At 36.6% G+C, this 144,179-nt stretch overlaps 2 protein-coding genes across 10 annotated transcripts in view; both read left to right on the forward strand.

The window, feature by feature from the left end:
• Nucleotides 1–4,502: 4,502 nt before the first annotated feature.
• SENP6 (SUMO specific peptidase 6) lies at nucleotides 4,503–107,119 on the forward strand. Of its 7 annotated transcripts, none has more exons than XM_079939919.1 (25): nucleotides 4,601–4,617; nucleotides 4,814–5,234; nucleotides 22,162–22,255; nucleotides 24,623–24,683; nucleotides 33,663–33,805; nucleotides 34,800–34,895; nucleotides 39,602–39,622; nucleotides 49,320–49,390; nucleotides 63,688–63,836; nucleotides 67,846–68,230; nucleotides 72,467–72,699; nucleotides 76,024–76,194; nucleotides 77,154–77,187; nucleotides 77,597–77,791; nucleotides 79,102–79,328; nucleotides 80,673–80,779; nucleotides 80,897–81,013; nucleotides 86,943–87,065; nucleotides 88,064–88,156; nucleotides 91,522–91,952; nucleotides 97,160–97,263; nucleotides 99,068–99,156; nucleotides 100,858–100,926; nucleotides 101,029–101,179; nucleotides 104,817–107,119. In XM_079939919.1, exons 2-25 carry the CDS (start codon nucleotides 5,183–5,185, stop codon nucleotides 105,021–105,023), a joined length of 3,423 nt encoding a protein of 1,140 aa, XP_079796045.1. In that variant the 5' UTR covers nucleotides 4,601–4,617; nucleotides 4,814–5,182; the 3' UTR covers nucleotides 105,024–107,119. The 7 variants fall into 7 exon arrangements, with proteins under 7 accessions (XP_079796048.1, XP_079796045.1, XP_079796044.1 ...); XM_079939924.1 differs by lacking the exons at nucleotides 4,601–4,617; nucleotides 4,814–5,234 and adding exons at nucleotides 5,262–6,076; nucleotides 11,996–12,122; XM_079939922.1 differs by lacking the exon at nucleotides 4,814–5,234 and having other exon boundaries at nucleotides 4,503–4,617.
• Nucleotides 107,120–126,496: 19,377 nt separating this feature from the next.
• Nucleotides 126,497–144,179, forward strand: part of LOC307195108 (unconventional myosin-VI) — a 121,242-nt gene continuing 103,559 nt past the window's right edge. The window contains exon 1 of one of the 3 annotated variants that reach the window (XM_079938861.1): nucleotides 126,497–126,823. The gene's annotated coding sequence lies outside the window, so the exon portion shown is untranslated. Of the gene's footprint in view, nucleotides 126,824–126,962; nucleotides 126,983–127,056; nucleotides 130,157–144,179 lie in introns of those variants that run through there. The other 2 variants (XM_079938863.1, XM_079938862.1) reach the window with 2 other exon arrangements.

Raw genomic sequence — 144,179 nt, forward strand, 5'->3', positions numbered from 1 at the left:
GAGTCTAGATGGACCTGGGCTCAAATCTCAGCTCTAAACTTTTCTAGCTGAGTCACCTCAAAAAGTTATTTAGTGTATTGGGTCTCAGTTTCTACTTATAAAATAAACATAACAGTAGATGTTCAGTAAATGTTGGTTATGAGATCTTGATAATATACCTCGAAAATCATACAGGGAGCAATGCCTTGGCATGAATGAAACACTTAATTACTCCAAGCACTGGTTCTCAAATCAGCAGCAGCAGCATCACCTTTGAGCTTATTAGAAATGCAAATTCATGGGCCCTACCTAAACCTACTGAATTAGATGGCCTGAGATGGGGCCCAGGAAACTTTTTTATAAGCTCTCCAGATGATTCTTATGCACTTGCCTTAGAGTTAAGCTAGACATGATTTTTATGTGATCATTTCCATTAATGAACATTAAGGGATCCAGCAATCACCTACAGGGCTGTTATCCATCAGGCACAGGAGGAACAGTGTCTTAGGCCTGTGATACTTTTAAAGGCTTATGAAAATTCCAGTTATAAGATAAATAAGTATTAGGGATGTACAACATGATAAATATAATTAACACTGCTGTATGTTATATATGAAAGTTAAGAGAGTAAATCCTAATTCCTCAAAATAAGGAAAAAATATAGACTCATGAAAAATGTTTTAATATTATTCCTCCTAAAGTCAGAAAAACATTAACATAGTGACAATAATAAATATATAATTGTGAAGCCAGACTGGATTGTATCTTTATACCAAAGCAGTTTTAAAATTAATGAACTTGAGCCAAAGCAATCTTGAGAAAGAACAAAGCTGGAGGTATCATGCTCCCCTGTCTTCAGACTATACTACAAAGCTACAGTAATCAAAAACAATATGTACTGACACAAAAACAGACACATAGATCAATGGAACAGGCTAGAATCCAGAAATAAACCCATGCACTTATGGTCAATTAATGAGCAACAAAGGATGCAAGAATATACAATGTGGAAAAGACAGTCTCTTCAATAAGTGGTGCCGGGAAAACTGAACAGCTAAATGTAAAAGAATGAAATTAGAACATTATCCATACCATATACAAAAACCAAAAACCTCAAAATGGATTAAAGACTGAAATGTAAGACTGGAAACCATAAAACACCTGGAAGAAAACACAGGCAGAATACTCTTTGATATAAATTGTAGCAATATTTTTTTGGTTCTATCTCTGCTAAGGCAAAGGAACCCAAAGCAAAAATAAACAAATGGACCTAATTAAACTTAAAAGCTTTTGCACAGCAAAGGAAACCATCAATAAAATGAAAAGACAGCCTATTGAATGGGTGAACATATATGCAAATGATATGACCAATAAGGAGTTAATATCCAAAATATATGAACAGCTCATACAACTCAATATCAAAAAAACAAACAATCCAATCAAAAAATGGGCAGAAGACCTGATAGACATTTTTCCAAAGATGACATACAGATGGCTAATAAGCACATGAAAACATGCTCAATAATCGCTAGTTTAGAGAAATGCAAATCAAAACCACAATATCACCTCATACCAGTCAGAATGGCTATCATCAAAAAGATCACAAATAAATGTTGGCAAGGATGCTGAGAAAAGGTGATCTTTGTACATTATTGGTGAGAATGTAAATTGGTGCAGTCACTATGGAAAACAGTATGGACGTTTCTCAAAGAAACTAAAAATAAAACTGCCACATGATCCAGCAATTCCACTCCTGGGTGTACATCTGAAGAAAATAAAAACACTAACTCAAAAAGATACATGCACCGCAACGTTCATAGCACCATTATCTACAATGGCCACAGTATGGAAGCAACCTAAGTGTCCATCAACAGATTCAACAGATGAATGGATAAAGAAGATGAATGGACATGGACATCTATACATATACTACATATATATCATATATATAGTGTTTCATTGTATGTGTGTATATATATGTACACACAATGGAATACTACTCAGCCATAAAAAGAATGAAATTTTGCCATTTGCAACAACACAGATGGACTTGGAGGGCATTATGCTTAGTGAAATAAGTCAGACAATGAAAGAGAGATATTGTATCACTTATATGTAGAATCTAAAAAATGTAACAAATGAATGAATATTACAAAATAGAAACAGATTCACAGATACAGAGCAGCGGTCCCTGCCTAACCTTTTGGGCACTAGGGACCTGTTTCGTGGAGGACAATATTTCCATGGACAGGGAGGTGAGGGGCAAGGTTCAGGTGGTAATCCAAGTGATGGGGAGCAATGGGGAGCGGCAGATGAAGCTTCACTCGCTCACCTGCCGCTCACCTCCTGCTGTGAGGCCCGGTTCCTAACAGGCCACGAACCAGTACTGGTCCACGGCCGGGGGGTTGGGGACCCCTGATATAGAGAACAAACTAATGTTTACCAGTAGGGAGAGGGAAGGAGGAGGGGCAAGATAAGGTCTAGGAATCAAGAGGTAAAAACTTCTATGTATAAAATAAATAAGCTACAAGGATATATTGTACAGCACAGGGAATATAGCCAATATTTTATAATACCTGTAAACAGTATAATCGACAAAAATTTTGCATCACTGTGTTGTGAACTAATATTATAAATCAACTACACCTCAATTTAAAAAATTAAATAAAAAATATACATAATTCCAAATTTAAAACTACCTATTATCTGCAAGATATAACCACCGTTAACACTTTGGCTTTTTGGGGGTGAGGTGGGGCTGGGAGACTGTCTTTTTGCTCTGCTTATAAATGCATATATAATAGAGACCAATGGAATAGGACTTTTAAACACTTGATACATTTTTGCCAAATTGCTTTCCAGGTAGTTGGTTCTCCTTTAAATTAATAGCATGAGTGAATGAGAATGTTCACCTCACAGCATCCTCACCAACTTTAAGTATTATCTTTAACTTTTTTTTGTTAATTTCATAGTGGGAAACATGGTTATGAATGTGAACTTATAAAAAAATAAATATTGATGGCTGTGAAAAAAATTTTTTTAATATATTTCTTACAGAGGAAGGGCCTATGAAGACAAAAGCGCCTAAGACCCAGGAAAGTAAAAATCCAACCCTGGTCACCTGAAAACTTGACTGTTAATTTATAAATGTTGACACTGAAGGTGCCTGGTAGAAATTGACTATTACAAGAAATTTGTTATTTTGAGGGTATATTAATTTATAATTTAAAAAAATATTAGTTTGTTTTTCACTTAAAAGCGAAACAGGGGCTTCCCTGGTGGCGCAGTGGTTGAGAGTCTGCCTGCCGATGCAGGGGACTCGGGTTCGAGCCCCGGTCCGGGGAGATCCCACATGCCGCGGCGCGGCTGCGCCCGTGAGCCATGGCCGCTGAGCCTGCGCGTCCGGAGCCTGTGCTCCGCAGCGGGAGAGGCCACAACAGTGAGAGGCCCGCGTACCGCAAAAAAAAAAAAAAAAAAAAAAAAGTGAAACAATATCACTCAATATCCTCAAGCAACAAAAATAGCAAATGATAAATTATATTCATTATATTACTCTTACTAAATCAGTAAAGGTTATTAGTTCATTTTAGGAAAAGATTTTAAAAGAAGTTTTAAACAAAAAGGTTTGCAACTTATGCCTTGGTTAACAGGACAATTAAACTAGTTAGTTCATTCCTCAAAGATTGCACTAAATCATAGTTTATCTGTATCATTTTAATTGCTGTTGAATTTTCATGGGTATGGAGCATAAATTTTTGTTTTTTAAGTAGGGATAGTGAGGGATTTAAGAAAAGTATTTAATTAGAGGACTACACAGGAAGGAGTTGAGTTTCGTGGTGGGACCATGCAAGACCTCTTTCCTTTTCTGTATTTTCCAAATTTTCATTAATGAACGTGTCATCTTTGTAATTAAAAGGAAAAAAGAAAGTAAAAAGAAAAGCAAAGAAGGAAAAGAAAAACGTACATGACATAGTCACCTGCAATTACAAGGCCTGACTTGTAAGACGGGGGACGGGCTTTGAAGTCTCAGGCACATTAAAGGACCGGACTTTTTTTTTTTACACTGTCATCCAAAGGGTACTGTAGAATCCTCCCTGATGAATTATTTTGAAAACTTCTTTAAAAATGAATGAAGACCACAATCATTTTCCCCACATGTGATCGCGCTACCTCACTCTACCTTTTCTCTTCAATTGGCTACGGTTTAAACCGAAGGCCTCCTCAGAGGAATATGAACTCGGAACATTTCTCAGGCCATCGTGGTGCCACAGAAGCCGAATGCATCGCCGGCCCAGCCCGGAAGCCCAGGTCTGCCATGGGGACCTCGGCGGGCGCTCCCGAGGTCGGACCAAACGTGTGCGGGCCGAGCCGGCACCGTGCTGGGCCGGTGCTACAGAGGGCCAGGCGGCCGGCGCCGCAGCCCGCTCCGCCCGGGAGCGAGCTCGGGCTCCTGAGGGCGAGCCGCGCTGGGGGCGACAGGGTCGGCGGCGGGGTGGGGGCGGGGGGGGGCGGGGGGGAGAGCGCGTTGTGGCGTCAGCGGCAACCGTGGGGGAGGAGCGGCGGCTGGCGCTGCTGTGGCGACGGACGCGAGGCGGTGGCGGAGGAGACCCACCACTGTCCACATGGACAGTCGCAGAGGTCTCGGCTGATACATTCGCGTCTGGGCGGGGTGGGCGGACGGCCTTAGCGGCGGCGGCTGTGGCTGCGGCTGCTGAAAGGAGCGGAGGGCCCGGGGGCGCCTGACGGTCGCGGAGACCTCACAAACCCGGGGCGGGGGGTGCGGCCATTTTACGGCCCGGGACTGAGGGAGGCGTGTTTGTGTGCTCGCCCTCAGACTCTCTTCCTGCGGGCCCGCCGCTAGGGGAAGCTTCTCGGGCGGCCTGGGCGGGCGGTGGATGGGGAGTCGCGGGCCGAGAGGCACCGGGCCCGGGAAGCGCCGTCGCCGTCGTCGCCGCTCGCGTTTGCCCGGCGGAGCCTGAGGAGCCCAGGCCGCGGGTCTCGCCGCCCGCCCGCGGATAGGCCCGGGAGCCGGCCTGCTTTTGTGTAGGCCCGTCCGGACGGGGGAGCGCCGCCCGCCTGACGGCCGAGTCTTAGGCCCGCAACCCTGCGGCGGCTAACCTCCTGCGGCGCGGCCCCTCATCCCGGCGAACGCGGCGGCGGTGTGGGCCATGGATTAGGGAGGCGGCGGCGTGGGAGGAGGAAGATGGCGGCTGGCAAGAGCGACGGCAGCGCCGGGGAGATTACTTTTCTAGAAGGTACATCAATTTCTGCCCTCGAGGGGCTGGGGGTGGGGAACTACAGGAAAATGTGGGCCCCTGATTCCCGGCTATGCAGGTGTGGGCGCCGGCTGGGTTTGGGGGGCTCCGGGGCGCTGGCGGGCGCGCTGGGTCCGAGTCCGTGCGAGCTAGGGGCTCGGCCGGGAGGCCGAGGGGGCATCGGTGGACCGGCCGGGAGCCGGAGTTGATGCGTGTCCTTTGAGAGTGTACGCGTGTCTTTGACATGTTTTTTCTTTTTTTGGTTTCTCCGTGGTGGCCTAAGGATGAGAGCAGATTACGCTCGGGTCTCGTTTGGTGTTCATGGAAAGTTTCAAATCGCTAAGGTTGGGTGAAATCGGGGGCCAGTCCACGTAGGGAGGGGAGAGGTAGTTTCCTGAGCTTGTTTTATACGCCGTCCCCGTCTTTCTTTTTTCGCGGAGCTTCAGGCTTCCTCTTGCAGCCAGCATTCAGATTAGGCCTGGCTCTGTCAGGTAATCTTACGAAATGTGTTTTGTTAACGATATTTTAGAAAACAATTTATCGGAAAAAAAGAGAACGAGATTCAGTGTCAATTTTGGGACAGTCACCCAAGGTGATAGACGAAGTTTGAGTGGTTACATTTTAATTCATTTGTGAGGGAAAGTTAAACATTTGCTGCAGGCGGACTAAGCTAGTCGTAAGTAAGAAAAGCCATCTATTATTGTTGGGGATAATGGGTAACAGTATTGGCTCTTGGCCCACATATAAGGATCCCTAAAATACGGCTAACTTCGTTGTCGTTGTGGACCTGGAACTCTCAACCTTTATTGCGTAATTCGACTGTGGATTCACCGTTTGTGCCGGTAATTAGGTTTATAAATATGTTTGGGAGAGCGGGTTTATGAGTGTGGGTCTATCTGCTGTGCGGTGACTTAAAAAAAGATTTAACTCCTCTTCGGATAATGTTGCAAAGATGAATTTCATATGGGGTAAAAGGAGTACTTTAAAGATAACTAGTTGGAAACATTTCTGAATTAAGAAAGTACAACTTCACTGTGGTACAAGGTCCTCTAAGAGGGTGTGGAAGGGTGGGTATGCCGAGTTTACAGTTTTATGAACTGCACCTGGAACAGGGCCTGGAACACAGTAGGTACTCAGTATTAGGCTAATGAACAAATGGGTACTAATGGAGCTGAGTGGGAAAAGAAACCTTAATTTTCTTAATCTTCCTTGGAGTGTAGCAGAGCCAAAAACAAAATTTTACCTTGTGTGCAAACCAGCCTTTATTTAAAAGTGATGAGAGTTTTATATGAGATTTGTGGTAAGAAGGTGTGGAAAACTTGCAAGTTTTTCTGGGTTCACTTCATATTTCTTTTATTCTCTCCATTCTCGTTTGGGCAGAATGGTTACCTGTCAGGGGCTGAGAGTGGTGCAGCTTGTGTTACAGGTGGTGCTATGTGATGAACATAGGGAGAATAGAAAGAGCATAAATAAGGCCAACAGATACAGGGCCAATGTGAAATTTAAAACTGTTGCTTTTAGTTTATTCTAACTTAAGGGTCTGTGAATTGCTCTAGGGGTTAAACTTGAGTTTCCCCATGTCTCCTTCAGCATTCTCAGAAAGCAAGTGAATGGTACCTTGTTTAGAATATGAGCATAAGGGAGAGCAGGCATTTCAGTTTTTCATATACTGTACTGAATCTTTTGAAATAAATGGAAGGATATTTAGTACTACTTGTATTTTTTGTGTTTAATATTTTGTATTTAATTCTTTTGGTTCTTTACACTTTTAATGATAAAATACTCCAATATAGCTTGCCAGATATTCATTCATCAAATATTTATAGTGGCCTACTCTGTACTAGGCACTTTACCAAGGTGAATACAGCAGTGCATAAGACAGGGTCCTTGCCTTTATGGGACTTACATTTTAGTGGGAGGGACTTTTTATAAATAAGTAAAAGTTAATCCATTTAAAACACTCTTACCCCATTTTTTCCACATAGTTTCCTTCTTCACTTTATTTAGATCTGCTCAGACCTGACAACCTACTTACAGTGTCATGCTGCCACACATGTACAAACACATGGTATTCCCTTTAACTGTTTTATTTTTCATGGTAGCACGTTTCACATGATAAATTTATGTCTTCATGTTTTTTAGTCCTATTAAAATATAAGCTCCGTGAAAGCAATGGCTTTCTCTTTTCACCATCATATTTCTTGCATGTGGAGCATATTTATTTGTTGTTAGTGAAATAAACAGGGTGATAATAGTGTGATAAAGGCTATGGAAGAAAAATACAGAGCAGTGGATGAATGAGAAAGCCATTTTACAGTGTTAAAGTCAAGAAAGGCCTTACTGAGGTCACACGTGTATTAAGGTCATACCTTAACTGTGGGACTAGAGTATGACAGAGGGCATGATGTCTCTAAAGGTTCCAAGATGATATAGGATTCCATTTGTTTAAAAAAAGGAGGTCATTATGGCTGAAACATAGCAAGCAAAGAAGTGAGTGATATGAAAGAGAGGTAGCAGATCATGCAAGATCATGAATTTTTATTTGATTCTGAGAAGTAGGAAGTCATTGAAGAGTTTGGGACAAAGGAGTGTAATGATACGGTTTATCTTTGTTTTAAAAAAAACTGCTTTGCTCCTGGAGTGAGTGAGAGGAGAGCAAGAGTAAAAGCAGGGGTATTAGTTAGGAGAGTATTGTAGCAGTCTGAAAAATAGATGGGCTTGGATTAGGATGGTAGCAGTGGCAATTGGGGAAGAGGAGTGGATAGATCGAAGATCCGTTTGGATGTAGAGCTTACAGGACTTCCTGATGCATTGCATATTGAGGATCAGAGTAAGGGAGGAATCAAAGATGACTCCTAGGGTTTTGGTTTGAGGTGTTGCAGGGGGGCGCGGGATTCCATTCACTGAGATGGAGTAGACTGGCAGAGGAATGAGAAGTAAGTTAATAGCTCTGCTTTGGTCTCTTTAAGTTTGAGGTGCTTGTTGTCCATTTTCTAAATTATGTTTTACATTCTTATAAAATATTAAGTAAAATACTAATTCCATTTCCTTTTCTGGCTTCTTTAGGGAAAAGAGACCTATTGGTTACTATTGTACTTTATTTTGTTGGTATAGTATCACACTGAAATTGTGTGAATTTAATTAGGCTACAGCTTGTATTGAATTTTTTCTTTCCCCTCTTTGATTTGTTTCTTTCTCTTCTATTCACTTAAGGTTGTCTTCTGCCCCTTTTCCACTTGTGATAGCTAGTTTGGCAGATTTCTCTTTTGTTTATTCATTCAAAGGATATTTATTGAGCAACTGTAACATTGTAGGTACTGTGCTGAGAGTCACAGTGGGGGAGGGAAGGCGGTTTCCCCTTGGAGTTTCCAGTCCAGTGAGGGGAGTCAGTAATCAAATAAGCGTACTTGTAAGTGTAAAATTTCAACTGTCAAGTGCAACCAAAGGGGATTATTTGTAATAATGAGAATTTGATCTAATCAGGGCAGTTTGAAGGGTGAATAGGAGAGGGAAAGGTGGAGAGAGAGAGCTTTCCAGCCAGGGGGAATACAATAGAGGAAGCATGGCACGTTTAGGGAACTGAAAGGACAGTGTGGTGCTAGTAAGGAGAGTGGTACAAGATAAGACCGGAGGTTAACATCATCAGCTTTGTTTCAGAAAAGGTCATTGGCTCCCACACGGAAATAGCTCTAGAGAGGGGCAGAAGATTGTTGTCGAGATCAGTTAGGAGACTTGTAGTATAGGGCAAAGATGACCTTAGTTAGCTTGTTCTTGTAACCTTTCTTTTGATATTCTCCCCCTTCTTTTCTCCTCTGGCAAGTCTACCTCCTCTCTCATTTCTTTTTCTTTATTATACTGTTCTTGTTCATTCTAGCTTTCTTTACCTTTTTTCTTCTACCAACTAATTGCTTCACCAATATTTTCTCCCATTTTTTCTGCTTTCCCTTTCATATGTATGTATGTGTGGGTGTGTGTATTTCCTACTTTGTTTTTGTTCTTTTAATGCTTGCCTTCTCTCTTATTTGAATTCTAGTTTTTATTGTTGTCTTTCACTTACTACCTTTCTTTTTCTAGGTATTAGCTGATTGTTTTGATATTCTAGATTGACTAGTGTAGTGAGAGAGGTAACAGAGAATGAAGTTATGTATTCCATATGTCTAGACTTCTGTAAGTTAATTGTTCCTGTTGCCATTACAAAAGTATGTTGACTGTTTGAAATCAAGTGGTGTAGAGGGGTTATATGACCTAGAGCAAGTAAGTGGGGCAGTCAGAACTGGAGCTTGAGACCTGTCCTATAGCCTTAACCTCCTTCAGCATTTCCTTCCTTCTTTCCTCCCTCCTTCCCTTCTTTATCCCTTTGCTTTCCCATTCTTCTTACCTGTTTAACCTTGGGAGTGGGAGTGGACAAGAGACGGGAAAATAACAGAGTTATGGGGAGTTACCATTTACTGATGAAGCAGCGCTCTAAGAGGGCAAAAGCTGAAGCCACAGGTCTCTTAAGGCCCAACTTCAGAAATTATACAGTGTCACTTCTGTCACATTCGATTGGCCAGAAGGCCACAGAGCCAGCCCAGATTCAAGAGAAGGGGAAGGAGAACCATCACTCGGCAGGAACAGTGGGAAAGAATTTGCAGCCATCTTTAATCCATGCAGCCATCTTTCCTCTCCCAAACCTCCCTGTTTGGGGGTTTGTTTGTTTTTTTTAATACTTTCAACAAAGTCATAGTATTTCTTAAACTTGAAAATGACAGTTCTTTTGAGATCCAAAAATTTCTAATTTCTGGACAGTTTAGGAAGCTAAAGGAAGAGAACAAAGTAGACCACACATTTGTAATTTGTTTCAAAGATATAAATAGCAACATAAACAGTCATTGGTTAACTTTCCTTTGATTAGAGACTGATTCAAGAATTTCTGAAACCAAGCAAGCATAAGTAAGAAGAAAAGAGGAAGAATGTTAGGAACTTTTCCTTCCTTTTTTTCTTTCATTCAGTGATGTCTGGGTCATGGTGGAGTTGTTATTGTTATCTTTCTCATTTTCATTACCTAAACTCTTAGAAACATCGTCACCACTATTTACAGTATTAAAAATTAAACGTTATCTTGATACAAAACACAACAGTTAATCCATAAAGTCAGAGGCAGACTGTTGATCACAGTTACAACCCACTTCATTTGTACACTTAGGTCACATTACTTGCAGTGATGCAACAATGGATGATGCATTATTGTGAGCTGCAAATTATGGTTGCCTACATCACCTAAAAAACAGAAAGTAGATATGTAGTATCCATTTGACCCTAAAAACAGTGTTACTTTTAGCCTGTTTTTTGGGCTACCTTAAAAAAACTTAGGGTCTTGTACTTCTCAGAGCCTTCTGCATCCATCACCAGCAATTAGGACCTCTTGTCTCCTGGCTAAAATTGGAACAGTCCTAGGCAAATTGGGACATGTGGACACTCTGCCTTGTCCCACGTTAACAGCAACTACTTTGAGGCTGTCTGAAACTATAGGCTTGAAAAGTAAGACAGCAAGCCATATTCTGACCTTGTTTTGGGAGAGTTTTGGGTTTTTTTGGGTTTTTTTGCGGTACGCGGGCCTCTCACTGTTGTGGCCTTTCCCGTTGCGGAGCACAGGCTCCGGACGCGCAGGCTCAGCGGCCATGGCTCACGGGCCCAGCCGCTCTGCGGCATGTGGGATCCTCCCGGACCAGGGCACGAACCCATGTCCGCTGCATCGGCAGGCGGGACTCTCAACCACTGTGCCACCAGGGAAGCCCTCAGAGAGTTTTTTTTTGTTATTTCAAATACATTTCATGCTTGGTTTTGAATATGAGGGTTTTTTTCTCCCACATTAACTGCATTACAATCTATGAAATATAGCAGGGAGAAAAAAACCAAACAGTGCTGGTGTACAGTGTATAACAAATGTACTTTTTTCTTTTTTGCAAAGACTGAAGCCATTTTTAAGGACATTAAGAGCTAGAAATTTCCCAAGACTTGTTTGTATACTATGTAATAACTTTGTTGTCTTTCCTATATTAAAAAAAAATCTGCAAACTTTCTGCCTCCACAACCTCCTGTGTATGAATCTGCCACTAAATCTTGGAGACATGGTGAAAATACTGCCTTTTACCACCATGACCTCTGGTGACTCTATCTTCATGGAAACCAATATCTTCTCTGCCTCTGAAATTCCTATGCCACTGTTTGGATGAGGAGGGATTCCATATTTTGGCATTTAAACTTCTTTCTTCAGTTCAGGTTTGTCTCCATTCTCTATTATCACAGGAAATAAAAAACACTGATTTAATTTTGTCAGTATAGCAATTAAGTCTGCAAATCTTCATCAGCGTTTCCTTTACAAGTTTGAGTACCAACTCCTGAGTCTCCTTGTCTTCACCGTTCATAGGCTTTACCTGTTTTTCAAGTTTATCTTCTTTTAAGTTTATTATGACACTGTCAATTTTCTCCTTGTTGAATGATGCATTTGCACTTTCAGAATTAAAGTGTTTCATTGGTCCATCTCATTGAATACTGTTCCCCTGCCATCTTGATGGTGTTCTCCCCTTTTCTTGGAGCAGAAGGAGCATTTGGAGCCACTTGTCTCTCGCGATCATTTCTTAGGTTATTCGTTTTCTCTCTTTGGAACTTTGTGTGCTTGTGATAACTATATTTTAGAGATTGTGTATTGTGTGTGAAGATAGAACCAACTGCATTACTTTGGGGCAAGGTACCCACTGCTTGGTATTTCCATTCCATAGAAGATCAAGATGCTTCCAGCAACACCAACAGCATCAAACTGCTGCCTGATGTTGGCCTTGGACAGAACTAACTTATGCCAGCATCCTGCCAAAAGATCCAAGGAAACCCACTGAATGGAATGAAGAGGTAGATAAACTGAGGGAACACTGAACAATAGCTGGATCCTGAGGCAAAGAATATTGTGCTTTTGGTGGTTCACAGAGAAGTCTAATATTATTCCCAAGGATATAATATATTCAGACTTCATCTTCAGATAGTATTGGACAGTCTATTGGTCTGTCTCCTGTATCAAAAAATAAAGGTTGTATAGATTAGGAATTTAAGAAAACTCACCTCAGCTGGGTGATTTTTCTGCTTCATGAAGCACCTGTGGGGGTTATTCAGTGGTAGCTTGGCTGGCCTGGAGGCTCCAAGACAGCTTTATTCAAATGTCTGACTCTGGCCGGTATGGAAAGTTGGGCCCTTCCTTCTCCATGAGGTCGAAAGGCCTCTTCATGTGGTCTCTGCAGTGGGATACCCGTACTTGTAACATGGTGGCTTAGGGCTCCACGAGACTGCCTGTGGAGAATCTTGACAGGTTCTTGAGAAAGACTGGGGCTAAAGCACTACAGAGCCACCTAAAATTGCTTTATTGAGATTTCCTGATGTTTGCATTTAATTCGCTCTTTATGTTTTCTTTTACTGCTTTTATATTTCTAAGTTGCAGAAGTTAACTTCTGTCTCCGTGATCCTTTTTAAAAAATTCTATTTTTTATTATTGTAAAACCTTATCAATAGAAAATTATTAGGAAATATTTCATATCTGTGGAATGTAAAGCATAATGTAGCAAAAGCTCATGTTCTACTTCCTAGCCTGAAGAAAACATTACTAATACAGTTGAAGCTGGGCTGAACCCTTTCTTTTTTTTTTAATTTAAAAAAATTTTTTAAAGAAATTTATTTATTTTTGGCCGCGTTGGGTCTTCGTTGCTGCACGCGGGCTTTCTCTAGTTGCGGCGAGCGGGGGCTACTCTTCATTGTGGTGCGCGGGCTTCTCATTGTGGTGCTTCTCTTGTTGCGGAGCACGGGCTCTACGTGTGCGGGCTTCAGTAGTTGTGGCTCCCGGGCTCTAGAGTGCAGGCTCAGTAGTTGTGGCGCACGGGCTTAGTTGCTCCACAGCACGTGAATCTTCCTGGACCAGGGCTTGAACCCGTGTCCCCTGCATTGGCAGGCAGATTCTTAACCACTGCGCCACAAGGGAAGTCCCGAACCCTTTCTTTTTTGCATCTTTCTGCCTGCTTTCCAGGGGTAACCACCATCGTTAATTTGGTAGTTATCATTCCCATACATTTCTTTGTACTTTATGTTCTTATCTCTGAACCTGTGTATGTGTACAAATTGTTTTGAATGTTTAGAATATTTTATAAATCATGTCATACTGTATTCTTCTGTAATTTGCTTTTCATTCTTGCAGCATTGTTTGAGAAATTAAATTATGTTGATAAGAATAGGTCTAGTGCTTTGTCATAGTATGAATATACTACCTTTTATTTATGCATTTCCTTTTTTGTGGGAATTAGGTTGTATCTAATTTTTTACTATTACATACATTGCTACTATGAATATTTTAGTATGTCTCATATTGCTACTGTGAACTTTTTTTTAAAGTACATTTCCTTGTGCACATGTGCGTGTTTCTCTAGAGCAGGGGTCAGCAAACTTTTTCTGTAAAGGGCTAGTGAATATCTTACCCTTTGCATTCCAAACAGTCTGTCACAATTACTCAGTGCTGCCAGTTTAGCAAGAAGGCAGTTACAGATCATACATAAGCAAATGAGTGTGGCTGTGTGCCAGTAAACCTTTTTGAACACTGAAATTTGAATTTTATATAATTTTCTTGTAACATGAAACATTAGTCTTGTTTGATTTTTTGTTTTCCCCCCTAGCCATTTAAAAATGTAAAAGCCGTATTCTTAGCTTGTGGGCCTTATAAAATCAAGCAGCAGGCCAGATTTGGCTGGGCCATACTTTACTAACATCTGATCTAGGGTATTTCTTAGCAATGGAATTATCGGGTCATGTGCAATTTCAGCTTCACCTAAGTATTGCCAAATTGATCTCCAAAGTGCTTTCACTAGCACTTTTTAAGTTTTCTGTTTATACACATCATTACCTACTTAATAACGTCTGATGTTTTAGTTTTTGCCAGTCTGATGTGGTTATCAGATGGTGGTTTGAATTTGTAATACTCTGGTTTATAGTGAGGTTGAGTATCTTTATTACTGTGTTTTTAAAAATTGTTCATTGTTCATTGAATATTCAAAAAATATTGAGTGCCAACCTAGAGGTAACCCCTATTCTATGTGCCTGTGGTGCGTGAGTAAACTAAACAAAATACTCTATGAGTTTCTTTTTGTTTTTTGGGTTATTTTGTGTGTTTCCTCAGTTCTTAGTTGCTCATGTTTTCTGCACATTTTGTTCTGTTGGAATGTTGGGGTTCTTTACATAGTCTGGATAGGAAACCTTGGTTGAATTACGTGTATTGAACATACATCTTACAGAATTATTACTTGTCTTATTTTTAAACTCATGGAATAATTTTATGAGCAAATTTTTTAAATGTAGTCATTTATTGTTTTTTTCTTAATGTCTTGTGCTTTTTGTGATAGAAGAAATTCTTTGATCTTATTGGTCCCTTATAACTTTACTTTTTTTGGTTTTACTAATCACTGTTCATTTCTTTAGTTTTTACGATAGCAGGAGAGTGCCAGTCGGCTGTTCAGGTTGGGGTAACAGAATCTGAAAATCTATTTGTAGTGTATCTACTTCTTATGTTTTCTTTACATTTAAAAAAGTTTTTAAAAAAGACTATTAATGGGACTTCCTTGGCGGTCCAGTGGTTAAGACTCTGCTCTTCCACTGCAGGGGGCACGGGCTCGGTCCCTGGTCAGGAAACTTAAGATCCCGCATGCTGCGCAGCATGGCCAAGGAAAAAAAAAAGACTTTATTAAATACTTGCAAACCATATATGTGATAAGGGGTTAATATCCAAAATATATAAAGAACTCATATAACTCAATAGCAAAAAACCCAAATAATCCAATTAAAAATAGGCAAAGGACTTGAATAGACATTTTTTCCAAAGAAGACCTACAGATGGCCAACAGATACCTGAAAAGGTGCTCAGCATCACTAATTATTAGGGAAATGCCAATCGAAACTACCATGAGATATAACCTCATGCCTGTTACAATGGTTATTATGAAACCATGGTGACCATGCGCTGTTGGTGGGAGTGTAGATTGGTGCAGCCACTATGGAAAACAGTATGGAGGTTCCTCAGGAGATTAAAAGTAGAACTACCATATGATCCAGCAATTCTACTTATGTGAATATATCTGAAGGAAACAAAAACACTATGTTGAAGAGATATCTGTGCCCCCCTGTTCTGTAGCCGAGACATGGATACAATCTAACTGTCCATGAGTGGAAGAACGGATAAAGATGTTGTGTGTTTATACGATGGACTATTATTCAGACATAAAAGGGAGAGAAATCCTGCCATTTGTGACAACACGGGTGGACCCTGAGAGCATTATGCTAAGTGAAATAAGAATGCTGTGTGATCCCACTTATGTGTGGAATCTTAAAAAAAAAAAAAATCCCAAGCTCATAGAAAAAGAGACCAGATTTGTGGTTACCAGAGGCAGGGCACGGGAGGTAGGGGACTTGGATGAAAGTGGTCAGAAGGTACAAACTTCCAGTTACAGGATAAATAAGTACTGGGGTTGTAATGTATAAAATGATGGGTGGCTATAGTTAATACTCCTATAGGGCTTATTTGGAAGGTGTTAGAGTAAATCCTAAGAGTTCTCATCACAAGGAAAGAAACTTTCTTCTTTCATTTCCTTCCTTCCCTTCCCTCTCTTCCCTTTTCTTTATTTCTTTCCCTAGCTTGCTTTCTTTTCTCTCTTTCCCTCTTTCTCTTTCTCCTTCCTTCTTTTCTTTCTTTCTTTCTTTCTTTCATCTATATGAGATGATAGATGATAACTGAACATATTATGGTAATCATTTCACAATATATGTAAGTGAAGTCATTATGTTGTACACCTTGAACTTATACAGTGCTGCTCAGTTATATATCAGTAAAACTGGGCAGGGAAGACTTGTTTTTGTTTTTTATTTTTCTTTTTTCTAGCCATGCAAAAGAATTACTTATTATTTTTTAAGAGCAGTTTTAGTTTCACAGCAAAGCGGAAGGTACAGAGATTTGCCATACACCTCTCACCCCCACATCTGCATAGCCTTCACCAGTATCAACATCTCCCACCAGAGTGGTACAACTGATAACCCTCCACCGACAAATCATAGCCCGTAGTTTACGTTTTGGCTCACTCATTGTGTGGTATAGTCTGTGCGTTTGGATAAGTGTGTAATGACATGTATCCATCATTATCATGTCATACGGAGTATTTTCATTGCCATAAAAATCTTCATTGTTCTACCTATTCATCCCTCAGCCCCTCCACCCTCACCTCACCTTGGCAACTACTGATCTTTTTACTATCTCCATAGTTTTGCCTTGCCCAGAATGTCATCTAGTTGAAATCATACAGTAGATCGCCTTTTCAGGTTGGTTTCTTTCACTTAGTAATAGGCATTTAAAGTTCTTCCGTGGATTTTTTTTTTTTTTTTCCGTGGCTATTACTAAGTGAGTTCTTGGTATATTTTGGATAAAGTCCTTTATCAGATGTGTTTTTTTGGCAAATATTTTCTCCTGATCTTTGGCTTGTTTTCTAATTTTCTTGGCAGAGCAAAAGGTTTTAATTTTAATGAAGTCCAGTTTATCAGTTCTTTCTTTCATGGATTATACCTTTGGTGTTTCATCTAAAGAGTCATCACCATACCTAAGAGTCATCTAGATTTTCTCCTATGTTATCTTCTAGGAGTTTTATAGTTTTGTATTTTACATTTAGGTCTGTGATCCATTTTGAATTAAATAACTTGCTAAGATTTTGATTGCGATTGCACTGAATTTATTGATAAAGTTGGAAAGAACTGACATCTGGACAGTATTGAGTCTTCCCATTCATGAACATGAAATATCTCTCCATTTTTTTAGTTTTTCTTTCATTTCATTTATCAGTTTTGTAGGTTCCATCATAAAGATTTTGTACATATTCTGTTAGCTTTATAGCTAAGTATTTCATTCTTGGGGGTGCTAATGTGTTACTGTGTTTTTAATTTCACATTTACCTTGCTCATTACTGGTATATAGGAAAGCATTTAATTGTTTTGTATTAACCTTGTATCCTGCAGCCTTACTATAATTGCTTACTAGTTCCAGTAGGGTTTTTTTGAGTGATTCTTTCGGATTTTCTACCTAGACGATCATAGTATTTCAGTCTTTCTTTGTCTTTCTTTACCTTGACATGTTTAAAGTATACTGGACAGTTATTTTGTAGTTTGGGTTTGTCTGATGTTTCCTCATGATTAGATTTAGGTTATGAGTTTTTATAAGGAATGCCTTGGTAGTGATCTTTTGTCCTATTACTGGTGAAATTAACTTTGATCATTTAGTGTTTGCCAGATTTCTCCACTGAAAGGTACTATCATTTTCCCCTTTGTAATTAATAAATATTTTGTGGGAAACTACTTTGAAGCAATATAAATGACATATTTCTCTTCAGATTTCATCCATTAGTTTTAGCTTCTTTCCATTTATTTATTAGTTTCAGCATTCCTTGATGATGCATCCCTGAATCATTTTTTATTATAACGGTTTTGTTTTGTGAATTATATTCATAATTTTCAAATGTTAACTCTTGCTTTTAGAATAAACCCTACTTGATTGTAATATTATTCTTTGTCTATCACTGGATTTGATTTACTGATATTAAGGGTTTTATATCTGTCTTCATGAGAGAGTGCTTGGTAATTTCCTTCCTTAAATGTCGTTATCAGGTTTAGGATCAGGTATACTGACTTCATAAAATGAGCTGCAAAGTGTTCCTTTTTTTTTATTTTCTGGGAAAGTTTAGGTAAATTTGTTGCTATATTTTACAAGTTTGAAAGAAATTATGGGAGAAGCCTTCTGGGTCTGAGTTTCTCTTTACAGAAAGATTTATAATAATTCAGTTTCTTTTATTGACAGCAGTGTTCAAAAATTTTTTTTCTTGTGTCAATTTGGTAATATCTGTGCCCTCATAGGTGTTTAAGTTTGCTTTCTCTAGTCAACTAAGTCAGTTCCTACCCATCCATCAAATTTTCACCTTTCATCAGTTTAGTTACATCTCTCATCTGCTATTATCTTCTTTCTGGGTTCATTTTGTTCTTATGGGTTTCTGCTTTTTACCCCTCTTTCCATTACTGTCATTTTACTGGAGGGGTATGGAGAAAAATGCATATATTTAATTTACGATGCTTAACTGGGATCTCTCTTTAACCTTTGTATTAACTTTCAATTTTGTAAGTACAGTATAGTGGACATAATTTTCCATTCTGATTCTTACGAGTGTCAACCATAACAGGATATTGAAGTGTGTTGATACTCTCAAGGACTTTTGAGGGTTCAGAGCTTTTGTCCCTAGTGCAAGTTGCCCTAAAATTTATGTTTTTAGAATTTGCTTGCTTTTTGTAATTTATTTTTTCTCATTGGCAGTTATCACTTTCATGAGGTTATTTTTCTTTCATCTGTTAATTTATAGCTTCTAATCTGTCAATTAGGAAATCCTGTGATTACACTTGATTACTTAGAACTGTATGTACGGAACCTTGCTTCTTTAGAGCGTACACAATATAAAATCTCTTGACTTTTCACTGCTTAGTGGCCTTTTTTGTTAACTTGCCTGACTCTCAGTGATGGATAGAGTCTTTATAGACTAGTAATCATCATAGTTTATTACCTTTTCTGTGTTGGTAGCATAACTTAAACTTAACCCTTTCTTTTTTTAAAACACAGGTTCATTTTACATTTGATTTTTGAAAATTGGAGTGGGGGATAATTTTAGATTTATAGAGAAGTTTCAAAGATGTTAGAGAGAGTTTCTGTATACCATTTACCCATCTTCCCCTAAAGTTCCCAACGTAGATAATTGTAGTATGTTTGTCAAAAACTAGGAGATTAACATGGGCATAACACTATAGCCTAAACTACAGACTTGACTTGGATTTCACTAGTTATTTCATTAATGTCCTTTTCCTTTTGCACAGTCCAGTCCAGGACACCACATTGCATTTGGTTGTCATGTCTCCTTAGTCCCCTCTGATCATGACAGTTTCTTTATCTTCCCTTATTTTTCATAACCTTGACAGTTTTAAAGAGTTCTGGTCAGGAATTTTGTAAAATGTTCCTCAATTTGGGTTTATCTGATGTGTTCTTTTGACTAAACTGGCATTGTGGGCTTTTGGGAAGAAGCCACAGAGCTGAAGTCGCATTTTCATCACATCATGTTAAGTATGCTATGAATAAGACATCACTTCTCATGTTAACTTTGATGATCACTTAGCTGAGATAGTGATTGGTAGGTTTCTGTCAGTTTACTTTTTTCCTTTTTCTATAGTTGACTCTTTGGAAGTGAGTTACAAAGTTCAGCATATACTGAAGGGAAAGGGAATTCAGTTCCATCTCTTAGAGGAGAGTTTGTACATGTATCATTTGGAATTCTGTAAGGAAGATGTGTCCCTTCTCACCATTTATTTATTTATTCAATTATTTATATCCATGTGGATTCATGAATATTTATTTTATTAAGGAGAATTATAATTCATATCATCATTTTTTTAAAAAAACGCCTTCTTCCTTTCTGGCCCTACATAATATTCCAGGCTTATCTTGTATTTTTCCTGCGTCATCTCTAGAATCAGTCATTTTTCCTAGGAGCTCTGGCTCCTTGTATTGGAGAATGGTATTTAGGAAATAAGATCTGGTTGTAGGTGTGCTTGTTGCTACTGGGGTATCACTGCTTCTACACCTTCTGAGGACAGACCCTTAGCTCTGTATACTAACCCATGGAACAGCATATCTATATTCGTGTCTGTATCTATTAATCTATATGTGTATCAAATAAAAGTTGGTACTGATATCTCTTCCTCTAATCTAGCACCACTAGAACGAACAGTTCATTCTAGCTTTCCTCTCTTTTTTTCATAACTTCTTTTTCTGAAAGGGAGACACCTTGCTCCTGTTATCTACTATTTACTTACTTATATTTACATTATACATGTAAAGAAGTTTCAGATTTACTCATGATGACTTGTTTCCTCCTGTTTCATGATATTTTGGGTTGTGAACTCATTTTTTTGGGAAACTTTTTGAGGCATTGAAATTTTATTTTTTTTAGAGAAGATTTATATTTGATTCTGCTAGTCATTTAGAGGTTTTGGTGATTGTTTTTTTGCCTTTACAAACAGTTTTTTACTGTGGAAAAATATATGTAATGTAAGATTTATTGTTTTAACTGTTTATAAATGTACAAGCGTAGATTGGCATTAAATACATCCATAATGTTGTGCAGCCATCACCACTATCCATTTCCAGAACTTTTTCATCATCCCAGACAAAAGCTCTGTACCCATTAAAAAGTAACTCTACATTCTCCTCTCCCTCCAGTCCCTGGTGACCTCTGTTCTGCTTGCTCTCTGCATTTCCCTATTCTAGTTACCTCATATAAGTGGAATCATACAATATGTGTCCTTCTCTGCCACTATTGCACTCATTGTAATGTTTTCAGAGTTCATCCATATTGTAGCATGTGTCAGAGTTTCATTTCTTTATGGCTAAATAACACTCCTCTGTATGTGTGTGTGAACACAGCACATTTTGTTTATCCATTCATCTGTTGATGGATATTTGGGTGGTTTCACCTTCTGGCTCTTGTGAATAATGCTGCTGTGAACATTGGTGTACAAGTGTCAGAGTCCATGCTCTCAGTTATTTTGGGGTATATATCTAGAACTAGGATCACTGGGTCATAGGGTAATTCTGTGTTTAACTTTTTGAGGAGCTGCCAAACATTTTCCACATTGGCTGCACCATTTTATATTCCCACAAGCAATGCGTAAGAGTTCCGATTTCTCCTCATCCTCACCAACACTTGTTATTTTCCATTAAAAAAAACAGCCATCCTGACGGGTGTGAAATAGTATCTCATTATAGTTTTGCTTTGCATTTCCTTAACATCTGGTGATATTGGGCATCATTTCCATGAGACTCTTTTAATTATGGACTTTTCTGGGCCACATAGGTTATGAAGATTCTGGTACCAAACCTGAGTGATTGTGAGCTGATGTTTAGGAATTCCCTAAACATGGGGTGGAGAGATACACTTTATTTGTCATTATTAGTTCACCCCCAAACCCAGAGCCAACGGCAAGATGTCATAATTATCCCTACTGTCTCTTTCTTCAGTGAGATTCTTTTTTCTCCCCCCCGCCCCCCCCAACCCAGTTCACCCAATTGGATTGTCACCCTTCAGGTCTTCTGGTCTATGATCTGACCTTTCATTTTACTGAGGCTCCAAACCTGGTCTTCCCAGCCTCTGGGCCTCAGGTTTTTGTCATATGGCTCAAAAACAAATGCCAGCTTCAGAACTTCATTTATTTCTCAGGTTCCCACTTCATAGCTGTTTATGGCTTCGGGGTATTTCAGGCATGCACTTAAAATTTTTCTTAAACTCATCGTGAGCGTGTTTGGTGTTCTGATCTGGAGAGTTATTTCTAACATTGAGTTCACCCTGATGCTAACACAGAAAACCTTGGTTTGTCTCTTTTCTGCTAAAAGGCAGAGATGATTGGCTGAGGTAAAGAAAAGGCTGGTGGTCTGGATTTAGTTCTCATAAATAAGGCAAGCAAATTAACAGGTACTAGTTTCTAGAACCAGTGATCAAATACGGTGGAGATGCAGGGTTGATTTTTATGTATTTCATATTCATGTATCCCCATCCACATTTTTATTATATTTTACTGATTTGAGCTTTTTTTCTGTAGCAAGCTCACACATATGGATGAGTGTAAATTAGCAAAAACAGATTTTAATGTGTTCTTTTTCTCTTTAGAGGAAATAATCAAAAGGCAAGCAAATTAAAAGAAAATCCTGACTAAGCAAAGAGTTTGGGAAATGCTCAATTTTATTTTGTATTGAATGGCTCTATTAATGAATACTTATCTGAGTTTGTTTTTATTTCAGCGTTGGCTAGATCAGAATCTAAAAGAGATAGAGGTTTTAAAAGGAATTGGAGCTTTGATCATGGAGAAGAAAGTGAAGGAGATACAGATAAAGAGTAAGAATGTTTTTTTCCCTCTCAGATGTTTTATAAGAATGAAACTTTTCATTAGATAAACAATTTTATTCCATGGAAATATTTTTAAGAGTATGGTATTCTTAAGAAAACATTGAACTCTTTTACAGTAGCATTAAGGAAAGAAAAAGCAGTTCTTTTATTGGTATATAATTTTGTGGTTATATTTCTTCATCTTTTGAAATGTATAAATATGTGCATATAGTACATGTAACCTTATAATTAAAAGTTGACCTGGGCTTCCCTGGTGGTGCAGTGGTTGAGAGTCCGCCTGCCGATGCAGGGGACACGGGTTCGTGCCCCGGTCCGGGAAGATCCCACATGCCGCGGAGCCTGCGCATCCGGAGCCCGTGCTCCGCAACGGGAGAGACCACAACAGTGAGAGGCCCGCGTACAGTAAAGAAAAAAAAAAAGGCGACCATACTACAGGATTCCTATTAAAGAAATTGTTCTTTAAAAATAAAAAATAAAAAAATACGGCATTCTGTTCACTCAAATCATTCTGATTTGAGAAGCCACCATTTATCAGGAGTAAATGAACCCACATTACGATTCCTGAAATTTTTAAGAAAGTTTAGTGTCTTTCTTTCCAGTTGTGACTCACCCTGCCCCCCCACCACATTCATCTTAGATTGCTAACAGAGAAAGCAGAAACCCTGTAAATGATAAACACAGGTGTTGACCCAGACAGACGTTAAGCAAAGCATTCATTACACTTTGTTAATGTACTTGGAATGACTGCTGTAACTTTTTAAATAGTTTTAATAGAGCCTTTTGCATGTTATGAGATTTGTATTACAAATTTAGTATGGCTATTAGTTTCTTAGTTTACTGATCTGGTTTTCCACTGGCCAGAACAAACAGCAAATTAAGAGACACACAAATATATACACTAAAGTTCTACCAAAACTGCAAATATTTTTTAGAAATTTTACACAAGAAGTCATTCAGAGTATATTGGCTAAATATTGTAGGTGCTTCACTTCTGTCTGGGCAACAGCTCCGTTCATCATTACCACTTTATGTGCCTTCACCTATGAGATGTTGAACTGAAGTGAAGTTTTATTTGAGGGAGAGCTTTGAACTGGTATGTTTCTCACTCAAAATTTGTATTTTATGGTTTTCTTTCTTTCATTTCTTTTTATTTCTGATTATATTTTATAACAGACATTTGTTATTTATGTAATTTTGAAAAATTGGAATTAAATCTGAAATTGAGTAGACCACTTGTAAACGTTAAAAAGTATCCCACCTTTTTTTTTTTTTTTTTGTGGTATGCGGGCCTCTCACTGTTGTGGCCTCTCCCGTGAGGAGCACAGGATCCGGACGCGCAGGCTCAGCGGCCATGGCTCACAGGCCCAGCCGCTCCGTGGCATGCGGGATCCTCCCGAACCGGGGCACGAACCCATGTCCCCTGCATCGGCAGGTGGACTCTCAACCACTGCGCCACCAAGGAAGCCCAGTATCCCACCTTTTAAGCATTTTTGTAAAATGTTTGCAGGAGAGAATTTTTAGCATTAAAAAAGTTGGGATGTATACAAACAATAATGAAACAAACATTTTACATTTTTGTTATAAATAGCTAAGATTTTACTAAAAATAGCTTAGCAGAATTGTCTTCAGAAGGGTGTATTTTGACTTTGTTAGAAGATTTGTCATGATTATATAAAAAAAAAATGTGTCTTTTAAGGTGCTACCTGTCCTGTATGTTTCACTTATGAATTTTACTCTTTGGTTTATCACTATGTTCAGATTAACATGAACTGTTAATAGATATATCGGTTTTTTAGAATCAGGTCAATGATTCTCAGTAAAGGGTTGGTATTTCCCACAATGGTAGAGGTATAACTATTTTATTGGGTTAATACCATTGCAGTTACTTTCTTTTCATTAACTAAAGTTTTCTTACCAGTATGTTTCTTTCCCTCTACTTTGTTTTTCAGCCCCTTTCCCCTAATTTAAAATCCAAGACAGAAAGGAAAAATGAGTGACTATTTATGAAATCCATAGTTAAGAAAAGCAAAATTATGTGTTCATTAATGGCAGAGGTCAGGAAACAGTGGCTCATGGGCCCCGGCTGGCCCACCCCTGGATTTTTGTTATAGTTTTGTTGGAACACAGCCACACAGATAGTCTGTGGCTACTCTCATACTACAGTGGCAAAGCAAAGCGGAGTAGTTGCTGCCAAGACTGTATGGCCTGCAAAGTCTAAAATATTTACTCTCTGGCCCTTTACAGAAAAAGTTTGCTGATCTCTATATTAGGTGAGCACAGAGGCTAAAACTTCTGAATTTAATGTATGGGTTGTAATTGTCACTTAAGGCTTTTTCCCCTTTATTTTCTGTGTAGTGAGGCAAATCTACTCAGTGTAGATGAAGATGAGGATTCTGAAACCTCAAAAGGAAAAAAGGCAAGTGTTACTTTCTATTTATTTATTTTTTTAGGTTATATACTAAAAACTAAAGCTTCAAAAGAAGATTTGTATTTTTGATTGTAAGTCCCAACCACCCACTTTCCTACCCCAAAGGCAAATGGTATTCCCAGTTTCTTGTTTATCCCATCAGAAGTATTTTATTTATCACAAAGAAAATATATATTCTCGCCCCACCTTTTTTGTTTGTTTGTTTTTGCGGTACGCGGGCCTCTCACTGTTGTGGCCTCTCCCGTTGCGGAGCACAGGCTGCGGACGCACAGGCTCAGCGGCCATGGCTCACGGGCCCAGCCGCTCCACGGCATGTGAGATCTTCGTGGACTGGGGCACGAACCCGTGTCCCCTGCAACGGCAGGCGGACTCTCAACCACTGCGCTGCCAGGGAAGCCCAAGAAGTGCTTTAATAAAGCCTTGTGCTTATACCTTTTCACATCTTTACAGTGTATTTGTAGGATATATTTCTAAAATTGCAGTTGCTATTTCAGGAGGTAGATTTACATGTGATTTTGCTAAATATTGCCAAATGCCTCATTCATAGGAATTAGCATTAGCCATAACTGCTAGCACTATATGAGAGTTTTCTCTTCTAACTTTGGGAAGTATGTGGTCAAACTTGAATTTTTGCCAATCTGACATAGTACCCTCTTTACATATTTCCTGTACTTACAGTTGAATAGTATTTTAGAGACTTTTAAAGTTACTTTTTTCTCCCTGTCTTTGTGGGGTTTTTTTCCCCCACATCTCTATTTTGACATAATTTTGGGAGTTTATAGAATTTAAAGTTTTTCTCTATAAGGCTACTCACACTGAAAAACTATAAGGTTTTTTACATTGCAGTTTTCTCTAGCTTTTATTTTAACATTTTGATTCCTTAGAGTGGGGCTATTTAGGTGTTCTTCAGGTGGACACAAATATAGTGAGCTTTGTAGGTAAAAGTAAAAGGTGTTTTTCATCATGATCTTCTGTGACATTGGTCTTTAACTTGAGGGGGGGTTGCTTGCAGATGCCCTTTTTTTTTTTAATGTTGATACTTTTAAAGTAAAATAAAACTTATATGACACTTATGTATCCTGTGATCTCTAAAGATAATTCAGAATTGATACTCAGCATCATCTGTCTTAACAGTACATGTACAACAACATTGTAAATCAACTATATTTCCATAAAAAAACTTAAAGAAATACAGGTACCATTTCCTCTTTAACAGGTGGAAATTTATATTTTTCCTTCTTCTCCTTAAATTCATATTTCTGTTCAGTTTTCCCACAAAATTTTAACATTATATGTGTATTTTAACTTCACATGATGTATTTTTATGCAATTGAAAATCTTTTAATTACTCTGTCATACTGTATAGATATATATTCACTGAATAAAAAGATATACATTCACTGAAATTTAATATTAAATGATCTTTTCACTAAAAGTTGCAAGTATTAATTTTTTTTGCTGGATTGAGTTATCTTTATAATTACTAATAAACATGTAATTTATAATTATTAAACCTATTGTATAGAATTATATTGGAAATGTATTTCTTAAAGTGATGGTGTTGATGTTTTCCTTCCTTATTCATTTAGTTCATGTGTCCATAAATAAATGTTATTTATTGGTCTAATAAAACTTTCAACAGTGATTTTCTTTTTAAACTTTTTTTAGATATAAGTGCTGAGAAATCTTGGTCATATAATAAATAGATGGATATAGAAAGAGTTTTGCTATAGCATTATCATTCAGTTCTTTCCTTTTGAATTAAATGGCAGGAAAATCACCTAGCAATGTAATAAAAGTTTAAAAGTTAAAAATAATTTGTAATCCAGCCTCTGGATTTATTGTCTTTCTGAATTTGGGGGAAATATACTAAAAAGGCTTTATCAAGACTTAATGATTGGCTAGTAGTTACACTTGTTACTTTTAAATTCCTTTTAGATTCCTATTTTTTAACCAGATAATCTCAGAAATAATTGGAAAAATTGAAATCTTGTTAATTTCTAATTGGCTTTTGCCAATTTTTTTCGTAAAAATAATTTTGTAAAATATTGTGGGTTTTTTCTTTAAAAGAACTGCATATTTAACTCTCTTGATCTATGGAAAATGTCTACATATAACTTACTTGTCAAGGCCAATTCATAGTACAGCCAGTCAATTAAATCAAATGCATTATTTATCTATAATAAATAGCGTTTTTTTTCTGTTTTCGTTTCATATATACATGTTAATCTGCATCTTCATGATGACATTTCACTTCAGAATTCTAGGCAGAAAAATGTAGCCTTGGTTTTTTTTTTTGTTTTTTTTTTTTGCGGTACGCGGCCCTCTCACTGTTGTGGCCTCTCCCATTGTGGAGCACAGGCTCCAGACGCACAGGCTCAGCGGCCATGGCTCATGGGCCCAGCCGCTCCGCGGCATGTGGGATCTTCCTGGACCGGGGCACAAACCCGCATCCCCTGCATCGGCAGGCGGACTCTCAACCACTGCGCCACCAGGGAAGCCCTGCAGCCTTGGTTTTGACCTAAGTTTTTTTACCTGGTTGTAATAAAGGCATGCAAATTTAAGGGTTTGTTGGTTTTGTTTTTGTTTTTTTAATGCTTTCTTTGAGTTGTTTTCACGTGATTTGTTCCTTGGGGCAGTGCTTTTCTTGATAATAACTGGAGTAGAAGATACAAAGTCATTGAATGCAAATTTTTATTACTTTTGCTTTTCCATTTTGCATTATTGTTGTATTAAGAAAATCTTAATTTGGTCCAGAACACCCAGTTTCTAACCTGTGGTTCACTTTTAACAGAAATATATATAAAACGGGGAAAGATACGAAGCCCTACTACTGTTTCATGTGCCAAAAGAGATTCCAGATACTATTATGTCAAATTGTTCCTTTCAGGAGTATTTTAGACTCTAGTACAATAAATGAGAATTATGTCTTTTGTAAAGTGGAAAAAGGTTTGGTGTGAAAGTGGAGATAGGAAAGGAGATATTATATGTACCTTTCCTACAGATGGGTTTTAAAGTAAATCAATTTAAGAAAGTGTTAAAGTGGAGACTGAGGATTTAGGAGTTGATTTTCTTAAAATTATCCATGCCCAGTTGTCCTTTAGAAAGTCTTTGTGTATCCCAGGGTTTTAAGTATCCCTGGATTTTTAATGGCTTGTGAGTAATATGTAGGTCCATATGGAACATTGGTTTAAACTAATATAGTCCCTTTTTTGCATTCAAAAAAGAGCATGGAATTAGGAGAAAGCCTTTATTTTGGTTCAGAGTGTCTTAGTGTTCCCTTTCTCTTCCACAGAATAATCTCTTTGCCTTTGGATTTCTGCAGTTTCATTATACCTCTTTATATAAAGGATGCGTATCTTTTATTAATTCTGAAAAAATTTTAGTTATTATCTCTGAATATTGCCTTTCCTCATTTTTTCTGGAACTAACTTTTATTAGATATGATAAGGCCATCATTTTTTTCCATGTCCTACATATATTTTATATGAAAAAGAAAAAAAAGAAAGGATAAAGGGCAAAGAAAGAAATCATCCCTGTACCATATCCTACATGGTTTCCTCAGCTTTGTCTTCCAGTTCACTAATTTATCTTCAGCTATATCTAATATGCAATTTAATCTATCCATTCTTTCTTTTTTAAATTTCAGTGACATCATTTGTAGAACTTCTGTTGGTTCTCTTTCAAAATTTTGTTTTTCATAGTGTCTAGTTCTTTCTGTACTGTTTCAGTTTCCATTTTGTTTTTAAGAATTTCAGTGCCTTTAATATATGTTTTTAATGTGTCTAATCATTTAATAGATTCTTTTAGGTTATCTTATTTTCTTATTTTAGGTGCTAAATTTCCTGACTACTTTTTTGTTTTAGTTAAATTGGCTTCGTCATGTGTGATAAGTTTGGGTGGAAGGTACCACATGTTGATAACTTTTGCACATTTAGCAGTCCCAATGAGATACACATTCATACAGCAAATATGTATTGAGCACAGTGTTCTAGATGATAGAGAGCAAAACAGACAAGTTTCTTATTCCTATGGAGCTTATATTTTGGTAACTGGCTGTTTATTAGTTATTTATTAGTTATTAATGATTAATGTTAAAACATAAGGGTTGGCAAACCAACGCTCACAGGCCAAATCTGGCCCACAACCTATGGTCTATGAACTAGAATAGTTTTTACATTTTTTAAATGGTTGAAAAAAATCAAAAGAATACTGTTTTGTGACATGTGAAGATTATATGAAGTTCAAATCTGTATCCATAAATATTTATCGGAAAACAACTGTGCTTATTTGTTCATGTATTGTCTGTGACTGCTTTTGTACTATAAGAACAGATTTGTTTCAGCAGAGACTGTGTGACCCTCAAAGACTAAAATATTTGCTGTCTGACCCTTTACAGAGAAAGTTTGCTGACCCCTGTATCATTGTTTATACTGTGTAAATATTTTCTGTACAGATTGATATCCAGTTGAGGGCAACATAGCTTTTTTGGATGGCTGGTATATTAGAGTAGTTAGGCAGAATATCAGATTTTAGGTCTGCTTGCAACTATCTACTCTATAGGATGGTTGTGAGAATTATGAGAACATGTAATCCACCTAGTACTTGGCACTAGCAAATCTTCCATAAATAGCAGTGTTATTGAACCTTTGTAAGCTGGTTTTCCTTTTCAAATAACGATGTGTTTATAGTTGCTTTTCTGACATCAGTTACGGCCCATGTTTGTAGTTTTATAATCATGTGATTTTTTTGTGCTAATCCATTTGTCCACAGGAGTTCTCCTGATGTTGTGCTTGCATTAGCTAGAAAGCTCTGTTAGGCTGCTAAATAAGGGGTTGGAGGGGAAGGAGAATTAAAGTTTTTCAGGGGCCTTTAGACTGAATATATCATCTTCTCCTTAGTAGTAGTAGTGCTCTAATCTGTGATTTAGCCATAAAGCGTTCAATTTTTACTTGTTTACACCTTATTTCTCCCAATAATTTGATGTAGATTACCAAGAGCACAAATAAAATGAGAGAAAATAAAAATTATTAATTTCGTAAAGAGATGTAGATGTGCCACGCATCTAATATAATTTATATGTTGTATTTTAATTCAACAGGTATCTCTTAAATTTTCTTGCACCTGGAATTATGTCCTATAGGTTTATGACTGTGTGAGAGGAGAATCTTTTACAAATGTACATCCTGTGATTCTCCTGTGGAGTGATATCCTCCCCCACCACCCCAGCTACTTTCTAAGTATAACAAATAGTAAGGAACCTTTCCTAAGGGAATTTGACAATACAGGAAAAGGTTTTCATGAGATATCTGCAAAACCAGAAGTACTGGTTGTCTTATTGCTGACTGAAGTGCGTGTAGCTTTTGATAGTACCTTAGGGCAGCAGAATTGGGAAATTTAAGAATTTGCCTTATGCAAATCTTGCTCTATTGATGGACTTTGGGTTGTCTATTGCTATGCCTAAATGCTTTCTTAAAAAGAAAATTTGGAAATGTTTAAGCACTTGATCAGAAATATGTTGAATTAGCTGAATTATATGCCTATATATTGGGTGAGATAATTTTGGCTTAACCAGTTCTTAAGAGGAAGGATTAGCTTTCTACATTTATATAAAGGAATTTTTAGTGCAGTTCCTTTGATTTTGAGATTTTCTGTATCCTAATGATTTTGAGTGTTATCTGGAATAACATAGTTTGGTTTTGCCTCTTGTTAAGAATTTATATGTCTACAAATAATACTATAAAAATTCCTTATACAGTGTAGTATGGGAAAGCATAGGCTTTGGAGTCAGGTCAGTACTTTGTTCAAATCCTTTTAACTAGTTCAGACAAGTTACTTTGCTTTTTAAGCTCAAGGATCTAATAGCATAGGGGTAGAGTTTCAGTAAAGTTTAAGGCGGTATATGGTGGAGAGATTTTGTTGGAGAAAGAGACTTAAAGTGGGAAATTTGAGCATGTTAATCCTATCACTCAGTAGCATCAAGTAATTGACCTGATACTTTAGGTGCAGTTTCTGAATCCCAATCTGAAGAACTACTGAAATGTATAAAATATGGAGATTAAATGAGATATTGAATATAAAGTAGTTAGTATAATGCCTATCCATAGTAAGCACTCAAATATTAGTTGTAATTATCTATATACGGAGGAATGAAATTATATGGTTAGTCTTTAATGGAAACTTTTGCTTCCCAGATTCTTTTTTTTAAAAAATTTATTTATTTTTGGCCGCGTTGGGTCTTTGTTGTGGAGCGTGGGCTTCTCATTGCGGTGGCTTCTCTTGTTGCAGAGCATGGGCTCTAGGCGCGCGGACTTCAGTAGTTGTGGCTCGGGCTCTAGAGCTCAGGCTCAGTAGTTGTGGCGCACGGGCCTAGTTGCTCCGCGGCACGTGGGATCTTCCCGGACCAGGGCTCGAACCCCATGTCCCCTGCATTGGCAGATGGATTCCTAACCACTGCGGCCACCAGGGAAGTCCCGCTTCCCAGATTCTTAACAGGACATGTATCAAAATCACGTGCAGCACTGGCTCTCCAGTGTTAGTGTACATCAGAATCACCTGGAAGGTTTGATAAAACAGATTGCTGGACCTTACTCCCACAGTCTCTGATTTAGGAGTTCTGGAGTGGGACCTGATAATCTGCATTTTAAAGTGTTCTAGGTAATGCTGATCTTGAGAACCATTGACTTAGGGCATTTTTGCAAAATAACAAAGGAATAGGCCAAAGTCAGTGACTGGATGTCCTGAAATTTCAGATGAATGTAGCTTAATGACCAATTGTTTATGATAAAATAATTTATGGACTTTCTAATTGAGGATATCTGTGTTTCTACTTGAGTGGGAATTAATAATTACTGAATTCCTACCTATTTGTCCGTTCCAGAGCTAGGCAGTTTGTATATAGCTTTGTTGATGCATAAAATAACCTCGTGATTATAAGGAAAGTTACCTGGCTAGGAGACAATTCTATTTGATTCCTGAGTTATCTTTCTACAATAGCACTATGTTTCTGTGAAAAAGGGTCACCAAATGCAGAAGTGATTGTATTCTCTTTTTCTAATGGAAATGAAATAGTGTGATAACCCCTCTTATCTTTATCCCCTATAGTTCTGTTCCTGTTATCAGTTGTTTCTCTTGGTTTTGATCATTGTCATCTTTATGAGCTTGCTTATGATTGGTAGATATTGCATATGAAAAATCACAGAGATAATTTGAGGCCTAGGATAATATTCCCTTCCTGTAGGGATACACGTTTACTTTTGGCTAGTGACCAGGAGGAGGCTTAGCAGTCTCACATCACCTCGATCCAGTGGCTCTCCAAACGTAGTTTCCTTTTTAGCAGTATCTGCATCACCCAGGGACCTGTTAGAAATGCATATTCTCAGGCTCATCCCAAACCTCCTCAATCAGAGTAAACTGTAAGGGTTGGACACAGCAATTTGTTTTAACAAACCATCCAGGTAATTCTGGATTTACTCTAAAATTGGAGAACTGACTTAATTGAGTTGGAGGTTGAGATGAATGGAAGCTGGATTTATAGTTGTAATTCACCCTTATTCATAGGCTATATCCTCATTCAGATTTTGAGGTGTTTATGAGGCAGTCCATACTTGGTGGATGTTGAACTCTGCTTTTGTCTCCCCAGTTCTCTGAGTCTTCTGGGAGTTCAGCTTAGCTTCTCAGCCTCTCATCTTCAGGAACTCCAGAAGTTGCATCTTCTGGAGACAACAGGTGTCTCAGAGAAAAATATGAATCTGGGCTCAGATCTCTGAGTTTCTTGTCCCTGATCTTAATTCTTAATTCTTCACTGCCTTGGTAGCCCTCAGGTGCTTCAAACAGATTTTCTTTTTTTAAGAAAATTTCTATTTTGTCCAGCTTTTCTGGTTTTCAGAGAGTAGAGGGAAGATTGAGCTGCATTATCTAATCTGCCATCACCATAAATGAAGGAGTCCGAAGTACATGGCTGTAAAAGATTTAGAAGTAAAAAAATGTCTCAAAATGATAAGCAGTGTTTTCAAAATACAGCTTTTTGGAGTTTTGGGATACAGACATGCCTCAAAACAAGAATGGTGCTGGCACAGTGAGCTCTTCTCCAGAAGACATTTTTTGTGGGAGATATGTGTTTTTAGGGAACTGTTAGGTTTCTGTGGAGATAATTGGTGGGGCTAAAAGCCAAGTTATTATCTTCTTATGACTACATTTTCTTGTAAAAGAGTGAAAAATAAAATATTAGACTGCTGTTTCAAAACTAAAAGTAGGTAAGAATGATTTTTAAAATGTTGTTTTGGGTAAATTACCACTAAGAACTGAGGACTTTTGTCTTAAAGAGTCTGAAAACAGCTTTTAAATGTCTTGTGCAAAGAATGTAATAAAGCTAGGTTTCTTTGTTGAGAAGAGCTTCCCAAGGAATGAGCCATCCTGTTGTCATACTGTAATCTCTGCAAAGTGATTGTTATTGATATGTTTGTATTATTATTTTCAAGTATGAAAATATGAAGACATTATCTCGGTTTCTGTGTTTATATAGAAATTTTGATGCTAAAGCCCAAGTACTTGTACAATGACAATTTACTGCCATATTTGGTTGTACTGTCCTATGGGTAGCATCAAGGCCTGTTAAGCAGGGGAAATGTTTATTTTTCGCTTTCGGGAAAGAGCTATCTTAAGATCCTCTACCTTATCCCTTCTGTTTTTCTCTTTTAATTTTCTCAAATATCTTGGGTGATACTGAAATGAAAAGGAAATAATATGATAAACTCCCATGTTCCTACATATTTATGTTGTCCTTAAGGGAAAAAAAAAAGTATTACAGTTGAATTACTCTTAGATCTGTGCCGCTGCCATCCTTCTCCCCCATCCCCAATATCTGGTACATTTTTATTGCTTTTTTAATAAATGGGTTTTCAAATAATTGTTGATAAGTTATCTTATTATGTTGTTTATTGACTTTAACATTTATGGTTTTTACAGTTAAATCGTCAATCTGAAATTGTTGCTACTAGTTCTGGTGATCCCTGGAAGACATGTACAAAACGAAACAGGACTGAAAGCTTAAAACCTTTGAAAGGCAACCCACTTGGACTTAACATGTTGAGCAGCACTAAGAAATTGAGGTATAGGCACTTCACCACACATTCCTACAGAAAAGATAAAGAGTTTGACACCAGAAACTAATTGGCTACTCCAACTTAACACCTTTTCTTTTCACTTTGTCAGTAGATGTAATCCTACACACTGGGCATCTTTGCTTTGAATCTTGGGAATAGGCTTGATTGCAGTGATTTCTTGGTTTGGAGTTAAAATATTGAAAGAAAAATTTCAGTAGACTAATATTTCATAAGATGAGCTTGCTTTTATGAAGTTAGCAAAATCTTGGTTATAATATTAGAGGTAGGTCATGTCTCCTTTAGGGGATACTTACCAGGATTATCTCAATGAGGGACTCTTTTTTTTTTAAGACTTCTTAATTCCCCTTCTCTTCTAGATATAACTCATCTTTCCTAGTGGTTGTCATAGTGAACCACTATTACTGATACAATTGGACTGTTACATATCCCAGAAATAGGGTTGAAGTCACTATTTTATTTCTACTTTGTCAGTTTATAGACAATTGAGGTACATAAAGGCTAAATAATTTTCAAGTCAGTGGTAGAATCGAAAGTAGAATTTAGCACTTTTAATTTTTTTTTATAATTAACATTTAGTATTATTTTGGCATATAAGAAAACTTTTGTATACTCATAGTACATAGTTCGTATACTCATAGTACATAGATAGTCTTAAATAGAGAATAAGAAGAAGAAATATATCGGGATTAATTTACAGGAATTCTTACAGTATGAAACATTCATTTAGGATTCCTGATTTCTGTTCTAGTGTTCTACTCTTTATCTTCTTTCATGAACTGGATTGGAAACATTTCAGAGACAAATTCAGAAAGTGGAAAACTAATGGACAGTTTAACATGGTCAATGGGTTTATGTATAAAAAATTTTCTTTAAGTGTTACAGGTTTGTGTGTGTGTATGCTTAGATTTTAAAGGGTTTATTTTGCATAAGTGCATAATTTTTCCCTGTTTAAATTATTCTTTGTTTCTTGACTCCGCAGTGCAAATACACAAAATGCATCATTATGTTCTGGAACTGTAAGACGTTTTCCTCATACTAATGCACAGATAGCAATAGTAAAAACAGCAGCCCAAAGGTAAGGATTCTGATTGCCTTTGTTTAGTATATATACACCATCCTCTTTAAAAGGAGTTTTTCACTGCCTTTTTTTTTTTAAACCTTTTTTTTCCTTAATTTGTGGAACTTTATTATGTTTCCATTGTCTCTAAAGAGATATTCATGTTTCTGAAATAATTCATGTCCTAGAATTTTTTTATTTTATATCTGCTTTTGAGTAAATCATATTCTGTAAATAGAGACATTTTAAGTAAAAGCTATTCTATTGCATTATGTTTCTGTTAAATTAAGCTGATTTTTACAACATTTGACAGAGAAATCTTCAGCTGGTAGTTTAGTTCTGATGAGTAAAACTACAGTTATTACCTTTCTTTGTAAGGTTTATAAGATTTCATAGCATCAAAGTAAATCACATTATTAGTTTTAAATGTTTGAGAAATTTTTGTGTTTTCATAAATTTGAGTGTTCTTATTGATCATGAAAGTATTACTTGAATCTTGAAATAACGTAACAGTGTAATGCTTGGTGTTTTTAAATGCTTTTGAGGTTTTTCATAACCATTTTTGGATGGTTATGAAATTTCAGTTGAATTTCAGTTCTTCGTCAGTTTCAGTTGACCAAGAAATTCTTAGGCTCCAACAATTAGAAAAATAATTTATCTCTTTATTTCTTGCATTTTGAATAGTTGCATAAAATTTTTATAACTAGTAAAATTTAAAGATTTTTTTTAATATATGCTAGATGTTGTTCTTCATTTTTTAAAATGTTGATCTAGACTGCTACTCATTCAGAAAATGTGTCCTGACTCTTACCCTTGCTGTATTTGCTATTTATGTAGATTTGCTATAACAGAGATTTTCAACTTAAATACCTTATATCATTCTCATACTTTAGGACAATAAGAAAACCTTTCCTTTGCTTAAATATATTATTTTTCGTAGTTTTGACATAAGATATTTCAGAAAATCAACTAAAAAGATGGAGAAATTACTATACATACCACAAAATTGGCTTGCCTTACAAATCAAGCTTTCTGGCCTACATGTGGCACAAATATGAGAACAAACAATAAAAAGAGAGTAATTAGCGGGAGGGAAGAAGGATAGACACACTGTTTCTCACACACTGATCACATTGATAGAATTCATCGCTAAGAAAGATCGGTCTACTTGCTATTCTGAAATGTGGTCTAAGTTGAAGTACTGATTTATAATCAAGTGATATATTCTACAACCAAAATTATTATTGGTTTAGAAGTTATCTACCAGTTTAGAATTATTTACACTATGCCTTATTCTCCCCATCCCTCCTTTCTTCATTGGTAATGTTAAAAAATTGATTCCAGTTTGGGAATTGGTATGTGTTTTGTTTTATTCTAGGTCCTGGCACATCTTATACCTTGCCATGTGTATCATTGCTCATCTGTATAAAAGATTAGATTCTGTTAATAGGAAGTGGTATTTACTAGTAAAATACTGTTTCTTACACACACACACACACACACACACACACACACACACACCTAATTTAATTTGTATTTAAAGAAACAATCCATTAAGGAAAACAGATTCTACTTATGTTTGTCTCATAAAATAAACATTTCTTAGTCCTACTGCAGTGTGACTGTTGTTAAAAAGATTTTGAAGTTCAAATACCAGTCATGGAGAGTTTTTCCAGTTTTCTTCCTTCAAAAATATTGAGTGATTTTATGCTACATACCAGGTATAGGTACAAAGTAGTCAAAGATGAATATGACAGTATTTGCCTTGAAGCTCAAGTGTGGTTAGGGTAAAGGACAGAAAGACAAGTAAACAGATGATTACCTGGTGAGTGCAGTGTAGAGATATACAAAGTATGTGTAGTACTGTTTACAGAGAAGGGAGCAGTATTAAAGAAGCTTTTGAGTGTTTTAGCTAAAAGAGAACACTCCATGCATTAGGAACCACATCTTCAAAGGCATGAAAAAAAGCCTTCACCTGAAACGATTGCTACCAAACTTTTGGTTTTAATTAGTGTAGTGTTGGCACAATTGTCAGGCCTCAGATGAGGATGAGCACACTGGCTTTTACAGTTTCTCCTAACTTTTCTTATTTTCTCAACTCTTAATTTGAAATTATTAAAGGAAATGCCATCAGTTGGTAATTCACACACATAATTCATTACTCCTGGGGTGAGTGGTATAACTTGTCTTTTAAGTAAATCAGACCTGCATTTTGAATAATTTGTAAGATATGGGAACAGGTATAGCACACGTTTTTAGTCTAAAAGAAATGAATGAAGATTGTTAAAGTATCAGATCAGATTAGCTGCTATTTGGAGAATATTATGATTGCAGTCAGTTTTCTTACTGCTATTCCAAATGTTAATTTAATTCATATTTAAAAGATAGATTGTTTATATACTAGCAGTGATGGAGGAGGATAGTATTAGTATGGAAGAAATGAAATGCAGAAAATTAAAAATCTTTATAAACTATACTATCTCCACTCCTAACTTTAACCACACTGGAAAAAGAGCACATTTACTGGTTTATGTTTTATTTACATTTTCACTGTTTTGTTTTGTTTTTTATTAAGGATAGGTAGAAAGCCTTAAAAAGGACCATAGGGGGAAATGAATGTCTACAAAAGCATATATAATCCATAAATGGGAAAATGGGCTCCTGGAATAAGCAAGATTTAATTATTAATGAAAAGCACCACTTTGAAAGAATTTTTGAAGTCCAAAATCAGGTCATGGATACCAGAATCAATCAGTCTGTCTTTTTTCTTTCCTTTTTTTAAATTTTAAGAGCAGAAATAGTCCAAAAAGAATGTACGTCGACATTTTTACAAAGCCCTATGTTACTGATAATGGCTTCCCATCTCATTTTTTAAAAGCTTTTTTCTTTCTTCTTCTTCTTTTTTTTTTTTTTTAATATATATAAACTCTTCTAGGGCAGGGCTTTGGTAATAAACATATATTGAGGAGTTTTGGAGAATTACCATAATGTATAAATTAGATACAGTAAGTGCATTTTTCTCAAGGATAAGAGAAATGAGGATGGTGTATATATTTTTTGGTTTTGTTTTCTTCCTAACTCCCTTGGTTTATTGGAAAGAACCAAACCTGTTTCTTCTACTTTTACTCTGTCTTCTACCTCTTTTACTCTCAACAGGTGAGTTTAAAGAATAAAAGCAAGAGAGTACTAAACTCTTCTCACTTCTTGAGCACAACAGTGTAGGGTTGGAAATGGCTAGATTAGGTATTAACGTCTAACTTTTCGTTTTTATTTTACTTTTCCTGGAAATATTACACCATAAGAAATAAGTATATAAGAGTAGACAGACTATATTTAAACTTTTATGTTTGTATTTTGTTTCACTTTAATAGGGGCCTGATAATTTTCCTTCATTTTTCTGTCATTTGTCCAACATAAATTTATTTTATACAGATTATCCCATTTTCTAAATAGCAGAGGTAAAAGTTCAAATGTGGTATTTGTGTAAGTTTATAATAATTCTTTTCCTTAGTATTAAAACTTTTTTTAAAAATGTGTTTCTTTTCAATGTTGTTTATGTAAAACCAACTTACCCTTATTATTTTTTCTTAATTTGCTAGGATTAAATTGATATTTTACTGTGTGCTTCACATGATGGGAATATAAGAGTTAATATGGGGACTCAGGGATTTTTGTGAACTATGTTTTGCTTACAGTTCTGAATATTTAGTTTCTTTTGTAATAGGAATAATTCTAGGATGTGAATCTTATTCTAAATTGAGGGTTTTATAATTTTACCCTTGAGTACTTGATATTGATAGCTTTTTAGATTTTCCATGAATTGTGGAGAAGGGTGTACATTTTATACATTGGACTTTTGGTTAGAGGCCATGATTTTAAGTCCCAGGACTTTTCTTGTGTCCCAAACCGTGTACTGTATTTGTATTTAATCTAAGGCTTTTGTGCAAAAGTTTCAGCCTTAAAAAAATTTTTTTTTCTTCTCAGAAGCAAATACAGTTGGACTTCTGTATCTGGGGGTTCCACATCTGTGGATTCAACCAAGCACAGATAAAAAAGAAAAAAAATCCAAGGGAAAAATTCCAGAAAGTTCCACAAAGCAAAACTTGAATTTTCTGGTACTCAACAACTGTTTACATAGCATTTACATTGTATTAGGTATTATAAGTAGTCTAGAGATGATTTGCAGTATATGGGAGGATGTGCTTAGGTTAGGTTATATGCAAATACTATACCCTTTTATATAAGGGACTTGAGCACCCACTATTTTGTTATCTGCCTTGGGTCCTAGAACCAATCCTGTGCAGATAACCGAGGGATGACTTTAATCACACCTGATAGTGAGATTGGGACCTCTAAAAATTTTATAACTTTTAGGAAGTTATATTGTTCCTTGAAGACAATTTCTTTAACCACTCTAAAATAACGTATATCCTCAAGTGTTGGATGGTTAAATAAAACTCTTTCAAGAATTTCTCAATCTTTGTACATACTTTTTTATTCTTTAAATATGTTTAGATATAAATTATTTTCTGTACTGACAAAAATTGAAAGCCAATTTACATATCTGACAAGATTCAAAACACTAGTATATAACATATATATAATGTGTTTAAAACAAATTAATCACAGAGTTTTGCCTTATTGACTGCAGTTACTAAAACTACAATGATATATCAAAAATGAGGTCTTGCCTCTTACATTTTTTTTCTTTTTCATGTTTTAAGCAGTCTGGACCAAAAGGAAAGGTAAGCTCAATATTGATGAAATTAGAGCATGGATACAGCAGTAAAATACCAGATTATTTATATGCTTTGAAAAATGTCCATTGAATTAGAGTTCATCATTAAGTTTATTAATTATTTTAATAAAAAGGAAACTAATAGCACAACATGATATTTGACTTATGTGGGTAATATTTCACCATAATTCTCAATATATATATATATTTTCCATGAATGATTATTATATATTTACACTGATATGTAACTACTTTTGTTTTAAAAATAGAATATTTCAGGATCTTAGTAGTAAAATTGTTTTCAGTTACTTAATTTAAATATTTCTTGTATTTCAGTGGTAATATTTTTGGTTTATACTTTAGTAGAGTGAGGGGAAAAATAGAAGTAGAATACCTTAAGCTTGGAGTTAAAACTCTAAACATCAAAAATTTGTGACAGAATTTTATGATCACTCTTTGTTCCCTTTGTAATAACACTGGCAAACACATCATCCTTTAGCAGAAATGTTGAATAATGTAAATAACATGGAAACAAGTTTTTAAGAACACACATTTCTTAGAATAGTGAAATGATTGTAGTTTTCTAAATCAAATGCCCGTAATAATAGCTCCTCTCCTCAGTGTATGTATGTGGAAATTTTTGTGCATGTGTGTATCTTTTTTTCTTGCTTCCATGAGTTTCAAGAACCTTTTATGAATTCTCCCCTCCCAAAACAGGTAAACAGCCCTTGTTTTAAACCAATACTTTAATATCATTGGTGATGGTCAAAAGAAGGGACATTCTATAATTTTATTTAATTACATAACTTTGACTCTATAATTTTGTTTAAAGGTATAGAGGAGGCAAAGAGGACAACTTGCAATATTTTATAGAATGCTATATATTCCATCTTACTTCATGAACACCAGGTTTCTGAACTAAAGACGATCCTGTCAGCAAAAGATTTAGGCATATTTTATAATTCTGAAATACTTCACAGTTCTTACATGGTTTAAATGAATACGTTGTGCAAGTATTTTACTACCTTCCTCCTGGGAAAGAAAAATTATTTTTCTATTGTGTCTGTTTTTCTCTCTGAGTAAATTATTATTTCTTGTCAGACATAGATGAGTCATTTTATATCTTTCGAATTTTTAATTCATAAGTGACTATATTTTGGGGAGAAGATCATTAATAAGATGTTTTTAAGTAACTATACAGTCACACATGAACCAGACTGTTGTTTTATAGAAATAAACAAATTCTTTCCTTTATGTTATAGTAGATAAAATATAGGTACTGTTATATTTATCAGAATAGTATAAAGATCTTAGAATATTCTCTTATAATAGCCTTGGTGGGTTTATACTGATTTTTTTCTACTGTTTTGGCTTCTTATGCATATTTCTGTTGTGGAAATTTATTCATTGATACATTCAGCAAATATTTCAATGACTCTATGTGCCAGGCACTCTTCTAGGAGCAGACAAAAATCCCTACTCTCTTGGAGCTTATATTCCTGTTGGAATAATACTGGAATAGAAGTCAGAGATGTAGAATTAAGTAACCAGCATTACCAGTAGGCACATAACTTACTCTAAAATGGGAATAATGATATTTGTCCAGTTTTAAAGGAGATTTGTGAAGAACAGAGATTTGTTCTGTTATGAGATAATTATTTGAAACTGACATATACACTGTAAAGTTTGAAATTTCTGTAATAAAAGGTGCTGAAATTCTTTGTCTTTTTGTACCAACATTACCACCAGGGGCTAGGCGTGAAGCAGCATCTATTTATAAAATATGTTATGATGAATACACTGGAGTGCTTTATTCAGCAGCTTAGTTACTGTTAGGTTCAATTTAGCCCATTAATCCTTTGGAATCTCACCTAAAATTATTTTATCTTTGTGAGAGATAAACTGAGAAGAACTTTTGTGTCAGTAGATTTTACTTTGTAAATTTTTTTTACGTAAGCCATTTTTCCTCCCTTATGAACAAAGCCACATCTTTTTTTCTGACCTTTGAAAAGTAATAGAAAATCTTTTATCTTTATCCCTTAACACATGAAGGACTGTAAATCTCTGAACTAAATGATTTCTTTAAAAGAGGATGGTTTATCTAATAAACAAAAGTTAGGTAGTTGTGGAAGGTTAATCTTTTCCAGGTTTTTTCCCTTTGTACTGTATACTGGGCACAATGAGGTATATTTTAGGTTTAAAACCAAGCTGGAATAAAAATTAAACAACGATATTAAGGTCCAGAGCTTGCAAACTTAAAAAATTTGCTGCCATTTTTCTTTGTTGTGGGTGACTTTGACAACTTGAATGACTTGAATTCTTTTCTGATTCTTGGACAGTTGGCTTGTGAATATAGTGTACGTGGTAGCACCAGCAACCTAGAATATTTAATCTGGTATTAGAACTTTTTTTTTTCTCCTTAGATAAAGACAGTTGAACTATTATGAAACTGAAGCACATAGTAATTTTCAAATTAAAATTTTTTTTAATATTTTTATTATAAATATGTGCGTATCGTAGAGAATTTTGAAACAAAAAGATACAAAGGGAAAAGAATACAATAAAAGACATATATGAAACACTAGAAATTTAACTTAAAAGGGGGTATTGAAAAGACAAGTATTACAATGAAAGATTTTATAATTTTTAAAAAGCTCATCGAAAATTACATCATTAGTATCTTCATGCATTTCTTTCCAATTTTCTTTTTCCTGTGTACTTTTAAATATACCTAATACATGCAGTCATAATAAAAGTACAGCTGCATATTTTGAGTTTTCACCTAACAGTATGTCCTAGCCTTTTTCCCTGTTAAGTTGGCTTCTAAAAATGATTTGTAATGATTACGTAATAGCTTGTCCGGCAGATATACATAATTTATTTACCCATTAGTCCATTTCTTGTTGTTTTTCACTGTTGTATATGACAGCGGTCCCCAACCTTTTTGGTACCAGGGACCGGTTTCATGGAAGACAATTTTTCCATGGAAGCGGGGGCAGCGGATGGTTCAGGCAGTAATGCGAGCACGATGGGCAGCGGCAGACGAAGCCTCGCTCTCTCACCCACCGCTCCCCTCCTGCTGTGCGGCCCGGTTCCTAACAGGCCGCGGACCAGCCGAGGCCCGGGGCTTGGGGACCCCTGGTATATGACACATTGATGAACAACTTTGCATGTAAATCTCTAAGTGCATCTCCTAAGATAAATCTCTGGGAAAGGATTCTTTGGGCTAGGTTACAGATGTTTTTAATGCTCTTGATAGGTATTGCGAAATTGTTTTGCAGACAGGTGGTACCAATTTATATTAGCATTATAAATTGGTGTCTCAAGGTACCTGAAAATAAAATTATATTCAGATGGTACTGCCTTCCTTAGAATTATGAGAGTCATCTGAAACCTTAGATATAATAAGAGTATAGCAAGATGATAGAGTACAAGACTAATAATGTTAATAATTTTTTATTCACTCTGATCAATTGTGGTATATATTGGAAAGACCAAAATTTCCTTCACAGTAGCAACTAAAATTAAATATTCAGTAATAAAATTAATGATGTGTAGATCCTTTATAAATATATCTAAAGAACCTGATCTGAGGCATATATTAGGTTCCTGGTTGGTTATTTGATATCAGTGCTCCTTAAAATAAACTTAATGCAATTTTAGTCAGAAATCTTGCTGACTTTGTTATTTTAGGAAATTTGGCCAATTGAGTCTAAAGTTTATTTAGGAGAGTAAATATTTGAGAAGAGTAAGAGATGAGACTTACTTTATAAAAAGAAGAATAAGTGGGGGAAGAGAAGAATGACATGTCTTACCACATAATAAAGCATACTGTGAAGAAAACAGTGATTGGATATGGAAACATTGGAAAAAAGCCTAGAAAGTAGAGCAGTAAACAGACTAGAGATTCCAAGTATATTCAATTTCCAGCTACCCTGTCTAATCAATAAATGTTTAGTTTACAGTGCCTGAATTATGGTATTTGCACATAGGCTAATATTTTGAATTACTTTATGGTGGCTCTGCATGGTGGCCAGTGGTTCAGTTTTGACATTACCACCCTTGTTCAGCATGATTGTACAATTATTTGACCTGATAAATACACTTCTACTTACGTACTGCCTCTTAGTTATACACATTTATTACTTCCAAATATTTATCAAGTGCCTGCTGTGTTATAGGTATAAGGATACAGTGATGAACAAAACAAACAAGATCTCTGCTCTCGTGTAGTTTACATTTTGATGGGCAAAAACTGATAATGAACAAGTAAAACACCAAAAAATAAGTTCTGTGTAAAAAAGTATAATTGGATGATGTGGTATAGAGTGACAGTATGGTTTCTTTAGATGTTCAAAGAGACACTCAACTATGAAGCTAACATTTAAGCAAGGACTGAATGAGCAGCAGTCAGCCATACAGTGATCATAGAGATGGCTTTTCCACATAGGGAAGAGGTGGTGCTAAGATATTAATGCTGGAGTGAGTTTGGCATGTTCAAAGAACAGAAAGGACTGCGGGGTGGGTTTGGTTAAGGTCAGCTAGGGCCCCTAGATCATAAAAGGCTTTCTGTAAGATGATCTGAAGAGTTTGGGTTTTATGTGGTGCACTCACTAGAAGCTTTCAGGTCATTTTAGGTAAGGAAGTGTTATTATTACCTGATAAATCTTTGAGATTTAAAAAAATAATCTTTTGTATATGATTTATAATTTGGCACAATTAAAAACTTAAGTCAGTGGCATTCAGTTAAGGCTAAGCGTGATTTACTTACCAAATAGAGATATGCTACAAAAGAAAATCAGTAATAATCTTTGACTATTCAAAACTATCTCAGCAAAATCTAGGAATTGGAGAGGTAGAAGGGCAGAAGTAAAAGGTATCTTAAGGCCTTTTTTTTTTTTGGAAGGGGGACTGAATGGGGTAGGATGGGGAAGTAAAAGGATTTTAAAGATCTTATCCCCTTAGAGATGATGCAGTAGAATATCTTGTTTGAGGAAATAGTTGGAATCTTGAGAACATGTTGATGAACAAAATATGCAGTTGGAATAAGGGTTGAGAGAGGGAAGGTAACTATTTGTTAAATTAACCAGGGGAGGAAAAAAATGAAAGGTAATTGTGCAAATCAGTAAAAATAGGGGAAAAGAGTGACAATAAACAAATATAAGAAACAGCTAATACAGTAAGATGAAAGGAAAACATGAAGTTTATCAGATGCAATAATGATTGTGAGCAGGTCGAATATATTTAATAAGAGAAAACTGGTTGAATTAAACCCAGCTATATCATGTTGTTTACCAGAATCAGATACTTATAAAATAACAATTTGTAAGTAAAGGGGTCTCTTGAGTCTTAGACTCAAAAGAAATGCGAACAAAAGGAAAGCATGAGTAGAATTTTAGCAACAAATGAAATAGAATTAAGGATTAGAAGCACTAAATAGTATAACGGAGCACATTTTATAATGGAGACACTCGTGAGAGTGTAAGTAACAACGAGCTGTGTAAAGCTCCCCTAAAATATCTAAAATGCAAGGCGTTCTTGGTTAGAGTACAACTTCGGGAGATTTTAATACATCTCTTCAAAAATTAGATTACAGTTTAAACATGAATTTGGATAATGCATTTTCATGAAAAATGAACACATTTAATTTATTTTATAGGAATTTACATCTTTTGAGATCAGTTCGAGCAATGGAACGATTTATAAAATGAGTTTCAAAACCAACTTAAAAAAAAAAAGCAGCACTCAGATCCTGGTTTCTAATACCACTCTAATAAAAGGAACATGGAGAAACGGCTGATTCTAGGGATGGGTTAGGGAAAACACAAAATGATCATAGAGTATCTTGTAGTATCAGAATCCAAACAGGCATTCAAAAAACAAAGGGGTACTTGCTTCAGCAGCACATATACTAAAATTGGAACGATACAGAGATTTTCATGGTCCTTGTATGAGGACGACATGCAGATTGGCAAAGCATTCCATATTTCTGTAAATTTTATGTATGTTTTATCAGAATTAAAAAAAAAAAAGAATGAGGTCACATGAAAGGAACACAGGAGCCAACTGAAAGAGCTCCCAAGGGCCAAAACTGAAACAATTGGATTATAACCTAAAGTATAAAATGAATATTCATGAGTCATACTGGTATAAATGATTGAATAAGTGATTTATTTATTGAACTATCCTGGGGTTTTTATAAGCTGCATAAAATGAATTGGGGGAAACAGGTGTTTATACAGAAGAATTCCAAATAATATGTGTAGATAGTTTCCTCTTCAGGAAGTAGAATTTAACTACCCCTGCCCCTTTTGTGGGCTGGACTGATTGGACTTGCTTCCAAATAGAATGTCGAAAGGGAAAATAACTTTGGAGTGGAGAAACCTGGCAAACACTACTTTAGCCAGATGATCAAGGATAACCTCACTAGTGATGTAAATCATCGATACCATGTAACCCCTGATATGATGTGATGAGATGGGTACTGTCCACCAAACCTACAACTTCAGTATAATCATGAGAAAAACATCAGACAAACCCACATTGTGGGGCATTCTACAAAATAACTAACCAGTCTCTTCCAAAGTGTCAAGGTCATGAAAAACAGTGGGAAACAAAACAGTCTGGGAAACAAAAAAGAGACTAAGGAGACATGATGACTAAATGCGGTGGATCCTAGATTGGATTCTGGAACAAACAAAGGATATTAGTGGAATAGCTGGCGAAGTTCAAATAAAGCCTGGCATTTAGTTAATAGCAGTGTACAAATGTTGATTTCTTTTTTTGACATATGTATGAGGGTAATGAAGGTGTTAACGTTAAGAAAAACTGGATAAGGGATATAAGAGAATTCTGAATTGTCTTTTCAAGTCTTCAGCAAATCAAATTATTCTAAAATAAAGTTTATTAAAAAAAAAAAGGTCTGAAGCCTGTCTAACCTTTAATAAGGAGTCTCATGTTATTTAAAGAGTTCTGCACAGAAGGAAAAAACTCTCCAGTTCACTTTATGCAGCTTGTAAAAACGTTGGGTCCATGAAGTGAGGTTTTCTCTAAAACTTCTATGCAGAACACAAGCCCTCAGAAGCAAAAAAAATGCTCCCGCTTGGTAGAAGACAGAAGATAGGGACACTTCTCTGTTTCTGCTTGGTTTGAGGTAGGAAAGAAAATCCACCAGGAAATTAAATTCTAGCCTTAAGCATCATAGTAGTTTGGAGTTTGAAATTTTAGTGTCTGTAGAGTGATGGAACTCTCAAATTAAGAAATTAACATGAAATTTCATTTTTGATTACCTAACAAAGTTTCTTTTAAAAACTAAGTTTTAAAGAACACAAGATTATAGCTAGAAAGTTCTTTTAATTCCCTTATTAAACAAATACTACTTTTATTCTGAAATTCTTGTATTCTTGTATTAAACTTAAGGTATGCTTTTATTTCTGTAATTTACTCATTATAATACATTTTTTAAAACAATCTGCTCTGTCTGTATAGGGAAAGATGTAGTAAATATTAGATACAGAATGGCCATAAGGTTTGGAAATGTTGGCAAATATGCATAATTTTTAGCATTACATTACGATAATGGTAGGTCATGGGTGTTACATGATATATTCAGTGCATTGTTTGTTCCTCATCAGCAGTGCATGGTTCAGTGCACTGTGTCAAACAGCAAAGAGCAGTGTGAATTAGTGCAGCATTTTCAGAAATCCCTGCACATCTATGATATGTTGCCTCCAGTGATTTATGCCAGTTATTACTGAATAAACCTGTGTTTATAGCATACCCCAGAATAAGTAAGTAAGCAGACAAAAATCCAAAACATGTATTTCAGATTTTGTGACCACTCTGTCAAATTATTTTGCTTGTTGATAATCCTTAGTATTTAAGAATACCTACTGTTTCTGTTGTCCACTGTTTTAAAAATATATAATGCATAGAGGTTTTGTAGTTTAATATAATTGTATCATCGTATTTTGCTTCAGATTTATTGACTCGGTTGCCTTTTATAGTTGGTATCTTTACTTTTCCAGTGTAGAGTTATAAAAATTAGAGATTAAAAAATTGTTTGTTTTAAAGATAAGACTCATATCATTTTTAGTGTGAGCATGTTTAGTATATAAAAACATGCATTTTATTCAAAGCTAAATGTAGTTAGGAGCTGAAAACCTACCTTATTTTTAATAACACTAGTACCACTATCTCTAAGGCAAATTCTCATCTTCACAACTCGTATCCTCACGAATCTTAAAATTTTGACAGTGTGGAAATTACCCAGTTGTACCAAATGCTGCTCAGTAATAATAATTGAAATGGTGAAAACACCATTACTCATCAATATTGGTGCAGTTTGCCAAGATTCAGATTCTGATGTTGGTATTTAATAGTTGTGTGACCATGGGCAAGTTAATTAACCTCATTGTGCCTCAGTTTCCTCATCTGTAAAGTACTAACAACAGTATATACTTTATAAGGTTATTGTGAAGATTAAAGTAATTATTAGATACAAAGCACTTAGAACAGTACCTGGCACATGATGCTCACTATTTGCTAACTACTGTCACATATACACTACTATCACTACTCTTATTATTTTCTTCTTGTGTCATTTTCATATTTTGTTTTCAATTTAGGTGCTCTGACTTTTACAATATAAGAATATGAAATCCTTACAGGAAAATTCCTTTAGGATTTTTGTTTAATTAATTAATTATATTGCCCTGTGATAAGTATTGATCACTCGGGTGAATGCATTTACAAATAACAGAATAACCTCCTTTAATTCCCCCGTTAAATAAAATGGAAATATTTTTAGAAGCTTTTGTTTAGGATGGGAAGGTAGCTATTGTAGCTCCCTGGTTTATTGCATTTTTTGCAAACCTCCTCCTTTAATGCTTTTATCCCACAATTAGCTATAGGATTCTTGCTTTTCTCCCAAACTATTGTATATTTGGACTTCTATACTATTTTAGGATCCTTATTTACTAAGGATTCCTGTTCAGAATTCTGAAAATTGGTTAGGTGTGAAGTCTGACAATGTAATATATTTTTTAAAGTATAATTATACCCCCATGATGTAGTCATATTATAAGACTAAAATATTTATTTCATGATTTCTAGTTTTGTACACAACATTTTTTGTACTGCTTTTGGAATTATCCTCAAGGACAAGATCTTATTCACTCTTTATTCTTTATTCATTGATCTTTAAACTAGAAACATTTACAGCAAAATTGGGCAAGTTGAGTATTTATTATAAGCTAACTTTTTTTATTCCAAAAATGCATGTGACAATGAAATATTAGGAGTTTTTTTTTAAGTTTTTTTAAACAGATTATGAAGGCAGTTCCAAAAGAAAAATTCTAAAGTTTTGTGTATTGGGGGAATAAATATATAACTTTCCAAAGTGACTACTTTGAAAGGACAAATACTTGTATTTATTTATTAAATATTTGTTTGAAAGACTGCCTGCTGTCAGCTTTCATAGATTGACAGTTTAAATAAAATATAGTCACTGCCCTTAAGGATCTTATAGTGCATTAAGGTTTACTATATTTGGGTAATATAGTGTTACTATTTTATACTACCACTTTTTATATGACAAGCTATGATTTGCTTTTGGTAAACATATTTTAAGTATTCCCTCTACTTTTTCATTTTAAAAATATATTTTTCTTTTAGACTGAAACTATATAAATTTCCTTTTCTAGGAAAGAATATCCACCTCATGTCCAAAAATTTGAAAGTAATCCTGTAAGGTTAAGTCGGCCCCAAGGTGTTGGTAAGTGTGCAGTTTTTTTTGTTACACCTGTGAAGGGTTTTGAGTAGTTGTAAGGAAGGTAGAATAGGAATATGGTACCAGTTTTAGAATATTCCCAGGTATAATAGGAATATATAGACCCATTTTTTTATAATTGATTTGAGAATTTATTTATTATAATTGTGACCTGAAATCATTGGGGAATGATTCAAGGAGTGCACATTCAGGTGATTATAGTTGGAAATCTTTTTGATTATATTAGCATTGTTGTTAAACTCAGGATCCAAATATTAACTCTAGATGGGTTATAGCTTCAAAATTGTGTTTTGTTGCTCTTTGTTATAATCTTACATTATGTGATTTTCTTGATTAAAATGGTTTTGATCCTAAAATTTAGAATACATTAGGCATTGAATTAAAAAGAGCCCATACCTGATAAAACTGTGCTAATAGTAGATGTTGGAAAATTATTGTAAGTAGAAGTTTATATTTGCATTGAAATAATTTTTAATACAGTGATATATTAAGCAAAAATAAGAGCAGATAGCATTTATGAAAAATGTTTCACCATCAAATTGATGTTCATTATCTAGAATACAGATTCTTAATCTGTGTGTCCATCTTGTTTGTCCCAGACCTTTGCTTGTTTATTTATTTATTTTTTTACTTTTTAAAAATATTATAGTTGATTTACAATATTATATTAGTTTCAGATGTACAGCATTGTGATTCAGTATTTTTACAGGTTATTCTTTATTAAGTTATTACAAGATAATGGCTGTAATTCCCTGTGCTATGGAATATATCCTTGTTGCTTGTATATTTTACGAATAGTAGTTTGTATCTCTTAATCCCATAGGACTTTGCTTATTTAAATAGCACTAGGGGCTCTTATTATCCAAAGTCTAGTGATTTTAAGCAGCTCCAGTGGGTAAGACTCCGTGCTCCCAGTGCAGGGGCCCGGGTTCAATCCCTGGTTGGGGAACTAGATCCCGCATGCATGCCACAACTAAAGAGCTCACATGCTGCAACTAAGAGTCCACGTGCCGCAACTAAGAAGTCTGCATGCCACAACTAAAGATCCTGCATGCTGCAACTAAAACCCGGCGCAGCATAAATAGATAGATAGCAGCTAGGTTTTCCTGACTGCCAGCAGTTTGTTGTTTCTGTTTTTTTTTTTTTTTGAAGCACCTATATTTTTCTTTTAGTTTGGGTGAAAATCTTTTATGCATATATTGAACATATCCTATTTTATAAAGAGTATATTCCAAACTTAGCTTCATCCTTTCTTAACAACTTTGCAGTTATGAATGTGAATTATTATACTTCACAATGCATAGTTCTGTTCACTAAGTTTATTAAGTGTAGTAATAATGATTAGCCTCTTTAACATTCATACCTTAAACCTTTATTGAATTCTTAATCTGCCCTAGATGCTGAGTCAGTTGCTTTACATTCATTATTTGTTTTTATCGTGGCTCCCTACCCAAGATCTCAATAAGCTAAATTCAACTTTACCTACATTTTGTACAGAGGAGGAAATTGAGGCTCGGAGGGATTACACAACTTGCTCAAGGACACAGACTAGTATTGGAATCCAGGTCTATTTAATGCTAAAGGCCATGCATTCTCTTAACCACTGTGCTTTACTATTTTCTCCTTAGATCAGAAAGAAACTTACTCCTAATCCTCAGGGAAGAACTGCACAATAAGTACTATTATCATTCCCTTTACACAGATGCATTTCAGTAAGTTAAGTGATTTGGCCCATTATATGGTTTTAGATACCAATCAGCCTCAGACTTTTTTGAAAAATTTTTTGTTTATTCAATAATATTCATTAAGTAGATAAGAATAACCTTTTTTTAAGAAAAACTTTTTATTTTGAAATCATTTTAGACTACTGAAAAGTTATTAAAATAGGACTCATTTACCCTTTACCCAGCTGCTCCTAATGTTAACATGTTACAATCATGATACATTTACAAAACTAAGAAATTGGCATTGGTATAACATTCTTAACTAAGCAACAGACCTTGGTCTCATTTCACCAGTTTTTCACTGGTAACTTTTTTCTGTTCTAAGATCTAGTTTGGGATCTTACATTGCATTTGTTTGTCACATCTCCTAAGTTTCCTTGACAATTTTGAAGAGTAATGGACAGTTACTTCATAGAATGCCTTTCTGTTTGGAAGTGTATATGATGTTATCTTATGATTAGATTGAGGCTATGCATTTTTGGCAAGACTTTCATGAAAGTGATGTTGTGTCTTTTTCTACACATTATATCAGGGGTTGTATGATGTTGATTTGTCTTACTGCTGGTGATGTTAAACATGATAGGTGGTTTCTGCTGGGTTTCTCCACTGTAGAATTATTTTTTTTCCCTTTGTACTTAATAAAGATCTTGGGAGAGATACTCTGACACTATGCAGATACCCTCTTTTTCTTCAAAATTGCACCCACTGATTTTGCATCTATTGGTGGATCTTGCTGGCAACAATTATTACTTGGTGTTTATCTAATGGTAATTTTCTGTTTTCTTCATTTCTTTTACATTTATTAATTGAAATTCTTTTGTAGGAAAGAGCTGTACCGTCTCCTTTACTTACCTATTCAGTTTATGCCTGTGGACTCATAATAAAGTGTGTATGTAAATACATACATACATATATATATATATACACATACATATATACACACACACACACATATATATAACATATATATGTTATATATATGTGTGTGTGTGTGTATATATGTGTATCTATCTATCTATCTATATCTATATCTATATATATATATAGGGTTGGCCAAAAAGTTTCTTTGGTTTTTAAGCAAAAATAAAAGACACATTTTTCATTTTCACCAAGAACTTTATTGAACAATGTATTCACCCTTTTGTTCCACTACCTTCTGCCATTTTTCAGGCAACTTCATAATTCCATGTTCCCAAAACTTTTTATCTTTTCAAACAAAGAACTGTACCAGTTGCCTTTTACAGTCTTCCGGAGAATGGAAATTTTTTCCATTAAGAGAATTTTGTAAAGGCTAAAATAAATGTAAATACAAAGGTGCAATTTCTGGTGAATGCGGCGGATGAATCAGAACTTCCCAGCCAAGCTGTAACAGCTTTTGCCTGGTCATCAGAGGAACATGCGGTCTTGCGTTATCCTGATGGAAGATCATGCGTTTTCTGTTGACTAATTCCGGATGCTTGTCGTTGAGTGCTGCTTTCAGTTGGTCTAATTGGGAGCAGTACTTGTTAGAATTAATCGTTTCGTTTTCCAGAAGGAGCCCATAATAGGGGACTCCCTTCCAATCCCGCCATATACAGAACATCACCTTCTTTGGATGAAGACTTGCCTTTGGTGTGGTTGGTGGTGCGTCATTTCACTTGCCCCATGATCTCTTCCATTCCACATTAGTGTACAGTACCCACTTTTCATAGCCCGTCATGATTTATTTTAAAAATGGAACGTTTTCGTTACAAGAATCATATGGAGAAATACGCTCAAGGTTTCTTCCGCTTAACTTCTTCGGATCCCAAACATCAAAGCAATTAACATAACCAGGCTGGTACCAATGATTTTCAACTCTTGATTTGGATATTTTGAGTATGTTGGCTATCTCTCGCGTGGTATAATGTTGATTGATCTCAATTAATGTCTCGATTTGATTGCTATCAACCTCAAGTGGTCTACCTGACTGTGGAGCATCGTCCAGCAAGAAATCTCCAGCACGAAACTTCACAAACCACTTTTGACACATTCGCTCAATCGCAGCACCTTCCCCATACATTGCACAAATCTTTTTTTTCGTTTCATTTGCGTTTTTAACCTTTCTTGAAATAATAAAGCATAATGTGCCAAAAATGTTGCATTTTTCTTCCATCTTCAATATTAAAATGGCCACACAAAAATTCACCAATTTTGATAAGTTTTTTTTAAATGCACACTGATATGACAGCTGTCACAACACAGTCTAACAATATTGTTTCAAATGAATTTAAAGACAACTAAGCTACTAGAGGCATCCTATGGAAAAAACGAATGAACTTTTTGGCCAACCCAAAATATATATACACACACACACAATCATGTGGACAGGTAATATTTGTAAACTTTGGGAAAGGGATATTGGTATATTTAGCTTGTAAACTACAGCTGCTTTGTGTTAGGTAGGTACACGTATACTTGGGTATAGTATGAATGACAGTGCTATAACAATATTGCATATATTGTTGCATAAAGATTGCATTTTATTTTAGGATTTCCTTTGGAGATAGTTATTTTTTTTTTAATAAATTTATTTATTTTTGGCTGTGTTGGGTCTTCGTTTCTGTGCGAGGACTTTCTCTAGTTGTGGCGAGCGGGGGCCACTGTTAATTGCGGTGCGCGGGCCTCTCACTGTGGCGGCCTCTCTTGCTGCGGAGCACAAGCTCCAGACGCTCGGGCTCAGTAGCTGTGGCTCACGGGCCCAGTTGCTCCGCGGCATGTGGGATCTTCCCAGACCAGGGCTCAAACCCGTGTCCCCTGCATCGGCAGGCAGATTCTCAACCACTGCACCACCAGGGAAGCCCGGAGTTAGTTTTTAAAATGGTGAGATTTCAAACCCCAGGATCAATAGTTACTGGCATAGCACCTGGAATAATTTTCTCCTAAAAAGAAATCACTGTCTTTTTATAGTTCTTAACACTTAAAGTAACTTCCTTTATTATTGTTTTTCTCCTTTATTTTGCATTTAAGAGGCGCTTAATATGAATTATAGCCATTTATTAGCACTAAGCTAATGAGCATTGATAAGCAGTTCTCTAGGATTAAGTTAAAGCTTGTAAACTATTAAGTATAATTTTTGGATAGATCAGATATCCTATTGCTTTTTTGTTTGGTGTTCTTTTTATATTTTTTCTAAGTATGTAAAATAACAACATATAACTATAAATTAAGATCTCTTATTTTTTTCTCTATTCATTCGTTTCTTAAACTTCCTTTTTGTTTTCCAGTCTGTTCTTTGTGTTCTTGTCAGAGAATTAATAGACGTTATATACTGTCTCTGAGTGAACATTTAATTATATTCTTAATGTAATTACATTATGATTTCAACCTAAATCACCTGACTTAGCACTATTTAACTCGTGCAGAAGAAAAATATCCGCTCACTCTTAACCAGTCAGGGTATCTTCTCCTGGTACTTTAACATATAACTTGCTAGACTTCTTTGCATATATACCCTTTTTTTTTTTTAAATGCGTTTATACTATGTTTACTGTTCTGTAACTTGCTTCTTACTTTGCTACATTATTATCCGGTTTCTATACTCTCATTAAAAGATATTGGAATATCAGAAGAAAACCAGAATGAAAAACACAATTAAGGGAAGTTTAAGAATCAAATAGATGAATTTATATATAGTGGACTTGACAAGTTGATATAGCCAAGTCTCTGTGGTCATTTTTTTCATGAATGCATAGTGACCCACTATATTTCTGTACCATAATTTAGGTTTTTAATGTTTTGATATTATATATATTATTAATAATTTAGCTCATATTATGTATTTTATCTATTATTTACTTAGGTCAAATCCCTAGAAATAAAATTATAAGGACAAAGTTTATGCACATTTTAAAGACTTCTGATATATTACTGCCAAAATGCTTTCTGTAAAGGGTGTCAGCTCCCAGCAAGCAGGATCTGAGTATGCCTGTTTTCTCACATGCTCCTCAGCGACAGTAGATATTACTATCCTTCAGGCTTTGCCAGGCTGATAGGGAGGTAGTATTTGGTTTTTTAAAAATTTCCTCATTACTGACGAAGCATTTTATGTGTTCAGTGGCCATTTGGATTTCTTCTTTTATTCATGTCTGCCTGTTGTCTCCTTTGCCTGTTTATCACATATTTCGCATAGACAAAAGTGATTTTTAAGGAGGTTGTAATGAGAATGTGATATATGACTGCCATTTTATTCTATACTGAAAACCAGTCATAGTAACAGCTACACGATGGAGAAAACCAGCTGTTTTTCTAATTAGTCTTTCTCTTTTGACAGATGATAGAAATAACTTAAAAGCAAATAAATAACCATAATAAAGATAGTTGTTTGTGTTCTAACTATCCTTGAGGTATATAGTTTCCGGCAGATTAGTAATATCACGACTAAATTTTCAAACAAAAAAGTTAAGGGCTGTCCTTGCCCCACCTCACCTCCGACTTCTATTATGAAAATTTTCAAAGATACCAAAAAGTTGAAAGACTTTCACAGTGAATACACATATATCTACTACATAGTTTCTACAGTTAACACTTTTCTATACTTTATCACATATCCGTGTATCTAATCATCCATTTATATATAAACATCTTATTTTTTTCCAATGTATTTTAAGTAAGTTACAGACACCAGTACAGTTTACTCCTAAACACTTCAGCAGGCATATCATTATCTAGAGTTCAATATATGTTTTAGTTTTCTTTTTCTCTTTTGAAATAAAATTTACATACAATGAAATGCACAAGTCATAAGTGTACAGTTAAGTACATTTTGACAAGTACACATACCTTACTAACCCAAAGCCCTGGGAAGACATAGTACAAATGATATCATCACTGCAGAAAGTTCCCTCATGTTCCTTTCAGTTACTCCTCATCCCTGCCCCTTCAAAGGTAACTATTTTCATATAAGTGGAATAATACAATGTGTACTCTTTGTTGTAAGTCTTTTCACTCTGGATAGTTTTTTTGAGATTCACCCATGTTGTTGCATGCATTAGTAATTTGTTACTTTAGTGTTCCATTGTATGGCTGTATCAGTTTGCTTATCATTCTCCTGATGATGGACACCTGAGTTGTTTCCAGGGTTTTTTTGTTTTTGCAGTACGGGGGCCTCTCACTGCTGTGGCCTCTCCCGTTGCGGAGCACAGGCTCCGGACGCGCAGGCTCAGCGGCCATGGCTCACGGGCCCAGCCGCTCCGCGGCATGTGGGGTCTTCCCGGACCGGGACACAAACCCGTGTCCCCTGCATCGGCAGGCGGACTCTCAACCACTGCGCCACCAGGGAAGCCCATCCAGGGGTTTTTTGTTTGGTTGTTTGTTTTAAGATTATGAGTAAAGCTACTATAAATGTTCTTTTTATGGAGGACATTTTTTTTTAAGTTTAGGTTTTAAAATTTATTCTAAAGATCCAACCTATTAATCACTTTTACTTGTCTCATAATATCTTCCATATTCTTACCTTTGCTGCGTATCTGGAAATAGTGTGGTATATTAAAAAGACATTGAGCTAGAAAATCCAGCAGGAAATATCCCAATCTTTTTTTTTTTTTCCATTGACGTATATAGTTGATTTACAACTGTTGTGTTAGTGTCTGGTGTACAGCAAAGTGATTCAGTTATAAATATATATTCTTTTTCATATTTTTTCCATTATAAGTTATTATAAGATATTGAATATAGTTCTCTGTGCCCTGTAATAGGGCCTTGTCTTGTTGTTTATCTATTTTATATATAGTACTTTGTATCTGCTAATCCCAAACTCCTAATTTATCCCTTCCCCACTTTCCTCTTTGGTAACCATAAATCTGTTTTCTCTGTCTGTGAATCTGTTTCTGTTTTTTGTTTTGTTTTTTTAATAAGTGCATTTGTATTATATTTTAGATTCCACATATATAAGTGATATCATATGATATTTGTTTTGTCTTAGTATGATAATCTCTAGGTCCATCCATGTTACTGCAAATGAGGTTATTTCATTCTTTTTTTATGGGGAAGTAGTATTCCAGTGTGTGTGTGTGTATTCCAGTGTGTGTATCTGGAACACACAATAGTGTGCACACAATAGTGTGCTTTATGGTGTCTCGTGTTAATCTTGGTGTTTGTTTTGTGTGGTCTTGGGTAAACACTCAGTATTCACCTTCTCATCCCCAGAAGGGGGCATTCAGTGAAAGCAAGAGTGTCACATAGGTTTCATCTCAAGTACCTCCCTGGAGTACTTTGTTGAGGGTTTGGCACAGTTTAGCAAAAATGACTTCCATGATCAGTTAGCTGCTAAAACTTCCATGAGCCTCTTGTTGTTAGGCATTTGCCATTCCTGGACCAGTCAGGTTTTAAATCTTTTGCCATATTATGTTTCTGGCTATAATTTGAAGCTAGTTAATTTTCACATGAATTGTCATAATCTTCTCAAGTGTTTTTCTCTTTCCATGGAAGATAGAATCCCAAAGGAATTTCTTAATACTGACATTGACATTAACTTATTTATGCTTATTGTCTCTTTGTAGATCTACTCTAGTTTCCCATACACTGTCAGTCATTTGCCATACTTCCACATCACGTTGGTTTCAGAAGTTTCATCTTAAAACGTCTAATTCATGTCATTCTTTGCATTTTCTTTTTTTGATAAGGACCTCAGTAGAAATTCATTACTTCACATTCACCAGAGGCTTCATATAGGAGGGAAGCCTTTTAAGTGTGATCAGCGTGGTAAGAGTTTTAGTTGGAGTTCAGTACTTACGTTCATCAGAGAGTCCACACAGGAGAAGAACCATTAAGTGTGATGAGTGTGGTAAGGGCTTCAGTCAGAGTTCAGATCTTCGAATTCATCAGTTAGTCCACATGGAAGAAAAGTCCTATAAATGTGATGACTGTGGTAAGGGCTTTACCCAGCACTCAAATCTTCAAATCCGTTAGAGGGTGCACACAGGAGAGAAGCCTTACAAATGTGACGACTGTGGGAAGGACTTTAGTCACAGCTCAGATCTTCGCATTCATCAGAGGGTCCATACGGGGGCGGGGGGGGGGGGAGCCCTATACTTGTCATGAATGTGGGAAGGGCTTCAGCAAGAGTTCCAAACTTCACACTCACCAAAGAGTACATACTGCAGAGAAACCCTATAAATGTGAACAGTGTGGGAAGGGCTTCAGTCAGCATTCACATCTTCTCATTCATCAGAGAGTCCATACAGGAGAAAAATCTTTTGTTTCTCTTTGGTTATCCTCTCCTCTCTACAGATTGACCTCCTGTTTACTCACTCTGTGCATGCTTATAATATTCTTTGCATTTTTTGTCTCTTTCCTTTAGTTCCTTATAGATAATCTTGACTTAGGAGGTCAAGATTTTAAAATCATTTTTCTCTATTATCTTTTTTTTTCCCCCGTTTTTGGTGCCAAAATTTATTTTCTTAAAAATCTAAAAACCTCTTAAAATCATTTTGTAATAACACAGTGATACAGAAGAGCTTCCATATTACAGATGTAAATTCAATGAAGAAGGGTATACTGGTATATATAAACTGTTGTAAAATAAGCTTTGGGGGAACATATGAACATTAGGTGTTCAGTATGAACATTATATATTTTCAGGTGAGGTGCAGGTGCAGAAATCTGAGATTACTGATTGCTAGAACATTATTTAATTGAGCCCACGAAATGATTACAGGGTTGGGATTTTTAGGCCATAAATGAGGATTAAGTACAACGTTGAAGGCAATATTTAAAATGCCATCTTAGGGGGTATACCTTTAAGTTGGGAAAGCAATTTCCTTTTTACCTGATTTCTCAAAATTAATTTCTCCAAAATTAATTTTCTCGAAGTAATTAGTGAGCCAATTCATAGTATTAGCTTATTTAACATTAGCTCTTTGGGTACTTTATATATTGGTTCTGTGGTTTTTTTGGTTTTTTGTTTGTTTTTTGTTATCTATTTTGTGTATAGTAGGGTATATTTGTCAGTCCCAATCTCCCAATTTAACCCTCCCCCTGCCCCTCTAGTAACCATAAGATTGTTTTCTATATCTGTGACTCTATTTCTGTTTTGTAAATAATTTCATCTGTACCATCTTTTTAGATTCCACATATAAGCGTTATCATATGATATTTGTCTTTCTGTGTCTGACTTACTTCATTCAATATGACAATCTCTAGGTCCATCCGTGTTGCTGCAAATAACATTATTTCATTCCTTTTCATGGCCGAGTAATATTCCATTGTATATATGTACCACATCTCCTTTATCCGTTCATCTGTCAGTAGACACTTAGGTTGCTTCCATGTCTTGGCTATTGTAAATAGTGCTGCTATCCACATTGAAGTGCATGTATCTATACATAGAAAATCCTAAAGATGCTACAAAAAACTACTAGAGCTCATTAATGAATTTGGTTAAGTTGCAGGATACAAAATTAACACACAGAAATCTGTTGCATTTCTGTACACTAACAATGAAATATAAGAAAGAGAAAGTAAAGAAACAATCTCATTTACCATTGCAACAAAAAGAATAAAACACCTAGGAATAAACCTGCCTAAGGAGACAAAAGGCCTGTACTCCAAAAACTATAAGACGTTGATGAAAGAAATCGAAGATGACACAAACAGATGGAAAGATATACCATGTTCTTGGATTGGAAGAATCATTGTTGTCAAAAATGACTATACATGGGCTTCCCTGGTGGCGCAGTCGTTGAGAGTCCACCTGCCCGATGCAGGGGACACGAGTTCGTGCCCCGGTCTGGGAAGGTCCCACATGCCACGGAGCGGCTAGGCCCGTGAGCCATGGCCGCTGAGCCTGTGCGTCCGGAGCCTGTGCTCCGCAACAGGAGAGGCCACAACAGTGAGAGGCCCACATACCGCAAAAAAAAAAAAAGACTATACTACCCAAGGCACACTACAGATTCATGCAATCCCTGTCAAATTACCAGTGGCATTTTTCACAAAACTAGAACAAAAAAATCTTAAAATTCGTATGGAAACACAAAAGACCCTGAATGGTCAAAGCAATCTTGAGAAAGAAAAATGGAGCTGGAGGAATCAGGCTCCTTGACTTCAGACTATACTACAAAGCTGCAGTCATCAAAGCAGTATCGTACTGGCACAAAAACAGATATATAGATCAATGGAACAGGATAGAAAGCCCAGAGATAAACCCACGCACCTACAGTCAATTAATCTACAACAAAGGAGGCAAGACTATACAATGGAGGAAAGACAAGTCTCTTTCAATAAATGGTGCTAGGAAAACTGGACAGCTACATGTAAAAAAATGAAATTGGAACATTCTTTAACACCATACACAAAAATAAACTCAAAATGCATTAAAGACCTAAATGTAAGGCTCGGTACTATAAGACTCTTTGAAGAAAACATAGGGAGAACATTCTTTGACATAAATCGCAGCAAGATCTTTTTCGATTCACCTCCTAAAGTAATGAAAACAAAAACAAAAACAAATGGGACCTAATTAAACTTAAAAGCTTTTGCACAGCAAAGGAAACAATAAACAAAACGAAAAAACAACCCACAGAATGGGAGAAAATATTTGCCAATGAAGCGACCGACAAGGGATTAATCTCCAAAATATACAAACAGCTCATGAAGCTCAGTAACAAAAAAACAAACAACCCAATCAGAAAATGGGCAGAATATCTAAATAGACATTTCTCCAAAGAAGACCAAAACATACAGATGGCCAAAAAGCACATGAAAAGATGCTAACATCACTAATTATTAGAGAAGTACAATGAGGTGGCCATCATCAAAAAAAATCTACGAACAATAAATGCTGGAGAGGGTGTGAAGAAAAAGAAACCTTTCTACACTGTTGGTGGGAATGTAAATTAGTATAGCCACTGTGGAGAACAGTATGGAGATTCCTTAAAAAACTAAAAATAGAGCTACCACGTGATCCAGCAATCCCACTCCTGGGCATATACCCTCAGAAAACCACAATTCGAAAAGATACGTGTACCCTAATGTTCATTGCAGTGCTATTTACAATAGCCAGGACGTGAAAGCAACCTAAATGTCCATTGAGAGAGGAATAGATAAAGAAGATGTGGTACATATAAACAATGTTTTTCTCTATTATCAATAAAAATTTTCAGTTTCTCTCAGGGCTTGGACCCCTTGTTTCCCGCCTTGTTAATTGTGTTAAGAGATAGAGAAAAATGTGACATAGACATGATGAGATAGCTGTAGTGGAGAGAAGAGTGTGAGTATATGATCAGGATTGAAATGATAATAGTTTTTAAAATGTCAGTCTCTGAGTAGGGCCTGGCAGGAAAATGATATAGAGACATACTTGAGCAAAATGATTTGCAGTGATATTGTGGGGATTACAAAGATTCCTAAAATACGTTTAAAAGGAAAAAGCTCTCTTGTGTACGTACAAAAATTTAATTAGCAAGACCAAGAAAAGTTGGAGGAGAAAAAAAAAAAAAACCCATGTTTTAAGACAGCTGTCTCTGTAAATTAAATTATGCCAATAATTGGTTGTGTATTCCACACACAACCAATGTGTATTTTCTGAATTCCAAATCTTGTCTGCCTCCTTTTTTACTTAGTGCCACATTCTAGTTCTTTAATACTCATTTGTATGGAAACTGCTTTTTATATCCAGTCCATCTAACAAAGTAAGTTAGCCTTCATAGGAATATAGCTAACAGCTAGGTGCTTTGACTGGAGCAGCTGGTCTGTAACCTCAGGTATTCTTGGGAGCAGCTTTCCTTTCCTCTCCCTAGCTGAATCCTTATGTTTCTAGATCTGCGACTGTATCAGTTTCTCTGTGTGACAGAGTTAAGACATTTTCCGAGGTGACATAGTACTAACATCCCTTCCTTTCAACCATGTGATTTCATCTTTTTTGAATGTGTCATATAGTCTTTTCTGATGTGATTCATTAATCCAGTAAACACTTTTTCAGCCCCTGCCTTGTACAGTTTCTAAACTCTGAGAAAACAGGTGACTAAAACATGATTTCTGCTCTTCCAGAGCTGACAGTATAATGAGAGGAAACAGATCAGTGCAAATAATTAGCTTAAAATAAAATGAGTACTAACAGAAGTATGGATAAAGTGCTGTGGAAGCTCTGAGTATTTGCTTCATCATGCTTCGTGTGGGATAGAGGTAGCTTCGTAACAAAGAATAGTTTGAATTTACTAGATGAGTAGGGAGGGCTTTGCTTGTGAAGAGAACAGCATATATATAAGAGGGTGAAAGAAAACATCCTGGAGAAATGCACGTATTTGAGGTATAGTATTTTTGGAATTAAGACTGGAACATCAGTGCAGCCTTCTGCTTGGCAGGATACGGGGTTTAGACTTTTTTCCTTAGCTAATGGAATCATTGAAAGATTTTAAGCATTAGAATGGTAGAATCATATTTGAAAGATGACCTTGGCAGTAGGGGAGAAGGATTTGAAGCAAGCAAAATTGGAGTGAGGGAGATCATTTTAGGTAGGAGTTAAGCATCTGAAATATAGTGGCAGTGGAGTTGGAGAGGAAGGAATGAGTTCAAGAGCTGTTAGTAGAATTCACTTGACTGTGAGAAAGGAGACACAAGGACAAGTCAACGCTTACTCAGATTTCTAGCTTTGGTGTCCAGGAAAATAAAGGTGTTCAGACTGGACAATGGATTGGAAGGTGGAGTCACTCAGTGGGACTCTGTGATTGCACTAAACCAGAGTAATTGCATGGGTTTCTTAAGACAGTATTGTATACCAAGCTCAGAAAGATAATGCTAATTTTTATGTGTAGATGATCTCCTTATTTAAAAAAAATCAGAAGATAAGAGGATGTAAAAGATAGGAAAACGGAAGTATTTAACAAACTTGGAATTTTGCAGGTAGAGTATTTTAGTTTGTAGATTCATTAACTTTTGTTTTAGAAACGTGTTCAGTTTTCTTTGCTGATGAAGTCAGATTGTAATAAATTTTAAATTGTTCTGTTTGGCGTTCGTTAAATCATTTAAAAATTTGAATTATGAATTAAATTAGAAATGAAAATGATTGAATTTACATTGAAAAATTATGAAGAAAATTCTCTTTTGTGTGTCTTAAATTTAAAAAACCATTAAATCGAGAATTAGCTTAGTTTCCTTTATCTAAACAGTTGTACCCAATGTTTGAATTCAAATTTTTCTCATTACCAATCTAAGAAGAGTAACCAACTTAGGGGAGAAAAAAATGTGTGTGTATGTGTGTGTGAGAGAGAGAGAGAGAAAGAGAGAGAGAGATTCAGTGCAGGAAGTGCTCTTCTGCCTTAGTTACACAGAATAAGCTGAAGAGAATATTGGTACACTTGATGAAAATGGTCCACAGTTTGGGGGCTGGCAGAGAGATCCTGGTAAAGAAAAGGCAGGAGCAACTAGGAGATGGCCACTGGCTCTGACCTAAAGTTCTGTTTTTCTTTATTGTACATATTGAAACATTAGTTTATTTTAACTAAAACATAATTTGATAATATAAGTTAGTATTTTTTCATAGCAAAAGATCATGAGGAATTTATAAAGTTTAATTGCAGTACTTTTTTTTCCCCCTTCCTTTAGATCGTATAATGAAAAAAACAGAAGAGTCTGAATCACACCTGGATTCTGAAATTAAAAGGAAAGTTGCACAGAAACGTCACAGTAGTACATGTCAGTCTACCCCACATTCTCTGTCTCCTGCTTCCAAAAAATGTTTAACTGATTTAGAGGTGGGTAGAGAAATTATTCTTTGTTGCTAATCAATTGGTATTTTTATTAATATTATTTTTAGTATTTATTAAATTCTAGGTGACCTTTTGAATAGGACTGGAAGAGAACTAGAAAAGTTATTTAGGCAAACTTTTCTGCCTTCACTAGATCATTTTTCAATTATCAAAAATCCAGAATGTATATCTTTCTGAAAAGAATTTGTAAGTACCTCCCTGCAGCATACTTCAAATGATTGCTCTCAATCAGAAGTTTTTAGAAATAAGTTTAAATTTATAGAAAAAATGATAAGTATCCACATATTATTCCATTTAATTCCCCAGTTTTCCACATTTGCTTTATTGTTCTCCCTCACTCTGCCTTCCTTTTTGTGTGTGTGTGTGTGTGTGTGTGTGTATTTTTCTGTACCATTTGAGTATAAGTAAGGCAGAATGCCCATTTACTATATAATACTTTAGTGTGTGTTTCCTTAAAAAAAAAAAAATTCTCCTATATAACCAGAGTACAACTGTCAAATATTTTTAATTAACATGGATCCAAAATTATCATCTAATCCACAAACTTCACTCAGATTTTCCCTAACCAGTGTCCTTTATGGGAACAGGATCCAGTTCAGGATCATGTACATTTAGTTGTCATGATCTTCAGTCTTCTTTAATCTGGAATAATTCCTTGGTATTCCCTTCTCGTTAATAACCTTGATATTTGTAAGGAATATAGGCCTCTTACTTTGTACCTCAAGTTGGGTTTGTCTAATGGTTCATCATGATTTATACATTTTTCAAGAATCCTCAGAAGTGATGCTATGATCTTATTGCATCATATCGGGAAGTATATAATGTTGATTTTCACATTACTCACTTTTAAGATGTACTCTTCTAGATTTTTCCCGGTATTTTAGTAGGTATTTTTAATAGATATTTCTATACTCATTTATTTATTTTACTTATTTATTTTTGGCTGCGTTGGGACTTTGTTGCTGTGGATGGGCTTTCTCTAGTTGTGGCGAGTGGGCTTCTCATTGCCGTGGCTTCTCCTGTTGTGGAGCACGGGCTCTAGGCACACGGGCTTCAGTAGTTGAAGCATGTGGGCTTCAGTAGTTGCAGCACAGGCTCAGTAGTTGTGGCTTGCCAGCTCTAGATCATGGACTCAGTAGTTGTGGCACACGGGCTTAGTTGCTCCACGGCATGTGGGATCTTCCCAGACCAGAGCTTGAACCTGGGTCTCCTGCATTGGCAGGCAGATTCTTAACCACTGCGCCACCAGGAAAGTCCCTATACTCATTTATTAATAAGAGTTTTTTCTTATCCCACGTTTACTTATATATTTTTCTGTTTTTATCAGCTTAGACACATAGATTCTTATTTTACACAAAACGGTTATACTCCATAACTATCATTTTTCATTTTGATGCTCAAACTGTCCCAGACTTGGCCCATGGAAAGTTCTTCAAGCTGGCTACTGTTTCTTTTTGACATATTGCCATCATTATTTGAGTACTTACTTTATGGTATAACCAGATGGTCTAGACTTCTTTGTATTTTCTCTGCATCAGCCCTAGTCATGCATTTCTCCCAAGGAGCCATTGTTTCTATAAGTGGAGGGAAGATATTTGGGCAATAGTTGTGCTCATTGCTACTGGGTGTCACATTTATAGGCCCTCTCAGCGACTGAACTAGGAAATATTTGTGTGCGTATGTGTTAATATTCAGTACTTATTAAAATCTACGAGTTTACATTGACAATTCCATTTCTAGTCCAACACCACAGTGTTTACTTTAGCCTTTTGTATGTTGCATGTTTGTAACTGCCTTCTCTGACAGTGAGAAACCTGTCTCCCATCGTCTCCAGTGTATTTACTTATCTGCTCCGGTGCTTTTTACGTGCCCAGTCCTCTGACATGCCAGCCTAAGGTCGGCTTGGGACATACTGGCCTTCCCCACAGTGCTTGGTGGACCACTGCTTGACCCAGGGAAAGGAGGAGAGAGGAAGAAAGCTCCTTCCCAGACACATCATCCTTTCTCCATTAGGCATGCAAGCTAAAAACCTCAGAATTTTTTTTTTAACATCTAATATATATTTTCTTCCTTTTTATGTTTACTCTCATGCTACTTATGCTTTTCTTAGTGGAGATAAAGAATAGATTGGTGCCATCCTGTACGTAACTTTAAATTCTTGAATAAGATTAGTGGTTTTTCTTTCCATGTGTAGTCTGTGAAATTTCACACTATGTACTGCTTGTAAGAAAACAAGGTCTTTGGTATTTAATGAGACTATAAAAAGTTCAGAATATTTACACAGTATGACATTATCTCAGTGGTGTCTCATCAAAGGCAGGCTCTTTCTTATTAAGTATAGTTGGTTATTATTGTGTAGAGACTGGCAGATAACTGTGATATGTAATTTGGATTTATTTTATTTTGTAAGTCTTCCACTGACCAAAAGGGAGGAAATGACACTTTAATTAATCTTTGTTTCCCAAAAGAAATTATACTTAACATACAATTGTTAGGAAAATTTACTACTTTACTAAAAGTAATTGAGCATTATTGAGATTCTAGTTTTTAGGTCACTAGGTTGATAAAATTCTTAATCTCTAGTTTTTATCATGAAAAATTTAATATCATGTTTGGTTCAGCTGATCTGCATTTTACTCCTAATTGTTGCAAACAGTTCTAAGATACATGTTTCTTAGCTGATGGAAGGCATATGATAATAGCTCATGATATATTTCCTTCTATATTTTAATATTAAAAATTTTAATAGTAGAGAAGTGTTTTTTCTGTTTCTGTATCAATTTTATAAAAGAAAATATGTGAAAGTATTGCTTTTCCATGGGGTTCTTTTTACTGAAATATGTCCTTTATTATAGACAATAAAGTATTGGAGACAGGCTGAACCCAGCTTGATCATATCCTCGATTCTTAAAAGGCAGAGTTAGCTCATACATAGCTGATCCCCACTGTGGCAAATGGGGGTCTAGCTCCCACATAAATGAACGTATTTAAACTTTTTTGAGTGTACCATGATATTTTTTAAACCTAGCTAGAGGTGGAAATATGTCTGTGCTCATCATGAAAATAATGGGGTTTAGATAATTTTTTAGAGGATTAGAGTGTAGTATGTAGATAGGGACTGCTCTGTTGTTTATGGGTTTCCCTTTCTGGTACAGTAGGACGTGGTCAACCATTTGCATTATTTGTATATTTATTTTCCTTCTTATAGACATAAGTGCTACAGAACCTTGTTCACATAAATAGGTACATGAGTATGGAAAGAGTTTTATTACAGTAATATCACCAAGTACCTTGAACTCCTTCTGTGTTATATGCTTCAAAATTACATGACACTCTACTGTCAAAAAACATTTTTTAATGATATAACAATTGTAAGAGGCCTAGATTAGGCCTTCCTTCCTTAAAATATTTTTGAAGTACTGTCTTAGAAATAAATATCTTGTAAAAGTTTTTGTTAATCAGAACTTAGAATTGATTCATTTTTCCAACATTTAAAATTATCCTGCTTGGTTTGGTGATTTTTATACCGCAAGGCAGTGCACCCTTGTAATATTTCAAATGGAAGATGGGTTTAGTGTTCTTTTTTTTTTTTTGCTTTTAAGTATGAGAAGAACAATTGTGGCAGGTGGTGCTTTGACATGAGAAGCATAATCAAATCAGTTTTTGGAAAGGTTACATGTGTGAATTGAGGATCTAGATGTTGATTCCCTTGAGATTATATATGTCCTGTATGCCTTAGAAAATCTTTATGTAACCCTTGAGGAATATACATAGTCCAATTTGAAGACTGCTGGACTAGATGGTTTGAACATTCCTTCCAGCATTCTGATGCTAAATCTCAAATAACATTCAGGGTTTTGTGGTAGCCATAGTGATGATGATGGGAAGTAGGAGATTTAATTTTGAGATTACTGTTGTTGTTGTTCCATGATGTTGAAATAAAATGCCAAAGTCTTTTGTTTCTTTCCTTATTTTTTATTTTTTGGAATTTAAGGTTTCTAAACAGTGTGGATATTGTCCAAAATGTGGAAAAGAAAAAGAAAACCAGACCAAATGCCAAAGTTGTGGTATTCCTTTTCCTAAGGATTTGCAAAGAAATTGCAGACAAGCTGTAACTTTGAATGAATCTGCTGGATTATTAAGAACATCAATTCATCAGAATTCTGGAGGACAGAAGTCACAAAACACAACATTACCAGCCAAGAAGTTTTATGGCAACAGTGTGGGAAAGGTTCCAGTTGATATTATTGTGAGTTGTGATGATAGTGGACAGAATAATTTACAGACTAATGGGAAAGTCATTTTACCTAGGGCAAAAGTAGCCAAAATCACAAGCCTGAAAGAGAGGAAAACAAGCCTGTCAGACCTAAATGATCCAAGTAAGTATTTTACTCCCTTTAGTATTGCTGATATCAATCCGTTATTTTTCACATATATTTTTAATGTGAGCATGAGCATATTTCAGAACTGTAATTTTAAAAGGTATCTTCTTGTGTCAATTATGTGACATGGTTTTGAGGTAGATTATTAAAACTGTCCATGTAGTTGGAAAATATGACTGACTTTGTTCTTATTCCATCCATCTTAAATAGTTAAAAAAAAAAAAAAGGCACAGACCTTGGCCCTAGTCTTAGGTCAAGTGCCAGTTATGCCCCATTTTGTAACTTTGACCCGGTTAATTTAATCTCTCTGATCTATAAGTGGATATATTTCCTTCCTGATAGGGTTCTTGAGGGAGTAAATTTAAAAATAACATGAAGTGCCTAGCATAGCTCAGTAGAGCTGAAAATTCGTTCCCATACTACTTTTGTTCATCTCCTAAATCTTTTTTCCTATCTTTAGTCACATGTACATATATGCATGTATATGAAATGCAGTCCTTTTTGTAACAAATGGCACAAGATTGGAAACAGTCATGAACTGGTTGAATCAACTATAGTGTACGTAGCTGTACAGGGGGGAAGAAAGATCTTATTTAATATTGTGTAGAGTGATTTCCAAGATCTGTAATCAAGTAAATAAAGCAAGGTGCAGATCAGAGCTTATAGTATGCTACTCTTTATTTATGAAGGGTGGGAGGATATAGGTTTTTTTTTTTTAATGAAAAGATATATCAAAAGCTAATTTTAAAAAGAAGTTAGTTGGAAGTGTAGGAAACAGTGTAGGAGTTAGGGATAGATGCTAGATTTCTCCAAATATACCTTGTTTTATAGATTTGACTTTGGAACCATGTAAATGTTTTACATGATTATAAAACAAAATTAAGTCGGAGATTTAAAACAACAATAAAATCAAAAACAAAATGAAACCAATGAACTTAATTATATATCTAGTTGGTGTCTTGAACACACAGAATTATTTCAAATTAATTTACATTAAATTAATATTGTGGCTATACATCCCTGATGTTCAAACAGAACTCCAAAGAAATCCTGACTGTATTCAGTAACATTATTATTAATAATATTACTATTGCTTTTTTTTTTTTTTTTTTTTTTTTGCGGTACGCGGGCCTCTCACTGCTGTGGTCTCTCCCGTTGTGGAGCACAGGCTCCGGACGCGCAGGCTCAGCGGCCATGGCTCACGGGCCCAGCCGCTCCGCGGCATGTGGGATCTTCCTGGACCGGGGCACGAACCCGTGTCCCCTGCATCGGCAGGCGGACTCTCAACCACTGGGCCACCAGGGAAGCCCCAAAGTGTAGATTTTAAAAAAACAGATTTTTCTAGTTGCAAAGTCTCTATATACTTTATCATTCTTAAATTTGTATTCCTATTAAAATATTTTATTATTATGAAGCTTTTATTCTGTCCTTGGTGGTCAAATAATAAAATGTACAATGTCTCAAGTAGTGATAAACTCTATGTGGAAAAGTGAAGCAGGTCCAGGAAATAGAGAGTGACAAGTGTCACAGTGAAGAAGCTTGCAATTTTAGATAAGTGGTGGAATTTGAGATAGGTAGGTGAAAAAGTTACTTGATAGAGTAACTTTTGAACATTGCCTAGAATGAAGTGAGGAGGAAGATAGGCTGATTTCAATGGAACAAGTTTGTAATGTAAATGCAAAGACCATATATTAGTCAGCTTGGGTTGCCATAACAGAATACTATAGACTGAGTGGGCTTAAACAACAGAGATTTATTGTCTCACAGTTCTGGATGCTGCAACTCCAAGATTAAGGTGCCATCAGGTGAGGCCTCTCTTCCAGGCTTGCAGATAGCCACCTTCTTTCTGTGTATTTACATGGCCTTTCTTTTGTGCTTGCGCAGAGAGGGAGAGGGAGATTTCTGTCATCTCTTTTTCCTATTTCACCAGTCCTTTCAAATTAAGGCCTCACCTTTATGACCTCATTTAACCTTTATTACCTCTTTATAGGCCCTGTCTCCAAATGTAGTTGCATTGGGGATTAGGGCTTCAACATAGGAATTTTGAAGGGACAGAATTTAGTCCATAGCAGACCCTGATACAGAATCTTACGTATATTCATATAGAATATATTCCATGTTTTATATAGAATCAAAGCAGCTATGAAAACAGCTCTTTAACTGTCGTCATCTTTGCATACTCTCTCCCCATTTACTTTACAGTTATGGTGCCATTGAGCACAACCTCTATTTTAAGTTAATAAAACAAGAGCTGTGTAGTACAATTCTATCTGTTGCAGTATTGGGGCTTTAAAATAAGTTTTTTTTTTTATTTAACATCTTTATTGGCGTATAATTGCTTTACAATGGTGTGTTAGTTTCTGCTTTATAACAAAGTGAATCAGCTATTCGTATACATATATCCCCACATCTCCTCCCTCTGCGTCTCCCTCCCTCCCACCCTCCCTATCCCACCCCTCTCGGTGGTCACAAAGCACTGAGCTCATCTCCCTGTGCTATGCGGCTGCTTCCCACTAGCTCTCTGTTTTACGTTTGGTAGTGTATATATGTCCATGCCACTCTCTCACTTTGTCACAGCTTACCCCTCCCCCTCCCCATATCCTCAAGTCCATGCTCTAGTTAAAATAAGTTTTTGATAGAGTAGCTATAGAAGTTTTAATGTTTCTGAAGCACAATAGAAATTAACGGTAGGTTGAACACTAGGCTTACCATTTAATATGTATTTCTGCTTAGCTTTTCATAAACAACATAAGCAGTTTATGGACTTTTTTAAAGCTTACGTATGACAGACACTATGCTATAAACCTTTTACATATTAACTCATTTGTTCTTAAGACAGTCCTTTGAAATAGGACTTTATTGTCCCCAGTATCCAGAGGAGAACTGAGGCAAATAGCTAGTAAGTGGCAAGACCCTAATTTTCAATGTGTGTAAATCAGCTTGGACCTTCTAATCTGGCCTGTTAGATTTTGTGTTAATAAAATACCAGTTCTGAAAAAGATCAACTTTAGCATTTGCTCCTGAGACTGGATAGCAAAATAAAAAAGATGAATGGTGTGATGCTAGGGGTGATGCCTCTCTGGGACTTGTATATGACTCAAAAAATATTAACTAAGCATTTATGTGTATGATACGGAAAAAGAAAATTGCTCGTACAAGTTTATACATTGTTCAATACATGACTTTCTTTGCCAAGCAGTTTTAGATGCTGGGAATATAGCAGTAAGCAAGGCGGTATTTTTGCTCTTTTACAGTTTATATTAGTGGGGAGAGACAAATGAGCAAGTAAACATCCACAACAAAAGACAACAGAAATTTAAATTAGTTGATGTGAATAAGTACCTGTGTGCTACTTTAGATTGGGTGGTCAATCAAAAAGTGGTATTTAAGCTAATATTTGATGACCAAAATGCAAAAAAGTGTTAGGGGAATTACAGTCAGACAGGAACAGAAAAAATGCCAGTATACCTGGAAAAAATGCCGGTATACCTGGTGGTGGTGTTTGAGGAACAGAAAAAAGCTGGTATACCTGGAACATAAAGAGGGAAAAATGGAGTAGTATGAGAAAGTAGAGTGGGGCCAGATTACGTAAATTTATGAACCAGGGTAAGGAGTTAGTATTTGACTCAAGTGCAGTATGCTGGCTCTGTGCAATTACAATATAGAGATGAGTTTGATAAGATTCAATAATGAGTACGTGGTAGAAGAGCAAATTACCTTAATATAATGTCTTGTCCACGTTCATTTACTAAACAAGATTTATTAAGCATTAAGCACTGGTCCAAGTTCTCCCAAAGACCAGTTGTGATGTTAGTGATTCCTTGTGTGAGATAAAATTATTTGGTCACATGCAATTTTACACACATTTAAAATGCGTGCTATTTTGTGAATAATTGATATGCAGATTATCTTCATACCTAAGATTTTCTGGAACTCTGAAATAAACCTACTGATAAACATTTAATTTTTGCTGTAACTTGTGTATGTTTCTGTGTGGGTGATTGTGGTGGACTGTAGAATCAATTTTACATTTGTATGTTGTTTAAAAAAATGTCAGTTCTAATTGTTCTCCAAATTTAACTTTTCATCAGATAGAATGAATTATATCTTAATTTTTATTAATCTCAGATCTGGAGGAGATTGAAAGCAAATATATTTCCCACTTTGTTCATGTGTTTACATTTTTAACTGACAGGAATGAAATATCTGAAGTATTTAACATTTTCTTTGTAGTCATTTTGTCCAGTGATGATGATGATGATGACAGTGATAGGACTAACAGAAGAGAAAGCATCTCTCCTCAACCTGCTGATTCAGCATGTTCATCCCCAGCACCATCCACGGGAAAAGTAGAAGCAGCACTAAATGAAAACACCTGTAGAGTAGAGCATGAACTAAGAAGCATTCCAGCAGATTCAGAATTAAATACAGTTACCTTGCCAAGAAAAGCAAGAATGAAAGACCAGGTACTTTTCATATTTATTGACATTTATTCAGATTAAGTCTCCTTTGGTATGTAAATATTTGGGGGGGAGGACAATTTGGCAGTATCTTAGGAGAAGAATGAATTAGTCATGAAGTAGGACTTAAAATAACACTTGGAAGATTATTTGAAAGAACATTAAAACACAAAAATAAATTTAAAGGCTTAAAGTGTAAAAAGTTCAGCAAGAAACAACAATAACCTTATAGTAAGTGAAATGTAAGTGTAAATATACTTGTATAATCTAGTGGGCAGGAAAAGGTCATTTTAACTTGGGTGTATTTTACCATAATATTGTGGTTTTACTATATTTTATATTTTACTGTATAAAATTTTTAAAATACTCAGATGGCAAAGGATAACAGAAATTATGTCTATAGACAATAGATCTAGAAAGGGATATTTGTAATAATGCAGATAACATACACTAATATCTATAATAGACCAAGGGACAGAATTTAGTCCTCTTTTAAAAATTAGAGGAAAAAAAATAAAAGAAGATAGGAATAGATAAGAAGAGAAAATTCAGGTAATAAACTTTTATAGAAAAAGTACATATTAAAGAAAATGAAATATAACCATGTACTTAACAGACTTTCAAAATTAATGCAAAATCGATTAATATGTACTACTGGCAACAATCCAAGGCAAAGGGTACTTTCCTTATATGCTGATGAAAAAAAATTAAGTTGTTATGGCCTTTTGGGAAAGCAATGTAAAACATCTACTAAAATATTTAAAAGGTATACTGAATGACCAAGTAATTCATTCCCTAGACTCAATCTCAAAGGAATCCTCTATCTCCAGTGCTTAGACTGTATGTATAAATATGATTATTAGCAAACATAATCATTGCCCATTAATATAGAAATGGCTGAAGAAACTATATCTATACCATGGACTGTTATGCAGCCACTGACAATAAAAATCAGAGCTATATCAATGACTTAGGATTTCTACATGGCCCTGCTTAGTGAGAATACCAAGATGCAGAAATATGCATATTTTCTTATTTTTGTAAAAAGAACTTTAAAAAACTTGTATGTTAAAAAGTTATATGTGTATGTACATATGTCAGGAATTCTAGAAGTTATAGATTAAAATATGGAACCATACATGTTTGATGAAGATAGGAACTGTAAGAAATGAAAAACAAAATAGCTATAATAAAATATAGTTAAAATTATAGAAAAAATATAGATTGATATTTTTAATATAATCTTGGGGAATACCTTTCCAAACATTTCAGTACAAGCAAGAATAATAAATGAAGAAATGAATATATTTGATTAAATGGAAGATACAGAACAGTGAACCAAAACACCATCCACAGAATTTGATAGGTAATGCAAATGAGAAAAAATAGTGAAGTATGTGACAAAGTATGAGTTGGTCCTTTATATATTTTTAATTTCTTAAAAATCAAGAAATAGAAGCAAACCATAGAAAAATGAGTAAAGGGTATGAATAGAGGTTTTTTTTTTTAAGTAAAGTACTAAAAAAGAAATTAAAGTAAAATATTTTAAGTGTTAGATGGCTAGAAAATTTAAACTATAGTAGTATTTCTTCTTGGCTAGTGTTTGGAGGAATGGAATATTGGCTGTGTAAATTGGTATAATTATGCTGGTGTGCAATTTGGTGATAATTGTATATTCGAGGATTTAGCTGCAAAAATGCTTGCCAGAGAATATTGTGTCATGGGGAAAGGTCAGAAAGAACTCAGATGTCCAGCATAGGAGGGCTCAGTTAAATAAACGTGGATATCCATGAATTTGTGAGCAGTTTTTACACTGACACACTGAATAGTACGGGTTCCTCTGTGCCAGTTTACAGGCCCCTTGGGAGGATGTGGACCGCCCAAGTTCTAGACTCAGTCTCTCCACTATGGATTCAGCTGGAGCAGCTCTTAAATTATCTAACTTACTAGTGAGCTAAATAACGTCTCATTTGAAGAAATAATTCTAAAGCTAAAAAAAGTTTTTAAACTGCTCTAATAGGTTTCTGTTAATAACCTGGGAAAATATTCATGATAAATCTGTTAATAAGCCTGAGAAAGCAATTTACAGAAATAAATATGTGTGTGTGTATCACATTTTGTTTTAATACATATTTTTTCCTGTGACATAGATCACAGAAATGTCTCTAGAGGGATAATGGGAGTAGTGACTATTTTGTGCAGTGGACATTTTTTTTTCCTCTTGGTTTTTAATCAAGATCATGTTTTATTCTTGTGATGATAATAAGGTTTTTAACATAATAACTTTACTTTTAATTACATTTAATTTAAAGTATATTTATATAAAATACATTTTTATATTATGATTAATTTGCATTTGAGAGTGACTGTGAAATCTTAACAGATCAAGTCATTTAACACTTTTTAATATATAAAGAAGCATCATTTTATAATAAATAACCATTTTCCTAAATTATATGTTTTCTAAAGAGCTGCTAATTTAATCCAAATACTACAACCACTACCACTATTACTAGCTAACTTTTATCCAGCATTTTACTGTGCATGAAGCACAGTGCTAAGCTGCTTATATGCATTAATTTGAGTAAATACTCTTACATTTTAGCTTAGGAAACCAAAACTTTAGTAGGAGTTATTACGTTTTACAAGATCAGATCATTAAAAGGTAGCATAGTTGTGCTTTGAACCCAGGCTGTCTGATTCCCAGAGTACCATTTCTCACTGCTGTGCTATTACTGGCATTTCAATTAATAGCCAGATAAAATATAGCAAGATAAAATAGAAGGGTTTACTGTTATTGTTATAGAATCAATAAATATTTACTTCATCTAACACTGTTGAAATAAAATCAGTCTTATGTCTTGATAATTATATTTCTTTTTAAAAACATTTATTTGTTTATTTTTGGCTGTGTTGGGTCTTCGTTGCTGTGCATGGTCTTTCTCTAGTTGCAGCGAGTGTGGGCTACCCTTTGTTAGAGTGTGTGGGCGTCTCATTGCACTGGCTTCTCTTGTTGTGGAGCATGGGCTCTAGGCGCACAGGCTTCAGTAGTTGCAGCACACGGGCTCAGTAGTTGTGCCTCGTGGGCTCTAGAGTGCAGGCTCAGTACTTGTGACGCATTGGCTTAGTTGCTCTGCAGCATGTGGGATATTCCCGGACCAGGGTTTGAACCCATGTCCCCTGCATTGGCAGGAGGATTCTTAACCACTGTGCCACCAGGGAAGTCCCAATAATTATATTTCTTATGTTGGGTCTTCTTTGCATATGTCTACTTAGTTTGCAGCTTTGTTTTAGTAACTTATTAAGTGAAAATTTTTTTTCCTTTTTCAGTTTGGTAATTCTATTATCAACATACCTCTAAAACGTCGCAAAGTGATTTCTCAAGAAACTTTAGTTGATCCTGTATCTTTAAGCTGCCAAAGTTCCTTTGATAGCGTAATTTTAAACTGTCGAAGTATACGAGTAGGAACACTCTGCCGACTATTAATAGAGCCTGTAATTGTAAGTACCTTCTAAGCTCTTTACTGTACCAATTATAAGATTCAAAATTTCATGGCTGAGGCTAATATGTAATATTTTAAAATTTATAAGTTAAAATATTTAATAGAATATTAAAATTATTTCAAGATTTCAAATTGCTTAGGAATATGTAAACAATTGTAAATTGCTACTCACCATAAAAATTACTGAGTAAAAAATTTATTATATATACTCCAATAAAAAATTTTTTTTAATCATGATGTAATATTCAAGGTAGTACGTATTCATCATAGGAAGATGCTTGTTCTCACTGAGTTAGAATTACCCTCCAGTGTGTTATCATTTTATTCTCATGCTAGTTCGATGCATGAAAAGAGTATTTTAAAGAACTGTATGAGAGAAAGAAGAATCCAAAAGCTTTGTGGTCTGCAGAAAAATGTCTTGTAACATAGCAACTCCTAGAAATAGATTAGTGGACTACAGTGGCCACTCAAGAGGCATTGTGGTTTTGAACTAGTTCAGTGTCCATAAAGCCCAAAGGACTTTCTATAGTCCCTTTATCTTACCTGTCATACCTGTCTCCTTATTACTCTACTACCACCAATCCAATTCAAATGTATATTTTCTATTAAAATTTTAACATAATCTCCTTAACCTGCCTTCTAAGTCATAATTTTTCTTCTTTCTAATGTATCCTATACATTGTTGGTAGGTTAATCTTCCTACAGCACTGTACTTATTTTGTAAAAACCTTTATTTTAAATGTCTTAACTTGGTGTCCCTAACTATCTATTTCCAACTATGTTTTCAACAAAGGCTGACTTCATTCTCAGTATTGTAAAGGCCAGATAGAGGAATGCAGTACATGGATCAGTTTTTCTGCCTTATGTGGGCTAAGTCCCAAATAACATGTCATTTAGGGTGTTTGTAGCAAAATCTTCAGAAATCTATGATTGTTACTAACGTATCTTATTTTTTAGTTTTGTTTAGATTTTATCAAGATACAGCTAGAAGGTAAGCTATTTTATATCCTACTGCTCACTAAAGCTTTGTTTACACTAAAACACTTCAATGGAATAAAAAATTAAATGATATTCTTAGAATTCATTAAGATGGTTAGTTATTACATACATCTTAACAAAAGGCATTATACCTTAATGGTGTAATTTCATACTGTAACATCACAAAAGCTATGTTTAATTTTTTAAGTATGCTTCATTAGAATCCTCTTTCCATCTGGGAAAAAATGTAGATCTTCTTTAAGATCAAAGATTTTCCTTCATTTCCCACTAGAGTTACTGTTTACAGAGTATAATAAATATGTACTTAACTTTAAAATTGTACTTCCTTACAGTTTCCTCCATTCATGATTTTGCCTTCTTAAGAATTGATTTATTTTCCATTTCCATTTGTTTTTCTCCAGAACCAGAAAAGGAACCTGTAGGGATTACTTTAAATACCTCTGATCTAACAAAATGTGAGTGGTGTAATGTCCGAAAATTACCAGTAGTGTTTCTTCAGACGACTGCAGCAGTTTATCAGAAACTGAGCATGCAACTGCAGATGAACATGGAGGATAAAGTTCGGAATGACTGTAAAGGAATAAATAAGTTAACAAGTAAGTTATGTAGAGCAAATATAGTAATACATACAATACATTGTTTAGCAGAACGTGAGTCGACTTTGATAGATACCTTAGATGTATCTTAATTACAATCCTTACAGTGACCTTGTAAGATAGATATTACTTCTCTCATTTTATAGGTGAGGAAAAGTCCACAGAAAGTGGAAGTTCTGAAGATAAAACCCGGGTTTACCCATGTAGAAAGTTTTCAAAATGGGTTAAAATTCAAAAGATATATACTCTGTATTTTAACACTGTATGATCTGAATAAAATGAGTTTTTTGTTTGTTTGTTTTGTTTTGTTTAAATGTACTGATAGGAGTTCTAACAGTAAATCAGCGATCAGTCTGGAAACCTTGAAACTTAGCCTGATTAGGAAGTTTGAACGTTCATCGAACAGGTCTTCAATCCTCTACAATAAATCAGTGTGGTTCTCCATTTTGTTTCCCTTCCCCTCTAACGTTTGTGGTTATAGCATGATTAGTTGTAAAATATTTTTCCTCAGTAATTGCTGCTTCAACTTAATGATGAGTAAGTGATAGCTACTATTAAAGTTGCAAGAGTTGGCACCTTAGTGAATAGCAGTTTTGTTTTGTTTTGTTTTTTAAATTTTATTTATTTATTTATTTATTTATGGCCATGTTGGTTCTTCGTTTCTGTGCGAGGGCTTTCTCTAGTTGCGGCAAGCGGGGGCCACTCTTCATCGCGGTGCACCGACCTCTCACTATCGCGGCCTCTCTTGTTGCGGAGCACAGGCTCCAGACTCGCAGGCTCAGTAATTGTGGCTCACGGGACTAGTTGCTCCGCGGCATGTGGGATCTTCCCAGACCAGGGCTCAAACCTGTGTCCCCTGCATTGGCAGGCAGATTCTCAACCACTGCGCCACCAGGGAAGCCCTGAATAGCAGTTTTTACAGTTAAATCTAGAGATACCAATTCACTTGGCAATTTCTTATTTGTGTTTGACAAAAATGTTAACTGATTATATATTTAAAACTAATATATTTGGATTCTATTAGATGAAATAGATTAGTTACATCTATGGATAGATTTGTTCTTGAGCTGCTGCTAGAGTAATGTGTTCTGGTTCCTTTCTTTTAATAACTTAGGTGACATTGTTAGGTGACACTGTCATTGGTCTTTATTCTAGTATTGTATATCCACTGTATGCCAAACAGTGTTTTGAACATTTATACCAGGATTTCTGGTGATACTCTTGGAAATAACTAGTTGTTACTTTTTTTCTGGTATCTGTTTACTTATTTTTTTTCCTTTATACTTACAGTTATATTGATTTCTTTTCAGATTTGGAAGAACAATACATAATTCTAATTTTTCAAAATGGCCTTGATCCTCAGACAAATATGGTATTTGAAAATATCATTACTGACATTGGTATAAAGAATAATGTGTCAAATTTTTTTGCGAAAATTCCCTTTGATGAAGCCAATAGCAGACTTGTTGCCTGTACAAGAACGTGTGAAGAGAGCAGCAAAGGAAGTTGTGTGCAGAAAGAAAACAAAATTAAAAATGTAATTACATTTTTTAATGTTTTTAATGTAATTTTAAATGGTACCTTTAAAGGGAAATGTGGTTCATTATCATATTGCTCATTTGGAGTTAGATCCTTTTAATTCCATTTCAGAATTATTTGCTTTTATATGTGATTTGTAAACTACCTTGTGTCGAAATATTAATGGTGGTGGATTATTTGTGACACAAATTGTAATTGGTATAAGTCTCAGGAGCCTTTTATCGGTACAAGTCTCAGGAGCATTTTTATTTTAGTTCCTTTCCACATTCTGTTCTTATCTTTACTTTTTGTCTCCTTTTTTTCTCTCATCCTGTTTTCTTTTTCCCTCACTCTCAACATACATATACGTACAGTGCTACATTCAAATCGATTGTTACTCTGTTTCTTAAATTTGCTGTTGGTTCCCAGTGGTGACATTGGCTTCAGTACAAATAAAGGAATTTTGGTCCCTGATGTATTGTCCATTTATGTGTAACGTGTGCCTACATGGTTGAAAACTTGGAAAGGAAGAATGTATACCGTTTGATTCTGACTCTCAACTAATTCTAGAATAACGGATTATGTAGTAGGTGACTCTGAAGCTACCTGAATCGAAGGCTGAAGTACTACTATAACACATAATGTTAATCAATATGACTTACCTATCACAGCAACTGAAGTTTGCTGACAATTTATTAGAAATGCTGACAATTTATTAGAAATATTAAATCTTTCATCTGCCTACAAATTTGGAAATAGGGCTGGCTATCCAAGGCATATTATTGGTGAAGTTGAGCAAGGCTTCACCAGAAAAGAGCTATTCACACAGTTAGTGGGTTGAAGAAAAGAATAGAGGGAGGAAGGGGAACCATTCCCCTTCTTTTGCAGAATTGGCTACAGGAGATAATGCCAGAGGAAGAAAAGAGCAGCTGGAGCCCTAAGGCAGCTGTGATGGACTCATATTTCAATGGAAGTCTCTTTCTTTAAGGATTCCTTGATTCTGGAGAACTGAAGCTCAGTAGACTCTGTTCCCTGAGCCTCTGCTCCCATATTCCATGGATTCCCTGAGCTTAGGTAGGCCTACACTCCTAGAAGAAAAAAACACTATCTGTTCTTTGGATTTTACTAACATAATCTAATTTAATATGGATGGTTGAGATCTTAGGATACTGGAAAACCAGTTACAAAAATTGGAAGAGTATCACTGTTCTGGAAGCTACAGATAAAAAGAAAGTTGACCCTAGTTTTGCCTGTTTCTTATTTTTAATCTTTTTAAATTGAAAAGCATTCTTGCCTTGTACTTTTTTTATTGAAAATGTTTCAAATTGATTTTGTGAATTGATAATTTAATTTTCTTTACCAGGTGTCCCTTGAATCTAAAATACAACTTAAAAACAAACATGAATTCCAGTTTTTTGATGATGAGGAAACTGGAGAGAGCCACACCATCTTCATGGGCCCTGTAGAAAAGTGAGAGGATTCCTTTACATTTGCAACACTCTTAAGTTTCTTCTCTGTTTTATTACATTTTGGTTATATGCATACCTATTTTTATTTGTTGGCTTATTTTTTAAAATTTTGTTACAGATTGATAGTATATCCACCACCTCCAGCTAAGGGAGGCATCTCCGTTACTAATGAGGACCTGCATTGTCTAAGTGAAGGAGAATTTTTAAATGATGTTATTATAGACTTTTATTTGAAGTAAGTTAATTTTCTCCTAGACCTTTAGCAAATTTTTAACATTTTATAATGTATACATGTATTTTCTAGAGTCAGAATTGTTTGGATTTTGAATTCCATCACTGCCACTTACTGTATGACATCTGAAAAGTTATTTAATGTCTCTGTGAATGTTTCTTCATTTTAAAAATGGGAAAAATAATATCTAAAAGGATCATGAGAATTAAATAAGATATACATTTCAAGTGCTAGGAAAAATACCTGGTACATGCAAAGTGATCATAAATGATAGCTTATTATATTATCAGTGTTGTAGTATTTAAAGCGTCTAAAATTGTTACTACCCTAGGTTAGGTAATAATTTGTTGAGCAAGGACAAAAGTATGATTTCACTCGTTTCCTTCAATAAATGTTCACCAAGTGCCAACTTTGTGGCAGGTACTGTGTTAAAAGTTTATGATTTTATAGGGAACACGAATGTGGGATTAAAGTATTGGCAGAAGCATTAACATGGTACAAACATAGCAGAAAAAGAAAGCTTCATTCTCTCTGGGGGTTGGGAAATATGAGGAATCAAGAAGCTCTCCTAGAAGGGCTTATGTCATGACCCAGAATACACATAACATATACATATACATGAATACATGTATGTGTAATGTGTTTATACATGTATAAATTTGTATGTGTTTACTGCTTTGTGATATAAGATGGATGTGTGTATGAAACAAAACAGAACTTAACTATCAGTGTGTTTAGTGCTCTCCAGTATTTTCTAGTTTATTCAAATGTATATCAGAAGACAATATTTTTTTTAAAAAACTGGTTGTTAAAAGCTGCTGGAGGGACTCCCCTGGTGGCGCAGTGGTTAAGAATCCACCTGCCAATGCAGGGGACACGGGTTCAAGCCCTGGTCCGGGAAGATCCCACGTGGCATGGAGCAACTAAGCGCATGCACCACAACTACTGAGCCTGTGGTCTAGAGCCCACGAACCACAGCTACTGAGCCTGTGTGCCACAACTACTGAAGCCCGGGTGCCTAGAGCCTGTGCTCCACAGCAAGAGAAGCCACCGCAACGAGAAGCCCTCGCACCGTAACTAGAGAAAGCCCACGTGCAGCAACGAAGACCCAATGCAGCCAAAAATTAATTAATTAAAAAAAGATGTGTTCTCTTAATCCTAATGTATACTACCTTAACAAACCAAGCTACTGAAAAATCTTAAGTGATTGTGTAGAACAGTGCTGCTGTTATTGGATAAAGTGGTGTTCTGTGAATGTCAGCTAGGTCATGTTGTGCTAGTGCTATTCAAATGGTCTTTGTCCTTACTGATGTTCCACCTACTTTGTTCTGTAATTATTGAGAAAGTCGTTGATCTCCAACTACAGTTATTGATTTGTCTATTTCTCCTTATGTATTTTGAAGCTGTCTTTTTAGGTACATACATGTTTATGTCTTCTTGGAGAATCAACCCCTTTATCATTACATAATGTTCCTGTTTATTCTTGATAATCTCCTTGTTTTTAATCCTACTTTGTTCAAAATTAATATAGCTACTCCAGCTTTCTTTTGGTTTGTGTTTGCTGATGCATGATGTATGTTTCTTCACCCTTTTACTTTTAACCTGTTTAAGTCTTTATGTTTAAAATGTCTTTTTGTTTTTGAAAGCACATAGTTGGATCTAAAAAATAAATTGAACTCCTGTGTTTTGTTTATATTTTAGTTTATTCTATTTCATACTTAAATCTGTATTTTTTACATTACAATAGAGATTTTATAGTCTTTTTTTATTCTTTTGAAATTCTTTATATATTTTCAGGAGGCCCCTTGACATCATATAGTTAAAGTTTAGAGCAAATTTTATACAGTAAACTTACATTATCTACAGGTTCTGCCTTTCTGATGCAGATCTATTCCAAATAAGATAGAAAATCTAACAAAATCCATGATTTTTTTTTTTTTTTTTTTGCGGCTCGCTGGCCTCTCACTGCTGTGGTGTCTCCCGTTGCGGAGCACAGGCTCCGGACGCGCAGGCTCAGCGGCCGTGGCTCACGGGCCCAGCCGCTCCGCGGTATGTGGGATCTTCCCGGACCGGGGCACGAACCCATGTCCCCTGCATCGGCAGGCGGACTCTCAACCACTGCGCCACCAGGGAAGCCCAAAATCCATGATTTTTAAAAAATCTTTGTTTATATTCATCTCATGACATTCCTTAGAAGTGAATTAAAAAGAGGAAACTTCTTTTTAAAGATTTATTATTTATTTTTGGTTGTGTCAGGTCTTAGTTGCGGCACATGGGATCTTCATCAAGGCATGCAGGATCTTTTGTTACAGCATGCAGGCTTTTCATTGCGGCTCACGGGTTTCTCTCTAGTTGTGGCTTGTGGGTTTTCTCTTTCTAGTTGTGACGTGCAGGCTCCAGAGCACGTGGGCTCTGTAGTTTGCGGCACACGGGCTCTCTAGTTGAGGTGCACAAGCTCAGTAGTTGTGGCACACAGTCTTAGTTGCCCTGCGGCATGTGGGATCTTAGTTCCCTGACCAGGGATCGAACCCGTATCCCCTGCATTGTAAGGCAGATTCTTTACCACTGGGCCACCAGGGAAGTCCCGAAAAGAGGAAACTTTTTAAAACTTCACTATTAAAAATAAGTAATTCAGTTGCTACCAGAGCTGCTCATTCTTTTCCATTTCTAACTCTACAAGTTAGAAACAAACCTTTAAACAGTTTGCCAGAATTATAAAAAGTAGAAAGGCATTGCATCTAGAGAATGTTAATAAAATGCAGGGAAAAAGAATAATTTTAATAAAAATTATTTTCAAAACCTTAAAATCATCTTTTAACTTCATCCTGTAACTAAATGTCATGATTGAATTGTTAGATTGTCTGCTTTATAAAATAGCAGGTGAACAGCTTCACTATGACATCCAATATTTAAATGATTTATACAGAAAGAAAAAAACAAATGAAAGAAATGGAAAGAAATCCCAAAATGAAAGAAATTCCCAAAAGTTTTTTTGTAATAAACTTGGATTTTCCCTTTAATTCTAAAATAAGAGACTTAGTTGTTTTAATTAAAATTAATAATTCTAATAGATGTACATAAAAAGACCCAGAACTATATATAGTCACAGAAATGCTTATGGATCTATATTAGAAAGACAAAACTAGTTTTTTTAAATTAAAAGGCTTTTTGAAGTTTTGTTTTTTCACTTTTAAGTCCTTAATTCCTCTAGGATTTGTTACGCTAAGATAACATAGTTGCACAGGTCTGTTTTCGGGGCTGTATAATTTGTTCCGTTGGCCGTGCACCTATTCCTGCATCAGTACCACACTGCCATGATTAGTGTTACTTTATTCTTGTTATCTGTAATAGAAAGGCAAGCTCTCCGCCATATTCTTCTTCACAAATGTTTTGGATATGCTTGACCTTTTGATTCTTTCAGATAAACTTTGGAATCAACCCATCAGATTCCTTTTTTTTTTTTTTTTTTTTTTTTTGGTGGTACGCAGGCCTCTCACTGCTGTGGTCTCTCCCGTTGCGGAGCACAGGCTCCGGACGCGCAGGCTCAGCGGCCATGGCCCATGGGCCCAGCCACTCTGCGTCATTGTGGGATCTTCCTGGACCAGGGCACGAACCCGCGTCCCCTGCATCGGCAGGTGGACTCTCAACCACTGCGCCACCAGGGAAGTCCCAGGTTCCATTTTTAAAGTCCTTTTGAGATTTTGATTGTAATTGCACAGGATCAGTGATTCTGCACTGGGAGCACTTTGGGCATTTTGGTCCTCACAAAAGGAAGGGATGCGTGCTGATACCATCTGTGGGTAGAGGCCAGAGGTAAGGCCAAGCACCCTATGCTGCACAGGACACGCCCCCCACAGCAAAGCATTATCTGGCTTAAAATGTCAGCGGCGCTAGCTTGAGGAACCCTCCGCGAAATTTATGCAATTTGGAGACAACTGATACGTAACATTTTTGAGGATTTCAACAAGAAATATATTTTGCCCGTATAGCCAGACATCTTGCTAAAACTCTTTTATTTCTAGTATGTCTGTAGATCTTTTTAAGTTTTCTGTATGAAAATCCTTTTATCTTCAAATAAATTTATTTCTTTCATTTACAAAAATAAAGCGTGGATTTGTTTATATATGAAGTAGAGCCCATTTTCTTAAATCACCAATAACTTTCTTTTTTAAGTTGAACTATCCCTTTTTTTTATTCAATTCAGTTTACAAAATAGCTATTGTAGTTTGTAATGGTAAAAGCAGCATGGTTCACCCATTATGGTGTAGTCCCTAAATTCAAGTCCAGTTCACTACATTCTCTGTTTTGAATATAGATGTAGAATTCAGCGATTCATTTAAACTGTGTCATGAGGTGATTCACTGTCTTATATCTTTTGTCGGGGCACACTGAGTTGCCCTAAAGCAAGCAATCTGTAAGTTAGGTCCTTTTCATCAGAACTTGAGCTTTAGAATTATCAAATATTATGACAGAAGTGACAGGTCTCAAAGATGTGCCTTCTGGGTACTTGGCTCTTTCTGTGTAAGGTTTCACAAGGCTTTCATACTCTCCTCATTTTAATAAGATGAATATGCTCATAAGCTTGAATTTGCATAGCTCCTTTGAGGGAGTTTGGAGCATAAATAATTAAATTTAATATATCATAATTTCTCTGTGTAATATAAACCATTTCTATTTGTCTTGATATAGACCTATAGAAAAAAACAACTAAGGCAAGGAAAAATTAGAACTGATGTAAGATTACTTTAAAGAGTCATTGTTATAACCTCACCACTGTACAGATTCTGTTTTTATAAAAAGCAGTTTATGGCTAATCATGGTTTATTAACTGTTGAAAACAAAATAAACATAAAACAAAAATAGCAGCTTTATTGACGTACAGAGCACATACCATACAATTCACCCATTTAAAGTGTATAATTCAGTGGTTTTTAGTGTGTTCAGACAGTTGTGCAACCATCATCGATATTAGAACATTTTCACCCCCTACAGACCCTCAATACCCATTAGCAGTGGCTCCCCATTTCCCCAGCCCACTCCAGCTCTAAGCAACCACCAGTCTCCTTGCTATCTCTGGATTTGCATACTCTGAACATTTCATGTACATGGAATCATACAATATGTGGACTTTTGTGACTAGCTTCTTTCACTTAGCATAACGTTTTCACGGTTCTTCTATGTTACAGCATGTATCAGAACTTCATTTTTTTTAATATATTTTTTGCTGCATTGGGTCTTCGTTGCTGCACGTGGACTTTCTCTAGTTGCGGCGAACGGGGGCCACTCCTCGTTGCGGTGCACGGGCTTCGCATTGCAGTGGCTTCTCTTGTTGCAGAGCACAAGCTCTAGGTGCACGGGCTTCAGTAGTTGCGGCATGTGGGCTCAGTAGTTGTGGCACACGGGCTCAGTAGCTGTGGCTTGCAGGCTCTAAAGCAAAGGCTCAGTAGTTGTGGCACGTGGGCTTAGTCGCTCCGTGGCGTGTGGGATCTTCCCAGACCAGGGCTCAAACCCGTGTCCCCTGCATTGGCAGGCGGATTCTTAACCACTGCGCCACCAGGGAAGTCCTTCATTTCTTTTTATTGCCAAATAATATTCCATTGTATGGATATATCACATTTTCCATTCATCGGTGATGAGCATTTCTGTCATTTCTAGTTTTAGGGTATGATAAATAATGTTTCTATGAATGTTCATAAATGTGCCCTTGTTTTAGAAGATTAGATCTTTCAAATCCTAGTTTTACTCTCAAACACCACTTATTACCTACATATAATCTGATAGTAATCATTGTCTAGAATATGAAATAAATTTTGTTTATGAGTTTTTCAGTTTAAAGGAATAGAGATTGATGGTGGCTAAATAGATATTTGATCACTGTTTTTAGTATACACTGTTAAATTCATTCTATTTGGAATTACTTTTTGTAAAACAGGTATTTGGTGCTTGAAAAATTGAAGAAAGAAGAAGCTGACCGAATTCATGTATTCAGTTCTTTCTTCTATAAACGCCTTAATCAGAGAGAGAAGAGAAATCTTCATGAAACAACTAATCTGTCGTAAGTCAAGCTTTTTGAAAATATTTAACAGATGTAGTAAGTCACTTAAGTTTAACTTAGAAAAAATCGCTTATTTGTATTAAAGCAACATTTTTTACTTCCATTCTCAATTAGCAAAATTAATATAATTTATAATGTTCTAAAACTCCAAGAATACCTGGAATTCATAAAGGTTTTAGGTCTGATATCTAGATCAGTATTTCCCAAATATATCTGATAGTTTAAAAAAGAAAAATTACTTGAATACTTATTAAATACCGATTGCTCTGTTTTACCCTAGATGTTCCATCCATAATAGCTAACAGAGGAACCTGTGAATCTGTAATTTTAATAAGTTCTTTGGATAATTCTTCTCAGACAAGTTAAGGAAACAACATTCTACATATGAGGCCTGAGTTGTTTATAATGCCTCTCCATATAGTGACTGCATCCAGCTCTAATGCTTGCTGGCAGTTGGTCACAAGATACACACAAAGGGTTGGAACATTTTTTGTCATAAGTGCTGTTAAATGTCTTGAATTGATGGCTGCTGTGCATAATATTAATAATATTTTCTACTATTCCAGTGATCCCTGATTTTGCTTCTTAGAGTTGATGGTAGTGGTTGGTTTTGACCAGTGCTGGTTCTGTCCTGTTTCACCAGCTGTAAGATAGTGCTCACTTTTCCTGCTCTCTTCTCCTCAGTTCTTATACGTCATGGTCTGATATGCTTCTCGATATCATTGCTAAAACCAGTTCTGCAACAATAAAAATAGTAGCTCTGATCCACCCTAGTAAGTAGTAGGATGAATTAAATAATCTCTTTCTTCCAGATTCAGGGACGGACAGTTTCCCATCTTCCCAGCTCCATCTCAGATGTTCTGCTTTCTTCTCACAACTTGTTAAATCATACAACTGATCTATTAACATCTCAATCTTTGTAATGTATAAATTGCTGCATAGAGGCAGAAACACTAGAAACACTTCAAAAGCTTGATAGTTTCTCTCTTGTCTTACAGAATACAGCAGAAGCGACATGGAAGAGTAAAAACATGGACCCGGCATGTAGATATTTTTGAAAAGGATTTTATTTTTGTACCCCTTAATGAAGCGTGAGTAACAATTTCCTTTATGTCAATATGATGGCAGTTTTTAGCAGATGTGTTTTTGAGGTGAATAATTCATCCATTTTTTAACTTCTTTCTGAAATTTGTTGTATATATTGACACTTATATTCTTTACTTTATGGAAATTAATATACTTTTCCAGTGAATCATATAAGATACTGAATTTTACAGACACTAGATAAGAGATCTTTCTAATTTCATTTTATTCATCAGTGTAGAATAATGTCATCTTTTAAAAATGGTGCTTGTGGTCTAGCAGACATCCTATATAGAAAAGACTGCTATGTACAGAATGGTGATTAGGTCACATAGAATAATTTGAATCTTTAGTTTAAGATATACTTTGGCTCTTAATCGAAAAGAAGAAAAGGTGGCTGGATTTATGTCATTTGCTCACTGAAAACCATGTTTACCACTTAAAGCTATTTTCTAAGTAAATGGGGGTGGTAAACATTTTGTGTTTTTCTCCCCCAGTGACTAGAGAGGCATAGATGTATAGGATAGTCTATTCTCCCCCAGTGACTAGAGAGGCATAGATGTATAGGATAGTCTTATTATACAACTTAAACTTGAGAGTTTTTGTATTTCATTTTTTAATTTTCCTGTGTCCTCCAGCCAAAGACCTCCAGGAATACCCCTGTAGTTGGACAACTTGGGTTTAGTACTTGCCTCAAGGGAGAACACACAACATGGGCGACTATGGATCCTCTCAGTAAAAGTGTGTTTGAAAGAGGCAGTAAAAGAATTTGGGCTTTGGTTTGGTGGAAGGTCTAAGGAAGCAGTGGTTTGTTTGGATAAAGAAGTTGCATTCGCTCATTTAGCAAAAAAAAGTATATTTGGTATTTTGAGGGGTTGCGTTGTGATCTTATATTTGTCTCTGCTGAGACAAATTATGAAATGGCCTTACTTTGTCTCATTTTATCATGGTTGCAGAGTAACCTTATCTGAGGTTGGTATTCTGTAAGATTGTTTATTTCTAATAAGCCTGTTTGTGCCAAGCTATTTTCTGAATGTGCTCTTTTTTCCCCACTATAAAAAACAAATTCACTCTATAGTATAATCAAATCCTATTTATTTATAATCATGCTTTAATCATAAAACCTGTGCCCTCTAATTAGCCCGGCCAAAGATAGGTAGGCTAGGTTAAAACATTGGTTATAGCTGTAAAGCCCACCTTCTTCAAAGATATATATTTGAGTCAAACATAGTATCATAAAAAAATTTAAAACTAAGTTTAAAACTAATCTTTAATTTCTTCATTTTCCTCAAAGTAAAGTTTCTTGACATTAATTTGTCATATAAAGTAGCAAGTGAGCTGCCCACTAGGCCAAAGGGAAGATATACATAGGAAGCCATTTGTCAGAAATTAATTATAAAAATTTAAAATAAAAGTATAATTTTAGGTACACACAATTTAGCAATAGAGGCATATCCCTCTTAGTCACAGCATCTGATGTGGATAGAAGCTACATTCAGTGCTTTTAGTCGTGTTGGTGAAAGGTAGAGGATGAACAAAGGTACAGAATTAGTAAAGTGTTCACCAAGAGAACTGTGCTGTTTGTAGGTGAAAGAATAGCTTCCAGATCATGGGGTTTTTTTTTTAAGAGATAAAGCTAATTAGATTAGTTAGGCTGCTATGTATTTGTCATCTATTTTATTTTTAATTTTCCTTGTGGCGGTAATTTCTTTAAGCTAAAAGTTTATAAGCTGTTTGTTAAAAATTGTAGCAATTGACAAGGAGCAGAAATTAGATGTTTGGATCTAATGCATCTTAAGATAAGCGAAATTACCTGTTTTAGCCTCTTCTCCCACTGATGGCTTAAGGTCAAGGTAGCTGATATTAAAAGGGATCATAAAAGCAAAACCCTGGCTCTTAGAGGTTGAAAGTGACCTCAGATGTATCTGATTCAGCTTTCTCTTTTCAGCTAGGTGAAGGAAGATTTTTTTCCAAGTTTTTAGGCGAGGCAACAGAAAAACTATGGCTTATCCATATTGTCATAGCTGAAAAATGTTTAAAACTGTGATAGATGTAGGTTTCAGCTATAGGTTGAGAGTCACTGTATTATACCATATTTAATCAATTTTCAAAACACATATTTTCACATTATAACCTTTATGAAGTTGAGATGTGACTTACAATCAGCTGTGTCTTAGAATTGATGAAGTGAGAAAGATGGTGTGCTGCTCTTCTCCTAGCCTCACCTGACCTAAGTCCTTGGAATCCTGAAGATTAATAATTAAGAAGAGGAGAGAGGCATTCCTCTATCTGACCTTTTCAATACTGAGAATGAATCCAGCATCTGTGACCTTTTCTACTCATACTGTCTGATGAAGAGACAGACAGTGCTGTTGCTTAGTAGTACCTTGGGGGAATTTAATATTTTACAGAAACAGAATATAGAATAACTTTTATCTATGTCAACATTCATTTTTCATTCAGCAAATATCTACTGAACACCCTACTCTGTGACATATATTGAGCTCAGCTAATAAATTATCTGACATCTATAGCCTGTTCATTGTATCTCAGCATATAACACTGTGCCTAGCTAATTGTAAGCCCTTAATAAAATTAATTAGATTAATGAATATTACCCACTTTTAGCTGTACAGCATCTTACTCATGGCTTATATCCTACTGCTGGGACCTGTATTACCTGAATTCAGCTCTATCATGAGTACCCACTTGATAGCTGGAATTCTACTAATACTTGGAATTCTGTGATGATGATTAGATTAGATGTATTATCTCAATTTAGTGTATTTTATTTTAGTATAGCATGAGACAAGAATTATTTAATGTTTTCAATATTAAGAAGTTCCTACCTCATTAATAAGAAAGACACAGACATAAAATTTTTTAAAAGCTATTACTTACAATATTTAGAAAATGTTCAAAATTGTAAAGTCTAATTAGACTTCTGAAGACATTTTAATCTTGAGGCTAGATAGTATTTGTCCTTGGCATAAATAGGGCAAAGGAAAGGTAAATGGGAATGATGAATTGCAGTGATGTAATTTACATTTTGTTAAATTGCCTGGAAAACAATGAAGTTTTCATTCCAAAAGCAAGAAAATGTTCAAAGGATTGTTTGCAAAAGTGAACGCAGGCTATGTAATTCTGACAAAAATTATGTTATTACAAAAATTATGTTATTTTTGAATAGACATTGTATTCTGTTAATGAATCAATGATCCTATAAACAAGTGGATTAATTTGAGAATTGAAAAAATTGGGCATTCTTAATAAATTTGTTTATAAAACCTTTAGAAAAAAGATTTAATATTTATTGCCAAATATAATAAATTTTTCTAATAATATATTCAGTAGTTTCATTTGTTTTTTACAGTGCACACTGGTTTTTGGCTGTTGTTTGTTTCCCTGGTTTGGAAAAACCAAAGTATGAACCTAATCCTCATTACCATGAAAATACAGTCACGCAAAAATGTTCAACTGTAGAGGACAGTTGTATTTCTTCACCTTCAGCCAGTGAAATGGACAGTTATTCTCAAAACTCTGCTGCCAAGCCTGTAATTAAGAAGATGCTAAACAGAAAGCATTGCGTAGCTGTAATTGATTCAAATAATGAACAGGAAGAAAGTGACCCTCGTTATCGGAGAAACCTTAGCAGTGTGAAGTGTAGTCTGAAAAAAATAAATCATACTGCAAGTGAAAATGAAGAATCGAATAAAGGAGAATCTGCATGCCAGAAAGTTGTTGATAGGACTAAAAGTGAGAGTGACCTACAGAATGAATATTTAAGTTCTATGCACCATACAGGTATGTTTCTAAATGTTTTAAAAAATCAAAGAATTAGAATAAGTTGGAATTTTTAGAAATAGGATTAAGATTTCAGGGCACACTTTTTTTTTAAGTCAGGTTTATTGAGGTATAATTTACTTACAGTAACGTTCACTCATAAGTATAGTTCAGTGAGCTTTGATAAATGTATAGTCATGTAGTCACTACAACAATCAAGATTTAGAACCTTTCCGTTACTCAAAAAAATTCCCTTGTGCCCCCTTTATAGTGAGTCTCCTCCCCTCACCCTTACAGAGAATGAAGTTTTAAAATTATAGTACAAGGTCTGCATTTTCCATTTATAGGAACTTGGACTTATATTTATTTTGTAGGAAATTATTCAGCATAAACAGTAGTTGCACAGTTTTAGATCTGTTAAGGCAAATTAGTTCGATCTTCTCAGTTTACAGATGGGCAATTGAGATCAAGGGGCAAGAGGCAGAAATTAAAGCTTTCTCCTCCAAATAGCTGTTGACATTCAAATTAAAAGCTAGTTTCTGTTCCTCACTCTCTCTCCTTTATGATTTTCAGTGGGAGAAAGGGCACTGGTCCAACCTCTGCTTTTTTATTTCCCTTCACTTCTAATAAATTGTTTTATTCCTTGAATCAGGTCCATATTTCTAGCACTTGTTATAGAAATCTAAGGTTTCTCTTCAAATACTTAAATTATATATCAAGTCAACTGCATAATTTCCACTTCAACCCCAAAGTCTACTTCATAAACCCATAATATGCTATGTATATAGGATAGCAAACTTACTAAACTATGAGTATATCTAACACATTTTCTTGGGAGGAAAAAACTCAGTATGAGGCATAGAAGAAATTATGTGAACTCAGTAAGAAAGTTGAGTCCCAACTTTCAAAAGTTGAACTCAAAAGTTCAAGAAAAAGTTGTGAATGCTCAACATACTCTGTACTTCTACTAGCCTGTATTATTTTAGGAAGTCAGAAAGGTGTTGGCTGCGCTCTTACAAAAATATTTTTTGTCTGACATACTCAGCTGCATAAAGCTGACATTAGCCATATGTGTTGGTCTTTGTGCCCTATAGGGGGTATAAGATAAAAGGCAGAAGGGGGAAATTTAGCAGATAAAGCAAAAAAGTATATCAAAAGCCAAGCAGATAAATACAGTTGACCCTTGAACAACATGGGGTTTAGGGTTGCTGACCCTCTGACAATCAAAAATCCACCTCTAACTTTATAGTCAGCCATTCGTGTCATACCACAGTTTCACATCCACAGATTCGCATCCCTGGATTCAACCAACCTCAGATTGTGTAGTACTGTACTACGTATTTATTGAAAAGAAATCCACGTGTGGGTGGGCCAGTGCAGTTCAAACCTGTGTTGTTCAAGGGTCAACTGCGCTTCCTTTTCTAGCTGACTTTCAAGTCTGTTTCAGCAGGCAGGAAATGGAATGAAGATTAAGCGAAGTACGTAATCACCAAGTTCTGACTAATTTTTTCAGTTTTAGTATTTTAATACTTGAATAGAAAAAAAAAAGGCAGTGAATAGCCACGTTAGAGATTAATTACCATTTTGCTAAACAGAAAGCATTGTGTAGATGGGCACTCTGAAGATTAAGCCTTCAAGGCAGTGTGCACTGTTTCTCATTGCCTTTAAAACAAAGTCCTGGAGGTGGGATAAATTGGGATTTATTTGGGACACATACACACTACTATATATAAAATAGGTAACTAATAAGGACCTACTGTACAGCACAGGGAACTCTACACAATACTCTGTTATGGCCTATATGGGAAAAGAATCTAATAAAGAGTGGATATATGTATTTATATAACAGATTCACTTTGCTGTAAACCTGAAACTAACACAACATTGTAAATCAATTATACCCCATTAAAAATAAAAAAAGAAAACAACAAAATCCTGCCAGTTAGTACATGAGAAGATGCTGGACATCATTAGTCATGAAGGAAATGTAAGTCAAAACCACAAAGAGATGCCTCTTCATAGCCGTGACAGCATGGCTAGAATCAGAAAGTCAGATACTAACAGGTGTTGGTGAGGATGTGCGGAAATTGAGGCCTTCATATATCATTAGTGGGAATGTAAAATGGTACAGCTTGCTTTGGGAGACAGTTTTGACAGTTCCTCAAAACGTTAAACATAGAGTTATCATGTGATCCAGCAGTTCCACGCCTAGATAATTACCCAAGAGAAATAAAAACATGTCCGCACAAAAACTTGGGCATGAACATTTATAGCAGCATTATTCATAATAGCCAAATGGTAGACACAATCCAGATATTCATCAGCTGACAAATGGATAATCAAAACATGATACATCCATCCAATGGAATATTATTAGACCATAAAAAGAAATGAAGGAGTGATACATGCTACATAGATGAAACTTGAAAGCATGCTAAGTAGTCATAGAAGACCTCATATTATGTGATTCCATTTGTATGAAATCTCCCAGGAAAATCTGTAGAGTGGGTTAATGGCTGCTTAGGGCTGGTTGCGGGTATGGGACAGGAGTATGGGGAGAAGGGAGTGATAGCTGAAGTGTACAGAGTTTTTGTTTGTTTGTTTTTTGTGGGGTTTTTTGAGATTTAAAACATTTTGAAAATGTTTTAAAGTTGACTCCAGGGATGGTTGCACGTAGTATTTGTAAATATACCAAAAACTACTTACATGTACACTTTAAATGGGTGAATTGTATGTGAATTATATCTCCACAGAACATTTTTTAAGTTCCTTTTTGATCAATAATTTCATACAGTTTAATGTGAATTCAAGTTTAAAAAATGAATTAAAGTGCATGTCTTAGAGCAATGGGACAAACAAAGCCTTAGGACTTCCTTCATATACACAAACCCCAGAAATTCCTGGTGGCTCTCTCTACAAGTTAATGTTCTAGTTGAGAAATAACCTGTTAAATTTGAGTAAATATACCCATAAATCCTGATGGAGACCAAAGTAAAGAATATCTGTTGTATGTAGTTTGCCCTTTTATAATATCTGTTTATTCTTCTATTAAAAATTATAGTTTGTGCATTTGTTTTGTTTTGTTTTTAGTATGTGTGTAACTTTATCGACTATATCTTCCTTAAAGGAAATTAATTTACCTTTATTGTGTGTGATACACTGGCATTTTTCTATTCTTTTTCAATGCTTATCTTAATCCAATGACCATAGTGTCCCACAGTTTGAAAAATGGTTCTCTAGAATGGGTCTGTATTTTTCAGGAATGAGCTCTCATATCTTTCATCAGATGCTTCCAAGGCATCACTCACCCAAAAGTACATTGAATTAGAGTGCTCTCTAGAGGAGCCTTTACTGCCTTGGAGAGGATGGCTAAGCCGTCTATCCTAGATAAAATGATGACGTATCAGAAATGAGGATAAGGAGAGCTTGTAAAAATTTTTGTGATTATGATTAGTATCTTAGTGATCTGTTTCTCTTTGGTCTGGGAGTATTGTTGACAGGACTTAAATAAAACATTTAACATAATTTTAACCGTTGAACATGTACAGAGTGTTGACTGATGTCGGTTGACATGCTGCAGTAAATAAGTGGAGTTGTATCTTGCCACGGGGATTAGGTTTTTAAGGTCAACTGTAGGAGAATAATGTCTGTTATCACTACTTTGATTTGGTGTTTTTTCAGTTGGGCACCATTTGAAGTAGTTGTCTTGCTCTGTATGGTACATGAAAAATGCGTATTTTTAAACTCTAGAATCACGCTTGGTTTGGCATCTTCAGGTGATCTCACTATGTGAGAAAAGCTCAGGAAATGGGACTGTTTGGGAGAACAGCTGATTGAGTCATTGCCTCTCAATTTATACTAGGGCATTTGTTTACTGAACGAAATAGTTGAAGAAATTGACTACACTATTTAAGTTACTTTTCTCCTTTTTTGCAGTGCACACGTATTTCATTTGTATAAGGTTCATGTTTATATGACACAATTTCTGTGTAATAGATAGGTATAGACAGGAATACTTCGCTGCAAAAATAACTTGATTGTAGTGACTAGCTCTTAACTGCCTGAGGATTTGGACAAGTTTTATTTAAATATAGGTGTTTTTGCTTCAAGAAAGCATAAAAATATAGACTTTTGAAAGATAAATTGAAAAGGTTATTCTTTGCATGCCTTATTATTTCAAATAGTATGTTTTCAATCACAACGTTTGGACTTTTATATATGTTAAATGTATTTTTCCAGGAGCACTTTTATCTTGCTGTTTTCCCATCCTATCTTGCTTATATTAGTATTCTTTTGCCCTTTTAATAACTTGTACCAAAATAAGTTAAATCCTGTTTAAAATACCTTGAAGTCATGCTTTTAAAAACTTGGAAATGGTATGCTCTATAATAAACAATATTTGTATATTTGGCATCAAAGTTCCTGCTCAGTTTTCATTATTTTCTGGTAAATCTTCTGTTTCTTTAAGAAAATCATTGATTTTTAAGGATTTAGATTCTTGAAACAGACCTTTAAAAGAATTCATTTCAAATATTTCTACGAGTCATTTATTTTCATACTGCCCAGCACCTACGTTGGCTTGTGTCATTTTATTTTGTTGAAAAGTCTATGAATATAACCAAACATGAAGGAAAAATATACAGAGTTGAGGAACTCATCCATAACTACTATCCTAGCATAATTATTTTCATTTTTGTATTTTTTTAAATTATTTGTGCAAAAGCAAGCCTGTTTTACTTTGTTTTAATCATGTTTTTTTAACTTGTATAATTTTCCATATTTTCACAATTTTAATTTCTCTAGTGTACACAGTATTTCATTTTATGTTCTACGTTTGCTAACCATTCCTGTTATTGAACAATTGAGTTGTTTTCAAACTATTGTAGCTTCTGTTATTAAAGTTACCTAGCATACCTAGCACAAAATCTTTATATATATATATACATGTATTTAAATATACATAAATATTTAATAACATAATTGATACCTAGTGTTTAAAGTTTAATAAATTTTAGGGTCTGAGTAGTAGAAACAACTCTGTAGATGACATAATCCAGGTTTTTTACTTAAAAGTAACTTATTTTATACTTGTGATATTTACATGCTAAGACAGATTTTGTATTCGTAATTACTATGCAATTAATTACTAGCATTAATTTTAACATCATGTACTATAAGTTATGTGTGTGTTCTTTTTAAAAATTATGTTATGTTTCTTATTGATACAGATGGCTTAAGCAAAATCAGACTAAACTACAGCGATGAATCAGCTGAAGGTAGTAAAATGCTCGAAGATGAACTCATCGACTTCTCAGAAGATCAGGATAACCAGGTGAAACCTAATGCTTGGCAAAAAGTTCTAGTATTTTATATAATTAAAAGTTTCTCTGGGCTTCCCTGGTGGCGCAGTGGTTGAGAGTCTGCCTACCGATGCAGGGGACGCAGGTTCGTGCCCCGGTCCGGGAGGATCCCACATGCCGCGGAGCGGCTGGGCCCGTGAGCCATGGCTGCTGAGCCTGCGCGTCCGGAGCCTGTGCTCCACAACGGGAGAGGCCACAACAGTGAGAGGCCCGCGTACAGGGGAAAAAAAAAAAAAGTTTTTCTTTAGATTTTTATAGGCGATTACTTCAAACGGTTAACTCATGCCTTCTGTACTTGGATCTCACCTCACAACACAAATTTGGTTTTCAGTTCAGAAGTTGCCGGGATAGATGTATGAACGTTGTTTCATTTTTTGTTTTGGGGTTTTTGTTTGTTTGTTTAGTTTGCCATTGAGGACTAAACTAATATCACCCACCGTGGAAAGTTTCCATGTGAAATGGATCCTCCCGCCGCGACCCAGCGACTGCCCACCACCCCTACCGCACCCCTTTCCGTTGCTCTTTTAAAGCATTTGTGCGCCGTGCTTAACCTTCGGTCTTACTTAACACTCAGGAGGCAAGTGTTCACATTTTCGATTATGTGGTGTGTGGTGCACGAACACAGCAGAATTACACTATTTTTACCACCTGTCTAATGATTTTTTCTTTCATCTAATCTGCTGTATATGCATCATGGCAGGAGCAGATCATATTTAGTTAAAATTAACATATTTCCTTAGAGTCTTGTTTGCCCTAATAAGCTTTATTAACACCAAGAATAAAGTATATTTTTGAAAATATTTTATAACTTCAGTTAAACAGGCATTTTCTACTGAGAGAAAAGCTTATTCCATTTCCTTTTTCTGCCTCTTCCTTAGTTGTTAAGACAAACTTTGAGTTTATCTAGTAGTAAAGATAACTTTGTACTGCACCATTTTTCCTTTTTGCTCAATCCTCTTGTGAACAAAAAACATTTTTGTGATGTCCCTTGGTCTACAGTGCGTGGCTATGAGATACAGTTTTTCTTTCTAATATACACAGACACATATCTGGATTACATTCAAGGTTTATAATGAGCACTTCATATGCTCCTTTTTGGTCATAGCAGTTACGTGAACTAGTTAATCTAACTGTATATTACTACTGTTATCATTCCTACTGTTGACTGTTTCATTCAAAAGGTTGCCAGAAGCTTTCCCACAGGACAAAAAAAGCTTTGTTTGTTTTACATTCAAGGTAATAAGTAGAATAAGACACACTATCATAAAGCTGTCTTCTCTCACGTGAAGTGGGTAAAGGGTTTTGTCAAGTAAAACAGTGTTTCCAAAAACCCTTTAAATGTTTCTGATATGAAAAAAATTTTTGTGTGAAAAGATGATAAATATCAGTCATTCATGTCCTATTGTGAAAACAGTTGTTTTAGCCAACAAATTAAATTTTTGTAAAAATACCTAAAATCAGAGCCGTAATGTTTGACTAGAGAAGAATCAGTCACGGTATACTTCGTCTTTAAAAATTTAGATTGAGTAAATAGATGTAACAAGTTTTCTTAGACCTCTGATTGATGGTTTCTTTCATTAAGATGCCTGTGTTGTAGTGTTACATCATTGGAATCGAGTGACGTAACACATTTTCTAATGTCTGATCACCTAAACAGAATAATATTTTTTTACATATTTGCTACAAGGACTTTTATCCTCAATAGTGCTATTTTGTTACATTATTAGTCATTTAGATTGTATATTTTCAATACTAACAGTAGGCTCTCTTTTACAGGATGACAGCAGTGATGATGGATTCCTTGCTGATGACAACTGCAATTCTGAAATAGGACAGTGGCATTTAAAGCCTACTATCTGTAAACAGTAAGCATTAACCGTACATCTTGCAAACTACATGATAGTTTTTTTTTTTTTAACTGTTACTCTTCTTTTTTTTTTAATTTTACTTATTTTTGGCTGCATTGGGTCTTCACTGCTGTGCGTGTGCTTTCTTTAGTTGCGGAGAGCGGGGGCTGCTCTTCGTTGCTGTTCGCAGGCTTCTCATTGCAGTGGCTTCTCTTGTTGCGGAGCACGGGCTCTAGACGTGTGGGCTCAGTAGTTGTGGCGCACAGGCTTAGTTGCCCCGTGGCATGTGGGATCTTCCCAGACCAGGGCTTAAACCCATGTCCCCTGCATTGGCAGGCAGATTCTTAAACCACCGCGCCACCAGGGAAGACCCTAAATGATAATTTTTATTCACGTACCCTGTTAGAATAAAACATTAACCATACTGTTTTAATTAAAACAGGTATTTAAGCAAAAATCACAGAAGCTTTCAGAGTCAGTGAGGAAAATTAGGTCCTGCCCAATGTCCAAGGTTTGAGTTGAGGAGAATGGAAATTATTTCAGTTCTCCATTTGCCCATTTTCCATGTCTGTGCATGTGCATAGAAAACCACTACTCCTTTTGGATATATAGTGATTTGGAGCAGGAAAGGACAAAGAATGTCATTCAAATTCACATCAGTAACATGGGAATTGGAGTTTACACTGGTTCCATAGCTACTGTGTGAAGGCTGTGGAGTGACTTAAGGCAGTCCTAAGGGACATGTTCCAGGTGGGAAACCCAGGGAATTCCCTGGCAGTCCAGTGGTTAGGATTCTGTGCTCTCACTGCTGAGGGCGTGGGTTCAATCCCTGGTTGGGGAACTAAGATCCCGCAAGCCGTGGTGCAGCAAAAAAAAAAACAACAAAAAAAGAAACAGATGGAAACCCCAAATTGAGAGTGAGTCTATTTTGGTTCTCAGAAGTACATGTTCTGAGATCTTGCCAGGGTCTGCAGACTTCTTAGGCGATGAAGTAGTACCTATTTCTAGACTTCATCTCTTTTGACTTTTTGTAGGAAATCTTGTCTGAAACTCCATTAATAGCATTTGAAAAGCAAACTTCATTTATAAAGGAAAACATAGAGACCTAGAGCAGTTGAGAGATTTTTTTCCAAATCCCATAAAATGTTAGCCAGGAAGAACCTAGATCTTTAATCATTTCAGGACTTTTTGCACTACATTAGACTTCCTCACTTACTTGAGTTTAACAACAAAATTTTAAAAGTTGAGTATTATTTATACTGAGTGTTCTGAAGTGGAACCTCGCCCAAAACACTGGATTCTAAACTAATTCTTTTATGTGAAGATTACCTGCTTTTTTTATCTAAAATAGATTTTAGTTAAAAATGGGATTATTTTTCTTCTACTTTTGCATGGTCTCACTTTTGGTAATTTGGAATATGCAGATGTTCAAATTTTCAGAATTGTTTTGACTTTCTACTAAATTTTTAAGTGGTTTTTAGGAACTTTGGTGAACTATATTCATAACTTAGATATGATTAAATTATTACTCTTTAATTCAGTATTTAATATAACCATGGATAGTTAAGTATTATTAGGGTGTTATCCGCCCCCCCCAGCAAGTTTTACTGAGTCATACAAAGTGAATTTTTAAGGTTTGAAATTTTATTGTTAATGTACATCTTTTTATGCCTTTTAAACATTATAAAGTATTAATATTTGGTCATTTCTACCGTATAGACCTTGTATCCTACTGATGGACTCACTCAGAGGGCCTTCTCGGTCAAACGTTGTAAAAATTCTAAGAGAGTAAGTTCAAAACTCTACCTGTACTTTGTATTCTGGTGGGAATGAGGAACTATGTATATTTATATGTATGTATATATTCTTACTATATACACATCATTGCAGGTATTTAGAAGTGGAGTGGGAAGTTAAAAAAGGATGCAAAAGAAGTTTTTCCAAAGATGTTATGAAAGGCTCTAATCCAAAAGTACCCCAGCAAAACAACTTCAGTGATTGTGGTGTATACGTATTGCAGTATGTAGAGAGCTTTTTTGAGGTGGGTTTCAGTTTGTTGGATCTGATTTAATAAATAATAAAATGGTGTGTTTGATCTCATGTTAGTGTAAAAAACACAGTAAGCAAATATTTTGAAGAGATTGAAAACTGTTGTTTCAAAAATTATTCCAAGGAGCAAAGACTCTTAAATTGGAGAATTTTTAAGGCATAAAATAAAAATGACCGTACTCCATCAAATCCAAGGCTTGTTGACCTCATTACTCATCACTAATCAGTTCCTCTCCACTGGCTCTTTCTGCCTTAAGAAATCTCTCCCATGATTCGGGCTATATCTTTTACCTTCTTTTCTCCCCTTCACAGATATATTTCTGGACAAGTGTTTATATTCATTGTCTTCATTTCCACGAATCCTATTTGCTTCTCAAATCTCTATAATCCGGCTTGACCCTCACCCTTATATTGAAATTGTTCCTGACCTCACAGCACCATTTGACACTGTTATATTCCTTCCACATAACACGTTCTTCCTTTGACTTCAGAGGTACAATACCATGCACACCTCCCTTGGATATTCTTTTTTTTTTTAACATCTTTATTGGAGTATAATTGCTTTACATTGTTGTGTTAGTTTCTGCTTAATAACAAGGTGAATCAGCTATACATATACATATATCCCCACATCTCCTCCCTCTTGCATTTCCCTCCCACCCTCCCTATCCCACCCCTCTAAGTGGTCACAAAGCACTGAGCTGATCTCCCTGTGCTATGTGGCTGCTTCCCACTATTTTACGTTTGGTAGTGTATATATGTCCATGCCACTCTCTCACTTCGTCCCAGCTTACCCTTCCCCCTCCTTGTGTCCTCAAGTCCATTCTCTGCGTCTGCGTCTTTATTCCTGTCCTTGCCCCTAGGTTCTGCAGAACCTTTTTTTTTAGATTCCATATATATGTGTTAACATACAGTATTTTTTTTTCTCTTTCTAACTTACTTCACTCTGTATGACAGATGCTAGGTCCATCCACCTCACTACAAATAACTCAATTTCATTTCTTTTTATGGCTGAGTAATATTCCATTGTATATATGTGCCACATCTTCTTTATCCATTCATCTGTCGATGGACACTTAGGTTGCTTCCATGTCCTGGCTCTTGTAAATAGAGCTACAGTGAACATTGTGGTACATGACTTTTTGAATTATAGTTTTCTCAGGGTATATGCCCAGCAGTGGGATTGCTGGGTCATATGGCAGTTCTATTTTTAGTTTTTTAAGGAACCTCCGTACTCTTCTCCATAGTGGCTGTATCAATTTACATTACCACCAACAGTGCAAGAGGGTTCCCTATTCTCCACACCCTCTCCAGCATTTTTTTTTAATTTATTTATTTAATTTATTTATTTTTGGCTGCATTGGGTCTTCGTTGCTGCGTACGGACTTTCCCTGGTTGCAGCGAGCAGGGGCTATTCTTCATTGTGGTGTGCGGGCTTCTCATTGCAGTGACTTCTCTTGTGTGGAGCACAGGCTCTAGGCACGCGGGCTTCAGTAGTTTGTAGCACACAGGCTCAGTAGCTGTGGCTCGCGGGCTCTAGAGCGCAGGCTCAGTAGTTGTGGCGCACAGGCTTAGTTGCTCCGCGGCATGTGGGATCTTCCCAGACCAGGGTTCGAACCCGTGTCCCCTGCATTGGCAGGCGGATTCTTAACCACTGCGCCACCAGGGAAGCCCTCCAGCATTTATTGTTTGTAGATTTTCTGATGATGCCCATTCTAACTGGTGTGAGGTGATACCTCATTGTAGTTTTGATTTGCATTTCTCTGATGATTAGTGATGTTGAGCGTGTCCTTTCATGTGTTTGTTGGCAATCTGTATATCTTCTTTGGAGAAATGTCTATTTAGGTCTCCTGCCCATTTTTGGATTGGGTTTGTTTTTTTGATATTGAGCTGCTTGTAAATTTTGGAGATTAATCCTTTGTCAGTTGCTTCATTTGCAAATATTTTCTCCCCTTCTGAGGGTTGTCTTTTCGTCTTGTTTATGGTTTCCTTTGCTGTGCAAAAGCTTTTAAGCCCATTTGTTTATTTTTGTTTTTATTTCCATTACTCTAGGAGGTGGGTCAAAAAAGATCTTGCTGTGATTTATGTCAAAGAGTGTTCTTACTATGTTTTCCTCTAAGAGTTTGATAGTGCCTGGCCTTACATTTAGGTCTTTTTTGTTGTTGTTGTTGCGGTACGCGGGCCTCTCACTGTTGTGGCGTGGCCTCTCCCGTTGCAGAGCACAGGCTCTGGATGCGCAGGCTCAGCGGCCATGGCTTACGGACCCAGCCGCTCCGCGGCATGTGGGATCTTCCTGGATCGGGGCACGAACCCGTGTCCCCTGCATCAGCAGGTGGACTCTCAACCACTGCGCCACCAGGGAAGCCCACATTTAGGTCTTTAATCCATTTTGAGTTTATTTTTGTGTATGGTGTTAGAGAGTGTTCTAATCTCATACTTTTATATGTAGCTGTCCAGTTTTCCCAGCACCACTTATTGAAGAGGCTGTCTTTTCTCCATTATATATTCTTGCCTCCTTTATCAAAAATAAGGTAACCATATGTGTGTGGGTTTATCTCTGGGCTCTCTTGGATATTCTTTACAGTTATCTTGACTTCTTCCTCTTCTTCATCCACCACCCATGGTGCCATAAGCCCTGTGAATTCTGTCACTTAGTGTCACTTATGTTCAGTTATTTACCCCTGCTACCACTAAGTCCATTTCATTAGCCTCACTATTCCAAACTGCTGCACCAACCTCAGACGTGGCCTTGTATTTTTCACAGTTGTTTTCCCAAAACCCAAATCTAATTGTGTTGCTTTTCTGCTTTAAATCTTATAATGGCTTCCTGTTATTCTTGAGTTAAAGACCAGAATCCTTCAGTGGCCTGCATCATCCAACTCCTGTTCAAGCTTCTAGCCTCATTTCTACCATTCTCACTCCAGCATTCTACACACCATCCCCCTGGATGTCATTCAGCCTCTCATGTTGTGTCATATTGTCTCTTGCCTCCAGGCGTTGGTACATATTTCATTACCTGGAATACTCTTCCCTGTTGCTTCCGTCATTCCTTATTTGGCTAACTCCTACTCATTCTTCAGGTCTTAGCATAAACATCACTTCTTGAAATTGTGCTAAGCCCTTAGATATGTATTCGCATAGGACTCTCTGCTTCTCCTGCCTTAATACTTGTCATATTCATTGTTTTAATTGTTGAGTTATCTATCTCGACTGGAGTTAGCAATCACTTTCATAGGGCACCAGGTAGTCAGGTAGGAAATATTTCAGGCTCTGCGGCCATACGGTCTCTACCCTCGGTTCTGCTATTGCGGCATGAAAGAAAGCATCCACAGGGAGCATGTAGATGAGTTACTGTGGGTGTGTTCCAATAAGGCTTTATTTACAAGAACAGGCAATAGGCAGAATGTGGCCCACTAGCTGTAGTTTGCTGACCCTTGATCTAGACTGTAAGATCTGTAGGCAGAAACTGTCTTGTCTTACATCTCCAGTGCCCAGCACAGTGCCTGCATGGAATAGATAATGAGTAAGTACTGATTTTTTTCATTTCTTCTCTGGAATGCTTTTGTGATTGAAACCAAGATACTTTTTATTATAGTTTTCTAAGGTGCATTTAATGTTTTTATTTTCAGAATCCAATTCTCAATTTTGAACTGCCTATGAATTTGGAAAACTGGTTTCCTCCCCCAAGAATGAGAACAAAAAGAGAAGAAATCCGAAACATCATTCTGAAGTTGCAGGAGGATCAGAGGAGCAAGGAGAAAAAAAAGCATAAGGACACGACAGAAACATCTTTAGGCAAAGGAGCAGAACGATATATCAGTAGCATCTCAGTTTGACCATTTTTGATGCTTGTCAGTATTGCCTTCAGCAACTGAGTGACTTTCAAGGGTATAGACAATAAAGAACTGAAGTGCTCACTATGCAGTGATTTGGAAATGTTAATGCTTGTATAATAAATGTCATATAATTTCCAATGGAGTCTGTATGAAATAAAAGTCTGTAAATATGTCAATGAGGCCAATTTTTCCAGCATTTATAATTATTTTTTTTCACTTGTTAGGAAGCTGTTGTTATGTATTTTCTGTTAATAGTACTTAAAACTGCAACTTCTAAACACAAAATAAATAAAAAGAAAATATTTATAGGAGGAGATGATTAAGTTGATATCCTTTAGTGAGATTGTATTAAATTCTTCAGTGGGTTGTGTATCTGTGATAATCTTTTGACCTTTGCATTTGTTTTAAAATAACTTGAAATGTGAAAATAAGATTAAATCAAAGGCATTTTGAACATGAAAGACATCCTCATATGTTTGTATAGCAGGAAAAAGTAACAGCTTTTAATTCAGACACTCCCTTGTGTTTAGAGAACTTGGCCCCAAAAGTGTAATAAATATTTATAGTTTTACTCAAACATTTAAGAAGAAGCAGTATTTAGAGCACGTCAAAGAAAAATAACTTTGAATTATACTACTAAATATTAACTATACTTTATCATACATTATTGTCAAGTACATTTCTGAAGATGTCAGAGACTCAGGTTAAAACTATTTTGGTAAGTACAACTTGAATTTCAAATATCTCATGTTACCTTTCTATATTATAGCTTAAAGTATCTACGATCTGTGATATAGTTAATTGATAAACATTTTTAACCTGTGAACACAGGAATTTAAATAGGAATTTACTATTTTTTGTAATGACTTTTGCTATTTTATCATTGCTCACATTTTGTTCTTGTTATTTTGATAAACAGAGTATCAGACTTTTTGCACCTGAGTTTTTTAGTGTAAATTATTTTTACATGTAAAAGTGCTGTCTTTAATCAGTTGCATAATGCAGAAAAAATCTCCTATATTGAATTCCCCTTTAAAAATACTAAAATGTGATGGTTTTGATGACAGATTTACAACTCATGTAGGAATCTTGCATATATCTGCTGAAACTGTTATTTTCAAATGAAATGTTACACAGTTCTTTTGAATTAACTTTGAGATGTGAAATTATATATTTTAAAGGTCATTTTCTTGTTAAATAATTTAAAAAGCACATATAACAAACATAGTTGAGAATAAAAGGAAGACCGTTTTTCATCAGCAATCACTTTATTTTTAATCTGGCCATTTCTGGCATTGAAACCAACATTTTAGGCTACTTACTTGGATTTAATAAAGTCCATGGATGTGTTTGGGGCGGATTGTGAGTATTGTTAACAACAACCAAAAAATATGTATATATTTATATTTAGACACACTCATTAAGGGAAACATTAAAATGTAAGTTTAAGGAACATCACCATTAGTGGTATTGATTATGGATTTGTTACTTTGAACTGTCTTAACATTTTTATTTATTATTACATTATTTCTTTTTAAGGAATACCCTAGAGCTCTTAACTCAGATATGAAAAGTTTAATTTTATTATTTACTGAATATGGACCAAAAAATGGAAATTTTTTAAAACCTGATAGCAGTAAGCAAAATTGCCATATTTAATTTTTTTACTGTCCTGTATTTTGTCAGAATTTGAAGGTACTGAAAGAACTATTCTGAAATGCTTGTTTTTGTTTCAATTTCTAATGGTTACATTTTGCACTCTTATTTTTGAAAAGATAAAAAGATAACCTGTTCCTTGGGCCAATTCAGTCAATCACGTTTTGACACATGAAAAATTCTATTTTTTAAAAGTTATGCTAATGGCTTTGCTTTGGAGATAAATCTTTGGAGACTGCCAGGTTGAGCTCCAGAATTAGACTTGAGACTCTTTCTTCGTTGTTTATGCGCATTTACTTGTTAATTGTATACTCTGGTACTTCTATATGTGGTTTAAAGTGGGTATCAACCTTTTAAAATGTATTATTAGTGCTTAGAAGTTGTGAAACAGTTTTAAAGCTTAGAGGTTTGTTACTAGATGCTGAAACTGCATGACGAGTATCTGGTGTCTTAACTAATTAGATAGATTTGTTGTATTTGTTTTCTTGTTGGATAGAATAACAGTTAATCATTTTTAGAAGAGTTTTAGATTACTTGCCATAAAATTTGTATGTGTCTTAGCTCTTGGTAGTTTAGGAGCAAAGGTGGCATTTAACTAGTCCTTTTCCTTTGATGTTGCTAAGACAGCTGAAAACTTAATGGTATTATTTCAGATTCACATAAACCTAAATAAGTTAAGCATAGTAACCTGTGCTTAAACTATTAGTCAATTAAATGTAGGAGGTCTTATTTGAAAGGATAAAATAATTATCTAAATTATATCTTGCTTTAAGTCACCAAAATGAATTCTGTATTTTTTTCTTTAAAAAACTATGATCTCCGAAAACTGTAAGATATAAAAAGAATAACAGGGCTTCCCTGGTGGCGCAGTGGTTGAGAGTCCGCCTGCCGATGCAGGAGACGCGGGTTCGTGCCCCGGTCCGGGAAGATCCCGCGTGCCGCGGAGCGGCTGGGCCCGTGAGCCATGGCCGCTGAGCCTGCGCGTCCAGAGCCTGTGCTCCGCAACGGGAGAGGCCACAACAGTGAGAGGCCCGCGTACCGCAAGAAACAAAAACAAAATAACACTTTTAATTTCCCAGAGATTAAAAATTATGCTTAAAGTCTCAGAAAATTCACTGAAGAGGAATAATAAAGAATGTATTTTAATATATATGATCAAGAGTTGGTGGGAAAAAAGCTACTGGGATATAGTGACAGAAAGGATAATATAGTTAGAAGAAACAAAATCTGTAAGAGATGAGGTAGTGTAGTGCTGCATATCTAGAAGAGGTACAGACAAGGCTCTGTAGTAGATTGCTCTGAGGACAGAAGGAGAAGGGAGAGATATTTGGGGGAGGATACTACAGCCTGTCTAGCCAGGGGACTATCAGTGGATAGTTTAAGGCAACCAATAAGGCAACCGAACTCACAGAGGCCAACACCAGACCCTATTAGGAAATGTAATCTACTGAAGAATGTCCTAAAATACTCCAGCAAGACTTTCTGGTGCATTTATTGTTTCCCTAGTCCCGAGAAGAAAAAAAAAAGTTAAGAGAACTGCTCTTTGAAACTTAAATTTAACCACAGAGGAAGTATTGGTTGATCAAGTGGAAGAAATGTGTACCTTGGGGGGAAATAGGCCTCCCATCTTAATTCTGATAAGCCAGATCGAGGAATAATGGTAGAGAGCCCTAAAGTGCTATTCAGGAAATCAGAGTGCAGTGTACTCAGAGGAAAATACCACAGACCTATGGCCTGAAACAGAATGAAAACAGCTAAAAAGCTTGGAGGTCTTCACTGTCTTTATCACAAATAACAGTTACGTTGTGCTTATTGTAAAAGATTACAGTGAGGAACATATTATCCAAAACAAGGATTTTCTAGAAATGTTTATCAGAATCACCTGGGGAGCTTTTCAGACTATGCATGCATACCTAGGGTCTTAACCCCAGTGATGCCATGAATTTTCAAATAATTCCTCGAGTAATTCTATTATGCACCTCCCACTGATGTAAAAGGATCAATATTTGTCCCTGACAACTTTCAAGTTGCTGGTCCCAAAGGTAATGAGGCTTGTCTGCATTTTCTTCTCTCAAATGCTGTAAGATAGCCCTTTACCCCCAACTCCCAAATTCTCATTAAGAACTTGATGGGTAAACTTAATAAATTGCTGTTACTAAGCCTTGCAGAATTATAAAGAAATTATTAAGGTACTCAAAGGTTAGAGACTGGCAGATACCTTGTTAATCAAAAGGCAAAAAGTAGATTCTGCAAATTGTAAGATAGAACATCAACTCTTGATGAGATTCTAAAATGGATTAATAAATGGATGATTTGTGAACTCTTAATGGTCACCAGGAGTTATGGGATCACTATAACCAAGGTGGTTTTATATTTTCACTAGGATTCTGAACCTGTCAATCTGTAGAGTGCAGCCAGACTAGCAGTTCTCAAAGTATGTTTGCTAACTCTAGTTTTGAGAGATAGTTATAAGTTCTGTGTCAAATAAGTTGGGGAAAATTTAGAACAAATTAAGCAGGTTGCTTGGAACTAATATGCAGAATGATTAAACAAGAGGAAAATACAGAACACAGTATCCTAAATACAGAATTTGGCCATATCCTTCTCCTCTCCTGCACTGATTCTCTAAACTACCTTATAAATACTAGCCATTAGAGGACAGAGTCAACTATTTGGGGTGTTTGTGAACTGAACTTTATGAGAAGGTGCTTTTGAAACTTACCTGAGGTCAGTTATTTTTTTACATTTTATTAATAGTTGGGTATATGATTTGGAAACTTGAAAATAAATGACTAGTGTCTTGGGGAAATGAAGTTTCATGAGAATCATTCTTTTATAATTATTGTAATGAAAAAATTACAAACCTAATTCTTATATACAAGTGGATTCTTCTAGGAGGAAAACAGATTTGATGATACTAATATTTGTAAGGTAATCAAATGCCCTAAACTCATACACAGGTAGAAATTGTGTATAAATATGAAAGTCAGCTGAAAGATTATCTAGAGGCTCTTCCTTCTGTTTATATCTGAACCACTTAACTGCTAGCTTAAACCTCCCCTGACTTCCACTCCATCAGCCTTTTACTTTAGAGTTCAGTTGACACACACAAACTTTATACCTAGAAGCATTTTTTTTTCTCCTGTGCAAAGAAGTACTCTTTATTAACTTAATATGCTTTCAATATGTTTAATCCCTCAAATAACTGAAAATTAGTTGTTTAAGCGTGTTATAAGACTTACTACATTTATTATAATTAGCTTTATACATGTTGACAGCAGAGGATTTGATCCAAAACAAATTAGTTGAAAAGAAATTGATCCTTAAATATTGAATAGATGTTCTGAGTACCTACTTTGTTCTAGGTATTAGGGATTTAAAACAGGGAGCCAAACATACCATCTTCTCCGCTCATGGAGCTTCCTTATAATGGAAAGACAACTGTTACAGCCTCACAGATTAATAATTTTAAATAAGTGCCATGCAGGAAAAGCATAAAATGTATGAAGAAAATATAGGCTAATCTAGGGAGGTTGGGGACATCTTCCCTAAAGATGTGACATTTGAACAATTGGTAGACATAAAGTCTGAGAGGGCAAAAGAAGAATAGTGCTTGTAGACTGTGCAAAGGCCCTGTGGTAGGGGGATGTGTAACCTGTCCTAAATGGTAATGGCCTCATTTATTAACTGTGTACTATATGCCAAACATGTTCTAAAATTCTAAAATGTATGAATTCATTTATTTATAATGACTTTATGAGATATGTACTCCCAATTTATAGAACTGAGGTCCAAAGAAATAGTTTCCCCAGCAAAGCTGGGCACCGTCTTACCCTATAAGCTAGGTCAACCTGGCTAGAAAAAAGAAGACGAAAATTAATCAATGTCCATATTTTTTTAGAGATGCAATGTGGCTAAGTCTTGGTTATCATGGAAACTGGTTGTATAGGGGTTTTTTTGAACTATGTTATCTTTTAGTATGTTTAAACATTTTCATAATTTAAAATACAAAATTATAGTAGGCCTGTGTAACTGGAGCTCAGAGTAAGATGGAAAGGTAGGCTGGGACCTGATCATGCAGGGCCTTGAAGCCATGTTCAAGATTTTGGTCATTATCCTAAAACGTTACTGAAGCATTTCAAACAGAGGAAGAACATGATGCACTATGAACGTTGAAAAGATCACGATGGCAGTAATGAAAGCATTAGAGGGGGGCAAGAATGAGTGCAAGCCTGTGCTGTAAGTACCTAATGATGAATTACCATAGCTAGGGTAAAGCATACAGTTATACCTGTGATCACAGGAATGCCAAAATAATGACATAATTTGCATATTTCATTTGAAGTGTCCTTCTTAGAAACATGCAACAAAAACAGGAGGAAAGAGAGTTCCCTTGTCCCAGTCAGAGCTTTGCTTTTTTCTCTACGAACAAATGGTTATCAAAGATACTTAAATATAGGACTTCCCTGGTGGCGCAGTGGTTGAGAGTCCGCCTGCCGATGCAGGAGACGCGGGGTTCGTGCCCCGGTCCGGGAAGATCCCTACATGCCGCAGAGCGGCTGGGCCCGTGAGCCATGGCCGCTGAGCCTGCGCGTCCGGAGCCTGTGCTCCGCAACGGGAGAGGCCACAGCAGTAAGAGGCCCGCGTACCGCAAAAAAAAGATACTTAAATATAAATGAAACATACAGCTGAAAAACGAACAGAAGATGATTAACTGAAGATATTGTTGACAGAAAATTGATTTTAAAAAGAATTATTTATAAAGCATGTGAAACTACCAAAGGAAAAGCATTAAAAATTTTTAAAAGTGTTGTATTTTAAAAATATAAACATAATAAAAACAAAGTATAAAATTAGCATAAAATATCAACATTCCATTGTCTTCACAGGAGAAATACTTTATCAACATAAAATTAAAACAATTATAGTAGGTCAATTGCCTGACATTTCCAAACACACTTCTTTGGAAAACTGCCCAAAGCACCTGTAACAGCTAGTTACGTTTTGTACCACTTGCTCTCTTATCCCAGTCTCACTTCGGTCACAGCTAATTGGATTTAGGGTCAACACCTGATCTCAAGGATGTTTATTTGTAGTGATGTGACCTAGCAGATAAAAAACAAACAAAATAAAGCCAATCAAATCCAGTCATTGGGAATTTATATTGTAAGTAAGAAAAAATTTGCAAATCGAAAGTAGCATAGAGAACAGTGTGTTAAAATGACAGTCTAATAAGTTACCTTATTTCTAAGGCGGACTTTTTTTAAATCACATTTTGACCTCTAAATTAAGGCTACATCTTATTAAGAACGAGTTTGCATTGGAATCACGTGCAAGGGTTGATAAGACACATATTACTGGGCCCCACTCCGAATTCCTGATGCTGGATTGTCTTCAGTGGGGCCTGCAAATTTTCATTTCTAACAACGCAGGCAAGAGCACACCTTGAGAAGCCCTGATGTATTTCTTAGTAGCATTTCCAGCCAGGTACGTGAAAACCTGATGCAGGTAAGACCAAGAGAGCACCAAGCATACAGCATCCTAGATTCAATGAAATACTGTATGAAATTATTTGATGATACCAGCTCAATAATACTTTATTTGTACTTACAATTAAATATGAATAGCTGAGGCATGTGATCATACCACACATCTTAGCTTTTTTTTTAAACTGTTACAGTCTAGATTTATCTTTCCTTTATAGCCTCGTTGAACAACTTTGTATGTATTTCTTCATATTATTCTCCGTATTCATATAATCTCTCTATATAGTAATATATGTATAAAGATGTATTAATTGTTTTTCTTATAAAAACTGGGATAATATAAATGTTTCTAAGCATCTTTCTTTTGTCTTTCAGCAATATCTTGTGAAAATCAACCCAAGTCACCTGGTAGAATCAAGGTCAAAGTTAATTATATGATGGACCATAATTTAGCCATCGCCTTACTCTAGGAGTCCTGATAGGCTTGGTTATGCTGTAGTAACAGTTACAAAATCTCAGTGGCTTACCCTCTCCAAAAGTTTTCTTTCTTTGGTTATGCTACATGTCCAAAAGAGGAGGGCAAGTGAGTTCTGTTCCCCAGTTACTCAGCTGGCCAGACTGATAAAGCTCTAGGTTGATACAAACTTCCACAGCCGCTACAGGGTAGGAAGGAAGCCTGGTGAGCAGCACGTGGACCCAAAGCTTCCACCAAGAAGGGGCACATCACTTCCACTAACAGTGCCCTGGCTCAGACTAGCTAGGTGACACTTCTAGTTTCAATAGGAACAAAGTTCACTCTTAACCATATTTCTAGAAAGGAATATTTTTAGCAGCTTATGTGACTACCACACTACTAATGGGCATTCCCTTTGTTTCCATGAGCATGCAACCATGAGCATGTAATATATTTCCCTGTTTTTATTTTTAATACACTGGTAGTTTTAGCTCTTTGGAATAGATTCCCAGGGATTGCTGGATCAAAGAGCCCAGGTATTTTTATAAATATTACCTACTTATTTCCTAAAAGAATGTAAGAATTTATATTTCCTCCAGCAATTTATTAAAATACAATTTTTTTCCTGCAGCCCCAGCAGCAATAGGTATTATCGCTCTTTTTAATTTTGCAAGTCTTATGCATATAAATCTGCTTTCATTATTACTTTGATTTGCATTTCCCTGAGCTCTAGTTTAAATGTGAGAATTTATTTTCATGAAAGCTGTGCTTATCATTTGTCCATTTTTCCATTGGATTAGTAGTTGTCTTTTTTTCTATTAATGTTTAAACCTTCTGCATATTACATTGTCATCTGTGTTATAAGTGTATCTTTTCATAATCTATTATTTGTAGACCTTGCTTACATATTTTTCATATCAACATTTGTATGTATTTTCTGAGTTTTCAATCTTGATTAAGAAGCTCCTTCTCGACTCATGATAGTACATACAGTCACATGTTTCTCGCAAGATTTTTTGAAAATTTAAGTAATGAAACTGTGAAACTTATTTCTGTATATGGCAAAAGATATGAATGTTATATTCTTAAATTCATATTCTTCAAAATAGCCATTTGTGCCAACATCATTTATTAATCTTTTTTGGCATTAAAATGAATTTCCATCTTTGTCATATATTAAATTGCTATAACACTAATATTTATTTCTGAAATTTCAATTCTTTTCTTTAAGTGGTCTCATTACTTCATTAATACCTAATAACTATAAGACACAGTGAAAGCTGTACCCAAAGAAAGTTTATAGACTTAAACACTTTCATTATGAAACAACGAAAAATAAGGATATTAAAACATGTTAGAAATTAGGAACCGAACAATAAAATAATGTTTTTTCAAAAAACTAAGGAAGAGGAAATTAAGGAAAATGAAAATTAATGAACTAGAACTTCCTCCATCACACTACTGTACCCTGGCACACGGATCTGGGTTTTTTGAAAAGATAATAAATTAGGTAAACTCTGAGCCTGATCAAGGTAAAAGGAGAAAATGAAAAAAGGAAAAATAAAAAGGAAAAAGGAGCCATGTCGCAGATACAGAAAGAGACTTTAACGTGTAATTCTATGACCACAATTTGAAAGCTTGAAGGAAACGGGTGAAATCTTAAAGAGTTAGAAGATATCAGAACGGGTTCAAGAAATAGACAACTTGGGGCTTCCCTGGTGGCGCAGTGGTTGAGAGTCCATCTGCTGATGCAGGGGACACGGGTTCGTGCCCCGATCCAGGAAGATCCCACATGCCGCGGAGCGGCTGGGCCCGTAAGCCATGGCCGCTGAGCCTGCGCGTCTGGAGCCTGTGCTCCGCAACGGGAGAGGCCACAACAGTGAGAGGCCCGCGTACCGTAAAAAAAAAAAAAAGAAAGAAAGAAAGAAAGAAATAGACAACTTGATTATATTATGTACACATAGAAGACATCGGCAAGGCATTACAGAGCTACCATTATAATGCACAAATACCTTACCAATTCTTGGATTTGAACATTTAAACAGGTAAACCTGGGTTATTTAAACTATTCCAGGCCATTACAATGGGTGAAAATCTCCCAACTCTTTTATGAAGCCAGCATACCTTTAATAAAAAATTCTAGTGAAGATAGTGTTAAAAAGGAAAACTAAGGAAGTATGTAATTTGTGGTTCAAGGCTGACAAAATCTGAATAAAATATTGGTCATCAGAATCCATTAATAACAAACGATGCCCTGTGACCAAGTTCAAGGATGTTCAATATTAGAAAATATATCTTTTTTTTTTTTTTTTCGGTACGCGGGCCTCTCACTGCTGTGGCCTCTCCCATTGCGGAGCACAGGCTCCGGACGCGCAGGCTCAGCGGCCATGGCTCATGGGCCCAGCCGCTCCGCGACATGTGGGATCCTCCCGGACCGAGGCACGAACCCGTGTCCCCTGCATCGGCAGGCGGACTCCCAACCACTGCGCCACCAGGGAAGCCCCAACTTAATTGTTATGTCAAAGATTAAAGGGGGAAATTTATATGATTATATTAAAAATTCAGTCATTCGTAACACAATCTTTACATGAGAATGGAGAAATCTGTTAAAATATAGGCTATAAATTCCTAGTAACAAATGATATATTAAATGGTGAAACACTTAAAACCAATTAAATTGATATTGAGACCTAGATAGGCTCTTATACTTTTCAACGTTAGTTTTGCACTTAAAACAGATATATGAAGACAAGAAAATGAAATAAACGGTATAAATCTTGGAAATAAGAGACGAATATTTTTTGTTGAGTAGGTGATTATATAACTGGGAAATTTAGGAAACCTATTTAAAAAAAGAAAATTTGGTACATTGCTTGGATAAATACACAATGAGAACCTAGAAAAGAAATTTGGGGGAAAATTATTCACAGTTATGACCAAGAACTATAAAATACTTAGGAATAAATTTAAGAAGAAAAGCATATGACCTGAATGAGAAAACTACACAATTCCATCAATGGCCATCGAATAAGAGCTGCAGGAATGGAAAACACAGATAATCATGTTCTCAGACGGGAAGGCATAATACCGTAAAAAAGTCAGTTCTCTCCTAATAGTGTATAACTATAATTCAATTTTATATAATACCAGTAGTGTTGTTTTAGACTTAAAATCTCAAAGCTTATATAAAAAGAAAAATGCCTGAGAGAAGCCAGGAAAAGAGGTTTCAGAATGTATGACAATATCACTATAAAAAAATTTAACATGGAATCTGGGGAGGAAGATAGAATAAAATGAGTTGTGTTCAGAGAAACAGACTGAAGCAGAGGAAGACAGAAGAGACTACCTGCAAAACAGATTGTCATACTGAGTGAAGTAAGTCAGACAGAGAAAGACAAATATCTTATGATATTGCTTATATGTAGAATCTTAAAAAAGGGTACAAATGAACTTACCTGTAAAACAGAAATAGGCTCACAGATATAGGAAACAAACTTATGGTTACCAGAGGGGAAAGAGGGAAGGGACAAATTGGGAGATTGGGATTGACATATACACACTGCAATATATAAAATAAGTAAGTAATAAGGGCCTACTGTACAGAACAGGGAACTCTACTCCATACTCTGTAATGGTCTATATGGGAAAAGAATCTAAATAGAAGGTGGACCTATATATATGTAATATAACTGATTCACTTTGCTGTACCCACCTGAAAGTAACACAACATTGTAAATCAACTATACTCCAATAAAAATTTTAAAAATACATATATGTGTTTCAAATCATCACCTTGTACACTTTAAACTTACACAATGTTAAAAAAAAAAAAAAAGAAGAGAGAAACACCAACAATACACGAAGGGTGAAAAGAACGTTGCAAATACTGAAGTGAGCCAGTCATCCAATTGTTCATTGTTGTCACCCCTCCACCTGCTGTTCGTTTAGGTTGTGGCCTGCTGCTGTCATCAGCAGTGTTTGAAGTGCTAATTAGCATATTATAATAACAGTCCTTTAGTTGTTTTTACCCTTAAATCAATAGAGGCTTGTCTATAAATAGGATAACCACAGGACTCCTGGGAGAAATTGTTCTCTAGACACAGCACTACTCATGATTTCTTCCAGTTGCCAAGTAACCTACAAAGCCCAGGGTAAGACTAGATTCATGAACTAGAGACTCCATCCCTTATGGGACAGGCAACGGCTGTCAGACTTTTCCTTTCTTTGCCAGGCTTTTTGACAGTGCAGTGACATCACTGATAAATGTATTCTAGATTTTGCCCAGTTCCGTATACACTCCCTCTGCTCTCCCCTTTGCCTGCCGCCTGCCTTTCTCACACATACACAACTGAAAAGTTTCAGGAGGCAATCATTCTTTCTTTTTATTTATTTATTTATTTATTTATTTTTGGCTGCGTTGGGTCTTCGTTGCTATGCGTGGGCTTTCTCTAGTTGTGGTGCATGGGCTTCTCATTGCGGTGGCTTCCCTTATTATGGAGCACAGGCTCCAGGCACGTGGGCTCAGTAGCTGCGGCTCGCAGGCTCTAGAGAGAAGGCTCAGCAGTTGTGGCGCACGGGCTTAGTTGCTCCGCAGCATGTGGGATCTTCCCGGACTAGGGATCAAACCCGTGTGCCCTGCATTGGCAGGCGGATTCTTAACCACTGCACCACCAGGAAAGTCCTAGAAACAATTCTTATACTTTGTAAAGAGATGCATTCTGATATTTTCTGTTTTATTCTTTTAAAAAATGCTCCTTAAAAGCCACTACATTGATATTATCATCAACAGTTTGAATAACACCAAGGTTTTAACCTTATGTGCTTCAAAAGATTTAAATACACAAGAGTAAAATTTTGTCTAGTGACAACTAGATATATCCTCGTTGCATAAATTATGAAAACTAATTTTAAATTCTCAAATTTTGGTTTAAAAAATGTATCACTTATTTGAAGATGATATTGAACTTTGGAACTTGGGGGGTATATATTGAGGCAGACTGTTTTCTAATTCTTTTTATTATAATTGTTATTGGCATGATCATATTATTTTGGTATGACCAATACATTTCTCTACAGACTTTTTATTTCTTGAATGGGCAAAATATGCAAGGAATTTAATAAAATGTGAATGACAGGGACTTCTCTGGTGGCGCAGTGGTTAGGAGTCCTCCTGTCAATGCAGGGGACACGGGTTTGATCCCACATGCCGCAGAGCAACTAAGCCTGTGCGCCACAACTAGTGAGCCCGTGTGCTGCAACTACTGAAGCCCATGTGCCTAGAGCCCGTGCTCCACAACAAGAGAAGCCACCGCAGTGAGAAGTCCTCACACTGCAACGAAGAGTATCCCCTGCTCACCACAACTAGAGAAAGCCCGCATGCAGCAAGGAAAACCCAACGCAGCCAACATAAATAAACAAACAAACAAATAAATAAATGCATCTTTTAAAAAAATGTGAATGACAAACATAAAAAGATTTTCAACCTTATTAGTAATCAGAGAATACAAATTTAAACCACAATGATATTGGCAGATCAGTCTGACATATTTCTGGCAGTAATACAGAAAAAAGGAATCCTTATGTCTTTCTTGTATGAGTATATATTAAAACAACCACTTGGGTAAACAATTTTGCATTTTCTAGGAAACCTGAATATTTACGTAATCTAGGAAGCAGCAATTCTGCTCCCAGATTTACACTCTAGAAAAAATTTTATATAAAAATGGACTTGGAAACATGTAAACAATATTTGTAACAGCAATATTCATAATAGCATAGACAGGGAAAAGCCCAAATGTCCATTGAGAGTGGAATGGATAAATAAATTATGGTTCATTCATACAAAGTTATTTTACACAACAGTGAAAATGAATTCCATCCACATGTAACAACATGGGTGAATCTTGAAAACAATATTGTGAGCTGAAAACAAGTATCAGAAGAATTTATAGTGTAAGATACTATTGAGTTCATGTTCAAGAACATTCAAGCTAAAAATTATATTGTGTAGGGATGCATCCATATGAAAACATAAAAAAATCACAGAAGTCAGAAAATACTAAACTAGAAATCCAGGTTAGTAGAAGCCTCTTGGGGGGAAAGTGGAAGTTGTGATTGCAGAGGGATACACAAGGTACAGACGTTTATTTTAAAATACCTGAAAGCAAAATTTAAAATTTTGATTGTACCCAGAAACGACCTTAGACATTTTTCATGAATTTGCTTGAGTTAATTAACTTAGCCTGGTTATCTTCACATTATTAATAAATATGCAAATATAATATATATTTCATCTCAGGAATACATATTATTTCTTTGGAATGACATAAGTTTTCTCACAGCAATTTAAAAAAAAAGATTCCTATTCAAGAATCATGCCATTTATTTCAATCTGACTCTTCTAAGAGAAAGTAAAAATTCAGAAAACTAAAATAATACTGAAAATGTCTCAGAGTATTTTTTCTTTTTAAAAGATATAAGCTCTATTTTAAATATTACAAACTTACAGAAAAAGTACACAGATCATGAATGAATGAATGAATGTATAACTCAAAGAATTATCACCCAGTGAACCCACCTGTGCAACCACCACCCACCCAGGTAAAAAACAGAACATTACCAGCATCGCAGAAGCATTCCACACGCCTCTTCTTAAACTACCAACCCTTTTTAATGTATCATTTTGAATAACTAATAAGTACAATAGATTAGGCTATTTAGATTATTAGATTATTGTTCAGCAAACATTCACTACCTACACATCCATGTTAAAACCATTCATCCTACCCCACTGATGCTAGACTTGGTCATCTGATCTTCTTCATCTAATGGAATGGGGGCAGAAGTAGCAGTGTGCCAATTCTGAACCTTGGCTTTAGGAAATACAGCAGGTTTCTGACTTCTGACACAAGGAGAACGTCCCTCCAGGTAGCCACTGTCCTTTCATCTTGACCCCCAGAATGAGACACATAGAACAGACCTGAATATACTAGCAGCCTGAATTAGAATTGTCCCAGGGGACCTACATACTTGCCAGAGAGAAAAATGAATGCTTTTTGTTATATGCCATTAGGATTTTATTGGTTACACAGCAAAGGCTGACTGATATAATAATCATTTGTTAAACTCAAAAAAGCATAAGTGAATGAACACAGGTTATTACTCTGTGAATCCAATTAAGGCTGTGTTCACTTCAAACGTACGTTTATTATTAACTGTAGGATAATATTTAACTCTGACACATATTTAATTAGATACTTCCTGGTCAGAGATTACTTGATACTTCTTTGATCTGTTTCAAGATACTACTATTTTTAAGGCAAGAAAACCAGCCACTACCAATCTTTTCATTTGTTTAACAAACATTGTGGGCTTCCCTAGTGGCTCAGTGAAGAGAATCGGCCTGCCAATGCAGGGGACACGGGTTCGAGCCCTGGTCTGGGAGGATCCCACATGCCGCGGAGTAACTAGGCCCGTGAGCCACAACTGCTGAGCCTGCGCGTCTGGAGCTTGTGCTCCACAACAAGAGAGGCCGCGATAGTGAGAGGCCCGCGCACCGCGATGAAGAGTGGTCCCCGCTCGCCGCAACTAGAAAAAGCCCTCGCACAGAAACGAAGACGCAACACAGCCAAAAATAACTAAATAAAGAAGCTTTCATTTAAAACAAACAAACATTGTTTTCCAAATAATACTGTGTATCACTGATTTGTCTAAATAGCACTCCCACACCCAGTCTTTTTAAAAAATATTATATACATAGCAATTTTTGTATTACATAGTATCAACTTTGAATATTTTATTTGTAACCTTAAAAGAAGATACAATTTATTTTCATTTTTATATTTTTTTGTAAGATAGCAGCAACACAATGTTTAACCATCTGAATTTGAAGGAGAGTTGGTAAAAATAAAAATAAGTATTGTTACAACTCAATAAATATTGAATTATGTGTGGAATAGTGCTTTAAGTTTCAAGTACTATAACGTTTCTCTTCTATAACACAGTTCTAAAATGTTTTTAAAATATTCATTTCTGAGGGATTTCTACTGTCAAGACTATGGACCAAAGCTCAAGGGCATTCAGCTCCGTTCCATTCCACAAACATTTCCTCAGTGCATGCCTCTTATGTCCCAGCCAGCTCTAGATGTCCAAAGACAGGTAGGAGCTCTGTGATCTCACAGACTTGTAAATAAAACATCCTATATTATTAGGAAGTGTGCTAATGTGGAGACCCGCACAGGATATTCCAGTGGACATTAAATTCAACCTGAGGGCTGAAACATATTTATGATATTAACATCTAAATAAGGATCAATAAGGCACTGAAATGATTAACTTGTAATCAAATTGGGATTAATATGTAAAAATACAATCTTGAAGATTTTAAACTACATTAATTTTTTGGTGTATTTTTCTGGACTATTTATGTAGGCTGTGGAGAACTGACCTTTCTGAATTGTGTCACTGAATACTTTGACAAATGTATATTTACGGTTTCCTTTTGCAAAATTTAATTCAAGGATTGTTTTTATATTTTCTCACACCTTCTTTAATCTGTACATTTTGTTTTTATAATTAAATAATATCCATAAATCCAACTGTAATCATTTATTCATAATATGCAACAAAAATAGATAAATCAACTACTTTTCTCATTATATTCCTGGAAGTTGTATAGCTATAGCAGGAAGACTTCTCTAGAATGGGAAAATTTTTATAAGTTATCTGTTTTATATACATTTTTATGGATTTTTTTAACATTCAGATTTCAGCAAAACTGTACCTAAAAGAAATTCCATAACTGACTTATACTAATTTCTAAATTTAATACAAAGCTAATTTCAAATAAATTTTAGCATTGGTTTTATTTTTAAAGATTTACGTTTTTCTTGCTCAAATATATTTCAAACTTTTCTAGCATGTAACAAGTTCAAGATTATATGGGAATGTATTCTTACATTTATTATTGTTTACATGATCTATACTTTGGATTGGTATTATGCTGTTTGCAAACCTTTTAGTTTGCAAAATGCTTTCATTTTTGTATTATCTTATTTAGTCCTTTCCCTGAGGAGGAGGTATCATTATCATTGCTATTTTATTGATGAGTAAATTGAGTCTCAGTAAGATTAACTGTCTTTACAGGTCACAGGCCTGGACCCTGGCTCCTCTTCACGTTATTCACCTCGTGTTAAGTAAGTTTTAATATAAAACTGCACCTCCAGAATGGCCTTCATTAAAAAAAAAATTTCTACAAGTTGGTTAGGTTACATTTGACCCAATGAAGTCTGGAAAAAAAAAAATAATCGACTCTCCTCTGCCTTTCTTCAAATTACCCGACTCGAGCTGGAGATCACAGGATATGGGAAATTAGATGACATATTATTTTTAAGACGTTTGACAGTTCATTAAAGTGTTTGAGGTGATGATCTTTGGTTAGACTTGCGCTATGGTTTCAGTTTTAATTATAATGCCACTATGACAATTCAGGAAAAACTAGCTGGAAGTTTCAATGAGAGAAAAACTATAGTTACAGAAATTTCTGGGAGCTAGAACGATGAAATGTGTGTTGATCTGGTTAAGGAACTTTTTTTTAAAAGCATCTATTAATAGATGACATTTCAGCTTTACTTTTTGCCCTTTATATAGAAAATATTTCTAAAATATATTAGCCTACTTTCTAGAGAGTAAGTTCAGGAATGATGTTTAAAACATCATTTAATTTTTTTAAACAAATGGTCTATGCTTTGATAGTGATTACATTAAGCATTAGTTTTTCCTGATAAAGTATGGGAGATACGGATGTTGGCAGTGTCTGAGGATGGGCTAAAATATACCCTAAGGAAAAAAATCATAAGACTATCTTTTCAGAGACCTGCTTATTCTCTGTACTTTATTTCCCTATAAATTCCAGATGATTACCATTAGTGCAAACTTGCTAATAACTAAAGAAATGATCAAAACTTCTTTTAGAAGCTATAATGTAAATATCTCATTTATTCATTAAATAAACACTTGAACACCTACTCATTCCTCTTTTGTAAGATGGGGATAATGACAGAATTTTCTGTATCAATTAGGGTTCTTTGTTGAAGGCAATAGAAATAAACTCTGGCTAACTTATCCAGAAAAAGAATGTACTGGAAGAAAATCACGTAGCTCACAGAATCCCCAGGGATGGTGAACTCAGTGTGTAAAATGGGCAGGACTATCACTGTTGGCATTGTCACAACCAGAACCTGGTCGCCACAATGATCCACACCACTGGGGATTATCTCTGCATCTTTGCATCGCTTTATGCAGATTCCAAGTTTCAGGTGAGGGCATCCAATTGACTTAACCTGGGTCCCATGCCATGACTACACCCTAGTTGCCAGAGAGTGGGGAGAAGGACTTTGGCCAAACTGTGAAGTGGGCCCTGTTCCCACCAAGACTCAAAATTAAGGATTCTCCACAAATAGGATGGGAGGTCAGAAATTAGGCAGGCAAAAAGCTGGTGTTCATCGTAATGACCTCACAGGGCTGTGAAGGTTTAGTGGGATGACCTGTGGCACAGTGCTGGCACGCAGGAGGCACTCGATCAGTTTTGGCATTATTATTATTATTATTAATCCAATGAGGCAGGCAATGTGCTAATCTCTAGGGATAGAAAAGTAATAGGGCACAATTTCTCAACAAAAAGCTCAACATTCTGGAGAGCTGTTTCAGTGAGAAACAAATATAAAAACATAATTATAATACCAGTTAATAAGTGCTACTGTATAGGTACCTATGGAGTGGGTGCTCTGGAAAACAGGGAAAAGAAAAACCAATTCTGCCCGAGTCAGGACAGAGAAAATAGTCAGACCGAGTTCTGAATATTGAGAGGAGCATCATGAAAGGGCTTGTCATGTTTGAATTCCTATGAGTAGGGTGGGCTCAGGATTGTGAAGGATTCTGTACACCATCTAAATGAGTTTTAACTGATCTGAAAGTCACCAGGACTTGGTGAAGGGGATGACGTAGTCAGATCTGGGGGTGGGGTAACACTTTAAAGGACGAGAGTGAGCAAAGACAATGTCAAGAGTTCAGATAAGGGAAGATGATGGCCTGTTCTCAGGGAAGATGGAGAGTAAGACAACAGCTTTAGAAATAATGTATGACATAGAATGAACTGCATTCAGTACCTCCACCACTAGGGGTGAGAGAGGGAAGGAGTCCTGGGTAACTTAAAAGACCACAACTTTTTGAGATGAGCGGATGGTAATGCCACGATTGTAATAGACTCGCTTGTCAAGGGAATCATTTGAAGCAGCTGGGAGAGGAAAGAGACTAAGTTCCTGTGTGGGTTTCAGCCTGCCTTACCTTAGGAGTTGGCAACAAAGATGCAAGCTGAAGCTATTAAAATGGGTATCAGCCAGGGAAGGTGGAGAGAGACTTTAAATACCCACGATATTGACCCCTGTAAAAATGAAGGAACCAGATGACGAAATTTTGCATATGATTTCTGAGGGAGCTCTTGGAGCCCCCATCTATGATAGGAGGTCCGTGGATCTCAGTTTAGGAATCCATGGGCTAGCTAGCACAAGGAGACTGGGGGAAGAGTCTTACAAATATTTAGTGGGTGAGAGCAAAGTTGAAAAGCTTACAAACATAAATACGGAATAAATTGTTAAGATGAGTTTCGGCAGCAGATATGATACAGTTATATCCACCATGCTTAATGACATATATGCAGTTTCCTAGAGTTGTCTATTCTCTTGCTGTTTGTTCATCCATCTATACCATTTATTCAATAATAACAATAATGGTAGGCACTGTTCAAATGAGATGTGAAAGCCACCATGCTTGGCACTAGGGACACAAAGACAAACAAGTCCCCTACCCTGCCCTCAGGGAGCTTACAGTCCAGGTGGGAGGTACTTGTAAGTACACTAAAATAGAGATAGTGAGATAAGTGTTGGAAGACATACGTGCAATGGGTGCTAAGAGAGAGATGGGAAAGCGCACCAAATTGCACCTAAGGTTTGGAATAAGGGGGTTAGGGAAAACTTCTTGGAGGGGACCAATAGGCTTTGCTCTGAAGGATTAATTGGACTTAGCCTGGCAACACTCCAATGTAATAAATAGCATAGCTGTCTGTTCTGGAGTGCAAGCACTTCAGAATGGCTTGAAGGTAAAGTACAAGAAATGGAAAACGGCAGTGGGTGGAAGTGAAACTGGAGAGGTAAGCAGGCCTAAGACCAGTGGTCTAAAATGCCAGTGATTCCCAAGAGAGGTGACACTGTGTGAGGAAGCCTGGTTTAGGACAGCTTTATGGAGTTTAGAATAGTGATGAACTGGGGAACAATGAAAAGGCATTCAAATTCAATGAAAAGAAAAAAACAAAAGAGATCTCCACATGCTAGCCAAACAAAAACAGCTGAAGGATCATATAAGATATCTTCAGGAATTTGGACTTTATACTAAAGATAGTGGAGTGCCACTGTAAGAGTTTAAAGAGAGGAGTACATAATCAGGCTTTCATTTTATAAAATATAAATCTGATGGTATTGTAGACACTGGATTAGGAGGGGACAAGACTGCAGCCTGGGAAATTGGCTAGGCGGCTATAGCGGTATGCGAGACATGAAATGATGGTGGCCTGAAGCAAGACAGTAGTTGCTATGAAGAACTGGATACATCAGACAGATGGGGAGCTAGAAGCAGAGTCTCAGTAATTAATTGGAAGTGGAGGAAGAAGGAGAGAGAGAGAAAAAATCACAAGTCGTTGCTCACAATAAGCTGTATGGGCTTCAATTGGTCTGACCAAGCCGTTTAACCTTAAATCCAAAATGAAGTCAAAGCAGTGAATTGAAATCCTCTCCTCCTTCTTATAATATTTTTCCGATCCGGTTTGAAATCTAGTTTTATATACTTAAGATTTACCTCCCGGTAATCTGGAATTACGTTTCTGAGATTGCTGTAAATTATTTCCTTTCTTGGTTTCTCTTCCTCTTTTTTACTTCCCTACTTTATTCTTAATATTTTATTGTTTTAACTGTCTGCTAAAATACTTCATCATAACTTAGCTTTTCCTCCGAGAGAACTGTGGAACATCTGAATAACTGAAACTTGTCCCCTATCAGAATCTTGTCGATTTACTGAAGTTTTCCCGTTGCTGCTTGGAATGTTTCCGGGGTAATGTTCTCAGGGTAATTTTCCTGTGTAGGTGCGCCTAGCTTTTTTCAGCGGAGACTTTTAGCATTTCTAGTCAATCACCATTTCATTTTCTTAAGAGAAGCTTCTTTTTGTCGTAAAGGCAGTATATATTTTCATCATATTTCATTTTCAAATATGACTCACAGGTATGTCCCTTATAAAAACAGTAAAACTTAAATGACAGAAGATCTGAGCTCTAATCAGTATATACGGCGGCGGCGTGAGGGCCGAAGAAATGCCAAATTTCCCGCCCACCCCCCCACCCCCGCTCCCAAAAGCTGAACAGCAAGTTTGCTGCACAGGGAGGTTACTACCCTACTAAGGCAGCCCAACCCGGGGCGACCGGGGCTGCAGGCGAAGTCGCCTGCTCCCTCCCTCCGCAACGACGCCGCCTCGTCCCGCCCGCCCTCCCCACCTCTCGGGGTCCTCGCCCCCTGCCCGAACAACACTCCCCCTCCCGGAACGGATTCCCGCGGCGGCCGGACTGCACGCTGCCCGCACGCAGTCCACGGGGGTGCGCTGCAGGCGCCTGGAGCAATAACCCCCGCGAAGGAGGCCGTTTCGCGGGGGGGCAGGAACGAGGGCTGTGGGCCAGGCCCGGGACGGCCCCTCCCCGCGCCGCCGCGCGCCCTCCAGGTCCCGGAGGCTCGGCGCCGGGGGTCGGCGCGAGGACTGGCGGGGCGGCCCCGCGCCGAGCGCCCCCTCCCGGCGCGCCCGCGCCCGCGCCCGCGCCCCGCCCGCCGGCCCGCGGCGCCCCCGCCCCCTCGGGCTCTCCGTAGCCGTGACGTGCGCGCGGCGGGGCTGGGGACTCGGCGGGTTGCCGGCCGGCGGGCGGAGACGGACCCGGGATCTGTCCGAGCAGGAAGCGAGCTGGAGACCGGTCACCGCCGCCGCCCCGTCCCGGTGTCGGTCCGTGTCGTCGCCCTCTCTCCTCGCCCGCCACATCCCTCCCTCCTCCCCCCGCCCCACGCCTCACCGGCGACAGGTAGCCCCGCCGCCGCGCACCTGCCCTCGCGTTCGCACCGGTGAGTGCCCCGGGACGCCCGCGGTGGGGCGTCGGCGCCGGGGCCCCACTTCCCGGAGCCTCGCTCCCCCAACCTGGCCTTGCTTCGGGGCCTCCTCTCGCCGCCCGGGGCAGACGAGCTGGCTTGGTTCATCTCCCGGGGACGCCGGGGGTGAAGCAGGTGATGAGTGGGCCCGGGCGGCGGCGGCTCCCGGTAGCGCAGGGGTGGGTCTCATTTCCACAGGACAATGAGAGTCTTCTTTCAAGTCTGTTACCACCAGGATGCCTTCGGGTATCTTCTCTGGCTTCCAGGTAGAAGCTGAGCCCTCAGGTGTCCAGCTCTGACCTGGACGTCCCGTGATAGTTTTCTCTTTCGTAAACAGGCTTAAAATTCAGTGCAGGAATAGTGCTTTTTGTTCTGGGATGTGAGGATCAGCTGCTGTCCCAATTAGTTTAATCTTGTAGGAGCCCAGGTTGGGACTGTATAAAGCTGTATTTTTAGTCTTTAGTTGGTCAAGTATTTTGGGTACGTTAATTTATATATCTGCTACTGAACAAGAGATTTTTACATTTTTTAATTCCCAAAACTCTTTAAAACGATTAAAATGCTCAAACTCTGGGGTAAGAAAATAATTTGGTAGGGTTATTACTAGAACATCCGTGTCAGAATTATTTCCATACAGGTTTAGAAAACGTGTTACATTTTATCTGGGGTGAAGTTTGTAGTGGAGGAATGCTTAAATCCTAATCTAGAGATCTAAGGAGCTAGGAACACTGCCCCAATTTAATAGGCTGCTGTACGTGGTAGATAAAAGTTTTCCTTGTTATGCTCTGGCGGTGTAGATGCAATATAGCTAAATGTCGTCAGGGTTTGAGAGTTTAAAAGATTAATATTCTTAAGATTTAGCTGAGCACTGTTCACACGATAAAATGTGAATCTTGAACTTGGGCTGGTAATAGTCATGGTACAAAGGTTGACAGCAAAAGGACATTTCTGTACAAATTAACTAAGATGTCTTGGGTTGTGGTTTGCATTGGAAATTGTTTAGTGAAAAAATTACCTTGGTGTCTTTTACTATTAATTTTAGAAACACCACAAATTGGTCTATAGCCAGAGCTTGAAACAAAGCAGCCTTTTAAAATAACTCATTGACTTTTAAATATCCACCTCATTTAGAGTATTTTCAGTTGTGCAGAATTACTTGCATAGCGGTAAACAGAAGTTACTTTAGTCTTATTCAGGTTTGCCTGTTGCATTTGTATGTTCTGTGTGACATGCTATTTAATTGTTGGCTTTTTAAGTTACATTTTAGTTTTCAAAAACTGATTTTAAAAGGGAGTAATGGAAGTGATAAGCAACTTTAAGAAAAGATTATGATTAAAAACTCACTATGCATGTAATATTTAAAAGTATATATAATATACATATATTCTTCATTAGTACTTGGAAACGTGGACAAGAAAAATATAATAAGCTATTGCAATATTTAATGTAAATTCATGCAAGGTCTTAAAAATATCATAAATCATAACCCATGGAACTCATCTGAAATGGATTTTTTTCTCTGTTTATGTTTGTGTGATCAAGTTTTAAAATAACAGTGGCCAGGAAATCTGAGAGAAGCTGAAGGCTCTTTTTTCATCCTGTTGTGACTTTGCCTGGAGACTGTGGTGTATTATGTAGCCCATTGTTTAGACAACGGGCTGTCTCAGGGTTCTAAAAATACAACTAAAATTAAAAAAAAATTTGACTATGTGAGGTTTGAATAAATATAAGCACCCCAGACATTAAAAAAAAAAAATAACTGATTTTCAGTCTGCTGATAATTGAATCCCCATGTCTGTTATGTAAAATGTCAGTTTTATAAAGATGTTTAACCTTTGTGAATTTTTTATTTCTCTATATTAAAACATTTTAAGTAAAAGATTGAAAAATGTATGACAAGTGTAATAAATCTCATACAGTTTAATTTTGATCCTTACAATGAGACATTTGGTAGTAATGTGACTGGCCCTTTAGTAGGATACGATCGTCACCCATTTATTAGGCATCTGCCATAATCAGAACACTAACTGAGGAACTTGATCTGCAAAATAGTTTTCAAGGTTGGTGGTCTTGTCCTTTTTACACATGAGGAAATTTAGGCTCAGAGAATTGAATATTTGCTCAAGGTCATGAGGTCATGTAGCTCCAGGGAGAGTCTGGATTCACACCCAAGTCTTCTGACCATAAAACCTCAGTCCTTTCCACCAGAGCAGGTTGCCTTAATCTCAGTGCAATTGGTAGACTCTTCTGGTAAACCTGCAGAACTGGTATTGTGTTAAAGAATGTAACTGGAGGTTTGAACAAGGTACAGAGAAGTGACATTAAGAAGGGCCAGGAATGGGGCTCAGAATTAATTTTGAATTCTGTGTCTGTTTCTTCATTCTTAAGTAGACAGCCTTGAACAGTGATATGATGTTGCTTTATCATTTCTGGGGTAAATTCCAGAATATTATACATACTGTGCACTTTTAATTTTGATGGGCTGTAGGAACTAGAATTAGGCTGTAATGTAACACTGGTTTTCATTGTAGCTTAAGTGAATAATGTAATGTACCTGGTTAGGGTAGAACTTAAAAATGAGATAGGTTATTGCCTGTAAATGCAGTAGCTGCCTTTTAAATGTTATGTAATTAACTGTGTAATACTAAGGGGAAAAATGGTTTTCAGATTCTGATTAAATTGTGACCTGTTAGATCAGGACAATTTTTTTTTTTTAATGTCCTGTGTTTATTTCAGGAATGTCCCTTGAGCTGTAATAGACACAAAGAACAAAGTGAGCACACAAAGTCCATCTTTTGTAGCAAATGAGTCATTTCAGCAGTAGAATGTAGTTGGGTAAATGAACAGAAAATTGGTAGGAAGGCTCAGTTGGGTGACTTCTGTTACGGGTATGTCTTTGTTTTGAACTATTAGGAAGGATACTCATATTCAACTGTAAATACAAAACCATCATCCAAGGGCTTAATGTAAATTATTAATGGATGATCTGTAACACATCTGCTTTCGTGTGTGTGTGTGTGTGTGTGTGTGTGTGTGTGTGTGTGTGTAGATAATCAAGAACTAACTAAAGTTAAATAAGCTTAATTCTGTTTTTGAGGCATTATATAATGTTCAGAGGAACCAGGATGTTCTGCATTTAAAACAGTTATGCTTTTATTTGACAGATTTAGTGGACTGTTAATAATCTTAAAATATAAGTATATCGTCCTACTTATGGTTTTCAAAAATAAGCTTTCTTTTCTCATTGAGTAGTGTAAGAATGACATAGTGGTTTGAGAAATGACCACAAGTCCAGCAAAAGTTCTCCCTGTGAGTACTGAAGTATGGGAAGTAAAACCAGAACAGATCTGGCATCTTTAGAAACCTTGCTAGTGTTGAAGAGAGGGGAAGTCCTTTTCTATTTATAAAACCTGTCTCTTCCAGTGAAACCAAAATACTGAAGCACATTCCTTAGGTGATATTCACATGCCTGCTGAGTAATGTGGGCAAAGCAAGGTGGTGCTCCTGGCAAAACCACAGGCATCTTTTATGCACCTTACATCACTTGTCATTTTATTTGAAGGTAACCTGCTGCTTAAGCTTTACAAGGTAAGGTATTACATATCACAGAATTTAAAAAATTTCTGTTATATGTGGATGAGCATCTTTTTCAACAGATATTTATCGATGGTTCATTGTGTTTAAAATATAGCTGTTGATGGGAACTGGTTCTTCCCTGTTGTGGCAGATCTTTGGATCTAGGAAATAGGAGGAGTGGGACAGATGTGAAAAGAAAGATAAACAGAAACATCCATTTAAAACCTGAAGCTGTTTATGTCAGAAGTTAACACCCTACATGAATGACGCTTTACTCTTTTGGAAATCGTTTTATGTACATTTGGTCCTAGAACAACTTGATGAAGTAGATGTGGTACATCTGTTCTTACTCTGCACATGAGAAAATGGAGACACAAAGATAAGTACTTTGTTCAAGGTCACATGTGAGGCTGCTTAGAAGCGTCACTGAGAATGGAACTGCTATCTGTGTGTTCCCATGGAGTCCTCCCTCCCCCAGGTCTCTAACTCCTAGGTTTAGTAAGGGTTAACCTCTCAGCAGTGACTTATTTCATTTTGTGGATTTAATTCAGATGGTTCAGGCAATTCTGAATAGTCAGGATAGCTAAAGTGATAATTATTAAATATGTAGTTACACTTTTTTCTTCTTGTTTTTTAACGTAAGGTAGAAGGTGAGCATGATGTAGTATTATGGAACTACTTGAACATTTTTAATAGATTGATGGAGTCGAGGTTGGTAATTAACTTTTCTAGTAGCAGTGTTTTTAAGGGAAAGCCAACAATTAGTTTTAAAAAAGAAAAATATTCTGGAGGAATTTTGAAAATAAGTTTTATTATTTGGTACATTGATATTGATCTGATTATTCTTGCTTTTGTAAAGACTTGCTAATGAGCTAAGGTGTGTCTCAGTTGGTACCTTTATGCCTTCATTCATTTCACAGATATTTGAGTGTCTGTCATGGGCCAGGCACTGTTCTGAGTGCCGACGATAAGGTGATAAAACCAAGTCCTTGTACTGAGTGACATTTTGTTGTTGTTTTGAATTAAGTTAATTATAGACTCATCATTCTAGTATGTGATTAACAGGGCTGACCCTAAAGTTGGGAAATAGTTGTCAAAGTGGTACAATTTGAGGGCTACTAAAAGCCTCATTTGCTCTAAAATATTCTGCTCCTGGCCTTTAGTCCACTGAGTTACAGCACTGTTACCAGTTGCTTCCTGATATATAAGAATATATTCCATCTTTTATCACAGTTTCAGGAAATAAGGCTGAGAGAAAGTAAATGGGACCCAGGACTGATAATGTTGGCTTTCGTAAGAGAGTGGGTTGGCAAAGTATAATTTTAGTAGCCGCTGTTGTTTATTGAGCTCTTGCTGTGTGGCAGGTACCATGTCAAGCAAGTATTTTATGTACGGTAGCTCAGTTAATCACTATGTCGGACTTCCCTGGTGGCACAGTGGTTAAGAATCCGCCTGCCAATGCAGGGGACATGGGTTCGAGCCCTGGTCAGGGAAGATCCCACATGCCGCGGAGCAACTGAGCCCGTGCACCACAACTACTGAGCCTGCGCTCTAGAGCCCGCAAGCCACAACTACTGAACCTGCAAGCCACAACTACTGAGCCCATGCACCTAGAACCCGTGCTCCGCAACAAGAGAAGCCACCGCAATGAGAAGCCCGCGCACTGCAACGAAGAGTAGACCGCGTGCAGCAACGAAGACCCAACGCAGCCAAAAATAAATAAATAGAAGACATTAAAAAAAAAATCACTATGTCACCTTAATGCCACATGCACTTGGCATTAAGACTCTCGTGTCTTAGGAGAGAGAGGCACAGGGATGTTAAACTCGCTCAAGCTCCCAGCCAGTACTTGGTGGAGCTGCGATTGGATCCCTTGTCGTCCTTAGCATGTGGTTGTAGGTACTCATGTGGAAAGAGTGCGGGTAGACTTGCGACGTGCCACCAGTATGTCATGGCACACCATGTAGGTGGAAGGGCTTGGTGAGCGAGGGATGGGTGCGGTGGGAGTTGGGGGGATGGGGCGTTATTGCTTGCCCAACTGCTGGCCCCTCAGGCTTAGCCTCTGTATTCCAGCCCCCAGGTTCCAGAGTTGCATTTGTGCATAAGTGCTTGCTTGTCCGCCTCCAGGGTAAGAGGACAGGCAGAGGTGAGGGGATCCTGGTTTTGCCACTTATTAGCTGGGTCAGATTACTTAGTTTCTCTGGGCTTCAGTTAGTAAAATGGGGGCTACAATATTACTTACCTGGTGTGGTTCTCGTGAGGACTGGATTGGACACTAATACATGGAAAGCACATATCACACTGGCACATAGCTAGTGTCCATTATTATTGTTACTGTTTTGGCTGCTTTTTCTTTTCCATGTTTAATGTGGAATGCTCATCCAAAAGGAAAAAAGCTGTGTATTGGAGATTTGGGTGAAATCTTGAAGTTGACCAGTTTCAAGTAGTTCTGAAATTTAGGTGCGTACCAAGAATTATCCGGGGAACTAGTAAAAACACGTCAGAGAGATGTGGGTGGGGCATGGGCAGTAGCATTTTAACAAGTTTCTCAGTTGATTTATTTGTGTACCAACAGTTGAGAACCACTGGTTGAAAGCTTTTCTTCATCCTCTGCTTTGGGAGGGTGTTGGCAATAACAGCAAAAAGTTGCTCTGATTAACCAGGCAGCATATGGTAAAAGGAAGTGAAATATCGGTTACCAGAATCTCTTCATTGATTTTCTTTCTTCTTTTAAGCTTATTTGGAGCTCATAGCATTTATCTTGAGATGACAATGCGGTGTTAAATTTCACACCTAAATTTAATTGTAGTGAGTATTTCAACTTATTAACCAGCTTCATTTGGAAGTGAGCTACTTATATTTAATTTTTAAACGACTATACAAATAGCAGTAACATATAAGTAATGCTCGTTTAGATCTTAAGACCTTTTTGAACTATTTGTTTGGTTGCACTGGGTCTTAGTTGTGGCACGCAGACCCCTTAGTTGTGGCATGCGGACTCTTGGTTGTGGCATGCATGGGGGATCTAGTTCCCCAGCCAGGGATAGAACCCGGGCCCCCTGCATTGGGAGTGCAGAGTCTTATCCACTGTGCCACCAAGGAAGTCCCCTTTTTAATTGGATTTCTTTAGATAATGTACTGTTTTGAATAACTAGACTTGGTCTTGTTAGCCACAGCAGGCGAGGTCCCAGCAGGAAAGAGATATCATCCCGGATGGTGCAGATGAAGAGACTGCAGGGGCAGGGAGCAAGCATGGGGTGGTGAAGCACCCAGGGAATAGCAATGGTGAGAAGCCCTTCACTCTCTGGAGGTCTCGGAAGCAGAGAGCTGGCCTTGAGGAGGAGGCTGGGTGGGGCTGAGGCTTTGAGGCGGCCCGGTGGGGAGGGGGGAAGATCCCTGGCTGGTGACTTTGCTAGAAGGCAGCTGGGGAGCCTAGGTTAGCCTAGCTCTGTGCCGGCTTATCCTGCCAGGGCAGGGGCAGAGCAGAACAGGGGTGGAGGTGCAGTGGAGCAAGTGGAGGATAACTCGGGCATCGATTGGAACCTTTGGGAATTTGTAGCATTGCCTTGGTGCATTTTAAATCGCTTGTAGCATTGTGATATATCTGCAAAGTGCTTGAGACTACCTGTCTTTTTTCTTTTTTTTTTTTTTGTCGTATGCGGGCCTCTCACTGTTGTGGCCTCTCCCGTTGCGGAGCACAGGCTCCGGACGCGCAGGCTCAGCGGCCATGGCTCACGGGCCCAGCCGCTCCACGGCATGTGGGATCTTCCTGGACCGGGGCACGAACCCGTGTCCGCTGCATCGGCAGGCGGACTCTCAACCACTGCGCCACCAGGGAAGCCCTCACTTTCTCATTTAATCAAACAGTTATTTCAGGAAATTTGATGATCCATGTAACCCGATGAAAAACATAATCTAGGTCGGTTAACATAAAGCACTTTTATTAATATGTTGTTATGCCTTAATGAGGTTTTCTGAAATTTTCTTCATCAGGTAGTCTTGTTGTGATAGAATAAATGTTTTTCATTAAAAATAGCTTTTAATAAGTTTAAAATATTTTGGCAAGAAAAGTCCCTTGCCTTCTGGAAATTATACTTCCCGTTCACCTGGACTCTTGAGCGCAAGAACACCAGGGCACAGTTCATAGAAGTTGGACTCTTATGACATAATTGTTCTTCCTCCTCAAGTCCTTTTAAAGACGCATTAAATTCCTGTATAAATCTGTCGCAGTTTGCTGTTATTCAACTGTCTTCTGCTAATGCCAGTTTTACCTAGTTAATCTGATATCTGGCTAAAAGTCTAAGTCCATGCTCTTCAGTTTGGATAGATTTCTGAGGATTACTAAAGAAAAACATTTCTCTCCTTAAAGAGATGGTATGAAGGTCCCTAGTGTCTGAGCATTACTCCCCCCAAAACAATTAGAATAGTTGATATGTCTTCTCTTGAGGGTTCCGGGGGAAAAAGAGTCCAAGATTGTACTCAGATTAAGCAGCAGCTAGACTGGGTCTTGTTCACAGTTTCCAGAAAAGGAGAGCAAATTAATCAGTCACCAGCACCTGGCTATGAGACTTGACCATACAAGTAAAGGCTACATGTAAATGTTATATTTGGGTTTTGTTTTGTTTTGTTTCATTTTTTGGAACAAATAAGTGTCTCAGCTTGTCTTTAAAAGAGTATGGTGGAAAACAGAAAAAGGTTTGGAATAAGCAAAATAGCTCCTATGCTTGGAAATCATACATTTAGATTTTATTTTTCTGTAAGTGGGCCTTTTTCTTTCTTTAAAAGGGGAGAGTTCAAACTTTTGTGGAATCTTCTGAAAACGTATTGTTTATTTCGATTTGATGCTGATAGAATTAGTATCCCGCAGGAAAGAATTGAGGCTGTCGGTTTTTCCTTGTTATGCTCTTTGAATTTCCCTGATTTGAGGATTGAGTTCTTCCAGAGAGAACTTTTCTCTGGTTCCTTGTTATTTTTTTTCTAAAATTAGATGAAAGAGCTGTGTTTTGGTTTGTGGGCAAGATTTGCTGTCTGTTATCCTGGTATTTTGCAGAAGAACAAAGTATACATGTGTGTGTGTTTTGAAGAGGAATGAATTAGTTTCTCTGCTTTTCTGGTCTGTCATTATTGAGTTGAAGATGAGAACAGCAAGACGGTTTATGTATCTGTTGTGCTTGATGGGAGGGGAGGAGAACTGAATGAATTTGAACATATGACCAGATTCACTTCAGATGTTTTAGAAGCCAGAGAAAAAAAGTTCAGTCAGAATTTTGTATTTTCTAGGGATAGATTCTACTGATAAGTTTGTTTTTTTGAAGGGGGGGTGCAGCATAAATTAGGAATTTATAAACTAGTTTAATTTGGTGATTTTAATGAGTTATTAGCAAAAATGGAGATAGTCTTACGGCTGCACACAAGAATGCTAGTGTGTCAGAAGGTGGTCTATTATTTATTAAAAGTGTGCTTCTGGAACTGGTCCAGAATCTCATGCACTTTGGTCCTATTCTCTACGATTCTGTTTGGCAGCAACATTGACCTAGATTATTTTCGGGACATACAGACACCTGAGTACATCAGCAAGCTTGAACAGTGGAAGGTGGCCATATATTATGACGATGCTTTGAAGGAGTGGCCCCAAATGACCCTAGAACAGTACGGTTCTAATAGTTCTTGAGGGCCAGTGATATGCCACCACTGGGTACTTTACAGTCCTGGTCTCATTTAATTCTAATGGTGACCCGTGTGGTGGCTTTTCTTACCCCATTTTGCAGCTGAGAGAACTGAGGTCTAAGTAGCTTGCTGAGGTGACACAAGTAGTGAGAGGCAGGGCTGAGAGGACGTTCAGGTGGCCTGGATCCAGAGCCTTTGCCCGATTTAGAATTTTAGGTTACCTTTCTCTGTGTGTTCTTTTAAAGAGTCAACAAACCCTTCAGGATTAAGCTGTTCTTCCTTCTCTGTCTAAATAAGGGTGGTAACACCCTGACACTCGGGCGGCAGTTGCTTGATGTCAAGTTCAGGGCGCATAGGTCCTCTGCAACACCCTTGGGTATCCCCGCCCGCTGGTCCTTGCTGTTCAGAGGGCTCCAGCCTCTCCTAGGACTGATGAGAAGGGGGACTTTGTGGACAGGTAGGGTCTAAACCCTTCTGGATGCGTTTTAAACCCCTGAACAACTACCCCTTTTACTCACATCATTAATTTGCTTTAAACAAATGTATTGCTGTAAAGTTTTGTGTAAATTAAATAAATAACTAAATTATATATATTTTTATTATCCTTGGAAAGCTGCTTGTTTAAAGGATCCCGACAGTGACTTCTTCTGTAAAGGGAAGAATCTTTTTGTCAAACAAATGATTGTTTTCTAGATTATACTAACAAGTATGGATCTTTCCCATGTTACCTTTGCATAAACATGGGTGATTTGGCTAAACACACATTTCATATAAATATGCCTAAATTCAGTGTGACTTCATATTGTGCTTGGTACTGTTAATAAAGAGGGATTGGTTAATGGTTTTCTTTTTTTAAAACAGATGCTATTTGTTGAATTTGTACTAAAATGTACTATAGTAGGCTTATCTCGACTAAGAATAATGTTCTTTTAAGCAGTAGATTGAGGTTCAATATATAGCACAACAGTAAATTCTTTTTGTGTCATAAAATTTATTAGGTAAATGTTAATGTTCTGTTTAAATGCTAAAATTGGTGTTTTACGAGTCTGAAATACATTCTCTGAAAATAACAGGCAAAGTTTAGAGTGAGAGTTTTTTAAAAAAATTGTTATGGTTGAAAGGCAGACAAGCTGTTGTTTGGAAAACATAATTTTCATGTAGCCCTGGGTGAAATATTTATTTCCTGTACCTAATACCTTGCTAATGAGGCTGTGAACCCAGTTCCATTGTAATCTGTGTTCTGTCCCTGAACATGCAACAGAGACTACTCTGTAACCTCCTAATTAATAGATCCAGTGGCCTCATTTAGATCATTATTCTTTTCCAACCTCTTCGGCTACTGAGCAACTAATCTTCCTTGAATTCTTTCTTCTGAGCGCCTGTGGTCATGCACTTCGCAGGTCTCCAGTTTGGTTTTTACTGCGTGATTTTGTCGGCCCATGTGTTTACTGTTCATGTGTCATAAAATCCTGTGCGTGGCACTTTGCTCTACTTGCTCTGTTCTTATATCTGATAATTATATCAGCTCCATGCTTCTGACTCTTATGCAGAATTCCCCCCAGATTTCTTTTTTTTTTTAAATTAATTTATTTTCGGCTGTGTTGGGTCTTCGTGGCTGCGCGTGGCTTTCTCTAGTTGCGGTGAGCAGGGGCTACTGTTTGTTGTGGTGCGTGGGCTTCTCATTGCGGTGGCTTTTTTTGTTGCGGAGCACAGGCTCTAGGCGCACGGGCTTCAGTAGTTGTGGTGCATGGGCTCAGTAGTTGTGGCATGCGGGCTCTAGACCACAGGCTCAGTAGTTGTGGTGCATGGGCTCAGTAGTTGTGGCTCGTGGGCTTCGTTGCTCCGCGGCATGTGGAATCTTCCCGGACCAGGGCTCGAACCCGTGTCCCCTGCATTGGCAGGCGGATTCTTAATCACTGCGCCATCAAGGAAGCCCAATTCCCCCCAAATTTCTTTCTGTATAATCTTGACCAGCATTTCCAAATTGATGCTCCAGACATCTTAAAATTTCACATACTTCCTTCAGAGCCCTCCTCGCAGAAACTGCCTCTCCTCCTGTTTCCCTTATGATGCCCTCATTACCCTAATTGTTCATGCTCAGAAATTTTACTCATGTTTTCCCGTTTCACTTGTCATATTCTGTCAGTTGCCAAACCCTGTTCCGCTTCCGGAAGGTTGGCCGTCACTTTCCTCCCCCTCTGACCGAGTGCTGGCCTCACTCCTTTTTCTCTCATACGTAGTTCCCTACGTTTGGCCCTTTCCCTCAGTGTACAGTCTGTCCTGTGCATTGCCGTTAGAGTTCCATTTCAGAGTAGAAATCTGATTGTAATAATCCCTTGCTCAATAAGAATCCCTGTTAGCCCTTTATTAATACATTGGATGGTCCAGACTTTCACTGTGGGATCTGAAACCCTTTGAGGCCTGATCTTTGCCCCACATTTCCACCTCAGTACTCGTCACACTTCTGCCATTGTCCTGTGCTCTGGCCCCATCGACCTGTTCCGCAGACATGTCCCCGTTCTCCCACCTCCTTACTCTTGTTCAAACAGGCCTTTGTCTGGAGTACTTTCCTTTAGTCAGGCTTACCCATCTCTCAGGACCTGCTTGAATTAAATCTTTCAAAGTCGCTTTCCCCAGTTTACAGTTTGGAAGTACACCTGTATTATAGTATTCATCACCAGTTATGTAATATATGTGTATCTTCTTTCATTCCCCACTACTCATCCTAGATCGTGAATGACTGGAGAGTATATGCACTGCCAGCAAATGATTTGGTGAAGTTTTATGTAGATCAGCAGATGTCAGAGGTCTTCGGACTTCTTTACACTCTTAATTATTGAGGACTCTGTAAAGATTTTGCTTATCTACTTGGTTATACCTATTGATATTTACTGTATTAGAAACTTTAAAAATATTTAGTCTATTTAAAGATAATAATATATGCATTTTAACAGAAATGACATATTTTATGGAAAATAGTTACTTTCCAAAACAACAATGAGTGAAAAGAGTGCCACTATTTTACGCTTTTGTAAAACTCCTTCATGTCTGACTTAATAGGAGATAGCTGGGTTGTCATATCTGCTCATGAATTCAGTTTGTTGCATTAATAGAAGATAGCTGGGTTGTCATATCTGCTCATGAATTCAGTTTGTTGCATTAATAGAAGATAGCTGGGTTGTCATATCTGCTCATGAATTCAGTTTGTTGCATTATTTTTTTTTTTTGTTGAACTGTGTATGAAGAAAATCTTCCCTCACGTAGATATCTCATTGGGAAAGGAGATATTAGCTTGACCTTTTCAGTTAATGGTGTGTATATTCTTCGATCCTTCACCACCACTAACCAAGTGGTAATTTCTTAAAGTTCCAAAGTGGAATTTTAAGCCATATCAGTGAATTTTCTATACCCTGTTACATTAAAATCCATTGTCCAGTTTTGCACTTTGAATGGATCTTTTACCCACATGTGGTTTTACAATATGGTGTAATGGTCACTTGGAACATACTGTTCCACTGAGTTATGCAGATCTTCGAAATATATGTAATATATTTTGATCTCATCAGAAAAGTCTTTTAAGTATTTAAGCTTAAACAGTATAAGCTGTTGTACGTTCAAGGTGGCAGATGTGGGTTTTCCCAGATTCTGCTTTCACTTGAATCTTATCATTGTCAACAAGTACTGTCAGTTGCTTTCCTTGATGTGACAGCCTTCACTCAAAAAACAAACAAGGGGGGTGGGAGGGAGGGAGACGCAAGAGATATGGGAACATACGTATATGTATAACTGATTCACTTGGTTATAAAGCAGAAACTAACACACCATTGTAAAGCAATTATACCCCAATAAAGATGTTAAAAAAAAAACCAAACAAAACCTTGTTTGCCAAAAACTCAAGCTTGAATAACCAAGGTTTGTTAGTCATTCTTTGCAGTGAAAATAGTGTTTCATGAAAAAGAGTCAGTTCCTGAAGGTTACAGCTCAAACACTCCCGGCAATATTTTCCTTGGGGCAACATCATACCTTGTTTTACAGTGGAAGTAGTTTATGCACAATCCCCATTTTGTCATATAGAGTATTAAAAAGATGTGTATTTGAGGATCAAAATGTAATAAAACCAATACATTTTACTGCTTCATCAGAGGTATTCTTTTTCTTATTGAACTATAGTTGACTTACAGTGTTGTGTTAATTACTGCTGTACAGCAAAGAGATGCAGTTACACACACACACACACACACACACACACACACACACACACACACACACGCACACACACACACACACACAGAGTCCTTTTTTAATACTCTTTTCCAGTACGGTTTATCACAGGATATTGAATAGAGTTCCCTGTGCTGTACAGTAGGACCTTGTTGTTTATCCATCCCGTATATAATCATTTGCATCTGCTCATCCCACACTCCCAATCCATCCCTCCCCCACTCCCCTTCCCCTTGGCAGCCACCAGTCTGTTCTCTGTGTACATGATTCTGTTTCATCGATAAGTTCATTTGCGTCATATTTTAGATTCCACATATAAGTGATATCATATGGTATTTGTCTTTCTCTGTCTGACTTACTTCACTAAGTATGATCATCTCTAGTTGCACATCAGAGGTGTTCTTACGTGAGGCAGCATCCTTTTGACTGTGACAGCAGTGACCACTGCTACAATTTGGTGCCCCTGCCTTGATTTTAGCTAAAGTGGTAGAAGTTTTACCCATCATTGGTTCTGCATTATTAGGGCAAATGTCTTAGTATTACTTTAAAAACAGTTTTGACCTTGTTGACTCTGCAAGGGTCTCCGGGATCTCCAGAGGTTCATTGGCCACACTTGGAGAACCGCTGGTCTAGATCATCGTCCACTGGAGTTGTGTGTTCAGGTTTTCTGTAGACCAGACCTAGAGCCTGGACAGTTAGAATCAGACATTACCCCCCAGTTAATTTAATTCCAATTCCTTATCAAGAAGTTGAGGAAGCCAAGGTTTTGAGAGGTTAAGAGACTTGCTAAGGTCATACAGCCAAATTAGTGGCAGAACTGAAAAGATAATTCCTCTTAATTCAGGAATACCTCTTAATTCAGAATTCATTTTTTCTATCAGTATTGTGCAGTTTAAAAATTTAGAGGTAATTTCAGAGATATTTTGTATAAAGCTATGGCTAGAAAATAAGCATTTCTTTTTAAGCTATAGTATGGATACTGTCCGATAGAATTCTTAGGGGATAGATTTTTGAACTTTGTGACCCAGAACTCTGGGATCAGATTGCATCTATTTTTTTCACCTCTTTTTTTCATCTAGTTGACTGTGAAATTGCTTGCTGTGATCAGACGGAAGATTAAGTGAGAAATTGAGATAATTCAGCAATTAGTGTATAATCATTTCTAAGAAAAAACTCAGTTATTTACCGTGGTAAAAATCAATATCATCAGTTTGACATTTGAGAGAGCAGGATATGATTATATAGAAAATTGAAAAGTAATTGAGCATCTTTTGGAGAGTATTTTATTTTTTAATAAATCTTTATTGGAGGATAATTGAATACTGTGTTAGTTTCTGTTGCACGACAAAGCGAATCAGCCATATGCATACATGTGTCCCCATATCCCCTCCCTCTTGCGTCTCCCTCCCACCGTCCCTATCCCACCCCTCTGGGTGGACACAAAGCACCGAGCTGGTCTCCCTGTGCTATGCGGCTGCTTCCCACCAGCTATCTGTTTTACATTCGGTAGTGTATATATGTCGATGCTACACTGGAGTTCCTAGGCTATTGGGTAGAGCTGGGTCTTGGTGCTGAGATGAGGAACTGCGTGAGACCTCACTCTGATGAATATTCCCTGGAGTCTGAGGTTCTCTGTTAGTCCAGTGGTTCAGACTCAGAGCTCGCACCGCAGGAGCTTCAGGCCCGCCCCCGGGCTCGTGAACCGAGTTCCTGCAAGCCACCGGTTCACTTTGGGGTTCCTCCTGTCTCCTTGGGCATCGAAGTCCCCTACCAGCGGCTGGCAGGCGCCCGAGTTGTGGGGAGACGCTAACTCCGCATCTTTTCACACCGCCATCTTGACTCCGCCTCCTTGGAGAGTATTTCTTTGAAAAATCATTTTATTGTGGAAAGTTTTAAGCGTATTCAGAAAAGAAGAGCATGTGAACCCCTATGTACCATCACCCAGATTCATCAGTTAACAACTCATGGCTAATCTTATTTTACTTTTTTAAAAAAAATCTAATTATTCCCCCTCCCCCTGCATTATTTTGAATCAAATTCCAGATATCATTTAATTCATCATCTATAAGCATTTCAGTATGTAGGAGAGAGTACTTCCTAAAACTTGTAATTAGGGGGTTTGGTATCTAAAATAAGTTTGAATTAACCTCTCAGAGGTCTTTTCTAGCCTAACCAACAAAGCCGGAAACACACAAAAACCTCCTCTTTATACCCTGTCATCTCCTTGTTCTTTTGCCTTATTTCTCTTTCCCTTACTATACAAATTTCTACTAGCTGTTTCTGTTTTTCCTCTGTTCACTCTTTTATTCACTGCAGTATCATTTCTGCTTCAACTACTGTATACTGAAACTGCTCCGACAGTGCCCTTCCCATTTTCAAATCCATTAGCTTATTTTCAGTTATCAGCCTCTTCTGAACCACTTGATGATGCTGACAAACCTCTTGTTCAGACTTCTTTCTCCTTTGGTAAAGTCCTCTCTCCCAGGGTGCTTGCTACCTTTCTGTCTACTTTTCCGCATCGTTCCTTTCTCCCCTATTCTTCCTTTAAAATGTCAGGTTTCTGGCCTCAGTCTTGTCTCTCTTTTACTTATATTAGTGATTCTCTATTCTGTCAGACTTGGGACCCCTTTTTCAAAACAATTGTTTTGTAATACCCCATTTACTACACTGAAATTAAACAATCTACACATACATGTGTATGCATACCTATATACATGTATAATTAAGAATATAGTGATGTAACAAAGAAGTAATTATTATTTGCATTTATCACAAATGTAATATATTAATAAACAATATAATATACATATAACTTAAATATATATTTTATATTAATTAGGTATTAATGCACGTATTTCAGTATGTGAAAGCTTAGATGCTCTTATACTGTAAGTCAGAACAAAGTAATCAGGCTCTAGCATCCGTATGTAAAGTAGTCATGAATGCAGCTACTGCAGATTAGACTACTGTAGAGGTATGTTATATTGGTGACTCAAATACCACGATCAGCATTGCTCTGTAACATGGTTTTCTCTGAAATAATAAACATCTTTTGGTAAGGACCCAAATAAAAGACAGTCTTCTCTCAATTTATGTGATATTTTATTTCTGGAAAACTCAGTATATATTAAAACAGTGCAAAAATATTTTAGATTTGATTCTGGGCTCTACTATCTTCTCTAAGTTTGCTATGTATTTTGCCTTCTATATATCATTAATGGCATCAGAATAATTTGAAGTAAAATGTAAAAAGCTCTTTATACCCTTTCCACAGGAGCCATATCAGTTTGAACTGTCCTTTTAGACACTTGTTTTGGCTGCATTAATTTTATTGGATCATCTTCTTTAATTCATTCTTGAATGATATATAACTGTCTTCAAGTGAGACACTGAGACTTTTAAATTGAGTAGAAAATACAAATAATTAGTGAAATTATAAAAACATTCTGATGTAAATTAGAAAATATGAGAGTTGTAAATAGTATATATGTAGTCCTTCCTTCCTTCCTTCCTTGAGCCTGCTTCTTCCATCTTTCAGATTTACAATTAAAAAATTTTTTTTTATTTATTTGGCTGCGTCGGATCTTCGTTGTGGCCCGCGGGCTCTTCATTGCTGCATGCGGGCTTCCCTAGTTGCAGTGTGCGGGTTTCTTTCTAGTTGTAGTGCGTGGGCTCCGGAGAGCACGGGCTCTTCGTTGCAGCATGTGGGCTCTCTAGTTGTGGTGCACGGGCTTACTTCCCCTGCGGCATGCGGGATCTTAGTTCCCTGACCAGGGATCGAACCTGCATCCCCTGCGTTGGAAGGCGGATTCTTAACCACTGGACCACCAGGGAAGTCTCTGTGGTTCTTTTTAAAAATAGCACATGA

This window comes from Stenella coeruleoalba (genome assembly GCF_951394435.1).
Source record: "Stenella coeruleoalba genome assembly, chromosome: 12".
NCBI lineage: Eukaryota > Metazoa > Chordata > Mammalia > Artiodactyla > Delphinidae > Stenella > Stenella coeruleoalba.

What these genes read in the sequence shown, in the direction of transcription:
- SENP6 (XM_079939919.1), top strand. Translation starts at nt 5,183, where the DNA reads ATGGCGGCTGGCAAGAGCGACGGCAGCGCCGGGGAGATTACTTTTCTA. An exon ending in AAGAAAACAAAATTAAAAAT is followed by an intron (nt 79,329 to 80,672) that starts GTAATTACATTT and finishes TTTCTTTACCAG; the next exon opens with GTGTCCCTTGAATCTAAAAT. An exon ending in CATGAAACAACTAATCTGTC is followed by an intron (nt 87,066 to 88,063) that starts GTAAGTCAAGCT and finishes CTTGTCTTACAG; the next exon opens with AATACAGCAGAAGCGACATG.